The sequence below is a fragment of the Hippocampus zosterae genome, chromosome 16 (genome assembly GCF_025434085.1).
Source record: "Hippocampus zosterae strain Florida chromosome 16, ASM2543408v3, whole genome shotgun sequence".
In the NCBI taxonomy this organism is placed as follows: Eukaryota; Metazoa; Chordata; class Actinopteri; order Syngnathiformes; family Syngnathidae; genus Hippocampus; species Hippocampus zosterae.
In genome coordinates this window covers 16,371,322-16,495,950 of record NC_067466.1, presented here as the reverse complement: position 1 = coordinate 16,495,950, position 124,629 = coordinate 16,371,322, and the positions used below count along the sequence as shown (strand labels likewise).

General features: G+C 46.0%; 13 protein-coding genes and 2 long non-coding RNA genes across 24 annotated transcripts; 8 read left to right on the top strand and 7 right to left on the bottom strand.

Annotated features, from left to right (window-relative positions):
• Window positions 1-8,652: 8,652 nt before the first annotated feature.
• Window positions 8,653-30,065, top strand: LOC127587945 (uncharacterized). Its single transcript, XR_007958923.1, has 4 exons — window positions 8,653-8,935; window positions 10,017-10,142; window positions 15,521-15,584; window positions 29,975-30,065. It is a non-coding gene; the product is annotated as an uncharacterized LOC127587945 (long non-coding RNA).
• LOC127587944 (protein sprouty homolog 3-like) lies at window positions 20,060-28,156 on the bottom strand. Its single transcript, XM_052046420.1, has 2 exons — window positions 27,590-28,156; window positions 20,060-23,346 (listed from the first exon to the last, which is right to left on the bottom strand). Exon 2 carries the CDS (start codon window positions 23,258-23,260, stop codon window positions 22,349-22,351), a length of 912 nt encoding a protein of 303 aa, XP_051902380.1. The 5' UTR covers window positions 23,261-23,346; window positions 27,590-28,156; the 3' UTR covers window positions 20,060-22,348.
• LOC127587943 (homeodomain-interacting protein kinase 2-like) lies at window positions 29,390-33,486 on the bottom strand. 3 transcript variants are annotated; one of them, XM_052046417.1, is made up of 9 exons: window positions 33,165-33,486; window positions 32,875-33,066; window positions 31,658-31,839; window positions 31,463-31,586; window positions 31,130-31,243; window positions 30,734-30,820; window positions 30,472-30,668; window positions 30,180-30,386; window positions 29,390-30,096 (listed from the first exon to the last, which is right to left on the bottom strand). In XM_052046417.1, the coding sequence occupies exons 1-9, from the start codon at window positions 33,372-33,374 to the stop codon at window positions 29,757-29,759; spliced, it is 1,653 nt and encodes a 550-aa protein (XP_051902377.1). In that variant the 5' UTR covers window positions 33,375-33,486; the 3' UTR covers window positions 29,390-29,756. The 3 variants fall into 3 exon arrangements, with proteins under 3 accessions (XP_051902377.1, XP_051902378.1, XP_051902379.1); XM_052046418.1 differs by having other exon boundaries at window positions 31,682-31,839; XM_052046419.1 differs by lacking the exon at window positions 31,130-31,243.
• A 1,360-nt stretch (window positions 33,487-34,846) lies between these two features.
• Window positions 34,847-46,767, bottom strand: LOC127588771 (protein POF1B-like). The gene is made up of 12 exons (XM_052047631.1): window positions 46,258-46,767; window positions 37,754-37,989; window positions 37,617-37,641; window positions 37,446-37,520; window positions 37,275-37,367; window positions 37,054-37,167; window positions 36,768-36,920; window positions 36,563-36,682; window positions 36,244-36,381; window positions 35,858-35,931; window positions 35,643-35,763; window positions 34,847-35,367 (listed from the first exon to the last, which is right to left on the bottom strand). The coding sequence occupies exons 1-12, from the start codon at window positions 46,579-46,581 to the stop codon at window positions 35,362-35,364; spliced, it is 1,479 nt and encodes a 492-aa protein (XP_051903591.1). The 5' UTR covers window positions 46,582-46,767; the 3' UTR covers window positions 34,847-35,361.
• Window positions 46,768-47,696: 929 nt separating this feature from the next.
• LOC127588772 (putative monooxygenase p33MONOX) lies at window positions 47,697-51,343 on the top strand. 2 transcript variants are annotated; one of them, XM_052047633.1, is made up of 9 exons: window positions 47,697-47,865; window positions 48,289-48,454; window positions 48,554-48,615; window positions 48,692-48,867; window positions 49,127-49,241; window positions 49,333-49,460; window positions 49,675-49,778; window positions 49,877-50,052; window positions 50,779-51,343. In XM_052047633.1, exons 2-9 carry the CDS (start codon window positions 48,399-48,401, stop codon window positions 50,994-50,996), a joined length of 1,035 nt encoding a protein of 344 aa, XP_051903593.1. In that variant the 5' UTR covers window positions 47,697-47,865; window positions 48,289-48,398; the 3' UTR covers window positions 50,997-51,343. The 2 variants fall into 2 exon arrangements, with proteins under 2 accessions (XP_051903593.1, XP_051903592.1); XM_052047632.1 differs by having other exon boundaries at window positions 50,776-51,343.
• A 1,388-nt stretch (window positions 51,344-52,731) lies between these two features.
• LOC127588770 (rho GTPase-activating protein 24-like) lies at window positions 52,732-56,996 on the bottom strand. Of its 2 annotated transcripts, none has more exons than XM_052047629.1 (10): window positions 56,565-56,996; window positions 55,990-56,106; window positions 55,698-55,905; window positions 55,488-55,620; window positions 55,311-55,384; window positions 55,118-55,239; window positions 54,834-55,041; window positions 54,492-54,739; window positions 53,356-53,926; window positions 52,732-53,279 (listed from the first exon to the last, which is right to left on the bottom strand). In XM_052047629.1, exons 1-10 carry the CDS (start codon window positions 56,614-56,616, stop codon window positions 53,015-53,017), a joined length of 1,998 nt encoding a protein of 665 aa, XP_051903589.1. In that variant the 5' UTR covers window positions 56,617-56,996; the 3' UTR covers window positions 52,732-53,014. The 2 variants fall into 2 exon arrangements, with proteins under 2 accessions (XP_051903589.1, XP_051903590.1); XM_052047630.1 differs by having other exon boundaries at window positions 54,501-54,739.
• Window positions 56,997-59,880: 2,884 nt separating this feature from the next.
• On the top strand, window positions 59,881-63,897 carry LOC127588778 (dual specificity protein kinase CLK2-like). The gene is made up of 13 exons (XM_052047643.1): window positions 59,881-60,286; window positions 60,366-60,410; window positions 60,518-60,597; window positions 60,683-60,803; window positions 60,876-60,942; window positions 61,106-61,219; window positions 61,949-62,115; window positions 62,211-62,305; window positions 62,378-62,507; window positions 62,575-62,657; window positions 62,784-62,863; window positions 63,304-63,394; window positions 63,465-63,897. The coding sequence occupies exons 2-13, from the start codon at window positions 60,386-60,388 to the stop codon at window positions 63,615-63,617; spliced, it is 1,206 nt and encodes a 401-aa protein (XP_051903603.1). The 5' UTR covers window positions 59,881-60,286; window positions 60,366-60,385; the 3' UTR covers window positions 63,618-63,897.
• Window positions 63,898-64,580: 683 nt separating this feature from the next.
• On the bottom strand, window positions 64,581-66,280 carry LOC127588812 (glucose-dependent insulinotropic receptor-like). Its single transcript, XM_052047678.1, has 2 exons — window positions 65,383-66,280; window positions 64,581-65,170 (listed from the first exon to the last, which is right to left on the bottom strand). Exons 1-2 carry the CDS (start codon window positions 65,891-65,893, stop codon window positions 64,581-64,583), a joined length of 1,101 nt encoding a protein of 366 aa, XP_051903638.1. The 5' UTR covers window positions 65,894-66,280.
• A 3,117-nt stretch (window positions 66,281-69,397) lies between these two features.
• Window positions 69,398-75,521, top strand: LOC127588773 (kidney mitochondrial carrier protein 1-like). The gene is made up of 8 exons (XM_052047634.1): window positions 69,398-69,969; window positions 70,902-71,040; window positions 71,416-71,510; window positions 71,593-71,678; window positions 72,064-72,159; window positions 72,237-72,361; window positions 72,639-72,852; window positions 73,052-75,521. The coding sequence occupies exons 1-8, from the start codon at window positions 69,759-69,761 to the stop codon at window positions 73,091-73,093; spliced, it is 1,008 nt and encodes a 335-aa protein (XP_051903594.1). The 5' UTR covers window positions 69,398-69,758; the 3' UTR covers window positions 73,094-75,521.
• A 75-nt stretch (window positions 75,522-75,596) lies between these two features.
• Window positions 75,597-77,178, top strand: LOC127588776 (maternal B9.10 protein-like). The gene is made up of 4 exons (XM_052047640.1): window positions 75,597-75,772; window positions 75,874-76,011; window positions 76,189-76,450; window positions 76,730-77,178. Exons 1-4 carry the CDS (start codon window positions 75,600-75,602, stop codon window positions 76,943-76,945), a joined length of 789 nt encoding a protein of 262 aa, XP_051903600.1. The 5' UTR covers window positions 75,597-75,599; the 3' UTR covers window positions 76,946-77,178.
• Window positions 77,179-77,752: 574 nt separating this feature from the next.
• Window positions 77,753-81,580, top strand: LOC127588774 (heterogeneous nuclear ribonucleoprotein A/B-like). Of its 5 annotated transcripts, none has more exons than XM_052047636.1 (9): window positions 77,753-77,872; window positions 79,113-79,298; window positions 79,512-79,680; window positions 79,776-79,934; window positions 80,217-80,348; window positions 80,429-80,555; window positions 80,647-80,796; window positions 81,080-81,188; window positions 81,247-81,580. In XM_052047636.1, exons 2-8 carry the CDS (start codon window positions 79,138-79,140, stop codon window positions 81,169-81,171), a joined length of 990 nt encoding a protein of 329 aa, XP_051903596.1. In that variant the 5' UTR covers window positions 77,753-77,872; window positions 79,113-79,137; the 3' UTR covers window positions 81,172-81,188; window positions 81,247-81,580. The 5 variants fall into 5 exon arrangements, with proteins under 5 accessions (XP_051903596.1, XP_051903599.1, XP_051903598.1 ...); XM_052047639.1 differs by having other exon boundaries at window positions 77,798-78,017; window positions 80,429-80,537; window positions 81,104-81,188; XM_052047638.1 differs by having other exon boundaries at window positions 77,798-78,017; window positions 81,104-81,188.
• A 5,541-nt stretch (window positions 81,581-87,121) lies between these two features.
• On the top strand, window positions 87,122-88,637 carry LOC127588777 (cornifelin homolog B-like). 2 transcript variants are annotated; one of them, XM_052047641.1, is made up of 4 exons: window positions 87,122-87,140; window positions 87,771-87,885; window positions 88,018-88,178; window positions 88,322-88,637. In XM_052047641.1, the coding sequence occupies exons 2-4, from the start codon at window positions 87,780-87,782 to the stop codon at window positions 88,451-88,453; spliced, it is 399 nt and encodes a 132-aa protein (XP_051903601.1). In that variant the 5' UTR covers window positions 87,122-87,140; window positions 87,771-87,779; the 3' UTR covers window positions 88,454-88,637. The 2 variants fall into 2 exon arrangements, with proteins under 2 accessions (XP_051903601.1, XP_051903602.1); XM_052047642.1 differs by lacking the exon at window positions 87,122-87,140 and adding an exon at window positions 87,243-87,259.
• Window positions 88,638-95,293: 6,656 nt separating this feature from the next.
• On the bottom strand, window positions 95,294-111,734 carry LOC127588061 (uncharacterized). Its single transcript, XR_007958961.1, has 5 exons — window positions 111,540-111,734; window positions 109,882-110,003; window positions 105,838-106,024; window positions 101,622-101,738; window positions 95,294-95,631 (listed from the first exon to the last, which is right to left on the bottom strand). It is a non-coding gene; the product is annotated as an uncharacterized LOC127588061 (long non-coding RNA).
• A 2,605-nt stretch (window positions 111,735-114,339) lies between these two features.
• Window positions 114,340-117,812, top strand: LOC127588058 (heart- and neural crest derivatives-expressed protein 1-like). The gene is made up of 2 exons (XM_052046604.1): window positions 114,340-115,300; window positions 116,931-117,812. The coding sequence occupies exons 1-2, from the start codon at window positions 114,785-114,787 to the stop codon at window positions 117,027-117,029; spliced, it is 615 nt and encodes a 204-aa protein (XP_051902564.1). The 5' UTR covers window positions 114,340-114,784; the 3' UTR covers window positions 117,030-117,812.
• A 664-nt stretch (window positions 117,813-118,476) lies between these two features.
• On the bottom strand, window positions 118,477-123,949 carry LOC127587946 (histone deacetylase complex subunit SAP30L). The gene is made up of 4 exons (XM_052046421.1): window positions 123,284-123,949; window positions 121,736-121,858; window positions 121,488-121,586; window positions 118,477-120,311 (listed from the first exon to the last, which is right to left on the bottom strand). The coding sequence occupies exons 1-4, from the start codon at window positions 123,467-123,469 to the stop codon at window positions 120,180-120,182; spliced, it is 540 nt and encodes a 179-aa protein (XP_051902381.1). The 5' UTR covers window positions 123,470-123,949; the 3' UTR covers window positions 118,477-120,179.
• Between the last annotated feature and the right edge of the window lie 680 nt (window positions 123,950-124,629).

Sequence of the window (124,629 nt, the reverse complement as noted above, 5' to 3'; positions counted from 1 at the left end):
GTGGGTGAGACTATGGGGGGGGGGGGGGGGGGGGGGTGTCGAGATCTTCAACCTCCGGCCGGCGGCCGATGCAGCAGTCGGTGTACATCCAACGGCCGGCCGGATAGATGGCTGTACAAAGGGAGTATTGAGTAAAGACCCGAGTCCGAGGCGCGAAAAGATGTGTTGACTCACCGCTCGCCTTGCGTGTCCACATCGAGTCAGTGAACAAAATCAATAACCATGCGTGTGTGTGAGAGACATATCTGCGTGTGTGTGAAAGGGAGAGAGTTGTTCCCTCTTCCTCACATCAATTATTGAGGTGTCAGGACAGGCCATGAGCGCTGGGGGAGGTCAAAGTTCAAGGGACCGGGACTCTGAAGGGCTTTTGGGGAGGGGAGGGGGGGGGCTTAGTTTGCCCTTATCTTAGGCACACTCAAATTCACACACAATCCAGTGGAGATTCACTCCATAATGCGTTATCATCATCTACCCAATCTCACACACACGCACACACACACACACACACACACACAAGAGACTTTTTTGGATGTATTTCACATCTTGACAAAAACCTCGGCTGAACGTATCAATTCATGTCTGTTGGGAAACTTGTTGAGTTGGAAATGATGTATCAATATTTGATATCTGCATGTGAGCATTTCTAAACTTTGAATGCTTTTCACGTTCCCGTTAAAAGCCAGTCTCGTCTTGAGATCTTTCTGCTTTCGGGGCCCTTCTTGATGTTGGTCTTTGAGATTGGACATCTCACCGACCTCTGATGCCCTTTGGGGTTAATTTGGAGCAAGATAAAGTGTGCAGGATAGGAGTGAGTTTTTTTTTTGTTTGTTTGTTTGGGATTTTTTTGTGCAGCAGCAGCAGCAGCAGCATCGACCACATTTACACGCTCGCGTCAAGCGCACGTCCAACTTGAAGAGCGGCTAAACTCGCTCAGAGCGGCCCCTCAGCTCTCCGGACGCCCGGCCGACTCGGATCGCTTGTTCCGCAGTAGCGCCAAGAGGTTCTGAAGACTCAGAACCGGCCGACGATGCCGCCCACTCCCCCCCGACCCCACCCCGCTCGCCCCCCGCAACCGCATTAAAAAAAAGGCTACCAGTTCTCGACGCAACTTTTAGCGCACCTCCTCTTCAGTTTTCGCCAACCCCGCGAGGACCTCGCTCACCCGCACTTCAACCGCCGACCCCGCGGCCCCTCCCCCGCACCACCCAACTTCCCTTTCTCCTCCACCACCGCTGGCTGCATTAAAGGCAAAGGGGGGCGGGGGGGTGGCTGATGCGTGTACCGTCATGGGGTGGATGAGGGTGCGAGCGGTGGGCGGCCCACCAGCGCCTGTCCGTGTCTGGGCCCGCCTCATGAAATATTGACCGGCAAGTGTCCCTTCCAGGAGCGAGGAGGAGGGTGGGTGGCGGCGGTGGGGAAGGGGTGTGTATGTGTGTGTGTGGGGGGGGGGGCACATAAGCGGGTTCAACATAAATATTTCAGACTGCAATCTCCTGCTTGACAAACTCCCCCACGTGATTGGCTAAAAAGCTCGCGGTGCCTAGCAAGCAGACGCCCCCCCCACCCCCGCTTCTCTAACCATCCATTCTGTTTTTCTGCTTACACCTCTCAATCTCACCACTCCGAAATTTGCAGAGGTGAGGAAGGCGGGGGCGGGGGGGGGCGGTGAAGATGCCAAGCGACGGTGGTACCGGCAGGGGGGCGACGGCCGTGCGGGTAGAAAATTAATTCCGGCCTAGTGATTTTTGGCAGCGGAGATCCCCGCGCTCGGCCGGCCCCCAAGCCTCCGGGGGGGCGCAGCCGGTGGGTCCCGTCGAATGAAGTGGCATCCATTTTTTATGAAGAGCAGGTTATCCTATTTAGTCAGATTAAAACAGGCATGGGTGGGGGGGGGGGGTACTTGGAAAGAAAGAAATAGGAAGGCCTTCTCCTCCTTTGCCTTTTTACTTTACGCTCAAGCTTCACTCCAAAACACCCCTCCCCTTCCTTCTTTTTCCCATCAGGCCCATCTAGGCGCCCGCCCGCTTCCCCATTAACCTGGTTATGTGCGCAGAGTGCTTCATTGACCCCTTGCCAGGTGCAGCCTCCAATCTTCCATTTTGTTCCTCGCTTTCTTCTGACTCCTCGTCCACACCTATTTTCAAACTTTTCCGGCTGCACTTCCATCTCGTTGTTCCGTTTGATGAAAACGAGCAATGACCTCAGTGGACGGAGTTGGTCTCAGGCACGTTGCAAAGTTGTGCACTTTGGTTCATAAATTCCGTTGTAGGATGTCTGAAGCATCCTCTCCTGGTCTCCCCCCCCCCCCCCCCCCTCTGTCCGGACTGGATAAAAAGTGTCGACTCAACATCGCACAAGGATAAATGCTTAAAGACCGGCATTTGGGCTGACTTACTCTCCTCAGGGCAACGTCTGCAGAGGTGTGACGCATGAAATATACAACGTCTCAAAACCCTGAGCAAAAAATAAATCCAAAAATGTGCCGCCCCCCCCCCCACCCCCAGCCTAAAAGCAGGAGGATATTCATCACAGTTCAGTGGCCATTGCGCCTAGCGGGAGGTTGATGAAACTTAGAGCGGCTTTTCTGAAAATGACATCAACTTTGGATGAGTCATGAGAGGAGGATGAGGTCATACACACGGCAGAGGAGAAAAGAGGATTCAGACGTAAGGTGAAATGACTCGCTCGGTCGCAAAGTGAGGGAACACCCCCCCCCCGCCCCCCGAACTTTGCATCGAAGTTGGACTTGAACTTTTTTCAACTCGTTTTTATTTTGTCTTGTGCATGTCCGCAACTTCCCTCAGCCCCCCCCCCCCTCCCCGTGTCTTCATCTCCCTCTACCTGTCTGCCGTCATCACGCCGTGGGAGGCGTCTGTTAAATGATGCAAGAGGCGGCGGACAGAACTGTAACACGGCAAAGCCAATGGCACGTAAAAAGAAAAAGTGCAGAAAAAAAGCGGCGCGGAGCAGCAGCGTGAAACATCCTCCCGGGGGTTCGAGGTGGACGAGAGTGGCGCTCGCCGAAGAGGAAGACAAATGGAGATACTTGAGGGAGGGTTTCGGCGCTCGAGGCAGAAGGTCGTGTCGGCGACGGCGGGCCGCAGAGCGAACGTTTGGAGCGCCGCCGCTCGACTGAGCTTCACGGACGGCGTCTTCAGCTACATTATTTAACACTTATTGAACGGGACCTTTATTGTCTTTACGCCTGTACAGTATTTAACGGGGCTGTCGAGTATTTGCGGGTGGCAGCAACTTACCCCCCTCCACTTTGCGCACGTGCCAAACGAGTGCCGCATCCAAGACAATAAAAATTACAAAATGAACCCTTTGATGAAATGAACAAGATACCAACATGTAATGGACATGTTCAGAAAAAAAATCAGCCTGTTTTACTTGATATCATGAAATTTGGTGGGTATATCTAATATGAGTAGACCCACAAAATTTGTCAAGAAGCCATGCTAGAAAAATCTTTGGGAGTCGGACAATTTGGTTTGAGGCCATCATCCACCGAAGCCAGTTTCACTTGGAAAAATGACATTTGGGAGTCCATCATAACTAGACCCACAAAAAAAGTCTCAACAATCCATGCCTGAAAAGATTTTAGGGTCATTTAGTCCATTTCCAGGTCAGTCGCGGCCCAGTTTTTCTCTGCTGCTGTTTGAAAATGTAGCTCTTGATAGCTTTATCGTTTCAAAACTTGACTTTTATTTCTATCTTGAGTAGACCCACAAAAAAAAAACCCTACTCACCAAGACGCAAGAAGTCAAACATTTTGGGTTTTTAAGTGGCTCATTTTGGCCTAACTTTTCTTTGACATTTTATCCGATTGCTCCCAAATTTGAACCAGCAGATGGGTGAAAACCTCATTTTGGGCAGCAAGGCAGTCTTCTTCCTCCACTTGGGTCATGTGACGGTTGTGGTCCTCCTGAGGAATCGCGTGAAAAGAGAGAGAGAGAGGACAAATAGCCGGGCAAGAATATGAGAGAAAACAAACAAAACACTTCGCCGTGGCCCGAAAACTGCAAGCAAAGCTGCTCTTACTCACACACACACACACACAAACAAACACTTGGTCTCCCAGGGTAACAGAAATCATGGCTATGTTAGCGCTCAGAGCTCAGCCATGCAGATGATGTAAAGAAGTAGCTCAGCCACACACACACACACACACACACAGCCGTGTTTTTAAAGGACAAGGCCGGTGGGACAGTCAGTGAGCGAGAATCAATGAGGAGGCCGCCACTCCCTGAGCATCCACAACCAAGCGCTACACGCAATCCTTTGTGTGTCTTATTATATAAATTGTGTGTGTGTGTGTGAGGGTCATCACACACAGCTTTTTTGGGTGGGGTGGGGGGGTGTCATCTGTGCACAGTAGAAACAATTCTTAATGACAAGAGTCAAATGTAATTTCCCTTTTTGGCTTCTAAAATAAGTGAGCGAGCTCTTGCAGGTTGTTGTGCGGGCCTGGCAAAAGAGCAGCGCGGGTCCCCCAAGTACTTGAGTGGTCATTGCACATAATGGGCCCCTCCATTTTGTATGTCCCGTTGGGAAGACTCACTTGTAGTGCACTTTTGTGTGTGTGTGTGTGTGTGGGGGCCAGGGGGTGGTGGTGTATAATATTCAAGTTTTGTGATTTATTTTTTTTATTGGAATTTTTTTTTTCTCTTTCTCTTTTTATTTTATTATTTGGAGCTATAAGGGTTTCTAATAGTTTCTATTATTTATTTTATTTGTTGTATTATTTTAATAATAACTGACTTTTATATTTAAAAATGTTTCATTTGCATCATTATTTTTGTCTGATAATTTTTTCAAAAATACTACCATTATTTTAAAATCACTCAAACAATGACTAATATACATCATTCTTTTATCACACAACTTCTTTCTTCCTTTTATGAAACAATTTTTTGTAGCACAGTGTATTAAAAAATATAATGGTTCTGGATTATTCATTCATTTTCCGAGCCGCTTGATCCTCACTAGGGTCGCGGGGGGTGCTGGAGCCTATCCCAGCTGTCTTCGGGCAGTAGGCGGGGGACACCCTGAATCGGTTGCCAGCCAATCGCAGGGCACACAGAAACGAACAACCATTCGCACTCACACTCACACCTAGGGACAATTTAGAGTGTTCAATCAGCCCGCAAGCATATTTTTGGAATGTGGGAGGAAACCGGAGCACCCGGAGAAAACCCACGCAGGCCCGGGGAAAACATGCAAACTCCACACAGGGAGGCCGGAGCTGGAATCGAACCCGGTACCTCTGCACTGTGAAGCCGACGTGCTAACCACTGGACTACCGGGCCTTGTATTAATCTAAACTCACAGACATTGAGGTTTCTACCAAGCAACAATAACCAGCGCAATTATAGGAACCAATATTTCCCATTTTTGCATCATTATAATTCTAGCGTTTTCTAAAAATATGACAGACAGAATGTTTCTCTTGTCTGGAAGCATAATTATGACGCCACACTAATCTATCATGAAAAAATATCTTTTTAATTGATCATTTTCCCTGAATTTGTCATTGTGATTTTTTTTTCTTCCTACAAGAATGTATTTAGTTGTCACTAGGTAGAGTATCATGAAAATGAAGTGTAGCTAAGATGCTTTTTTTTTCTTTTTCTTTTTCTAGTGTGGAGCAGATAAGTCCACTAATGCTGTGCCTCTCCCCCAGCAAGCAAGCAAGTAACACACACACACACACACACACACACACACACAGTAGACTCTCTGCCTTCCTCTGAATTATGGATGGAGGGGCCCCTTGTTTTTCTGCCTGCGCTCGGCCCCGCGTCCACTCAGTGCACTCTACTGTACATGCACGCTTTTTATTCCGACGTGGAGTGGGCAGGACTGGGGGGGGGGGGGGGGGGTCTGGTGAGGCCTTCCGCGGTCAGATCGATGTTAAGAAAGTTTGTCGGGCAGCCGGAAGTACTTTCATGCCCGGAACCAGACAGCAACATTTTTGGCACTGAGACAGATTTCCCCCCCCCCCCCCCGCCCCCCTCTGTGATGGAATTTAACCAGAGCAGGATGCTGGTATATGGGAACCACATCATCCTGGTGAAGCAGCATGTGGCTCGAGGCTCGAGGACTGAAATGACAACTGGCAGAGCCTGTAAGTAAGGGCTGTCAAGTTTCCTCGACAGCTTCCTCGACAGCTTCCTCGTAATGAGCGGCGTGAATAACGAGCCGCCCGCCGCCTCCGTAATTAGTCTCATTAGGCAAGCTCTCAAAGTACTTCTATTAGCTTAATTAGCGCACACGCGCGCTCATATTAGCCCCCCCGAGTCCCCGTAGACGCGGCCATAAACTAACTCGGACAAAATAATGCGGCTAGTTTTAAAGCACTAAATGTACGAATATTTCCAAAGGGAATAATCAATTATGTCAAACGCATTTCTAAAATATGTGTCGAGACTTAACGTCGCGAGGCATTCGTATGGACACCTCGCACTCTCACGCGTTACTCAACTCAAGTGTATTTGTGGAGCACTTGAAAACGACCAGCGTTGAATACAAAATAGAACAAAAATGATTCATACAACCACAAACAATAAAACAAGAAATTAATATCGAAGGCAGTCGAAAGCAAACGGCCAAAACTCCAAATCAAGTCTCACGCTCAGCCAAAGAATCGAAACGAGTTTCACAATTCCACTCGGCGACTTTTTCTTTTTTTTTTTTTTCACCATTGAATTCTGGCAGTTCAAGTCGGATTGAAATATCTTCACTCCTCGGCAGCGTTTTTCAGCCGAGCCGGGGGCTTCGTTAGAGACATCTGGAGGCCGACCCCGCCGGCCTGGGGGCACTCGGGTGGAGGTGGGAGGTGGGGTGGGGGGTGCTAGATGTATACGGTGGAGGGGAACCCGCCGCCCATCTTTCGGCTGGATATGGGCCAGGCTCCCCTAGGGAGACCCACCTCCTGCTTCTCCGACGGGCCAGCTCGGAAAAAAAAAAAAAAAAAAAAAAAAAAAAAGAACCCTCAACAGCGTTTCTCCTTTGAACATCCTCCTCCTCTGTCTCTTCTCTTCTTCCTCTGCGGACCCTAATGAATGATTCATTTAACCCCTCCACCACCTCCGCTTCCACCACCGCCGCCACCACCCAACTCAGGAGCCTGGTCGGCAACAAAAGGGGAGCAACAAACACCCCCCCACCCCCACCCCACCCCTCGATTCGCACCGCCCGGCCAATTAAAGGCAGTGTTTGACAAATGATTTTACACAGGCGCGGTATGTTGACTCGCCTAATGAGGGGAAGACGGAGAAAAGACGAGCAGAGGAAGAAAAAAAAAGGCCTTGGGATTAAAAAAAAAAAATTAATCTATTACGGTCTGGGAAGAGGCGCTTCATTGAATGGGATAATTGGGGGTGACGCCAAAGAGCTAATTGCCTTGACACAACCAAATGTCTCTCGTAAGAAAATGGAAGGCAAATCTCGGGACGCCTCTTTTTCAAAGTCTCCTTGTGAGGAAAAGCGCCTTTTGGATTGGTCGCGCGTCAACTCGTGGTAAATAGAACGTGGCCGACGAGGAGACGGAGGAAGAGGGTAAAACAAACAAAAACAGCCCGCTCCCTGTCTTCCCCACTCAGCATGAGATCAGCTTTATGAATATTTCACGCAATTATGAAACACACACACACACACGCAAAGTAAAAGACGGCGAGGTGGGCTGAAGAAGAAGGGACGATGAAAGTAAAAACGTATGGCGCTGCGTTAGCCTTGAACATACAGCGTGTGCGCTAAAAGTGTCATAAAATATTCACACGTAAAAAGTACGGCGTCCCCGGAAAGGGGAAAGCGCTCGTCCCCTAAAGGTCGGAGGTCACGCTGAACTCCTTCCGCCGGACCTTTGCTCGTTTTTGGCTTGATGTTGCATCCCTTTCTGCCATCAATTTGAACTGATTTTCTATGGCTCCTATAAACAGTGCAAATCCATTGAAGAACTTTTTTCCAACGTATAACCAAGAAAAAAAAAAAAAAAAAAAAAGCGAGACATTTGCCTATCCAAAGCGGGTTTTCAATTAGCCGATGTGGTTTTCCCGAGTTCAGATAATTCCAGTCGAGTCTCAGTGGCGTCTCCAGTTCAGGATGCGCCGCACCCCGAAGCCGTTTCCGATTGTTAGGCTTTGCGAGAGATGAGCGCAAACCCAAACGAGGGATTGATTGGCCGGAAGTGGGACAGGTGCAGGTGGCAGGAACACAACGGCTGTTCTTGGTGCGGTGACAGAGGACCAGAGCCCAGCCGGAGATGCGGACGGGCCTCGATCCTCTGCGGCGGCTTGAACCGGAACGCAGCGTTGACCTTTTGGCCTGTTTCAATTCCGGCTGGCATCTTCGAACTGAGGAACTGGCCACGCCTTCTCCAGCTGACTGCGGGCTCAGATTGCTCTTCTTCCTCCAGGTAACCAACCCGCTTGCATGGACTCTTATGTATTTGATGATATTTTGGTGTCTCGTGTGCCCTTTTTGTCAAATACACAACACCGATCATCTCGGCCATGATTTTCTTGCCGTTACAGACGCTTGTCGAAACCGTCTCGGCTGAGCTTCGTCTGGTTAGCTTCCCTTTTCAAAGCGAGAGACAATTTCAGCCTTCACAGACAGCGAGATTCGCTTCCATTGACCAGACGTGTTTGTTGCTGTCATTCTCACCAAAAATAAAAAAAAAAAAAAAGATGCCGCTTCTTGTTCCATCTTTGCAGACGCTTGGCAGGAACTTCTGAGCGACTCAAGAGACACAAAATGTCTGCCCGAAGACGCTTTGGCCAAGCCAAGTGGCAGCACTTCAAGTCAAGTCCTTCACAAGTGCTATCCTACTTAATCACAATGCCAGGACGCCGCAAGTTTTGACAGCCCATTGGCGGTAGCGCCGCCGTCAGGACCAGCCGGGTACTTCGACGACGTATTAAAAATGAAAGTAAGAATCTTCGAAGACCCTAATTTGTTTAGATTTCTTTGACGTCCTCCCTGATTGACGTGTTGTTTTTTTGGCCTACCTTTTTGATCAGCGATTATTCAGGATAAATAATTGACTGTGCTAAAAAGTTAATCGCGAGACCTGCCCGTTAAGGATTTGACGGCCCTCGCCGCTTTTCGGGAAAAGGGGGCGGGGGCTGGGAAAAAACATTGAGAGGTGTTCCCCCACTCCTCTAATTGGTACTTAAATGCCCGCGTGGAGGCAAACTGTTGCTATCATAAGAAATTGATGAATTAACCGAGCGAGAGTCTGTCGGACGGCAGAGAGAGTGCGAGAGGGGTTGTGAATCTTTTAAGAGGATAACTTACTTGGGCAAAACAGCTGTTTATGCATTATTTGTGCGGCGGGCCATTTACCGCCGTTTAGGATGAAAACCTCGGGTTTCCGCCGCGTGCAGGAGTTGCCCGCGGGGGACGCGCGCCGGGGAGGAATTTTCGGGAGGGACCGTCCGTCGTTGATGAGCGAGGATGAAAAATTTATCGGGCCGGTCGTTTTGGTTTTCGAGACTGGGAGATGTCGGCCTGTCAGTCTGGGAGCGTTCGTTTAAGTGACAAACAGGCCAGAAGGGGATTCGGGCGAGACGAGGGTGGGGCCGGGAGGGCGTCCGAAGTATTTGTGAGCGCTCCAACGGCTGATTTTGTTGTTTTTCATTGACCTTCAATGAAGGTCATTGAAGGTTGGATTTATTTGGATGATTATCAAACACATATTTGGTCAAATTGGCCTACGAACATAATTTTTCGGCAACAGTAATTTTTAGAATAACAAATGGTTGGCCTTGCCTGATGTCTCTGGTTTGATTATTCCGTAAATCCAAGCAATTTTTTTTTTTTTTGCCTCAGCTCTTGTATTGAGTCTCTGTTAGGTTCCACACAGTTATGAATGGAATTAACATTAGCATTAGCATAATCCGTCCCCTTCAGCTCACTTAATCAAACGTGATGTATGTGTGGAGGTGTGTGTTTGGACGTGTGTTTCTTCCCTGCTGTCACCTGTCCTCTCCCGTGCTGTCATCCCGTAGACTTGTTGCCGCGGCAACTGCCTCGGGCGCAAGACACATCGGCAAATGTCAAGCTAGCGGCTGATGCTGATGGTTCCCGACGGCCACTTTTTGTCACCGGTTTGTTCACCTAAAGCGACCATGGCGGTATGTCATACGGATACATTTGAGAAACACACACACACACACACACACACACACACACACACACACACACATTTGAAATATGCTGCTAGGTCGGTAGCAAGCCGGCTGTTTTTTGAGAGTTACTTTAAGCTAGGTAGGAAGCAACGGCACTTCCCCTCAAAGATGTAAAGATGGATGGAGAGAGAGAGGTGCAGATATGAGATATGATGATTATAGAAGATATATTCTGGTGCGTTTAAGGGGGAGAAGGTGGAGTGGTGTTGGAAGGGGCGGGGGAGGGGGGGGGTGCGCTGGAATGGTAATGTGCTTTAAATGTCAGAGGAAAGGTACGCTTCTCATCAACCTTTGGTCACCCGTCCGCTTTGAATATTCTTATTGGCGTCATGTATTAGTAATGAGAGTTGAAAAGTAAGTCAAATTTAACCTTCACCGTACCCGCGGAAACTATGAATATTAACGAGGGCCATTATGTGTACCTGATCTGAAAGATTCTTAACCCCCCAGCCTGCCAACCGTTTGCCAGGATAGCACGCTTCCTATTCCGTATTGGAGGAGATGGCTGTTGCGCAGCCCGTACTGTAGGGGGCGCTGATTGTTTATTTATGTGTTGATTCTCATTTTCAAGTTAGAGACTCCAATTGAATTTTCGGCGACATTTTTGTGAATGTTTTGATCCAGTCCAGAATGGACCCCGGTTCTCACGCTAAATGTAATCTGCGGTAGGCTCCGTTTATTCGCCACCCGATGAGGATGAGCCGTGTAGAAAATGAACGCTTGACGCTCCATGGCAGTATCCCGCTTCTCTCACCAGAAGTCGGTGGTGTTCGGATGGATGGGTGACCGTCCAAAGTGCATCCCACTTTTCCCGCCAGCCAATCTCGGGCAAACTGGATGACACTTCAGGGTGTTCCCCACTTCAAATGTGGCTGATGAAAGATGGGTTAATTTGGGAGGAAGGCAAGCGTGATGATCAGCGGTTGCCAACTCTCTCTCCCCAGAAGAAATGATCGCGTGGCACTTTTGCACCATCACGAGCTAGCACGAGCGTAAGATGATTTGCGAGACGCACCCCCAACCAACCCCCCCTATCCCAACCCAACCCCCCCCCCCCCCCCCCCCCCCCGCAACGGTGATCTCGAACCTCATTCTGCCTACGTCTGTCACCCCCGCTGTGTCTCTCTCATCTGTGACGTCACGGCTGTTTAGCATGCACAGACGCCGTTAGCACAGATCAGGCCAAAGTGGGACGAGATGGAGGAGGAGGGGGGGGGGGCTTATTTGAGGAGGGCTGCGCTTCCTCGCTGGATTAAGGCTTGATCAAGGCGCCATCAACCCTCTCTCTCTCTCTCTCTCTACCAACCTCCCCAAGAGAACGCCATTAAGGGGGTGGGCTGTTTTTTTTTTTTCGGGAGGCGTCTACTCACGATGGTGGACAACAAAGACGAGAGGAGATGTTTGCTTCCCGCTTACTGTCACTTCATATTTCGCAAGCGGGGAAAACAGACTCTGACGTGCCTCCTGACTGTTGCTGCATGTTTACTTGGTGGGTTTTATAACTCCATTTTTTTTGCACCCGGGGGGGTGGGGGGGGCAGTTCATGTAAAGATCCTTCAATTTTCAGATGTTCTGGCATTTGCGGACAGAATCCCGTTCAAGTGGACTTTGCGTCCCATTTCAGCGCTTTTCGTACCTTTTCCGTTACGTGTCCGTCAGTTGGAGTCGGATCGCGCTGAACCTTTTCCTCCGCGCTTTGTGCCACTCGCGACAACTGTCAATCATTCTCCCGGAGTCCTCCTCGGAGCCTCCTTCCGACTCCTTTCTCGGCCCCTCCGCTAGCCCGGCGCGATCGATCGATAGCGGGCTGAAGGTGGGAGGTTGGGCTCACATTGATGGCGGGGGCCGATCGATAGAGGCCTCCTTCAAAGCTTCTCTCTTTCTCTTCTCCCAGACAAGCTGGAAAAGCCAGAGCAGAACGTGAGCAGCAGGCGCAGATGAGTTGGAAGTTTTTTCTTTTCTCCACACCCCACTCCCTCCTCGCGCCCCCGAGCCCCCCCACGTCTCTCTCTCGGTCAGGGTCACGAAAGCGGGGGACATGAGGGTTGAACGAGGGATGTGACGAGGGTGTAACAGTAGCAAGGGGGGAGTCGCCGAAACTGGAAGGAAGGAGGCGGGGGACTCCAATTGTTGGTGAAACAGTGGATACGCGTTTCTGCCTCGCTGTCAGGGAGGTCCGGGTTTGAGTCTTGTCCCTCGCCACCTGTCATCATAATTTCGCATCAGCTCGATAGAAAATAGATGGCAGGATGATTGGTGCTCTGTTAACATTAAAGCAAGACAAAAGTTGAGAAGACAAACTGAAACGTCGCCGCGATTAACATTGAAATAGAATCTACAATGTATGAAAAAAAATGAGGACTACAAAAGAGTACTTTGAAATAATTTTAGGTTTTCCGCCTTGTTAATTTAACAATTCATTTGTCATTTACATTTGCATCTTAGGGTCGTTGTCCAGTTTTCTAACAAAGTACGCTCTGAGTATTTGGGAGGAAATGATGTCGGGAGGATTTGTAAGGCTAAACAATTTCCATGAACAAGCGTGAGCTCCCTCGCGGGATTTTCAAGCTCGGCATCAAACGCCATCGATGCCTCTTTGAATGAATCAAAGAAAAGACGGTGTGAAACCATCTCACATTATTGAATGTTACAGCTTTTCATTCGGCATTTGGAAGTGTGTGTGTGTGAGGGGGTGGGGCGGGGGGGTGTCTCCTGCTTTCTTGCCGCTAATTTGATGCGCGGGCTCGAGAATGCACGCCGGCCGCCCGGCTGGCCGGGGCTTTAATACAAATCATGTTTCAATCGTTACTTGAAGACCTGAAAGCTCTCGGGAGGGCCTCGGCGTAATGAGGCCTGCTGGGATTTCAGTCACTTTTTTTTTTTTTACATCTGCTAGAAAAATGCAGGAAAACAGAGAAAGGGAACGGCCGCAACAGACAAACAGCCCCCCCCCCCATCCCCCCATGATTTGTCTGGAGACAAATTTGACATTAAGAGCACTATTTTCTTATTTTCTTACCAGAATTCATGTTAAAGAGTTATTTATGAATGAATGAAAAGCAAACTCAAAACAATGAGAATACAAATTATGTACAAAAAAAATCTGTACCTGCACCCTACCCGTAATCTCCTCTTGGATGAAACAAATCTCCTAACTAGCAGTTTTAAGACAGATGCAAATACAAAAGCAGGTGGCAGGGAAATGGAAGTTTTTGCCGCTTTACTAGTAAATACCATTGTCCCCGTATTGTTGCACTATGCCCTCAGTCTCCTCTCAGATAAAACTTGTCTCCTGACCAACAGCCACGTGCCTCCAAGCAAATATGAAATAAAAACGGAAAAGCAGGTACCAATATAAGGGCCATTATCTCCACTTAACTGCACTTTGCCTTCATTCTCCTCTATCGAGAAAATTGTGCAAATTGAACAGATTGGAGTGGCCTGGAGTCGGTCTTTTGATTATTCTTCTTTAACTTAAGTTTTATTATCAAGTGTCGTCTTTGTCCTGCTCGCTCGCTAGCAAGCTCTTGGCCCAGATAAAAGATATTTCTCATTCAAGGTGTCAACCGTGTTTCAGCACAGTGTCAACATTTGATCTGTGGATGCTTTTACTTGGATAACAAAGCAATACAAAAAAAAGTCAAGCGCAAATCTGAATATCAAGCCGGCGCGTTTGCCTGGGCAGCCTTTGAAGGCTCCTGGCGGCATTGCGCAAGGGAGCCCGGGAATCCGACTGAGGAGGATTAAAGTTGAAATCTACCTTGGCGTGTCTCCCGCCGAGCCCAAACATCTCAAGCGGCATCGGGCTTCTCCCTTGGATGCCGTTTTGTTTGTTTGTCAAAAACAGAAGACCGTATCAATATACTCCACGCTCTCCACTTTCCTGCACTTTGCCCTCAGTGTCCTCTTGGATAATATTCATTTCTTTACCATTCATCAAATGCCAATGCTACCATTAACTCGTATGACTGATAGTTGTTGAAACGTTTGAGGCGTAAAAAATAAAAAAAATACTGCTAATGAGCTAATTAAAATAGTTAAAATAGCCTGTTGCTGTATTATGATACTCCAGTCTCCGCTTTGCTGCACTTAGCCCTCAGTCTCGACATATCTACAATGTAAAAAGATTTGAAATAAAAACAAACACTCCACATTCCCCACTTAGCTGCTCTTTGCCCAGAGTATTTTACTCTACATTCTCACATTAGCTTACCTGAGTGCTGCAGGATGATGCTCCACAGTCTCCACTTTGCTGCACTAACATGCAGCATAAAAATACAAAAGCCTTCAATCTGAAAGCTGCAGCATTTCACGTCATACTTTCCTGCTTAAAAAAAAAGGCCACCGGAGCTTCCTTGGCAGAGGTAACAGCCGCCAAGTGAGCAAGTCAGAGAAGGGATCACAGGCTTTGGAGACTCTCCACTGACACCGATGAGTGACAGCTAACCTCCCTCAGAGCTCTTTATTGATCATGCCGGTGTGTGCGTGTGTCACATGGGGGTTCAGAGGTTATTAAAACAATTTCCAGTGACCCTTGCGTGAACTCATCGGGTCTGAGTGCCGCCGTGTGAATTTTATATCAGTGCGCTTCCTCAAATAAGAGCCCTCCAACCCCTCCGCTCTCATCTCTGCCGCATCCGCTTCACGCCTCCCTCAAATAGACGCCTCCCTTTTACCATCGGGAATTGTGAGTATTATCCAAAAATTGCTAATTGGGCCTAATTTGGATATTTTCACTTTGGGGTGTAGTTCCTTTTGTTGGCAGCCTTATGTGGGACAATCCCATGATGAAATATTGACAAAAATATGTGGGGTGTCTAAAGTACTGTATATCTCTGTGGACGGTGATGGAAAAGTGGCGTAGTACAAATCCTTTGTTACTTATTTGTACTTGAGTATTTTGCTAGCGACTTTGACTTTGGCCACCTCTGTGTGTATTTAGTGAGCAAGTGCAGGTGTGTCAGCAGTCTGCCGGTCACAAACAGTGCGCAGATGCTGACGCTGTTTGGCCAACTGAAGTACTGCATGCCAAGGCCCGCTAGAATAATAAACACAAAACGAGCAAAACACGTCCATACGGTACGCTTAATACCGTGATTCTTTTACTTCTTCTAATTATTATTAATAGCGATAGAAGTGGTCGCAGTAGTAGTACTTTTACTGCTGTTTGGAAATACAATTTTAAATAAATATTCCAATAGTTTCGAGGAAAAAAAATGGAAAAACATTAAGAATATAATTACAAATCAAAGTGTGGTTTTAAACGACAAGGATATTCTTGCACATCTCAATTAATTTCAGTTCTTTTCTTTGCCTCCTGCCAGGACGTGCGACCTGTATTTCTCCTTTGGACCAGCAGAGGGAACTATAACACAAACAGGAACTCTGGTAAGTGCCGAACAGTCCACCTCTAACCATATATACAGTATATTAAAAAAAAAAAAAAAGACTGCCAATCTTTGTAACCAGCCCCGCGTGACAGGCTCCCGCGACGAATGCGGTTGATGAAATATTGAGTTTTGGGCTCACACGTGCGCCGTGGCTCCTTGTCCCGTTGTATCCTCGGAGATCCTGACCCCGACTTGTTGAGGTCCCCCCATCCACCCGCTGGCTCATTTCCACTCTGGCCCAGTGCGGGATAAAAAAAAAAAAAAGAATCAAAATAGTTGGCCACGTTTATTATTATTTGTATGCATTTTCAAAAAATACATCAAATCTCTTTTTTGATGAACATAATCTTCCAAAAAAGGGAAAAAAATGTGGATGTGACAACAAAAAAACAAAAACACATAATCGAACAAATATTACCAATAATAATAATCACATTTGTGTAATATAAGCTATGAATAATATTCTTGCAGATCATTTTGATTGACACATTAGGAGAACATTTTTAAAAAATGTTCATTGTTTATTGAAGAGACATTTTACATTTAATAGTGCTGGCTATTATTTCCACATTTCCACTTTTGCAGAATTTTATTTTATTTCTACCTGCAAAAATATGTAGAATAGTAATAATTCTGGTAAGTGTTTTGAATTGTTTCTTTTTATCTTTCATACCCAAACGTGTTTAGAATAATACATTAAATTTATAGCATATATATTTTGGGGGTGAGCATGGATGAGCTATCGCCCTGTTCTTCTGACTGACTAATAATAATAATAATAATGTGATTGGAATGAATTTTGCTCAGTTGAGGCATGGCAAAAAAAGGTTCCTCAGCCTGAAAGGTGAATAGCTTGGGTATTTTCTCGTGCCCGGCCAGTAATGTAGGTCAAGCTTGTGAGTTGGGAAGCCGGCGAGAGAGCGACTCAGTGATTTCCATTGTGCATCCTGTGTGAGAGGATGCAGTGAGAGGAAGCGATTGAATAATTCAGCATATTTCCTGAGCCATAATGGCTCGCTGCCGCGAGGTTAAGTGCTGCATCTTGGTGCATACGTCCGGCCGGCCGGCTGGCTTTCGGGGTTTGCCTGCAAATGACGCGAAAGTGGCTCAAATTATCAACGTGATCTCATGCTTGGTCGCCAATGATGAAGGACAACTAATCGAAGCCTTGTGATAAATGACAATCACCAAAAAATTGAGATTGTTCTAACTCACGTGGTAAACCCATATTGTGTCAACTGTTGCCCACTTGGTCGTCCTGGAAAGGGGATTCCCCTATCTGCGGCCCCTTCTCAAGGTCTCTCATTTTTCCCCAGACGGGGTTTTGGGAGTTTTCGTGAATACTTGTCAACTGTGGGCATGTGAAGCCCTTTGAGACGGTTTGTTATGAACGGTTATAGAAATGACTGTGACCTTTTTTGGTGGTGGTGCAGGATGCAAGGATGTGCTCCACCAGGGCTAGGGGGTGGTGCTACAGCTTTGTCAGAAATCTGTGTAGCCTCAGTTAAGCCCCTAAAGCATTTTATTTGATGCTGGAGCCTTCCCTGGTGGGGAGTGAAATTTTCTTTATTGTTGGCATCCGTAGATTGGTCCCGATTGTTGTTTGATACCATCCCCCACTGATTCATATTTGGTCCGAATTTGCCTAGAAAAATGGTGTACAAATTGTGTATATATATATATATGTATATGTATATGTATTTACAATTCTGTTGGTTTTTGCACCATCTTCGCATCTGGTTCAAGAAACGCAAAGCACAAGCGTCCCGACTGAGCTCTTAAAGAGGGTGGGAACGTCCTGCGAGCAGATGCTTTATCGCCGTCCTTGAACGTAGCAGCTGCATGCTTGAACACAAGCCAGCAACTCTGACGGGCATTCCACGCTTGACTTTTTCGTTTCATTCTGAAAGGATCGTCTTCTCCAAAAAAAAAAAAAAGGAAAAAAAAAGCAGTAATAGTCGGGAATTCCAGAGGGGAGTTGTTGTTGTTGTCATACCAGCAGCAGGAACAGGAAGCGAGTTGAAACTTCTCGCCTGACCGCGTGACCCCTGCAGATAACATTCCCATCCCACCCCCCAGGACACTCCCCACCCACCCCGACCCCTCCCGTCACCCACCCTCCATCCCTGCATCCTCCTCCCCTGTGAAACTTCTTTCTGCTGCTGACTTGTACATTTTTGTGTGTTATGGCAATTCATCACACTTCATTTTCTCGCTGTGGCTACAAGCAATGACCAAAAGTCGACATTTTCATCCATTTGCCACCTACCATACGTCTCGTCACGGTTCTAATTTGGTAGCTTTCATATCAAATCCGTCGGGTGAATTCGTCTTTGTCCAAAATGGCCCTGAAATTGCCACTTGCAAACAAAAGTAGCCGACTTCCTGTGTCTGTTTTGGCGCGGCTTCTTCTGATTTTTTTTGGTGAGGCTACTCATGATAAACATGGCTACCAAATTTCACATTTGCTAAGTGAAACTGAATTTTCCAAAAGTCCAGCAGTATGCGACTGACCTGGAAATGGCCACTTCCAACCAAAATAACTGACTTCCTGTGTCTGTTTTGGCGTGGCTTCTTCATTTTTTTGGGGGGGGGGGGGCGGGGAGGGGAGAGGCTACCCGTGCGTGGTAGACAAGCCTACTAAATGTCAAAACGCTAAATGAAACGGGCTTCAGGGGCTGAATACTCTCTAAATTGCATGAGTTGGCGACTGACCTGGACATGCCCAAAAACTCAGCTTCAAACTAGGCCCCGCCACCCCTCACGCCCGTGAGCCTGTACAGGATAACTTCATCTTGTTCAGTGGGGTAGGGGGGGGGAGTCCCATTTTCCTGCCTCCCGGGATGCTGATGTGTCGGCCAGTTTGAACTTTGACCCCTGGTTCATTTGGACTACTCTGTGGTGACAGGTCTAAACAACAAAAAAAATCGGAGTAAACATTCCGGGGTGGCTCTGTGATTGATTGACAGTTGTATGGCCATTTGACGGACAGCCGGTTTTGCCTCGGGGAGGGCGACTCCCAAGGGGGACAAGAGGATGGGTGAGGAGGGGGGGTTCATCCTTGTTTTGAGAGAGGGGTCAAAGTCTGGTTGTCTGTTCACTTTGGAGAGCAGCAGGAGTCCTTTTTGGTAGTGGTGGTGGTGGTGGTGGGGGGGGGGGCCTCCGCACACATTCTTCACTGATCACTCCGTAAACGAGACGACTTCAAGCGTTGACTCGCCGGAACACTGTTGCTAACCAAAGCAGCAGCGATCACCCACCTCTGCAGTTGGGCTAAAGTGTAGAGTCGAAATGAGCTCCCTGATTGGACGTTCAAGTTAGCGATGATTGGCATTGGGAAAACGTAAAAGTAGGACTTTTTCACAGAACATTTCAACTTTTTTGATGACTCCATCCTTGTGACTTCACTTTTTTTTTTTTTTTTAAACCCTGATGAAAAAAAACCCCAATAACACACAGATGCCCGTTGGTGTTCAGAAAGCTCCTTTTTATTGGGTCGTCGTCAGCAGCCACAACAAATAGCCAGAAAAAAAAAAACAACAAACGACAAGCACACGCGTAATCTCGCACTGTACTCCATGGCGGCGAGTAACCTGTAAATAAATAACCGAATACACCACGTCGGCAAAGAAACACGTTCTCTTCATATATCATTAGAATAAACCGAATAATAATATCTCATTTTGTGATAGACTTCTCGATATACTGTATTGTTCCATATACTCTCCTTAAATTTCTTTACAACAAACAAACAAGATGCCAATTGTGTACCGAAAGCACGAGTAGGGGTTATACTGTGTGGAGTGTCGAGAAGTGCGGGGAGGGGGGTCAACCTAAGGTGAATTGGCAATATGCAGCCCGAAAGCGTTCCATCCAGCCCACCATACAAAATAAAACAAAAATGGTTAATTCCACAACACAAAATTTAATAGCTCCTAATAAAAAGACTACTGTACTTCATTAATTTTCTATTCCCAAATGTAGCCCTTAGAAATGGCCCCTGATTGGAAGAAGGTTGCACCCCCCACACCCCTCCAGCTGTAGCTAATGAGCTAACATTAGCCTCAAACCAGAAATTAAAATAAAAAAGGTACCTTTACGCGCACATCCAAGAATAAATTCAAGTTTCGTTTTTGTTCAAATAAAAGAATCTTGACCATGAGCAGCCACATGACAGTTTAAAATGCTCTCTGTGGCGACTTTGCATATTTTTACCCCCCCAGATTGTCTATTCTCGCAAGAATTTAGTAGGATTTGTCGGAAAAAAAAGCAAAGTGAGTAGTTAAAAAAAATGATTTGGGCCACATTCTTTTACGCGAATGAAGTGAAAATATCACCCCAAAAAATGCTACGTTTGCGATGCATTTGTACTATCACAAGGACGAATTTAAACAATATTTATTTTCAGAAAATTACAATTATAATTAAAATCTGCCATGTCAATTTAGGACGTCAGTCACGGAATTTTCAGAAATTTTATGTAATTTTTCTCTTTCTTTTAACTTTTTCATCGCAATAATACACCTTTTATTCTTCACGACGTTTGTAATGTTACGACTGAATCATGCAAACATTTTCATTTTTACTGTAAATATGACAAACCTTTTTTCTTTTTTCCCCAAATTACATTTTAAAATTATTTCCCAACTGTAGCGAAATATTTTTAGGGGTGTGGGGCACCAAATGTGACATTTTCAACCATCTATACGTAAAGACATTTTCTCCACTATCCTACTAAATCCTTTTGGCGCTGTTCCCGGCCTCAAAAATTCCTGAATTGACAACCGTTGTCATGGTAATGCAACCCCCCCCCCAAAAAAAAATCAATTCCGACGTCACTTGCTCATATCTGCATATAAAAATAAAGGAAGATTTTAACGCGTCGGGTGTTGTGTTCATGCATCCCGCAAACACACACGCACGTTCACTTAAAAACATGCACACACACATGCACACACACGTCAGGAAACCCGAGCCTCACCCCAGCAACACCCCCCCCCCACACCCCCGCCCTCTTCTCCATGCGCCAAAACACCGCAACTCCTTCCTGCGTTCTCGTCTGGCCCATTAGGAGCAATCACGGAGATAATTGCCCGTCTGATCAACTCTCGACGGGAGGCTTTTAGTCGTCCGGCCGGCGAGTGAGGAGAGGCAAGCGTGGCTGGGCCGGAGGGATGGGAGGATCGAGTGGGGGGGGGGGGGGGGCAAAGGGGAGTCAGGCGATGCGAGGTTGTCCGGCGTTAGGGCGGCGGCCTGATCAGGGAGCTTGGCGACAGACGGAGAAACCCGACCGGACCGGCGCAAAGATCTAGCAGCAAGTCTAAAAATAAGACGACAACAAAGACAAGTCCTTCTTCGTCTTCACGCAGACACAGAGAGACACGCACGCACACCCTCGGCCCACCCTGTTGTTGGTTAACACGGCTGTTGAGAAAAAAAAACCCAAAAAACGTAGAGTACTGCGCAAAAGTCTCAGACCGCCAGCGATGATTGTAGTTTTGTGAAAGAACAACTTCCGAGCATTTCTATGACATTTTGGAGTGTGACGGCGCCATCGGTTTTGGGTTGGAGGATCTTATTAAAAGTGTGTACAATTCCAGGCTCCACCGTATGGTCCTCCAGGGACCAGCAACTTGACGGCGACTTTTGCGCGGGATCGTGCGTCCGCCTCATACAAATGAAACGATGAACTGAGATTTCATTCCGAATTTCAAGCGAGGCCACAGATCCAAAATTCAATGTCGTTGAGAGTTTCCTGCGAGCCAAGCCAAATACAATTCGACCTCAGTGGCCCACAACTTTTGCGTAGTACCGTCCTTTTTTTCAGGCGTCAAAGTGTTCCAGAGGTGCTGCAGATGTACTGTGCAAAAGTCAAAGGCTACCACCAGTGATCAGGGATCAGGACTGATTTGGTTCGAAGGCATTTTATGAGAACTTCTCGTAAGGTGCCACGTGGAAACCATTGGAAATTGGTTGAAGGACCTCATTAAAAATGCGAGTCTCGTGCCAGCATCCAGCGTCCAGCTCTGCGATTTAGCTTGGGGATGCGTCAGCGTCATTGAAACGAGCTTAATAGCATTGAGATTCCAATTAGGCAGGTCGTGGTCCCTTTTTTCAGGTGAGGTACTACGCAAAAGTCTCAAGCCACCGCCGGTGACTTCTCGGTTGGTTAAAAGCCATTTCTGATGATCTTTTCTCGAGGTGTGGCACGTAGACCCCATTGATTTTGGCGGAGGATCGAGTTTCAAGTCCCAGAATCCATCCTCTGATTTTCCAGGAACGAGAAAGGGTGCCTCTGATCTTACACACTATTTTCCTCGGCGGCCTGCCACTTTTGCGCAGTACCGTGTGTCCACCTAATACAACTGAGCTTAAGAATGGCATCGAGATTCCGCTCAAACCGCATTCCGGATGTGCTGCGATTGTCCGCACGTTTAAATCGTTGGTTCCTTGGCCCTCAGATCTTCACTGGAAGCATCTCCTTTCAGTAATCCGTCGTGCTCGAGCCGTGAGTTGCCGATCCGGTCCGTGGTCCAGGCGTCGATCGTAAAGCGCCGGGAGGTGGTCCGTTAATAAATAAATGCATGTCAGACATCTCCGTTAGGCAGAAGAAGGACGGCAAATTCAGTTCTTCTTCAGGTTGGGCTTTTAGTTTCCAAGGCAAACAGGCACAGTAAAGCTTTTGTCCCCCTCGAGCTGGAGAACGGATGGCCGGTGAGCACAAGTAATGGTTGGCGCCTTGTTGCCACCAATCCAGGCCTGTCATAGTGACTTCTCCACAGCCTTGCTCACGGAGGGATGACCCGGGTTGGGGTTTGAAGCGGAGATCTTGCGGCACACGGTGTTGGTGTTGCTGCACCGGCAGCCGGGTCGCGTGGCCCGGTCGTGGGCACAGTGGCACAAGGCGAGGCACAGCCGGGCAGGGGGGTAGCAGCAGAGGCAGGGCAGGCAGAGAGTCAGGAGGCCCATGGTGCCCCAGCGGGCCAGGGCGTGGGCTGGGCCGCAGGAGCACGGCCGGTCGGCGCAGTTGTCCTCGTCGTCCTGCGCCGAACAGTGGTAGAAGAGGCCCTTGACACAGCACAGGCAGGTGCCGTACTCCACCGCGTTCTCGGCGGAACACAGGCAACGCTGCCCGCAGGCCCAGCAGGAGGGAAGCCGGCGCGGGGCACAGCACTCGTGGCACTTGCAGCGGGCGCAGCGCTCGCAGATGAACTGGTGCCGGCCCGGCTCGTCCTCTGCCAGGATTTTGCTCAACGAGTATTCGGACTTGAGCGGCTCCCCTTTCGGTTGAGTGCGCACCACCGCGGCCGGGCCGGAGTGCGAGGGCGTCAAGCCCGCCAGCAGCCTCTGGTCCGAGCCGGCGCTGGTACGGGACATGGAGGAGCTCACGGTGCTGGAGCGGCTGATGCGGGACATGCGGGCTTGCTGCTGACTTTGACTGCGGGGCAGGGCGTTGTGACCCGGCAGCTGAGGGTGCTGCGAGTATATTCCGTGCGGGTGTCGCTCGTCGTGGGCATAGAAAAATCCAGACTGGGATGCCAGTTCCAGCGCTACTGGTCGGTCCACGTAGTCGTTGTAGGCCCGGATGGCACGGATCTGGTCGAGCGACAGCACCGGGGCCTGCTGGAGGTCCAGCCCGTCCAGCTCCATCCTAAAAGAATGAGCGGGGTCCATATCGGAGACCCACAGAAGGCGGTACCAGGGTGGGCGGCACCGGGGTGGGCGGCTCCAGGCCGACGCTCACGGCACATCGGATAAACCTGCGAGAGCGGGAGTCAGTCACACAACAAGAGTGTTAGTTGATTACCCGGTACTAATGCTACATAGCCGTAGTCAAAAATGCAGTCCGGTTTTTTTGCATCATCTGGCTAGCTCACACGCACAAGCTAATATGTGAGGAACCTCAACAACGCTGCAGTCAGGTGTCTTTTGAGATTCTGTTACCTATCGAGCAAACAAAATAACGAACCGGCAAACAGGCTAAAAAAAACAAAACAATATAGTCAGAGGTTTTTACAGTATTACATTATTACCGATACTTATTACCGATTTGTCTTACTGTTTATTGTGCATGTTAAATTGCTTCATGAAAGTGCTCTATAAATACTGTTGACTTGACTTGACTTATTCTGCTAACTAAGCAACCAACTACGGTGTGGTTCTACTTCTTCGTTTCATTACTTTGCTGCTGTGAATTGGGAATTTGTCCATTGCGAGACGAATAAAGGTTTTCTTATCTTTCTTATCTTATTTATGGAGTCAAATATCTTCGGTTCAGATGCTTCTACTAACTATCTAGTTAACAAGCTTTTACAAAGCTAACTAGCAGCCAGGCTAAATGAGCGTACTGCTGCATGTTATTATATCCTGCTATGCAAATGCCGAGCCAGCCAACAAATTTACGAACGAGCCAGCAAGCTCAGCGTTTTTAACATATTTCTGCTAATTGTATCGCTAGAAATTCAACCAACTAACAAACGAATGCTAACAAAATGAGGAAGACAGACTGCTGTGAATAAATGAATGCAATTTCATTGCACAAATATTAGAATATGATTTGTACAAGAAATTTAGGTCAGTCCTTCTTATAATCCTCAAGCCAGCATAAAGGGCCTTGTGTCCCCGTATAAATTAGCTGTAAAGATGTCAGATAGATGCTCGGGAAAAGGAAAATAAAGACGAGAAGTGCAGGAAATGCACAGGCAGCAAAGTAGAGTCAATTGAATAAAAGCTGCAGACGAATGGATAAGCAGATAAGGGAAAAGGCAGAAGTCTCGGATTAAAGACCTTTTGAGGGCACGCCAAAAAACACATCGAACATCGCTAAAAACATGGCTGGAGATTTGTCGTGGCTCTTTGAAGACTTTTGGCTAGAACTTGAGGCCTCCTTAAAGCCGAGCGCCATTTAAATCTCCGAGCTAAGTCGAAGGGTTGGGGTAGGGTAAAATTCAGGGGTAGGGTTTCAAATGTTTAGGGTTTCAGTTTGCAGTTACTGCTTGACGTTCAGACTACAACTTCATGTAAGGGGGTTCATGTCAAGTCTCGGGCTTTAGGTGATGCTGTGTTGTGTTCCAGTTTAGGCGTCAATTGCCTACCAGTAGGGCAACCGTATATTACTAGTTGGCCCAAAGTTGACACCTGCATGTTACTCGCACTACGAGCAATATTGTAAAATCCTACTTGTTAACATCTACTACCTAGTACAGTACTTCACGAGTAGTACTGATATCAACCTAACCCATGAACAAACAAACTTACTTTCCTATAACACTGCCATCGAGCTAACAAATTAGCTCAATAGCGAGCGACCTAATTAACTGTTCACTCAGACAGTCTAATTGTACTGTTTAGCCGACAAACCAATTTGTGAGCAAGCTAAATCACAAACTAGATTGGTGTGAAAAATCTTGCTCTGCTTCCGGGGGGGGGAACGCTTGCTCAAGGTCGAAATGTGTTTCTTCCTTTGACTTCCGCTGAGTGTGGCCGGTCGATGGGGCTTTTTAATGGACCAAGCAAGCTCTCTCGGCGATGACCTCATGCAAGCAACCAAGCTATTTTAAAAAGCCACCGCAAGGGAGGGGAGGCGCGCGGCGCACTTCCTCGCAGATACCGTATGATCTCCAAGAAGACAATATGACTTGAATTGTGATCCATTTGTCAGACGAGACACTTCCGCATCTTTAAAAGTGAATGCTCTCATGGCGCAATCAACCACCAAATATCGAAGACATTGAATGTCTGAACTTAAAACAAATTCGGTTCGGGTTTCGAGCTGAAGTGAGGCTGATTCAATTTAAGTTGAATGTTTCAAATCAGAGTTAAACTGATATGTTAGAGTTACAATTTGGGGCTGGGGTTCCAAATCAGGGTTAGGGTTGACGTTTTCATACAAAGGTAAACTTAGGGTTTGACGTTAGGATTGGGGTTGAGGCACTAAGACCTGGAGGCTTTCCTCCCTCGATGCCCTTCCAAGAGCAGCAGCAGCAGAAGGATTAGATGACAATAAACTTGATGAGATACCGGATGTGCTGAATCTGACCGTGACGGAAAGACTGAAATAGACACTGAAGACCAGGAAGGAGGAGGAGGAGGAGGGGGGTGGTCACAGGAAGGGAAGGGTCAGCCAATGACCGAGGGATCACGACACTGTTAAAGATTTTTTAAAATAAATATGATGAAAGGCCATCTGAGGGAAAGTTGGGGAGGAAGTTCCCATAGCACATGGGCGGGGAAACTTGTTCATCATGGTCCTCTGAGGGTCCATGATGAACTGGTAAAAAGCATGAAGTAACGACAATTTTCATGATCCGTTATGAGTGGACCCTCAAGTGGAGTCTCAAGATTCCATGTACTGAAAGACACGGGAGAGCAGTCATTTTTCTTTGGAGCCCCCAATTTATGGCTAATTGGGGCTATTTCCAGTTTGGGTTGTTCGTCTCTGTATGCCCAATGGCTGGCAACCGGTTCAGCGCGTCCCCCGCCGACTGCCCGAAGAAGGCTGGGATGGATAAAGCGGATCAGAAAATGGATGGATGGATGACATTATCTACGGCTGTCGTAGGACTTGGAGGAAAAGCCCACTGTGTGATTGATTAAGTCGTTGCTTATCGATACTTTTGTTCGGCAATGTGAGGCAAATCTAACTTAGTCAAGTTGCCTTTAAGTGCAAATCGTACATTTCCGCAACGCTGTGGTTGTACAGTGCATTAGTCGGGGCATTAGTGCTTCTACAGTGGCGTTTAAAAACAAAAACAAAAAAAAAACCCTCCCATTCATCTCCTTCCTCCCCTTCTCCGTGATCCATTCATCCTTTTCATCATCCGGCCATCCCCCCCTCCCTCCCTTATCCTCTCTTCCGCCCCATGGCTGGTTATTCCTCCCACCACGCATCTTCTCCGCTCCATCATCTGCCCTCGACCCAGCCCCTCCACCACCACCTCACCCCCCCCCCTCCACAAAACGTCACTCCATCTCATCATCTATCGGCCCACCCCGGCGGAGATGGCTATCGACATTCTGCATCCGACCTTGAGCACAATCAATGGCAACCCCTGCAAGCGTGTCCCAGTCACGTTTACGCAAACAGCCATTATGGGGAGGGCAGGGTTTTTGGTCCCCATGACGAGACAAAAACAGAAATACATACACAAAGTTGCGTTATCGGGATTGTGATTTTTAGTCTCCACTCTACAAACCGACACTTCCTTTCTTTCCTTATCGAGCCGTGTTTTTGGTCCTTATGCTTCAACAGGTTGCCTTGATATGACTGAAATATGCCCAGGTTTTTGCACTCCACCCGGCAAGCCTATGACGTGAATGTCTTACCAAACATTTTTCCGTATCCAGACTTTTGTCCCCATTAAATGACAAATACCAGAACTTACACACACATAACCTTCCATTATAAGGGAGCAGATTTTTTTTTTTTGGTCCCCATGATGGGAGTGTGTAAGCAGATTTTCTGTTTGCGTATTCATCACCTCACGGAGACCAAAGTGTGTACAACTGACTACAAGACATACATACGCACAACCTTTAATTATGGAGTTGGGAGTTTTGGCCCCCCAGGACACAAGAGGCGATTTTCGGTCATGTGACTTCCAAAGCACTCTTTAACAAGTTATGAATTCCAGAACGGACAGAGTATATACTGATGAAACTATTTTTGGTGTTTTATTTGACGTGCTAGAACGTGTTTTTGAAACTTTGTGAACAGCACAAAATGTGCAACATACCTTTGTATTTTTTTTTATCCGATACAAACTCAAAAGTGCGACTGTATTTCCAGCTTTAAAGCATGAATTTGTCTCAATGTCCTTGCGCCATATAAAACCTGCACATCCACACTTCCATGATGTGATTTGTAGTCCTCGACGCCTGCATGGATCTCCACATGGAGACTGTAAACTTTTGTCCCTTCCAAGTAAATTTTTTAAAATTCTTTTTTTGGGGGCCCCACTACAAATGCATGAACTTCTGTTGTTTTTGAAGCGATGCACTTACCTCTGATTCGATTGAGATCCATGTTGCACGTGTGCGGCTCGTCCTTATTGTCCTTTTATATGCAAATGATCCCTCACATCAACTAATGTAGGTTTACAAAATGCATCTTTGCTAACTCGAGTAACTCACTTCACAGGGCACCATGCACTAAGTTTTTGTCATAGTGAATGTGAAAAAAGGGAAAGAAGGGCTTCATGGATGCTCTCGATTAGCAGGATGTGTGCCCTCTTCTTCCTCCTCCTCCTCTTCCTCCTCCTCTTCCCGGAGCTGGGATCCCTGCGCGTCCTCCTGAGGTCACCTCCTCCCCCACCGCCACCACCACCACCACCACCGCCGCCGCCGCCGCCTTCCTCCTCTTCTTCTTATTCTGAAAATCAGCCGGCACGCGAGCCGTCCGAGGATGCTGGCGAGTCAGCAAAAGTCGCAAATGTGTCGCAGGTTTCACGCTTGGCAGAGGTTTCCAAAAGTAACAACGTGCATCCAAGTCAACAGGATGGGAGGCACAAATTGTTTCCCGCCCTGTTGTAGCGCCCGCGTCTCTTCTCCAGAGATGAATGGCTGTGTGCGCTGTATTGCTCTCTTGCACTCTCTCGCTCTCTCTCTCTTTCGTGCAAACTCACTCACACTCCTCCCTCTCAACCCCCACCCTCTCCCATCACTGAATTCAAGCCACTTCATGCACATGCACTCAAGTGGTCATCACGCACATCAAACTACTTTGCCACAATGACTAGTCGAGTCCGAATCAGAATGTACAGTGTGTACCGAGCCTTTGCCGGGTGTTGCTGCTGCTCAGTGTATGAAGCAGGGGGCGCTTGTTTGAAGGTTGATAATTCATCCTTTCATTCATCTTCTGTACCGCTTGATCCTCACTAGGGTCGCGGGGGGTGCTGGAGCCCATTCCAGCCGTCTCCGGGCAGTAGGTAGGGGACACCCTGAATTGGTTGCCAGCCAATCGCAGGGCACACATAGACGAACAACCATCCACGCTCACACTCACACCTAGGGACAATTTAGAGTGTTCAATCAGCCTGCCATGCATATTTTTGGAATGTGGGAGGAAACCGGAGCACCCGGAGAAAACCCACGCAGGCCCGGGGAAAACATGCAAACTCCACACAGGGAGCCCGGAGCTGGAATCGAACCCGGTACCTCTGCACTGTGAAGCCGACGTGCTAACCACTGGGCTACCGGGCCGCCCAAGGTTGATAATGATAATTCATTTCCTTCCATTAGCCCGTCTATTGGGTTTGACGCGACATGTTAGCACAACGCTAACTCGCATTAGAAGTGCCCGAGGATTTGCAAATAATTGTTTGTTTTTATTTCTTTTATACAATGTCGCAACTTCATTGGCTATTTCCCAGCTAAATTCTCGACAAAATTGTCATCAAATTGTCTTTTTGTCCAGTCCTGAAGTGAATTCCATCACGTGTGAGCATCACTTCCACTGTCGCCCCCCCCCCCCCCCCCGCCCCTTTCGCTTTGCCAGCTGCTTCTCCGGTCACACCCACACGCTCTCTAATTGCCGCTGATATGTGGGTGCGCAGATGCGTCGAGACACTGATCCATTAAGTGGCCAGGCCCGGCTTGATTGGCTCCGGATGAGGCACACCCTCCCTCCCCCTTGAAATAGCCCGCTTGGCCGTTAGCCAAGCGGCCATTTCCTGTGTCTGAGAGGAGCTCCAGCCACCGGGGCTCGAATGCATTTCCTGACGAAGAATACAAGTTTTATTAATGAGGGCCTCACTCTTGCTTCGCTCGTCAGGAAAGATGACGACTGTGAGAATGCAAACGCGGTCACAGTAGGAGGAAGATTGGCCATTTGTTGGCCTTTATTTTGAAATTCTTTTCCTGTTATCAGACTTTACGCAAAGAGGAATGCAAAACAACGCACAGACTCCCATCACAATCACCTGCAATCCATGATAGGGGTTTATTTTGGGGGGGAAAGGAGGGCGGCTTGGTTGGGGGGGGGGGGCGGGGGTTAGTGTTAGTGAATGCAAGGGTTAGCTAGGTAAGGGTAAAGGATGGTTGGAATGTTCTTGATCCTGTTCCTGAATCCTCCAGGTGTCCTTCCTGAGCCACACTCTGGATTTCATCTCGGATTAGATTTCAGGGAGGTCATGGTCAGAGTTCGGGAAAGCCGTGCTTGAGATGCTATTCCCTATTCCAGTTGCCGAAGCATCTTCACGTCCATCGGACCATACATTTGATTCCATTTCAGAGGCGAAGGGGTCAGGGGTCGATATTGGGGTATGCTAGCGAGGAGGTTGGAGTCGGGGGCTGGGGAAGTCGGACGTGGTTGCGATAGCCTTGCGTTCTTTTTCCAGTGCTTGAACCTACTGGTGTCCTTTCTTAGCCACACCCTTGATTTTGTTTCAGATGCCGCGTGAACGTCCAGATGCTGCCTTGCATTCTTGGAGACCTTGGACCAAGTTTGGATTGGTTGCACCGAGTCCGCCGGACGTCTCACGTGTAGTTGGTCAGCGATGCAAGTGTTTTTTCTGGAAAACGATGATTCTAAAGTGAGGGCCAAGGGTTCCGTGTTGATGATGATGATAATGACGAGCTTGGTCGTTGAGCCTACCTGCGCTGACAGCCGGCATCGTTCTTTCGCTTTTTGGGATGGGTAATTCCTTGTCCCGCCTCACCACCATCCTTGCTTTTCTTATTCTGCCCCGACTGCTTCTTGTTGCAGACGCAGCTGCCCAGATTCTGCGGAAACACTTCCTTCTTTTTACCACGAGGTTCCTTACAGTCGCAGGCAGCCATTATTCCACAGCAAAACCGAACACTGCGCGACAAAGAAACCCGCAATTAGCCAGGAATCCAATAAGGTGATTATTTTTTTTTTTGGCGAGAGGCTGGGGGGGACTTACTGGGGGCTGATGGCAAAGTGAGGCCACAGGTGGCTCATGCTGATGAACTGATGCTCCAACACCTGGCGGGGCGTCATCCGAAGAGACGCGTCCAGACGCAACATCCCCTTCAACATGTCCACAAACATCAGCTTATCGGCCGAGTACACAACCTGGTCCGAGGGGTGTCTGGTGTAACACCACTGGAACTGCTGGAGCTGGAGAACAGAACTCATGATGAGAACCTGGTGAAGATTCTCCCGAGACATTTTTTCGAGCCTACTTGGAGGAGGTGGTCAAGAGAGCTCAACTGGAACTTCTCGGCCATCCTGACTGCTATTCCGGTCTCTTGCTGGTACGTTTCCGACGTCTGACGAGAGGCGACATCGAGGTTAGACCTTTGAGGTTAGAACCTGACTTTGACTTGGTATTCATGAGACCGGACTGGTCTTAGACCTGAAATGCATGACTTAACGGTTTACATTAGAAAATCTGCACATTGGCAACTCAAACAGGAGAGACACTCGACGTGACCGCACTCCCGACTTTGGGGAGAACGGGAGGGATAAGGATGGTGATGGTGATGGCTCAGTAGTCAAAAGAAAGCAGCACCCCTTAACTAAACTCAAGGTCAATTTCTCCCCACCCACCATTATTAGCACATGGGAGGGTTCCGTACCTTCAGGCTCCACAGACTGGTTTCACTTTCCTGATGGAAAAAGTGTTCCGTCTTCTTTCCAGAGACCAAAAGGCTGTCTGGAAAGGCTCCTTGAGTCCCTGTGATGTACGTTATCTAAGCATACAACACATCACAGTCGCCATAGAAACCTCTGACCTTAAAGGCAAACATGTTGTTACTTGATAACGACAACGAATCCCAGTGCGTAGTTGCCCTCAGAATGGAACTACACCATCACCCTGACAATTTACTCTACCCCCATCCAAAGCACTTCAAAATTTGTTTGAAGCAGACCGCAGTGATCAACATTTGAGCCCCAAGATCAATAATTACCATTTCGTAGTCATTCTTGCCCGGGAAAATCAGTGTACCCGTGTACAGAAAAGCAGTCACGCAGCCCATGGACCAAATGTCGATAGCCTCGTCGTACGGCGCCCCAACCAAGACCTCCGGAGACCTGAGCAGAGGATCAACAAGGTCAAGTTGGCTCCCGTGGAGAAAAATCTCGGAAACGATCAGTCAAACCACCGGTAAGGGCGGCTTTGAATGTACGAGCCCGGTCTGGCGTCTGCGATGTCATGCGTCAGGCCGAAGTCGATGACTTTCACGCGGTAGGGCTGCTGCTGATGGTTGATGAACATGATGTTCTCCAACTTGAGGTCGGCGTGAATCATCCGTGCACCCTTTAGGTGATCCAGAGCCTTTGCGAGCTGACAGAAAGTATCTGTTAATGGGACATACTGTAGAAAATTGCCTTTGGCTTTTTCTTTTGCGCGTCTTTTTTTATTTTTTTTTTTTCAGTTGGTATACAAACGGCTACTTTCCAGAGTTTTCCATCACTCGCTAGCATTAGACAGGGCCACACCCGGAAAACAAGATATTTCAGAATGACAAGAAAGAGTCGGCTCTGCTTCCAGGAAGAAAGCCGCTCGCCTAGTCGACTCGTGCTAGCTCCACCCCCAAGTCGCTAACAGGGTAGAGGCGCTCGCTTGCCTCATAACGAGCTAATTTCAGCAAGAAAAAAAAGTAGTGCGCTTTATTTGATTCTTGGGTTACTTTGACCAAAACTTGTCAGAGATAAGTGGGTTTTCTCCGGGTAAGACACCTGGGAACAGTTTTGAATTGTGGACAAAAAATAAATAAAAATGCATACTCTACAAATAGTTGGAACAAAAATAAACTGATTGTGGTTCAAAAAGGGACCGACCAATACTAGTTAAGCCCCTAAGTAATGATTCGGTCCCATTTTCGCCCAAATTGTTTAAAAATATATATTACTAGCTGGTTCGCCGCCCTCCGGGCGGCTCATCAGCTAGTTCCTGCGGAAGGCTGGTAAGGTGGTGGTTTGCCGCCAGCTAGTTCCTGCGGAAGGCTGGTAAGGTGGGCCTTCGGCCCACAAAAGTGTTGTTGCTTGGTTCAACTTTTTGTTCATCTTCATTGCTTATCGCGAAAATAAAGAGATGTTTAGCTCTACTAAATAACTAACAATTTTATTGCAATGCTTGTGGGTAGACAACATTTTTTCGCTAAGATGCCCGTGCGATCGTAGTGAGCCACTGCCTGAGCGGCGCGCAGCAGCGCGGTGAAGTAGGTACGTTTTGAAAAGGGACGGACGGAAGGACAGACCGCGTGCGGGACAACGCGCAATATATATATAGATTTTTGTAACCCAACCATATTTGGAGTATATATATGACGTGTTTAAATCCATGGGATTATGACATCACGGGCAGGACTCGAAATACCTGGTGGACGATGGGTCGGATCTCCTTGACTTGGAGAGGCTTGAAATGTCGCTCCTTCATGAAATCGAAAAGACTCTTGTCCAGGTATTCAAATTCCAGGCAAATGTAGCCCATGTAGCTGAAAGTGCTCATCCACTGGACCAGGTGACTCGTGTAGTTTTCCAGCATTTGGATTTTCTGGAGTGCCTCAATCTGCAAGATATTGCAAGTCCCCGTTCCCAAAGTTCACTCACCACCGACGTACAGTATTTTCAGGATGGTGTTTTAATTTTGGAATGTGTTGTTCTAACCTCAAACCTGGCCTGCACAGCAAAGTTTCCCTGGTCCCTGATCATCTTCACCGCCACCGTCTTGTTCGTATCCGCTTTGCGACATTTGGCCACTTTGCCAAAGGTACCCTCGCCCTTAACGGAGAGCACCTTGTAGCCGGCGAATGGCGAATGAAGCCTGGCTCCCGGGCGCAGGCGGTATGCGGCTTCACTTGGGGGGGGGATGTCCATCTTTGTCCATAGCACTTTGCCTCTTCATCTGGAAAGCATTTTTGGTGTGATCGAGTGTACAAAGATCCCAAGAAACAAAAAGATGATTGCGGTTATGCAAACACAAATGATCAAAGGTCATTTTGTATTAAAGTGTGACATCACTAATGTCCGCGGTATGCCTTTTGACATCACAGTGCCATGCCTTTATTTACTCTGAATGTACCCAAATCACAGCATCCCTTTGAGGGATTCTAATGAATCAAATCAAGTTGGCTGGGTCATCAAAATGGTGGCAAAACACAAACACAGAGAGAGAGAGGATTTACAGTAGAGTCAATCAGAAAGTCAATATTAGATTTGTTTATATCAATGCCATCTTGATAAGGGTGCCCAGTTGTTATCAAACACTTTTTGGGGTGTCAAATTATTTGCATTTGTGTATTGGAAATGAAGTGGAGTTACCAGGCTACTACCCGATTTCTGCAGGATAACGAAGACAACGTTGACTGAGGGGGAAAAATGACGCGGCGTTGAGCAGTCCAGTCGGAACAAGATGCACCAACAAATGGAAAAAAAAAAAACGGTAAGAGAACAAAGGTTTCCTCTCTTGATTCTTTTCGGAACAAAGACAAATGTTAGTCAAGACTTTAGGGCAAAGTAGAGACTGGGGGACATCAACATAGTAAGATAATGTTTGCATTGTGCATTTATTTGGGGCATTTTGCTCAAATTTTACATAACTTAATCAACGCGTTAATATTTGAGTACGTTTGAGTCCTTAGTGCTGGGGTGTCCAAAGCCGGTCCTCAAGGGCCGCTATCCTGCCTGTTTTGCAGCTCTCTGAGGAGCAAAACAAAAGGTGGCGGGACTCAAATCATCAGGAGCGTTCGAATGCTGTTCAGAGCTGGCTAAGGAGCTGCTCATCGGAATCAGGTGTGTTGCAGCCGCCAGAAATGGAAAACTGCCTTAGTGAGATACAAAATCACATTGCAATTTGACCTTTTTTCGCCCATCTCACAGCTGAAATTTGTAAGCATTTTCATTCTTTCTTTTTTTTTTAACCCCTCTTCCTGTCACGCCTCATATTTAATTCACGAGGCCTACATACCGTCGGTACGGCCTGCATAATCGATTGAGTCTCGTAACGTGTGAGGCGAGGGCGAGGAAGGGTCACAATGAAGCTGTTTAAGCTTTTTGTGCCAGTTTCGCACATGTCACTTTATACTGTGCACAGTAGAATTCACTCGGGATTCGGGTTTCATTTGTAGGAGAACTTTTGAGTGTAGTGACAAGCAAGTCGATAGGGCATCCAACAAGCCCTCCAGAGCTGCCATGACCTCATTCCGCGCTCCGCCGCCTGACCTGAAGATAGAATGGCGCCATCTGCAGTCCAAACCGCAACAGTGCAACGCTGTATTTGTGATGACAAAACTGTCGGTAGAAACGTGCGCAAACATCAGACACACTGGGAATGAGTAGTCAAGTTCAGATCTTTTGTAAAGCAGTTTTATTGCTAAAGAGTTAGCATCCCATACTAACCAGGCTGTTGCACAGCTTCCAGTGGACAAAAAAACAAAACAAAACACTTTCACTACACTCCAAACACAAAAGGAAATAACAGTTAACATCATGTTGTGCTTTAAGATCATCCAACAACTATAAGCACCCATATCCATGCACCTCCTCCCTTCATGCTACAGTAGCGAGCGTCTGACAGCAAAGCAAAGCTCCCCGTTTCGCTAAACCGTCTCAGAAATATATATATTTACGTATGTACAGTGACAAATTCACCTTGCTTTATGGGGAAACATCAATAAACTACTGCAAAAGCTAGTCAATGTTTGCCCATACTTGGCCAATGCAAAAAAAAAGGGGGGGGGGAGGCGGGGCGCATAGAATTGTTGTATTAGTATCAAAATAAAAGATGGGGTGCATTCCCACGTTCGAGCCATCCTACAGAATCAATGGAGTGGACAGGACGGGTGATTTCCACGTTGTCGTTTCCTCATTCCTGTTGGGACAGAAAGCCGCGTGTGGGTCAAATTGCCTGCTATAGCACTTTTTGGCCACCAAGTGGCGCCATTTCATTTGAAACTTGCTATCTCGCTGGTTCACGTTTGGCAGGTTGATCTGGAAAGTATCCCCAAGGGAGATACGTTCCAGACCCACGCGCGAAAAGTGAAACATGGCACCATCGAGAGAGCATAAATCAACTTTTTAGACATTTTAAACAAATAACTGTAATACGATGAGGTCCCAAACGCCTCGCCGCATTCCGTTACAAACCTGTTGATAAACATCTCCGGTTCGTTCAATGACGACGGTCTTGTCTTCACCGATGGGCGAACTTGTGGTCCCCTGGTAGTCGTCGCCCAGCAGGCCGAGGATCGGGTACTGGGTCCTGTATCTACAGTGACATAAAAGGAATCACGAGGTCGGATTTTTGGGACGAGTGGTTGTTTTTTTTTTTTTTTTTCTTTCCCAAATATCGTGGAGCGTACCTTTTGGTGATGATAGTCTTAGTTGTCCTGGAGTTGTCGTTTTTGCTTCTGTCCATCATCAGCTTCCGGATCTCCTGCGGGCAATTCCAAAAGCCGGCGTTTGGGAGCCAGTATACTGATAACTTGGCATCTCGAATCAGGATTTTATTTTTTTTTCCTCTGCTGACCACATTCACTTTTCATGTATAAAATTTCATTGAACACGATGACGAATAATTGTGAACAAAGACTTTTTTCTTGCTAATGGAGAGGATAAGTTTGCCAATGTGACAAACTGCCGCAGTATAGCGCCAGTTACAGTTTGGGTCCAGTTTGGGACCGATACCGATACCGATACCTAATCTTCGATCCCGTAATGCTACATGAGTGCGTGTGTTGTCACAGACCTCCTCCTGTCTGGTGATGGTGGTCTGCCGCTGCTCCAGCATGGCGAGGAGCTCCGAGATCTTCAGCTGGAGGCTCTTCTCCGATGCGGACGACGTCCTATCGGTGGTGATCTCCGTCTGGAGCCTCGTAATCTGAGTCTGGAATGTGGGGAGAAGCGCAAAAAAACGGGTGAGCTTTCCCTCTAGCAGTATCGCAAAACCGGTATCGATCCTGTGGAATAGCCCGCCTATGGCATTTTGGTGACTGAGTTAGCATCAGTCCGATTCAATGCAGCGGTTCTGTCGAATGTTTTGGTTCTGAAATGTACAACTTATTCACCCGCAGCCGCAGGATCTCTTGCTCCTTCTCCTGTTTCATGATGCTGAGCTGCTCGTTGAATTGCCGAGACAGCTCCTCGGTCTTGATGTGCAGCGTGCTGCTGTTCGATTGGCCTAATTGCTGCCAGGTGGAGACGGAAGGATGGAACGACGTCAGAGAATTTCAGGCTCAAGTGAGAAGGCCGGAGCGAGGGTGGGCCGGCCACCTTCTGTCGGAGAATCTCGTTCTCCTTCTCCAGAGCCCTGATGCGTCCTTCCAACTCCCGCATGCGGAAGTCGCGGCTCGAGTCGACGTTGCGGGCGCTCATCAGCTGGCTCTCCAAGGCACGCTGGGTGGAGGTGGTCTCCTTCAGAGACACCTGAGCGCACAAGATGGGGAGTTTACATACTCTTCGATTTCACGTCCTTTCATCGAGTAATCGATAGCAAAAAAAAAAAAAAAATGCCCGAGCGGAAATGCGCCTTTCGGCTTTCCAGTGGGCTTGTTCTTACCTGAAGCTGCCTGTTGTTTTCGCGAACCTCTTCCAAGAGGCTGTCGTACTGGCGAGCCTGATCCACTTTGAAGGCCAGATCTCGTTCCAGCGCCTCCTTCTCGCTCTCCAGACGCTGGAAAAAGGCGCACATTCCCGGGGGGGGGGGGGGGGGCAATTTGCCGGCGGCGTGCCTAATGGGAAAAAAACGAGCGAGGACTGAAGTGTGTTTGCCGGTCTTACCCGCAGGTCCTCGGACATGTGGAGGAGTTCCTCTCTCAGGCTGCTGAAGGTGGACAGCAGCAGACGCATGCTCTTATCCGCAGTCAGGCGAGTCTACACACGCGCACATTTACAAAGTTGTTGAGAAGTTGCTCGGCGCTGAAACTCAGCGCGTGATTCTTGCTAACCCACCTGCAACAGGTAACGAATTTGCTGTTTGGTCAGTTCGGTGGCTCCTTTAGGGAGCATGGCCTCAACATCTTGCACCTAAGCGCACACATTATTATTGGTACCGTGAATGTGTTCGATCGAGGGGAAAAGTTTTTTTTTTTTTTTAAATGAATGGGGCTAACGCTAACGCACCTGGTCAACACCGAGATCCACTGTCCTGTCACACAAAATGGAGCAAGCAAACAAAAAGTACTTGTGTTATAATGTCCAATAGGATGAGCATTTCAGCACGTTTCCATTCGTGTCGTTCCAAAGTGCACGCCACTTACTGTCCTCGAATCTTGGACACGTGCTCGGAGATGCAGGAGTGGATGTCGCAGTTCTTCCTGTAGACGTCAGCCAGCAAGGCAGCAAAATAGCGCGTGTCCATCTTGGTGGCTTCGCTCAGGTCGGTCTTCACCTCCGTCCGGGAGATCTTCTCGATGGCCGGCGGCGGCGGCGGCTTTTGCTGTATTACGTTGACGATCTCCACCTCCTCCACTTCCACCGCTTCCTCATCCTCCTCCTGGAAGCGGCACAGCGCTCATGTCTTAAGACAGGGGTGTCCAAACTTTTTGCCAAGGGGGCCAGATTTTATGTGGTAAAATGTCAGGGGGCCGACCTTGGCTGACATTCTTTACATTGAACAACAATATTGTTCAACAAATTTTAGTAAGCCAGTCTGTTTCACATTTCCATTTTTATTTTAATTTCAACAATCTTAAGAATTTCTTTTGGTTCATTTGAAACAGGAATTTGAAATATGACATATCAGTCAATATAAACACGGAGTGATGTCTTGTTAACTCGTGAGTGATGCCCTCTAGTGTCTAAATGCTATTACTCATTTAGTGAATGCTATTACTCATTTAGCCACTAGAGGGAAGCAGTACTCTATGAAACATCACTCACCAGTCTACGAGACCTCAGTCAATGCAACACGTGTTCCATTGCGCCCAACCTGCGGGCCAGACGGCACTGATTTTATGACAGGGGCCGAGGGCCGGATGAAATTCCACCGCGGGCCGGATTTGGCCCGCGGGCCGGACTTTGGACATGCCTGTCTTAAGATGTTAACGCTAATGGAGTCACTTGCTTAGGAGGCGCCTCCAGATCACGGTTCAGCATATGTGACCCTGCATATATCAGGTGTCCTTTACCCCCCCCCCCCCCTTTTTTTTTAGCATGGCATTCTATATCTCATCATTTGGAAAGCGTCAGGTAGGGAGGAAGAGCCCAGGTTAATTTCCAGTCACATTCAGCATAACAATCAGCGATGGAACTCCATAATAGGGCCTAACCGATTAATCGGCAGGCAGATTGAATCAATCAATTATTTTCTCTTTTATAATCTGCAAAAATCCATTTTTATACACCTTAACACAATGCAAGCCGAGACAAAAAATGTAATTCGAGCACCCTCAATAATGTAGTCGCGACAAATTCATTTTCTACACATTTCATGCGTGTTTATGTACAGTGTGTTATGTGTGTATGTGGTAGTTTATGTACGTGTATACAAGTACTGTATTGAAAGTGTGTAAGAAGGCATTTTTTTTTTTTTAAACAGTTTTACGGTCTCTATGACGAAAGCCCAAACACACCCACCACCGCGTTTTTCTTATCCATAGCCGCTCGGTCCTATTCAATGCCGCCAAACCTGTTATCCGCAGTCATGCCATGCAAACGCTCTGTCAACATCCCCGCCGCTCGCTCTCTTTTGTGAGCCGATGCCTGACGTCATTTGCTTGGCACACTCAAATGTGATTGATATGGGAAGAAGTCGCAAGTTTTTGCATTTCTCTGCTGTTGGGACAGAAGTGAAAGAGCAGTTTTGTCAGATTCACTCCGTCTATCATATCCCAAATCGGTATGTCTTTTATTTAGCAAACAAAAACAAAGTGTTATTTCCTTATCTGTGTTTTAAAATCAAATACAAACAAAAACAAAAACTGAGGGAACAGAAGAAAGTGGCAACGTAGTGACCCCCCCCCCCCCCCCCAAAAAAAAAAAAAACCTTCAGTGTTTACAGTTGGCTTAACAAAATCATCAATTTGTGTCTGGTGCCATTTTTCAAGCCAGCTCTAGAAATAATTTAGTTAAAGAAAGACCTTTTTAGCAATCAAATGTGACTACGAGTACGTTTCACGCTTCGATGAAAGCCTTAACGCTTCCATTACCGTAATTAAAGTGAAAACCTGTGTGTGGGATCACATGGGTGTGTCACCACATGCCGGTCATTCCTACGCAGAAAGTGAGCAAAGGCGGCCCAAACTGGGAACTGTCTGCTGAAGCTGACAGGTCATTACCCCCCCGCCCCCCCCAAAAAAAACAAAAAAGCAAAACAAGTTTGAATCGAGCAAAATAGCACAATATAAAAACACAATAAAACAGAACGTAAAGAAATTAATTACCGCTAGGTGAGGTCCTACTATAGCTAGATTAAAACTGCAACAAAACAACCTTTCAGGACAACTCCAAATTTGTGATACGGAAAACACTCCGCATTGTTTTGATAAGTGTCATTGCTGTACATTTCAGGCCCCGTTAGGTCACACTGGTACCGAGTTGACGGTGTTGATTGTCCCAGAATACAAGAAAGTGCTTTGCTGGCTTATCAATATGCAGATAAGCAGCGGACGCTAAATTCCAAAGAGGCGGCTGAGCTCATGCTTGTCACTTAGACGAGAAAAACTCGCAAGTGCGTTTCTGCAAATAGCTGCCAAGGTCGTTTATTAACCCGACTGCGCATGGGAGGAATGTCCTGAATTGTACAAACATTATAACAAGTTATGCTTAAGAGTTTAAAATGACTATCAAGGAGGAATGTAAACAAACTACTCGTTTATTTCTTACAACAGATGTGGTCACAATGTTTGTTTTTTTTCACAGGCAAAAATGTTTTACGTTGAAAGCACACTCTTGTTTTTCTTTTTTTTAAATGGCTGCACAAATAGTGCAAAAATAATAATAGAAAAACAGTCATACACTTATGAGAAATGTAAAAACGAAATATTTGAGTAAATAGTCTTCTTCCGAGCCGCTTGATCCTCACTAGGGTCGCGGGGGGTGCTGGAGCCTATCCCAGCCGTCTTCGGGCAGTAGGCGGGGGACACCCTGAATCAGTTGCCAGCCAATCGCAGGGCACACAGAGACGAACAACCATTCGCACTCACACTCACACCGAGGGACAATTTCGAGTGTTCAATCAGCCTGCCACGCATGTTTTTGGAATGTGGGAGGAAACCGGAGCACCCGGAAAAAACCCACGCAGGCCCGGGGAGAACATGCAAACTCCACACAGGGAGGCCGGAGCTGGAATCGAACCCGGTACCTCTGCACTGTGAAGCCCACGCGCTAACCACTGGACTACCGGGCCGCCCTAGTAAATAGTCATTGATGGAAAAAGAAAAAAAAAAAGTCTGAACTAGAAGTGAATAGTCGCATTTGGACACCATTTTTGGAAGCTCTTTCTATTGCGTCCAAAAGAAAATCTTGATTTCATCCGAACACACGCAGGCTCACAAAAAGAGGCGGCGTGATAAACGCACCCTTTGTCAGTCACAGCCTCTTGGGTTACACGAGGCGCGCTAACCTACATCGCCATTGATGCATGCGCACACTCGATACGCACTCATTTAGTGTGCTGCTCTCTAATGATGACCAGAGGGCGGGGTTTCATCATCCATATCAACATTCACAGCCACATCAGTCATCAAAATGAAAAAAAAATAAATAAAAATGCATCCAAGATGTTGTACTCAAACTTCTTTCCGTACAGTACAAAAGGGACGAACTCGGCGAAAAGCGATGACGACTTGCTTATGGACGTCAACGTGAGGCTGACGGTTCACTCGCATAAGACGGCAGCACGCCCAGGATATCAATCTCGGGATGCTTTTGTCATCTTCACGCAAAAGTGCTCCCTAAGTTGGTAAGCGAGCGCCGACGCAGTAAATCACTTGAGTTGTGGCCACGCCCGTCTTATACGTGACACTGCAGGTTGACATTCCAAGGGAATGTACCCACCCACAGCAAAAACGTGTGGGAAGTGGCCCCGGACACGCCTTTGTAGCCACACACACACACACACACACACCCATGCTTTGTCTGACAGACACTTCGAGCGACTCACCCCTGGCTCATGTGCTTTTTGAGCTGCATGTGTCTGCGCGCACACACAAACAGACTCGCACCCATCAGCTCCCGGCACCTTTTTTTTTTTTTTTTTCCTGTCAGTGCCAAACCTAAGACAGTTTCCATCAAATGGAACATCATGGAACTCCTTCATTACATGTGACCATAAAGTTCAGAGAGCAAAATATTTTTGAGGCGCTCCACACAAAACAATATATACTGCATATGTGGAGCGCCTCAAAAATATATGTATATATAAATATAAATATTCATTCATTCATTCATTCATCTTCCTAACCGCTTGATCCTCACTAGGGTCACGGGGGGTGCTGGAGCCTATCCCAGCTGTCTCCGGGCAGTAGGCGGGGGACACCCTGAATCGGTTGCCAGCCAATCGCAGGGCACACAGAAACGAACAACCATTCGCACTCACACTCACACCTAGGGAGAATTTAGAGTGTTCAATCAGCCTACCACGCATGTTTTTGGAATGTGGGAGGAAACCGGAGCACCCGGAGAAAACCCACGCAGGCCCGGGGAGAACATGCAAACTCCACACAGGGAGGCCGGAGCTGGAATCGAACCCGGTACCTCTGCACTGTGAAGCCGACGTGCTAACCACTGGACTACCGGGCCGCTGTTAAATATAAATATTTATATATAAATATATATATATTGTTTATAATATATATATGTATGTATATATATATATATTATAAACAATATTTATATATTTTTATATATATAATATTAAAAATATATATATTTTTGGGGGGGGGGAAATCGCGATTTTAGACCAAAAATAACTACTTGCATCTTGTTTAAATATCAGGCAAGAACCTATTAGCATTTTTTTTCAAACAAGCATCCTCATCTAAATCAGTACACTTTAGTGTAAAGTCTGACCTAATGATTTTTGCCACCATGTAATGAAACTCGTCAGTTTTTGCAGAAGTACTTCCCCTTGAAATTCAACTCCTACTGCAACCTGTCATGACAGGTTTAAGCTCCTACGCTGATGGAGGAAGTCGCGTTACCTTCAAACAAATGTTTGAATTTAATGCTCGAGCTACTCGAGGCAAAGTCAAGCAGACAAAGGCCAAAACCTTTCACCGGCAAAGGACACATAGTTGTGCCCTTGCCAGATGGACGGCTGCTTCCCAGAGATTTTCCACAGTTACGAGCCCGTGGGGAAGCTACCGCTGGTGTACTTGTGTGTGCCTTGCCTCCTCCTCCTCCTCCTCCTCCTCTTCCTCCTCCAAACTGGGCTCGGGGGTCTTGGAGGGACTGGAAAACAGGCTGAGCCCTGAGGACGAGTTCCTGCTCAGGCTCTGAGACGAGAGGAAGAAAGAGCCGCGTTCTTAGAAAGCCGTGGCGGGCGGAGTCCTTTATCTCGCCCCGCCACCCACCCCCGGATAATGCCTCTTTGTACTCCTGTTTGAGGAACGTGCCAAATGTCGGTCTGGTCTATTGGGCTGCATCGGCCTCCCTACTAAAAGCTGTAAATGTTGACACTTTTTGTTCAATTCAACAACCACAGCCATGTTCAGTGGTGGACCGTCGGGTACGTAATTTAGGATTGAACGGATTGAATAAAATCATTAATCCAATATCTGTCCAAACGCTTTGAAAATATTGTAATATGTTCTTTGGGTGGCTCTCGTTAAACACGAGTGCTTGAGGCAAACAGCTCAAAGCAAACTGCCGTGCAACACACAGTGTTGCGTAACGCGTCATTGAGCACTGAGTGGCAGCGCAACAAAAACCTGAAGAATGTTACTGGCCTCAAACACGCCGTTTTTTTTTGTTGTTGTTGTTCAATTTGACTCTGCTCCAAGCACGGTGGCGTTGCAACCTCACCTGGCTGGTTGGAGTCAATAATGCCACACGGTATCCGTACTATGCTACATTCGTGTTATTGGAGCAGTGACATTGCATTCTGTTTGTGAAGTCCAACGCCTTAATTGAAAAAAAAAAAAAAAAAAAAAAAACAATAGAAACTTGTCTTTCCGGAAAATTATTGTAACGACATTGCTAACAGCCGTTTTGAACAAAAACCTCTCATCATCCGTATACTTGGAGTCGCTAACGTGAGCGTAGCTCAAATGTTATGCTAATTCAAGTGAATGTCTCAATTTGTCCTTTTAATTTTTGGAGAGGGGGTACATTTTTGTCCCCGAAATGTTGCTTTGCTTTGAAATCCCGTCAAGTTAATTAGTCCAAGGTCCACTTTGCAACATTTATTGCCTTTTCCTTGGTCACATGCTATTTAGGTTCACATTTAGCAGCTGCGCAGGTGATGCTCTGGTTACATTTTAACATTCCAAACAGCGTCACGAGAATATAAATTGGCAAGTCAAATGACACTAAAAATGTATGAATTAAAAATCACTCCTTGCATGTTTTAATGGAAATTGGTTTTCAGGGTCAAAGTATCGCCATCATAAAAGCTCGAACTTGACAGTCGGCGGTGTTTTAAGTCACACTTTAACATACAACGCAAAGACAAACGCCTCACGCTAACCTATGACCACGATAATCAGACCTCGGGGGGGGGGGGGTTGGGAGAATGACTTTTTATCTTCTTGGTCTTCAAGGGTGTGCCACCTTGGCACCTGAGTGGGCGGGGTGTGGCTCTTGCTTGCTTTTCTGACATTCCCGACTGCGGTTACTCAAACAGGAGAACAAATGAGTGGGATTGAAAATGAATGAGGAGCCTTGTGGGTGGTTATATAACAAATAAAAATAGAAAATAAAGAATGGTAGAGTCCAAATGAAAACCAAAGAACAGGAAGTGGATGTATTATTTTTGAAAGAGGTTAGTGAAGTCACTCTGGGAGTATTTGCAGAACCTTCAATGTATCCTGAGAGGACTGTTGAAGATGTTTCCCCAAAATTCACCAAGTAGCACCCCTGGAAAGTTTGCCCCAACACCATTTTCACTAATTAACACAAAATCAGGACAACATGTAGCTGGATAGATGGAAAACTCTCAGGGATGCATGCAGGAAACTGTACAGGAAAAGACGGCCATTTTGTTGTAGCAGCCATTTTGGGATGAGTTCCAGTGCTTGAAAGTTGGGGAGGTGGGGGGGGGGGGGGGGGGGGGGGGGGGATAAAAGTAAAAATCAATACCCAACGACAGTTTCACTGATCGTTGTGAAACGGGGTGGACACCTATTACAACAGGACACACACAAAAAAAAAGTCGCAAGCATCCAAACAGAACAGGAAGTCGGCCATTTTGGTTTGCCCAAATGCGCCCCAATCGGAAGCAGGTATCCTACAAAGATGTTTTTTTTTTTTCTTTCTTTCATTCCCATTCCATTTACGGGATGGGGTGAAAAAGACACACCGGTGCGAGTGACAAGCACTCATCCACCATGATGACAAACGTGTTAAGATGCGGTCAGATGACGCCACACGCACATGCGTACGCTGATGCATCATGCATCATGCATCCCCGCCCACAAACAGACGCAGACGACAGCTCCAGAAGCTGTCGTTTTTTCCAAGCATGCAAAGAAGGAGCCGGAATGTGATGATGCGGCCAAATTCCTCAATGCAAAATGACACACAGTGCATCCTGACAATTATGAAACGCGCTGCTCACAATGCACACACCCACACTCACATCATTGCTAAGTTAAGACACATCATCGCTTGCGGTTGATTTATGCAACAGCGCAACCTCCAAAGTTGGAATTTCAAAAGCCAGTTTTGAGTTCTGATTAACTTTGGAGGTTTCGTTGTCTTCAAGTTTTTAAGACAAGGGCGCACCACTAGAACAACTGTTTATCACAGTTTCCCCCCCCCCCCCCCCCTCCATTGTGCTATGACGTTTCTGCACCCTAGCTGGACAATTTTTGGCATTCTCGCATCGTAACAACACGTTAGTGAGGCGAAAACATGCACTCGTTGACAAACTGTGTGCCTCTCAAACCACGCCTGACTACATTCTCCCAGGTTATATCTCAAGCTTTACTCCTCGTATTAGTAACGTGCAGATGTCAACTTTCCTCACTAGTAACTTGAAGTTACCCAACTTGTATGCCAAAGTTGGTCTAAGTGTGCTAGTGTGCAGAGCTGCCATTGAATAGTGCAAGGTAGGAGTGTCTCCTGAAATCTACGAGTAATTGATGCCCTCACTAAAATTTTTTTTTTTAAAGTTGCCAATCGATCGCAAAGCACGACTTTTCAACTTACTTCAACATAGTTCATTGGTAGCTACTCACAAGGTATGTAGAATAATGAAGAGGTAAGTTTATCAGCAAAAAAAAACAGACTGAGCCACAACTGCGCAGTAGTTGACAGCTGGGCGTTACTAGTCGTACTAGTTAAGTGCTAGCTATGTATTAGTAGGATTTTGTCACTAGTTACTAGTAGCAGGCAGGTGTCAACCAGTGCACGGTTTAGCTTCACAATTGGTAACATTTAGTCCGACCATGATGGCAAAATTTTTCTTCTTCTGGTATGGACAAGTACTGGTACTAGCACCAGTACCAGTACCAGTACCAGTACCAGTACTAGTACTTTGTACGTGGACATTAAGCTGGCTATCAAAGACTCGAAACGCTTTTACTTGTTAAGAGTTCAACAACTTTTTTTTTTTCCTTTGTGTTTGCGGACCCGGCGAGAGTCAGGCGGTGGACCTCACCGAATTCTGTTGGAACAGGAGCTCTGAATCCATGCTGCTGACGCTCACGCGGGGGACGCCCTGCAGGTAGACGGGCGACATCATCTGCTGCATGACCGCCGGCTGCTGCACCAGCACGTAGGACTGCTGCTGCACGGTCGGCTGCACCGGCACCAGGTAACGCAGCGTGCTGTAGTTGCCGCCGTTGACGGCGTACTGGAGCGGAGAGGCCGGGCGGACTGTCCCGGTAGTGGTCAGCACTGCGTTGCCGGTCACCGGCTCGGGGGAGACCGCGTTCATCGTCCGATAGGTGGTCGTGGTGGTCTTCTGGCTATGGACGGACATTATTGCGGAGATACGGGCAGGAAAAAGAAGTTGTGAACGCGTTTAAAACGAACTAGTTCCTGGGGTGTTGTTTTTTCTCCCTTTCCCGGAGAGAAGTGAGTCGTTCGATGTTACTTCCTCCTCTGCGGGCAGCACTCGGGAGGAAAGTCCGGTTAGTGGAGTCACTCCCGGGGGTGGGGTGGAGAAGCCAGCTCCACCGGGGGGAGGTCCTCTTGCTCAGCATGTAAATACAGTAGTTACTCTGCCTCTGGAGGTGGGCGGAACCGAGAAAAAAGTTCAAACATATCGACATGGCAAAGCCCTTCGAGCATTTACTGTATTCGATATCTGTGCGTGTTCAGCTACTTTGGTATGTTTAATGTGCTTCACTTTACTAATAACGTAATACAATCTTAACTACTAATAATAAAGCGCAGATGTGAACTCGTGTCCAGTTTTGCCTCACCAGTAGCATGTTTTTCAACGGACATGCCAAACTTGCCTCACTAGTTTGGAAAAATGTACACTATTGTAAAAACATAGTTACAGTAGTAAGACAGTCGTTCTACTATTACACTGAGCTCTCTCGCTAAGTGAGGATTAAGAGTGCAGTAGTGCATGGAGATACAGCTGGGTATCATATGGAATAAATGCTCAAACAGCTCTTCCCATCGTTTCCGAGACATGAAGTCATAAATCGTGTTCGCTGGTCACCATGGAAACGTCCACCCCTCTGCACACTAATGTAACAGTGAGCCGTTTGTATTGCGTCGTTGTGTAACTGCTGTATTGGATTCGAAGAAATGGGAAGTTGGAGTTTTCCGAATTCCGACGAAGAAAAATGCATCACAACGCCCCTTTGAACTGGGAGGTCAGCGTTGCAAAGTCGGGTTTGGGGGGGGTTGGGGGGGAGAGTTCACCGACAGACTTCGGTATGACAAAAAGGACCCCTTGGAGACACAAGAGCCATTCATGTTTCAGACGTAACCGTACAATTCACATAAAAATATATTCGGGCGTGGTTTTGATATAATAGCGGGTTCTGTAACGAATGAATACAATAGGAACTAACGTCGAAGATAGTTTAGCAGCAAGGCGTAAGCTGGATGGTTCCAATAAAACGCACCCACAAACCCTCGCGAGACTGAGGTGACGTCATCGTTCCGTCCCGGAAATCTTTTCATACTAAATCAGCATAATGGCCGTCGACAAAATCATCCATTTATCCACATACCGCTCGCTTATCTCCGGAGCTTTTCACCGGTCACTATAGCCACACGCCCCGAAGTCTCCGTTTTCGCAGCGGTAAGAAAAAAAATCCGCCGTGGGAGATGTTTGGCCGCGGGTTGTGTCGCATCGGTTTGTCCTTATTAGGTGTCAAATGGTTCCGCAATCGGCGGCGCCAAACTGTTAAGAAATTTCACGGATGAACGAAGCCATCGTATTTTCATGCCGAGAGTGCATAAAAGCTTAATATGCGCGTGTATGTGATGGAGCCACCACTCTCCTATTAAACCGCAGTTTAGCTGGGGTAAAAAATCCGTTAAAGTTAGAAACACACTTCAACGGTGACACGTCGAAAATTTTAATTCCTATATATACACACACACACACACCTTTGGCCTTTTGTACTCCTAACCTTGTTTACGTTGTGGCGAACATTGTGCTTTTTGTTGTTGGTCACGGTCTTCCAAAAATGCCGTGTTGACATTTGATACGCCTGTGCAGTTCCTCCTATGGCCTGGCTGGTTGCCCCACCCACAATGCACTGCCAGACGACTTGTGTCCCAGCTGACCTGCTGTAACCCCAGCCTTCCCATCCATCCGGTCCACAGTACATGAACACAGCTCGATGCGATGAGCCCATCCTCCTCCATTGCAACTCTAATCACAAGTTAGTTTTGATACTCCACACTAACTTTGTATTTGTGTGCATTCCTGCACTAAAGTGGAGTTCATTGTTATTCTCATTTTACCTCTCCTTTTCCCATAGGAACTCACTGAACTTTGCTCCTCATAGTACCGAAGCCATGTCTGGTTCAGGTGACTTACCTGGTGAGTTGGAAATAATATTCCTGGCATTGAAATTTCTGAACGATTTTGCGAAATAGCAATGGTATTCCCACCGCAGCTCTCGAAGGGCCTGGGATGGCCGGGATGAAGCTCCCCATCGGTATGACCCGCCGGGCGCTCAGCTACGATGACAACCTGGAGGCGCCCATGTCGACACCCCCACACGACATTAACATCACCAACTTGTGGAGGCGCCCCGTCGTGCCCGAGAGGAAGTTCAACCTCTTGGCTGAGGTGGTACACAAAGCCTAAACCTTCCAATGCAATTGTGTTTTTTTTTTAAATCACATAAAATTCTGCCCTTTTTTTTCAAATTAAAAGAGGTCTCCCTTCTCATCGCACTACAACTGTATTTTCATCAATTTAACAAATCCGAACGTTCTTGGGAAAACTCCATAACGAAACTTTGATTTCCCTTGAAAGGTGTGCTGTATTAAAATCTGTTCTTATGAGAGATGCGTTTTAAGAATTGGTCCATTTGTTGGGCCACCAGGAGGACGAAGGTGTTCCGGTGTGTCAGTCAAACATGTTGGAGGGCGCCCCCTCCAGGTCCACAAGTGTGGTGAAGACCAAGGCTTCCTCTCTCATCCTCAACTCTCTCATCACCAGTAAGGCAGACTGATCGGCACACTTGAAAATATGTTTGTGCTTACATTTGAATGCTTTGATATGACTCAATTATTGATCCTTCCCTCACAGAGCAGACTCACGACAGCATGTACAAGTTTGAGCAGAAAGCGGGCCTCAGCGACACTGGTTACACTCCCCATAAAGGCCTCACGGCAGAGGAGACGAAATATCACCACCGCATGCCCGAATCCTTCCAGGTAACACACAAACACATCCATTTTCTTTCCTTGTAGTGTTAAGAGCAAATAGGAATTCTCAAAGTTCAGACTGTTATAACTTTTAAGATCATAATGGTGTCATAGGAGCCGGTACACTTCTGTGGAGGACAAAATATGTCACAGCTCTATTCTATCAGTAGTAGTTTTGTGTTTCAAGTCGCCTGATTTTTATGCTAATTTCATTGCGCTGTAGAAAATGCAGCTTCAGAGCCTGGAGGCCCGGGAGGAGCGCCAGAACTCATCAGCCCAGTCCACGCCATCCACCACTCCGCACACCTCCCCAAAACAGCAACGCAGGTACCTCGCCACTCCCACCCCTACCATCCGGGCTAATATGTAACCGGCCCTGCTCTCACGTTTGATTTTTTTGTTTTGTTTTGTTTTGTTTTTTTTAGGAGCTGGTTCAATAGCACCAGTTCGGACGTCAGTGTGAGCTCCTCCAACAGCAGCGTGGATCTGGTGGGAGGCGACGGAGGAGGAGGAGGGATGCTGGAGCGCTGGGGCACGTTTGGGCCACGACCGCTCGCGCACAAGTCCACCTCCGATCTGGGCAGCGATCCTTCAACACAAGGTAAACATGGCTGTGTAAACATCAGCTTTCGAGACGCTGCGTCCATTCTAGTGGGAGGGAGAGTGGCAAGCGACGAGCAAGTTGGTCAATTTTCCTGGCTCCGCCCACCACCTCATCATCCCTCGTCCCCCCCTTGTCGACGAGTATGATTTTCCCCACTTTTTTTCCTCAACTCTCTCTCGTCCCCGTGTCAGGGCATCGACTGCTTTGTGGGTCATCCTGCAGCTGCCGTTAGACTTTGTGAAGCAGCACGTGCCTCGTCCGACAAAGTTCCAGGCCACAGTGTAAACAACCGTCTAGTTTACGAATAAATCGAGCAACGCGGCTCGTGAGTTAGGAAAGCAAAACACAATGCCGACAAAAGGCTGGCTTTGAGTTAATGATTGAAATTACGACCTTCAGACTGCTGCCTATTTTGGATGGCTGCATATAAAACACAAACAGAGGGAGGATCAGTTTCACGCAGAGAGCTGTGGGGGAGCCACATTTGACATGCTGGCAAGACATTGAAGCCTTTTACTGCCGCATGACTTGGGTAGGTGCGCTTTCGAGGACGTCTATGTTCATCCAACGTTTCCAGAGGAGGCTAGAGGCTTGTCTAGAAACTTGGTGACGCAGCATGGGGCTCAACGTTCCAAGTGGCAATTGTATGTTTATAAAAGTGAGGCGCTGCTGACCTGCCTTCTCCCTGCTTTATTTTTCTTTGTTTCTTTTTAAACCCAGCAGGCTTTGCACTGCAGGCGTACCGCGGCGTCCACAAGCCCAGTGCCGCGGAGGTCATGAAGTCACAGGCGACCGGCCGGTTGGCCGACGTGCCCGACGCCCAGAGGGCAGCCGCCCCGCCCAAGATGGAGATCCCAACGGTGGACGGGCGGCGGCAGGGCGCTCGCCCGCACAAGCTCAAACCCCGCGACATGAACGTCTTGACGCCCTCCGGCTTTTAGACGACGCCGGCCGTCACGTTGCCCGATCGCCTGCCGCTCCGATGAGGTCACGGTTTGCCTTTTCGCGGCTTTCAATCCGCTACGTTCCATCTCAAAATGGCAGCGCCGAGGTAGAGTGGAAATCCCAATTCGCAGCATCATCAGTGATTGACTCAAACCATTTTTTTGTAGCTTTTTAAATATTCCTCACAGCACAGAGGAGTGAACCACCGTGTCATGAAACCAAAATGCAGTCCAGCTATTCTTCAAAATGGCGAACAAGGAGGCGTTGGTCCAGTGATGCTGTCACCTCATGGTGATTTTGAGTTGCAAGTATCTGTCAAACAGTTGGATAGTCTTTTTTTTTTCCAAGTGCTTGGATCATTATAATTCAATGAATTATAAATAATACGGTAAAATGAATATGACGAAAATATAAATCATTTTCAATCCTACTTTTGTGCACAGGAAGTTCGCTTAGCTCCGCCATACCGAAATATATGCAGCGAGATCTATTTAAACCTGTGCAAATTGTCACTCGTGAAAAAGTGATTTCAAAATAATCTTGCCATGATCCTTTCAAAATGATTGAAGAAGCTCATCCTGTATTTGCACTTTATACCAAGCATCATGATCTGCTTAATTAATCCGGAAGATGTTCATGAAGTATACTGAAGTAACAAAATTGTGGTCTCAGGACAATGCCTGACCCACTCGTGAATGAAATGGTCCACATTTCTTCTTTTTATTTTTTTTTTCCTTCCTTGCCTTTTTGTTTAGATGGTTTCATGACTAGTGTAGTCAGTACATAATAGAAGTACGTTAGTTTGTTTTTCAAGTTGTCAAAAAGAAGCAACGCGGCTTAATTGCAGGTGTTATTGCAAGAGTTCTCATATGTGAAGCTTGTATTCTCTTTTTTCCGTTGTAGTTGCACTTTTTTATTGTTTTAGTTATTGCACTTTTATTTTTAGTAAGTGCACCAAGTGGTTTCACTGTTACTTTCCCTTCCCTTGAAAAGAAAAAAAATAACAATCCGTGAATGACTTTTTGTTCACGCCTAAAGGTTGGCAGAGTTCGCCACGGTCCCTACTGGGGCAAAAAAAAAAAATTAACACTCCTTGGGAATTTTTAGAGAGAAAAAACGGTTTCACCAACCGATACTGCTTGTAAAATGTACATAAAATTGCACCAAAATAAATGTTTGAAAGCAAGCAGTTCTAAAAGATAGAAATGAAATGTGTTGTACTTAATTACAGCTGAACTGGACTTATCAAATGGACTGTCCTTGATTAAAAAAAAAAAAAAAAAAGATAGGACGCGGTTAAGCCACTCTAACATTATGCATTATTGCAGACAATTTGTGGCAGACTTTTCCGGCCCAGAAAAAAATGCCCTTGCAGCCTGTATATATGCTTTATGACCCATGTGCCGTATGTTGCCCACCCCCCCTCGAAACGGACGGAAGGATGTCTCAAAATGTGTCCTTTATGTTTGTTGTGGTTTCTAGTGTCTGCACATGATTCTTTTTGGCTGAATTTGAGAATAAATGTCAACATTTTCATCACCACAAAAAAAAACATACTTTGTCTTTACTGTGAAAATAAACTAGCGAGGTCGGTTTTGGTCATCGTGTAGGAGGTGCCCCGTGTGACTTATAAAAGCACAACTCACAAAAAGTCGGCTGTCTTGTGCTTTTGATCTTGGTGCCCTGATAAATTCCCAGTCGATATTGTGTCGATTAATTCAACGAAAAAACACCGATCGAGGGGCTTTAATTGTAAAAGTTGAGTCATGCAAATGAACACAGACTTGCAGTGTAATTTTTTGCATATAAAAGTAGGAATGGGTTCATCACAGGTGTCAAATCCAGATCCAGAAAGTCAAAACCCTGCCACGGTTTGGCTTTCACACAACCGACAGGTAAACGGGCCCTTAACTGCCGCTGAGCACCCGTGGCCAAAGCGTTTTACTTTCTGCAACCGGAATTGACATCCTTGTCCCGCATCCACGTGACTAATTCTTCATCTCTCCCTCCATCCTCAAAGACTCTTCAAGATGCGGTCCCGCCTTCCGCCTCGATCGACGTTCTTATGCCTCCGTTCCCGCGTTTGGATCTTCCCGTATGTCCGGAAAATCAGCTCCATGTCGGCCTGCAGTGTGGAGTTGCGTCGGTCGGCGGCGGCCCTGGCCCGCTCCACGTCTCGGATCCTGACCTCTGCCGCGCTCTGGCTGCGCCTCTGCCACTCCAGGCGCTCGCGCAGTGCTGCCACCTGTCGCTCGAGGGCGTCATTGCAGCGCTCCAACCTGCGGCGAGAGTGCGGCATCCACTTCGACTTGATCAATTGTCATTTGACCTCTGACCTTTTTGTATTTTTTGTACCTGCGTATCCGAGCCTGGTACTCACTCCTCTGCTGGGCCATCTTGTGTCGAAGTTCCAACAGGAGCGACTCGGCGTCATCGGGCTCGGATGCTGAAGGTTCCGGAAGACCGGACGGGAGGAACACCTCTGAGCTGCCGGTGCTGAGGGGGCTGAGGATCGAGCCGGATGTCGGCGTGTTCAGACGGCGTCCTCCGTCGAGGTCACTTTCCGTGTCGCCGTCGAGGTGTTTGTCATCTTCTGCAGCTTGACTCGAGGGGGATCTCATCATCGGTTTCAAGTCAGGACCGACGGGATCGCTGCCTTGGTCCGGCTGTAAAACCTCGCAGGAGGACCACGAGGAGGAGTCGTCGTCGTCTACGGTCTTCCACGCCTCCTCTGATTCCTCGCCGGAGTTGTTGGGGTCGAAATGTTCGCCGGCGACGTCCTCCATGGTCTGACTAGAAGGCGCTCTGTTCAGGTTGTCATAATCCGATGGGGTGCCGTCTTCCTGCGCCTCGCCGCCGCCGCCCTCGCCTTCTGCCCCTGCCATCCGGGTGGCGCTGGAACTCCACAGGTGCTCGCCTGCCACTTCTGCGAGGTAAGAAAGTCCAAATGTTTTGCTACCGGATTGATGTCGATAGTACTGTATTCATGTCTCTAATGTCTTTGAACTTTTGAGCATTTGAAAAAGAGATTTCTTCTTTTGAGTCATATGTAAAGCAGTTGAATCGCTTATACCAAAGTATTCATTCATTCATTCATCTTCCGAGCCGCTTGATCCTCACTAGGGTCGCGGGGGGTGCTGGAGCCTATCCCAGCTGTCTCCGGGCAGTAGGCGGGGGACACCCTGAATCGGTTGCCAGCCAATCGCAGGACACACAGAAACGAACGACCATCCGCACTCACACTCACACCTAGGGACAATTTAGAGTGTTCAATCAGCCTGCCATGCATATTTTTGGAATGTGGGAGGAAACCGGAGCACCCGGAGAAAACCCACGCAGGCCCGGGGAGAACATGCAAACTCCACACAGGGAGGCCGGAGCTGGAATCGAACCCGGTACCTCTGCACTGTGAAGCCGACGTGCTAACCACTGCACTACCGGGCTGCCCTCTTATACCAAAGTATTTCTACTCAATTACAGACCGTGAGTACTTTTGCCACCTCCGTCGCCTGCCTCACCCAGACTGGTCCGGACCTCCATCCAGCTACAAACATTTACGGGGGAGGATCCATCGTCGCTTCGGTCTCTCGTCTTCTCCCGGCCGTGATTCTGCAGAGGCTGACTTGAGGTGGGTAGCGGGTAGAAGCAGTTTTCCGGATGTGACGAGGTGTAGCGATGGCCGAGGAAAGTCTTGTTGTCTGCGGTTACCTCTGACGTGACTGCAGCTGAGGGGATAAACCTGCAGGAAGACATCAAATTGGTGTCTACACTGATGTCTCAAGATATAGAGATGGTTGGCAGCGTGATTTCACAGTCAGAAATCCAAAAGGTACCCGGTAGCGTGTCCCGGCTCTTTGCGCCGCTCTGCGATAAGCGGTAGCGACATCTGGCGAAGGCAAGGCGGCTGCTGCAGATGCGGTCGTCCGAGAGCACCGGGCGAAGCGTGAAACCCTCCGGCAGTATGCGCGGGAGGAACTCTCGGAAACAGGGACTGCTGCTCTCTGATCAGCTCCAACATCAGCCCCTGAACTTGCGCTGCACCTGCAACGCAATCCTTCCAAGGTCTTTCCTGACGCTAAGACCGAACCGCCGAAGCCTCTCGCCGGTTGGCGTTTACCTCCCATGATGCTTTCCGGGTCCTCTGCTTTGGCCCGAAGAATGTTTGGTCCAAAGACTGTGGCTAAATTCTGGCAGCTCATCCTGTTCCCTTTGGAGTGACTCTGTACCTCGTTGAGAAATCTGTCCACAAAGCGAAGACTTACAACAGCGCCACCTTGACCGAGCACTGGTAGTTATTCTGTAGGTCTTACTGGCATAGAAACTTAAGAAGGTTGAAATTGGCCACCGGTAGCTCCTGAAGAAGATTCCTCAACTCCCCCAAGCCCTGTCATTGCAAAAAGGGGCGTTAAAGTGGACTTTTCCAAAGTCCAATTTCTCACTCTTTTCCATTTTTTATTAAATTTATTTTTTGGGGACTGGCATCTCACCTGCGTGCGGTCGCTAGATAGCTTCTGGCCACTGAGCAGGAAGTCCTCGTAGTGACTGAAAGGAATCAAAGGCTCCGGCAGCTGTCGCAAGTAGAGCTTCAGCAGCGACGCCACCGTGTGGACGTCTGTATTACTGCAAAAACACATCAAGCTCAGTTGATTGAAACGACCCGACTGCACCGCAAACCCCACAAAACGTCGGAGGCGGACCTGCCGAAGGAGGGCCTTTCGCCTGCGTCAAAGGCCTCCCGCAACTCCCTCACCAAGCTCGCCCGTCCCGGCTGACGAAACAAGCCCACCTCCTGGAGGCCCCGCTCTCGTATGAAGGCCACGCACTGCTCCACCACCAGGGGGACCGAGCGTACGCCGTAACGACGTTCGTACAGCACCGTCTCCTCCAGACGCTGACCGAACACGCCTAAGCCGGAGTCGCAAATCAGTCGCGTCGCAGTACGTGACGCCAAACTGGAAGAAAAGCAAAAAAAGGGCTCATTTTGTTCACCTGTAAAGGGAATCCAGACTCCGGACTTGTTGAGGCTTTTCAGCCACTCGTCTCCCTGGCCGGCGCTGTTGGACAGGAAGAAATACGAGCCCGGGCTGGCCAACACGTCTCTGTTCCCTGCGCACAGCAACCCAAACGTGCTTTTTTATGGTTCTGACGTTGAAGGGACACGTCCCATCCCAAAGCGTCACGAGGATTTTTTTTTTCTTCTTCTTCTTCTTCTCCTCAAGACGAGCCAAGTTCAGCTGTAGAGCAGAGGCCACTTAATGAGCCAAAGAGGAAATTCGATTACGTTGAGGAAAGATAAGATCACAGGAGGACCAATCTCCAACCATCTCAATTACTGTCACGACAGCGTTCGCCGACTTCCACTCGACCTTTTACTGTGCACGGAACCAAAATGACAACATGGTTATTCTATTTGTTAAGAGTCACAAGAGGTCAAACATTCCGCACACGTCAAAGTCAAATCGAGAACTTTCCAAAATCCCCGAGTCATTATTTCATCTCAAGGACGCACGTCGCCGTTGGCGCGATCTGCTGTGGATTCATGTGATGTGTTGTGTGGACGTCACCTTTGAGGCCTGTTCTGTCATGTTTCCAGGACTTGAAGCAGCTGAGTCCCATGCTGTAACACTCCCGCGCTCTCCCTGGTGCTCGCCGCTTGCCGCAGTAACGGGTAATTCTAGACGCTCAAGTGCAGACAATAGAAAGTTTTTAGCCCTTTTTAAAGTGAAGTTGCTCGAAGGTGCGCCTCCTCCGGCTGGATGTGTTCCTCTTCCTGCTGGAACATGAAGAGATTCCAATCTGGGCTGTTACGGTGGTTCATGTCGCTGACTTCTTCAGCTAGCCGCGGGATCAGTTCCCTCTCGACGCGTCCGGGGAGGGATTGACGGGCAACCGGTCTTGCGGTCCAGGGCAAGGGACGGTGGCCCTGGAAAAAGATGAAGTATTTCACAAGGACCTTCCTTCACCACTTTGGTGCCCGCCGTGCTTGGCTCATTTGGAACCAGGAGAAGCCAAGCAGACATTGGGAGAAAAAGCCCACGGAGATGACGGGAAATTCTAGAATATACTCAAACCTACGATCTTGGCTCCTTTTGCGGAGGATGCGGGAGAATAGTCCGCTGTGGAACTCATCGGGCTTAGCGTGGAAAGTAGAGAGCCCAAAAAGGCGTCATTAGGTGGCATAGAAAACACACGGACACATTGAATACTCCGTTTTAGAAGATATCAAACCTCTAGTTTTGCTCCCCCTGTGGATCTTTCAACTTTTCCATGTTCTTCTTCGGATGATCCTGGTACTTGGACGCTTCTCCTCTCTAGCTCCTCCAGGTTAAAGGGTAAATCCCACGGCAGACAAAACCCGGTTTGAAGTGAACGTGTAAGCCCGTTTCTTGGACTTCAAGCGGAATAAACCACCAAAGTCGCATTATTCTGTCCGCCGTGGAAGCTGTCGCCCATTTTTCTTTCTTGTGCCCTCGCGAAAACCAGATTCTCAAGGAACCCCCTCTTAATGTTCCCTCCCTCTGACTGGATGTCCTGTTCCATCCTTGAACACCTGCCGCTCCGTTTCCCTTGCCTTCATCCCGCCCACCCCCACTTTTTCTTCCTCCCTTGCTTCTCCCTCTCTTTGTCCAGCTTGTCCTTCCGCTCTCCCCCCCCCTCTCTCTTTCTCTCGCTCTCTCTCTCCCCATTTCCCAGCACTACGTGTGGCCCTGTGTTGTCCCCCTCCCCATTTACCTCATCAATAACCGTGGCGCTGCGTGTATGTGTGCCAGTGCATTAGGAAAATTGGTTCTCTGCGACGCAGCGCTCTCCTTTACTCCAGTAATCACAGCAGAGAGAGAAAGATCGAGAGAGGGAGATGATATGGCTCCGACTCTGCTGCTGAGATATCATCTGCAGCACTACACACACACACACACACACTGTGTCACCATGATTCACGTTAAAGCGAGACAGACTGGTTGTCCCTGTCAACTTTTGAACTCGCTGTAAAAAGCCCTCTCTTTCTCTCTCTCTCTCAACTTCAGATCAATATATTTTATTCCATATTTTATTCCTATATTCCATATTTTATTCCAACTAGCTCCAGTACCAAAATGTGTGGCTACTCTAATAATTGGCAACCTGATAAAAACTCCCCGGAGACCCATTTTGACTCTACGCATTGGAAAGGCCGCCATTGAGGCACCCTTTCGACCATTTCTTTTTTCTATAGGCCTAACCCAGCTCACTTTTTGTGAGAGAAGTGGGGTACACCCTCAACTGGTTGCCAGTCAATTGTAATCCATACATTGACATAGAAGAGGTAAAGTGGGAGTGATTTCCTGTACTGCAAGTCTGAGAGGCAACTACTAGACGCTCAAACAAAAGCCCAGTGGTTCTTGATAAGAGCTCTGAGGGACGCAATCATTCCAAGTTCAAAAAGAAGCAAATTTTTTTCACCCCCATAACTAAACTCAAAAGTCAAGTGCCAAGGGGCCAAAAGCACAAAGTACATGTGAAAATTGTACACTGGACGAGGACTTACAGAGCAGGCCGATTGATATTAACGACTGACTGTATATCGACCTGATCGATGGTTTCCCCCCCAACCCCCATTTTCTAATCCCAGCCGAGAGCTTTAAACAGCTGTCCGTCGATCCGATCGGCCCTGACGAGTGCCATGACGACCACATAACTCTGCGTGAGCCTGAGTAACAAGCTTTTCAATGAATGAAATACTGAAGCACCTCGTCTCACTAATTTAATGAATGAATCGTGCGCGGGAAAACGTGCAAACGTTTCAAATCATAATTTGTATTTTTTTTTCGGTGACTTAGTTTTGTCACTGCCAAAAGACAAATGCATTTGTAAGTACTAACTGTTACTATCATTTTGATAACATCTCATTTAAAATGGAAAACACGCCTATGAACTACCTATTTAAAAGAAGAGTAGAGACCATTTTAGTGTGTATTGCGACATTATCACTTTATTGCAATGTTGCTGATAAAAGCCCGGTTATTTTTGTGTTTTTCTGTTGAAAAACGACACACAAACACAGGCCCCTAATGACCACAGCAAACATTTGATCGAAAAAAAAATATAGATTGTATGTCAGTGTTACCAAATTCCTCATTTCATCCATTCATTGTCACTTCGATGAACATGTTACAGGACTCACTTAATGTCCTAAAGGTGGGATTTCACATGAACTTGTTACGCAACCATCATTTCCACGTCTAATAACAAACGGTTACCTTCCCACTAACGGTGGGTCATGGCAGGAACGTGAGGCAGCTGCAGGAAATTGTTTCACTGTCTGGCCGGCGGTGAGATTGCATGGAACCAATGGTGTCATGTTAATTTTAGCGTGCCTTTTTAAATTAGGTGCTGTTGCTCTGCTCGCTTGCCACTAAGGCTAAAGATAGGTGTTGACTTGCGTCAATTAAGACACAGGAACTTTGCCCAGTTTGTTTTTGTGCAACATACTGATTAGTAGCTAGTCACATAGTTGTTATTGAACAAACTGTTGCTACTGTAGCAATCATTTTTGTTTAATAATAGTGGACATGGAATTGAACCCAGAGGAACACCACCTCACCTTATTTAGTGTCTTTTCAACTTTGTTTTTAGGTACATTATGTTTGCTTCAGTTTAAAGTTGTGAACCTACCAGAAGGTTAACGATTACGACATTTTCAACCTTGCGTGTACACTAAATAGCATGACTCGTCAATTTTGTACAAATGTGAATCTGCATTCTTTTCGGTGATTGCCGTTAAATGGGCGATACCTCTTGACATTTTGGGGGTCAAACAACACCACGCAAGCCGGAACGCCTCGTCAAATGCCGTGTACCTTCACATCACAAAACCATTATCTGCTATTAAAATTAGAAAGGACACGGGTTTTATTTTTTTTGTTTGAAACAAGAGCCTTGTGCTGGGTCGGGCGCCGCGGCGGTGTTTCCGCTCCGTCACCCACAGCCAGCCACCTAACGACACGTGTCTCGTTTTACTGCAGCTGGCTGTGACTTTTACCACTGCTGAGGCGCTTCGAGGGAATGCCCCTACGTCTTGGGTTTTTGAGGAACATCATGTTTTATTGCACCGGTCACGTTAATTCCGTAGCCCCTTTTTTGGCGGGCCACATAGCAGTCAACACTCACGTTGCACCTTGTGGGAAGAAGAGGAGGGAGAAGACAGAGGAGTCAGAATAAAGCAGCAGGAAAAGTCCCAAGAACCACCAGCCAGAGGAGAACAGCACACACAACGTAGCAGCCTTCATTCATCGTTTGTCTTATTAAGGTGAGAGCAAAAAAATATTTTGGCGCAATGACAGCTGAAAACTGACTTTCTGATTCAACTGTTTTTCATATCCATCCAGCTGTCAAGTCTTGCTGCACCATGGGCAGGAAAGACCAGGACTGTGGTTCGTGGTTAAGTATTTTCACATAAATCTTGTCCAACTCGTGACTTTTGCGTACCTATTTTACCAATTGATTATTTTGCCGGTTGATCCATGGCTTGTTTTCTTAGGCCGCAATGAAGTCAAAAGAGATTCCCTCCAAGATCAGATAAAGAACAGCAGCCGTGGCAACCAAACAGGTGGCAACTCCGTAAGTAATATTATTGTGAAAGATGCATTCTGTGGTACTGAGAGAAACGTGACAGGCTGCGATTGCCATGCCTTCTTTGCCCCAGCTCGAGCCCACCCGCCTTAGCGATGACAAGGTTCAGAGGAGTCAGGCCGGCGGCTGCAGCAACTACGGCGAAGAGGAAGGTCACCTGATCTACTACGCCGGCCTCGTGCTGAAGAAACGGTGTATGTGGCTTTCTGTCCTTTCTGTCCCTCAAAGTCAATCCATTCATAAATGTCTACCTGTCCCCTTCCCAGATGAGGTGGTGTCCACGCTGGGTGTAGGGGCTTTTGCAAAGGTGGTCGAGTGTATTGACCAAGACAAGTAAGCTACATTTTGATCTGGAAATTGAGTTTCATCTGCTGTAAAAATGAGCTTGACTCCAACATCACTACAAATGGATTGTCCCTCACGCTAAAAGTGGTTCATCCAGCAGCTAATGGGTTTTTTGTGGCATCAGCAATGTGTTTACATGTTCATATTTCAGACACAGGCGTGTGGCAGTGAAGATTATTCGCAACATCAAAAGCTTCCGTCAAGCGGCCAAGTGTGAGATCGCCGTCTTGGAAGAGATCAACACCTTGGACGATGACAACAGTTTGTGAGTGATACGCGGCTTTCCTCAAGTGATACGTCGCAGGATGTATTTGATGGATCAGCGCAATGCGTTTGTATTTAATCGTAAAGAATGGCTTGATTTTTTTTTAACGGCAGATTAGGTAATACAATACCTGACTTAGTCCAGTTTATTTTCATTTTCTTAAATGGAGTGGTTATGTAATATTACATTGACTTACATGAATATCACCAACCCCTTAAAATAATGGCTAAAGTTATAGTTTGACCAACCAAAAATAAAATCATTTCACCAGGATGCTGGCTACCTTTGCTAAAATCAGTGAATGTTAACCCTGAAATTAAAGTATTCATAAATCTTATCATTATCTGGTAAGGGTTCTTTGTGTTTTCTGGAGGAAAAAAAACATGGAGGTGATGATATGAAATATCTTTTTAGGAATCAAATCTCTAACAAAGACAGACAAAACAAAACAAGGGCTCTAGAAAGGAGCTCTGAGGAACACCACAACTTCAGGAACAAAGTAAAATCCTACATTTACTGAATCCATGGATCACCGTGTCAATAATAATCACCTAAAACTACTCCCAACAGACAACCTTTTGACTTCTTTTTTAACAATGTGGCCATCACCGTTTAGCTAGCTGACCTCTATTTGTTTCAATGGGTGGGTCTTGGGTATAATGATGTTACTTGGAGAGCAAAGTATTGTGTTTTTTAGGTGGTGCCATTTGAGCTCTGTCTTCTTCGCAGTGCCTGTGTGCGGATGCTGGACTGGTTTGAGCACCAAGGCCACATGTGTCTGGTCTTTGAGCGCCTGGGACTCAGTACCTACGAGGTCCTCAAGCAAAACCAATTTCTGCCGTTCAGCGTGGAGCAGATCCGACATATGGCCTTCCAGATTTTTCGAGCCGTCAGCTGTGAGTCAAGTGTGTTGAAACAAGCTCGAGTATCAAAACCTTCAATTCTGTGTTCATCCCGAAAGTTCAGTTGACTTTCTTTTGTCTTTTTCCAGTCCTACATCGCAATAAGCTGACCCACACCGACCTGAAACCGGAAAACATCCTGTTTGTCTGTTCTGACTATGACATGGTGTACAACCACCAGACGGTAAAAGCTTCCCCATAGTTACCCTCAAACGCTGAAATCAAACCTGTGAGTGAAAATGTTTGTGTGCGTCAGAAACTCGACGAGAGGAAAATGAGGAGCCTGGATGTAAAGGTGGTGGACTTTGGCACTGCCATTTTTGACCATGAACGTCACGAATCCTTGGTCTCAACGCGCCACTATCGAGCTCCGGAAATCATACTTGGTATTAACATGGGGGGGAAGCTGCTCCTTCTTCCAATATTGGTCATATTTTAAACTTGTGTGGTCAGATCTAGGCTGGAATCAATCTTGTGATGTTTGGAGTTTGGCCTGCGTTCTCATGGAGTACTACCGTGGCCAGACGCTATTCCCGGTATATGCACACACCCGTCTGCTGGGCGAAGTGACAATATTTGGTCATAAGGCACAGTACGGCATGCTCACACCACCGCTACCAAAAAAAATCCAAAGTCCTTTTTCTTCCTGTGTGTCGCTCCAGACTCATGACAGCAAGGAACATCTGGCCATGATGGAGAAGATCCTGGGACCCCTCCCGCCGCACATGCTGAAACAAACCAGGTCCCACAGAACACTGGCGCATGATCTTGTCTAAATGACGCTCGTCAACATAGTTCCAAAATGCCACAAGATGGTGTAATAATAGCACCATTTTTTTTTTCAAATTGAGGTTTCTTAACTCAGGTCAAAATATAGTTCTTTGGCACCAAGATGCCTCAAGGTGTCAGCAAAGCGTGACTTTTTCTTTTTTTTCCTCAATGAAGCTCCTACACGTAGTTCAACATAGTTCCTTGGTTTAAAGATGTCACAATGTGGTAAAGGTTCCAAATAAGTGAATCTGCGACTATGCGGACGAAAACCGTATAACATATTTGACGTGTTTGTAAGTAACTTGCCTGACGCCTCCAATGTGTCCCCACAAGGACGGGACCCCAAGCGTCAGTGTCATTTAGTTTTTTTAGGTCCTGTATTGAACCCCCGTTATTAATCATTGCGTTTAGAAAGCAGGACTACGTCCTCAATGGCCGACTGGACTGGGACGAGCTCAGCTCCTCGGGCAGATATGTCCGGAAACATTGCAAGCCTCTCAAGGTACGCCGGACACGGGGAGTCAAGCAGGAAGTCCGGCAGGTAGTGACGTAGTTCTGCTCGGTTTTGGCAGAGCTTGCCGAGGAGCAGCGAGGACGAACGGCAGCTGTTGGACCTTCTGGCCTGCATGCTGGAGTTTGACGTGACTCGACGCATCACCCTGGAGGAGGCGCTGTGGCACCCGTTTTTCGCACCGGCCAGAATGGAAAAACAACGGCTAAGCTAACACACACACACACACACACACTTACATTACAGCCAACCCTCAATATTTGGTTAAGGGACCAAGAGCAGTCGCAAATAATAATGCCCCTCCCCCCGTATGTCATCGTATTTATTTAAGAAATTTGTACCGGCCCGGACGAGCAGGCGTTAGTGAACTTAAGGGGGCCCGGCGCAGTCACGTAATGGCCTCGGGTCACCGGGCTTCTTTATACGTCATAGGTGGGCAAAGTTTTCATTAGGTCCTTAAAAAAAAAGTGAGTAGGTGAGTTTACAGTCATCCAACAAATACGTTCTCCCTCAACCTGCTGCTTTATGGATTTGAGTTTCTTGATTGTCGAAAGTGAATGTCGTCACGATGGAGAGCAATTGTGGCGTTATCATGCTTTTCTGTTGATTACAATTTGTGAATAAATATGTGCCGTTTTGGTTGGTTTTATCTCAACGTCCTAGATGCCCCCCCCCCCTGCACCCTCCTGTGCTTACATGACCGCTCTGAAATGGCGAGTAACACGGAATTAGGTCTTATTACCTGCCTTGCCTGATTAGGTTACATCGACACTGCAGCCTGCAGTCACACTTAAGTCAAGATGGATCCAAGCTGAGCCCCCATCCCACGTGGCCCGGTGGCAGATTTATTGAGAGTGCAGCAAACCAGGACGTTTCCATGACTGAATAATCAACTCGACAGGAGGAAAACCTTGAGATAAAGCATTAGACGCTTGCTTGGGTTTGTTATCTCCCGCAACGACGGTCTCACAGTACGTCAGTTAGAAATAATGTACGACGAGAATGCATGTTGAAAGGCACAAGCAATTGTTGGCGGTGAACCAATGAGGTAAGTGGTGAGTAAATTGGGCCTCAGAGTCAAAGGGTTCTGGGTTGGAATCCCATCACAGTCTTTCTTCTTCACTCTGCTTTGGTCATATGACATGGAAGTGCCTTTTCTTGCCAAAAGTAAGACGGTTTAGGCTCCAGTTCGAGGCCGCCAGTTCGAGTCCGTCCTCGCCACTGAAGGTCTCCAACCGTAGACCGGTCCGGGAGCCGACCCCCTCCCCGCCAGGCACGCAAACATGTCCGCTATCTGCGTCCTCACCTCCCTCTGCCAACAGGCGTAGACGAGTGGATTGATGAGCGAGTTGGACATGCCCAGCAGCCACAGGTGGTTCTCCAACACCGTGATGAGCCGGCAGCTTTTACACAGCAGCTGCACGATGCTCACCACGAAGAAGGGACACCACAGGGTCAGGAAGCAGCCCACTAGCAAGGCCACGGTCCTCAGGGCCTTGACGTGGCTCCAGTAGCGGCTCCTCGCTTGGGGCCACTGGGAAGAGTGCCGGTGGACGGCGGTAGTCCGAGAGCCCGCCTGGCTGATCTGGAAGATCTGGCGTTGGTGGCCACAGGCAATCTTCAGGATGTCCATGTAGATGTACACAAACGCAGAGAGGACGGGGAAGAAACAGGCGCTGAACAGGACGATGATGCCCGTCGGGTAGATGACGGAGAAGAAGGCGCACAGGCCACCGTAGCCGTCCGTCTGCAGCTGGCGGACCATCACTGCGGACAGGAGGGGGAGGAGGATGAGTCGGGAAAGCCGTCGCAACGTTTGCCACCTAAAATCTAAAAATAGAAATAAAAAGCTTCCAGCAGTGCAGCTCAAATAAAACGCTGTGAAATGAAGATCCTTGAAAATACCAAATAAAAGATTCAGGTACTTCACATTAAAAAAGTCTCCAGATCTCAATCTACTGATTGAGTGATTTTTTTACCTGGTAAGAATCCCACGATGACCGAACAAGCCCAAAGAGCCACCAGGGATCCGGCCGCCGTCCCCTTTCCAGAAAACCTGGTGTACCTCAGGGGCACCTTGATGGCGGCGTAGCGGTCCAACGAGATCAGAAACATGGACAAAATGGACGCCGTGCACGGCGACATCACAAAGGCCATCCGCATCAAACAGCGGCTCTTTCCCGGAGCCGGGGATGTGAAGTTCCCGGCGCCGTGGCGGTAGTAGCGATGGTGGTGGTGGTAGTCCGTGGAGGTGACGTTGGTACCGAAGTCCTCTGTGGCCAGACCGGTAATGGCCAAGCCCACCAGGATGTCAGCCAGGGCGAGGTTGAGGACGAAGCACCAGCTCTGGCTGCACCTTTTAGCCAGAAGGCGCAGGAGGGCTGCAGCCACCAGAAGGTTGGTGCCCACGATGAGGCAGGAGGCCACGCTCAGGATGAAACCCGTCACCCGTGGCTTCAACCCGTCGCCCGCCGCCGCCGCCGCCGTCATGCTCGCTCTAGTCCTCTCGCGATCCCCGACACAGGCTGCGTGTGCAACTCGTGCACTCCCGCCGCCATCGACCAGCCAGTGACTTGATTAAATGAAGCTTTTTTTTTCAGACATCCCCCCGCGCCGGGTCCTGTACGGTTGAGTCATTTTCAAAAAAAAAAAAAAACAGCAGCTCGAGTTAACGTACAACCTGGCAGACCTACTTTACTCCCACCCGCCCTCGGGAGAGACATTTGCCATTACGGGACATTTTCCACTCAGCTTCACGCACAAACAGATATGGCTAATGATGTTTTTTCACAGCCATGCATGAAAGGACCTCACGTTAAAGGATTTCCATGATAGGGTCGTGATTCTGAAGGGAAAAAAATAAATGGTGGAAATAAAGTCAGGATTCAAAATGTTTTTGCTATACTAATTCTACCGGTGGTATTTTGATTACCGGTAACTTTTTTTTTTCCATTATATATGATCATTTGGACTTAATTCTTATAAAATGATGCAGTTCTCCAGCTCCGAGTACAATTCTCTGGATTATAAACGCAAAACCTTCCATTTGCGGGAGTTTCTGATTGGCCCGTCTTACTGAGTTAGTAACTGTCTTCTTTGTGTCTTTATTATGTACAGTATGCGTTATACTGCTCCCTGTTGGCCAAAGTGCACACACCTGAAGGATCAGCCCAATATCCATTGAACTGAGGCAAATCAAGATACAAAAACTATTCTTTTTTTTATTAAAAAAAATAAAATACCGTTACTGATTTTATACAAAAGCACGAGACTGTAGAGTGCTATTTTTCAAAATTAAAACATCATTAAAAACGGTTGTGTTTTGTGGGTTCCACTAAATTTTTTTGACTTGTTCTTGACTATTTCACCAGAGTTCAATTTTATAATAGACGGAAACTATGCAAATGCTAATGAATAGGAAACAAAAAACTACAACAGACGCTAATATATCGGACAACAACGGGAAAAAAAAACAAAACAGGAAATGACTTTGGACTGTCTCATTGGTGGTGTCGTTTCGTTGATGAGCTTCACGTGACTTGGACTAATGGCATCACAGCAACCCGAGAGCTTTTTATCAACCTGCAACCCCCACCACCGCACCACCATTCCCCATTAAAAACAAACAAAAATAGGTGCCTCCGCGTTTGACACAATGCATCGATGTCATCCAAGCGCCGCTGGATCTTTCAGGACCTTTTGAAAAGCGCCCGCCTCAGCAGTTAGCGTGGCTGGCGGGCTGTGGATTCCAGGTGAGGACTCCGCTTTGGGTTGTGTTTACGCCTCGAGACAACGCCAATTTCCTGACATCTCTTTTGTTTTCCTTTCGTTCCTTTTTCTTAACCAAGCAGGAGCTTTTTTTTTCCGAGGACAATCGGTAAGCAGAGGATGTTACAATGTTGTGCGAGATGGCCGTTTGTCTCGGGTACGCCGTTCACTCTGTTCTCGGTGATGTCGAAAATTCACGTGACTAAAGTCAAATACATTGAAATTAATCAACAAATGGATTAAATACCGAAAAAAATATTTTTTAAGAAGGAAAAAAAATCTGAAACTAAAATAAGGCATAACTACTCACCCTAAGATATTTGCATCCGCTTAGCATGATGCACAAAAAAAAAACGATCTTAAATTAGTCCTGCTGAGATTGGTTGGCAACCAGTTCAGGGTGTACTCCGCCTGCTGCCCGAACATAGCTGGGATAGCTTCCAGCACGCTCGCGACCCTCGTGAGGATAAGCAGATCAGATAATGGATGAATGGATCATTTTTACTGATGCGCAAGACATTGTGCGTTTGCCGTTGTCGCTTTCCGTTTGAGTTACAGGTTTAAGATGCCCGTGAAGAGCCTCCTGCTGGCCAGGCTGGTGTACTGCGCTCAGCGTGCGGCCAAGCTCTTTTGCGGTCAGCGCAAACGGCAGAGTGGGACCTCGCCCGGACCCCGGTGAGACTTGGTTGCTCTTTTAGGTACACCCTCACTTGACCCCTGCGTTCTTGTGGTTCGGCACCTACAAATTCACCTATTCGGTGATTTTTTTTAGGGGGGGTACAGAGGAGGGTACTTATTTTTTTTCGCGAGTTCACATGGACATTTAGAAACGATAGATTCACACTTGTTGGCTCCGTATTTTCATTCCCACCGCGAATATTTCCATTGTTGACTCTCTGTTGCCATAGCAACCTGATGTCGCTGTTCCAGCAGCTTTCCAAGAGGTTCACCGATTTGCTGCGCAACGTTCTGTGAATCCCGGCTGGGAATGATAGAATAAAATGTGGAAAGATGATAGTAATAGTCCACTCTAGGAAAATTACAATTTCCTGCTGCTGTGGGATCTTTTTGCCATGTTGTTTTTAACTCAATAAAACACCCTCACTGGCAATATTGTGATTGATTGTCATTATGTTAAAGACGAAGACGTCTATATTGATCGCATTTACCGTGAACAATATTATTCATTTAAAGTTACAAAGTCATATCAAAACGCAAGAATTATCACGTTATACGTATAAGGTGAAATCAAGAACTTTAAAATATGAATTTCATCACGTTATAACGTGGTGTGAATTTTTATTTATTCATTGCCTGGTAGAAGCCACAGCCTTCCGTACTTCCGGCAACTCCCCAGTTGGGCAAACTTATTTTGAAACTACTAGTGTATTTCACCTCGCACTGCGCTCGCACTTAATTCTGTCACCTCGTACAATAGCCCCAATTGTTATAATTCTTCGAATTACAACGAACAACACAATTTCACTTTGATACTCTCATGACCTTGCTTCGAACGATTGAGGCGTTTTACTTTGAAAGTTTGACCCGGAAATCTAGGCTGTGTCGCTTTTCTGTTTCACTTGACATTAGCTGAGTCCAGCCGAGCGAGACGGCTAACAAGTTTTTTTCTTTTCTTCCCCCCGTCGGTGTAAACCATGCGTGAGTCTTGACTCGCGGAAAAGCGATCTTAGTGGCAGTTTGTGGATTTTCTCGACTACGTCCAGGTATGTAAATACAATTTATTTGGATCGGGAATTATTTGGAAGTGATCCAACAGGCTAGAAATCCCCAGAAAATGCTAGCCGACAAGAGCTAATTCACTACGACGGCGTTCAAAATGAATCCTCAAATTATGTAGTAAAATTCCAAACGTATGAAAGAAATGTTAAAGTTACATTTTAATATTTATTCGGCGGTTTTGTTGTCGGACAACGTGACTTCATAAAGAACTTCAATTCGTGTTCCCGTGGACGGGTCGTTCAGATAATTTCGTCCTCCTCCAATTGAATCTCGGAGCGTTTGACTGACAGCGCAAGTCGGCCAATTACAACGTAATAGACAACGTGACGACGTTTGTGTCTCTTTCCGGCTTTACTGTCTGTGTTTGGAATATGTATAAGAACATATTTCAATATTACATGTTTAGTGGCATTCATATTTCCTGCCGTTGTCAATTTTGTGACTTTACAAAGGATATTTTAGTATGTGTTACATTCGAGGGCCGTTCCTCCAATGAGATCGCATAAATATTTGATTGACATGGTTGACAGCCCATAGCAGTTATCCAGCCGATTTGGCGATGTCTCGTGTCTTTTCTCAGCGCGTACTTGATATGTAGACATTTATATTCACTTGTATTAATCAAACCGTTTTTGGCCTCGTTGGGCCTTAATGAAAAAAATATCAATTAACTACGAGTTATTTTTACCGTTGTTGGAATCGCGTTGCGTACACGATTGATTGACGTGGCCCACAGCAAATAGCAATGATGCGGCTGTCGTGACGACGCTTGGCCTCAGTTTCCGGCCGCAATGTGCTTTCGGGTGCTGATGCTGATGAGGCAGCCCCTGCCGTTCTCGGAAGCATCATGTTTTTCACCGTGCTTGTTCGCCTGCTGTCACAGCGCTGTTGCGTGGACTTGTGCCTGGGCGGCTTACTCTTGTTCCTGGCCGGGCTGCAGCAGGCGGAGGCTGCCGCAGCCGCAGCCGCAGCCGCTGGAGCCCCCACGGCAGAGATGGTCAACCTGAACTGGAAGCCGTTCATCTACGGCGGGATGGCCTCGATCGTCGCAGAATTCGGTAGGTGATGCACCGCACCAACGATTGTGACTCGGCAATTAGCTTTTACATTTTTTTGGGTAAAGGTATTGACCCTGCAGGGCTCAAAATTATTCTTTTTTTTGATCATGTATTTAAATCAATTTTTATGAACAGCGTAAATGTTTCTATATTTGAGTGGGACTTGCCTATTAACCCGTCCCGTTATGTTGCAGTTAAAATAGACCTGCTTCTTCATTTAAATTTATGGCAGGAATATATTTTTAATTTTATATACTGTATACTCGGCTATGTTAAATTTTCTTTTATGTATTTTACTTAAATTCCATTTGAAGTTTCTTGTAGACTGATGCCTTTACTCTTTGAACTAAATTCAAATGCCATCAGTTCATTCCAGCCTTTTTGAGATGCGTTTTTAATAAGAAAAATAGCATTTCATAATAGTGTACTTTATTAAAACATACCGTATTGACATCATTAACTGCACTGTAACAAATTCAACAGCTTTTGGCACATTTCTTTCCTTCAATCCATTGGACATTGTGCTGCTCCTTCACTGTAATACAGACAAAAAATGTAACGTCAAAAAAATATAAAATCAATGTTATTGGTGGCCCGGCAGTCGAGTGGTTAGCGCGTCCACCTCACAATGCAGAGGTCGTGGGTTGGATCCCGGCTCCGGCCCTTCCCGTGTGGAGTTTGCATGTTCTCTCTGTGTCTGCATGGGTTTTCTCCGGGTACTTTGGTTTCCTCCCACATTTTTCCTTAAAAAAAGTCTCTCTACTGTATATAACTTTGTTTTTGTGTAACCACAGTGGCAAACATAACAGGAGGGTTAAAAACACACCCACAATGCGGTGGTACACAGTGTATTTGGCCTTTTTTGTATGCCGACACGTAATTGCTTCATTGTCACCACATTCCAATTGTTCATGATGTGTTTGTATTCTTAGGCACGTTCCCCATCGATTTGACAAAGACGCGGCTCCAGGTGCAGGGTCAGTCCCAGTACATGGAGGTGCGCTACAAAGGCATGTTCCACGCCCTGTTCAGGATTGGCAAGGAAGAGGGCATCCGAGCGCTCTACTCAGGGTAAAGGACTTTGCGTGTTCTATTCTGTCGACACCCAGAGCGAGGCAGAGCTGCGGTGCTGTTGGATGTGCGATGCACGGATAGGAGCATCAAACTTCTGATGTTTGAAATTGTTTCCACGAGAGCAGCGCTGTGTAATGCGGTGGTTTGGTGATCAAGTGCTGCATCCACAAGTGAAAATACAATTGATACTTTTTAATATCTTAATAGGCCGCTCGCTTTTTGTGAATTTGCAATTTGGACTAGAAGAAGCAGTGCATTGGCGCCTTCAAAACGAGCACATTTTATCGGGCAAGGCCCATGGACCACCTTGGAAAAGCAGCTGTAATTCTTTCTCCTTTGGGTATTTTGTTTTTTAACGTCTCCTCCTTGCAGGATCTCTCCTGCGCTCTTGAGACAAGCGTCTTATGGGACCATCAAGATCGGAACCTATAACTCCCTGAAGAGGCTTTTTGTCAGTCGCCCAGAAGGTCAGTACCACTCCACGTACGTACTTGTTTTTTTTTTTCATTCTATTTATTGTCAAACGTGTTGTTGTTTGTTTGATGACAGACGAGACCATGGTCATCAACGTCTTCTGTGGAGTGGTCTCCGGCGTCCTGTCGTCCTCGCTGGCCAATCCCACGGATGTCCTCAAGGTGACCAGTCTTGGCCTGATGGACAAAAGTATTGCAGGCTTCCTCCTGAGTTCAAAAGAAGCTGAGGCGGTAGAAATCTGACCTTTCACCTTCGTGCGTTTGTCAGCGCCCCCCCAGCGGCTCGGACAAAGACTTTTTCGAATAATTCTTGACCTGCATTTTATTGTTCCTGAAAGTTTACCTTGGCTAAACGGGCTCTGTTAAATGCTTGTTGAACATTTTCGTGAGCCATTTCATGGTCACTATGAAACCATTCTAGATTTCATTTGGTGCTACAGTGTAGAAACAGGCGAGGATGATGATCCTGCACCTCATATGCCTATTTTGTGTTGGTATATAGTGCCATTTTTCTTTCCCCCCCATTCTAAACCTCTTGAAATTGCAGATCCGAATGCAGGCGCAGGGCAGTCTGCTGCAAGGCAGCATGATGTCCAACTTCATCAACATCTACCAGACGGAGGGCACCAAAGGCCTGTGGCGAGTGAGTCAGGGGGGGGCCACTTGCAAAGCCGTCGCCGCCGTTTTCCCTGCTCACGTTTGTCTATCGGTGTCCCTCAGGGCGTCATTCCCACGGCGCAGCGGGCCGCCATCGTCGTCGGCGTTGAGCTTCCCGTCTACGACATCACAAAGAAACACCTCCTGCGATCAGGCGTCATGGGCGACACCATTTTGACACACTTCATGTAAGACTGTTTGATCATCACAATTCGGGTGTGGGAAGGGGAAGTTTGAAATCGGAGTGTTTGTCTTTTTTTCACATTTCTGCACTTGAGTTGAATATGTATTTTCTTGGACTGATTTTTTTTTTTTTAACTTTCTACTTGAATACAGGAGTTGAATCCGTACCGACCAAAGTCTTTGTTTTTACACAAGTGTCTCAACTTTTTGCCACTTAATCTTCCCATTGATCTCCTTTTGTTGTATATATATATTTTTTTTGCCCCTCCTGCGTCCGTGCAGTTCAAGTTTCACATGCGGCCTGGCGGGGGCGCTGGCCTCCAACCCCGTAGACGTGGTGCGCACGCGCATGATGAACCAGCGGGTGCTGTCGGGGGCACCCATGTACAAAGGCACGCTGGACGGCGTGATGCAGACGTGGAGGAACGAGGGCTTCTTCGCGCTCTACAAAGGATTTTGGCCCAACTGGCTGCGGCTGGGGCCTTGGAACATTATCGTATCCTTTGCATTGCCGTTGCTGTGGCAAGTCACTCGCGTGAAGTCCACGGTTTTATTTATTATTTTTTTAAATCGGGTAGTCACTTGTCCGACCGCATCACCATTGAAAAGCGACAAAAAAAAACTTAATTGAGTGAATTTTGGTGCAAGGGAAGTTTAGGGAAAAAATAGCTTGTTTTCCTTCACCTGCAGCTCAGTTCTTCATCACCTTCGAGCAGTTGAAGAAGCTCCCGTTGTAAGGTGGGGAGCGATCGTCGGGGCAGCGCCGATCTGTCGGACTGGTGTCGGCCATGCGGCATCTTGGGGGGGGGGGGAGACGCGGAAGAAAAAGTAATACCGGGAGGGTTGTGGCACCGGCGTCTATTCACACTCCTTTACCAGCAACTCCACCACAGCATCAGCCAGCCTCTCCACACACTCGTGCAACACCTCATGTGTATTTTATTTTGTCTTTTTTGTGGGGGGGGGGTCAGGGGGTGCTCTTTATTCATGGGTGACGGATTCTGTTTTCACCACAGTCGTGAGCACTGACACCAGGCAGCTACCGGTACTTTTATCAGGGCTCTAGCAGGAAACAAGACAGACAGATGGAGTTAGAACCTGGTTACTGCGGCACACCAGGTGAGTTTAAACCTCAGCTTTTCTTCAAAGATAATTCATCTAAAGTCACGCGCATCCGAGAGGCTTGAAATGTTTTGTCAGTCGCATTACAAGAACTTGATAGTAAGGTGCCATGTACGTTTATTATGTTTCGTTAGGCCGGCGATTCTCGAGGCTGAAAAAAGCCCGACGACGCAAGCATCAATCTGAACCAAAAGCCTTTGCTGCGACACTGGTAGAAACATAGCAGCGACGTGTATTTTGCGCTTTAAGGCTTGTGCGGGTCACGACTAACAACGAAAGTCAAACGTGCCAAAAGTAGGTTCACTCTTAAGTATTGCCTATATACTGTACTACTCTCACAATGTCTGTGACAGTCTTTTCGCATCGCTCTTGCAATCTGCCGATGACAAAATAAGCCCCTGACAACTGGAAGTTGGCCTGTTTTACTGCCACTTCTCTTCCCTCCCCCCACTTTCCCTGTGTGATAATATGAGCCGTTCCTTTCATGTCATCAGCAGGTTGCAATCGAGCCTGGAACCATCTTTTCAAGCAGGAAAGGGGGGGGGGGGAAGAGAAGGGACAATAAAACAGGCCAAAATCCAGACATCAGGGACTCTCATCAGCAAGTCGCAACAGACACATTGAGAGACTTAAAGAGTCACAGAAAGCTTCACAAGTGGATTAAGGCATGGATTAATATAGTCACAAAACTGTAATAAGGCACACAAGCGTCAAAAGAAGTCAGTCGCATCATTTTGAAAAAAAAAAAATCTCTTCTGAGTTCTGAGGCATATTTCTGGTTTTGGAAGGCAGATTTGGCTTTCACATGCTTTTCATTGGCCGCTTACTGAGAAACAAATCGGTGGTCGTCGTGCGGTTGGTAGTCTGCATCCATGGTCCCAAAACATTGAAAATTGCTCACTTTTGAAAGAATCGTTGCAGTTTTTGGTACTCAACCAAGCCTCGCATAACTTGTGTGCGTGTGTGTCTGCCGCAGAGTGAACCTTCGTATTTAATGATTATTGTTTGATACCTATTTATTTTCACGAGTGGGTCCAGTCTGGCGTTTTTGTTTCATTTAATTTATTTTTTGGAGTCGAACACGCTTAAATTGACGCTGCTTTCATTCCCGCTCACGCGTCTGTTTTACAATCAGACACGTCACTTTAGCGCCTAGTCGTTCATTCAATGTTACAAAAAAAAATGCTCAATTATACTTTTATGGGGGGTTATTTCCGCGTTTTCTGATTTTTGATTGTAGCTGTATAAAGCACTTTTTGCCTTTTGTTGTATTGAATAGAAGAACTGAAATATACTCCATAGGTCATCCAAATGTTTTTATAAAGGCACACTCAATTTTTGAAAACAATGCAACAATTTGCACTTTGGGCTCAGTTCTTTCTTTTCCTGTTGTTGTTGGCGGTGGTGCTTTTACTTGTTGAAATTGTTGACGTTTTATGCTGGTGGTTTTGGATGCAGATTTGTTGATTGTCATCTGTTGTGTGTCAAAAAAAATGGCTTCAATCCATGTAGACTTCAAATAATTAAAAAAAACAAAAATCAATAGTATCCAGTGATTTACTTTTCTTTTTTTTCACCCATATTGAAGAATAAAAAAATACAAAACAAAAATAAATGAATAAACATCATTAAAAATACAAAACCGTAAATCGATGTCACTTCCCGCAACCCTTGTGAGGATAAGGCAGATCGGAAAATGGATGAATGGATTTTTTTTTTTATCATTACCAAAAAAATATATATCGTTGATTTGAAAATCGATGAATTGCAAATGAGAAAACGGAAGAGCCGTTCGAGCAGTCCTCCCATTGGACCAATCAGATGGTTTGCTCCGCCCACATGCCAATTAATTCAAGTGTCGACAGGTGTCGGCTCATCCCACGCCAGACTTGTGACACCAGTCAAGTTAAGAGTTTGGAACAAGAAGGCTGACTTTTCGGTGGGGCGCCAACAGCAAATATGTTTGCTTGAGCTGTTCTAGTTCCCTTTATCTTCTTTACTTTTTTTTTTTTTTACTTGTCAGAGCACCCTACGTGCTTTTTTTTTAATAAAAAAAAATCCCACCTCGTTGTAGCAGAGAAGCAGTCTTGTTCTTTCAGGTGCTCCATTTGAAACGACGCTATGAAGGAGGAAATTGCCGCCGCCGTCTTTTTCATGGGCCGCGTGGTCAAGCGCTACGGGTGTCTGGACAACGACGGCCGTGAGCGCTTCGGCACCGCGCTCACGTCCGCCTTGTTTGAGAGCTACAAGAACCACTGGCACCCCAACGTGCCCACCAAGGGGCAGGCCTACAGGTATGCTTCAGTGTCACTCTTTGGGTAGCGTTTTCAAAGCATGGGACTTCTACATAATGGCCAACAATTCTAGATTTTTTTTTTTTTCTTCTCCGCTTTAGGTGTCTGCGAATGAACCGGGTACAACAACAGGATCCGGTGCTTCAGAAGGCGTGCGATAGAAGCAGCGTGCGCTACGAGGACCTGGGCCTGCCTCAGGAGCTCACCGTGTGGGTTGACCCCGGAGAAGTGTCGTGCAGGTTGGCGGACATTTTGTATCCAACAAGCCCAGAGGCTTGTTTATTTGAAAATCTAAATGACAAATGGTTTGCTTAATGACTGACCGTCCTCTACTGGAAATTTAATAGCATGGTCTTTGTCGTTATTTTTTTTAATGGAAGTTGCTTGAAAATTGAACGTTGAGACATGTGTGGCAGGTACGGCGAACACGGCACCCCCTTCTCCATCTCAAAGGTGGACGGCAGCCGGCGTGCCGACGGCCACTTCTCCCGGCGAGTCAACGATGCCGTGGAGCGAGCCAGCCTGGACGTACCCTCGGAGAGTTCTTCGGATGAGGATGATGATGATGATGGGGTGGAGGAGGAAGAGGGCGGTGATAGCAGCAGCGGGCCATCTGCTGCTCTCGGTGCCGAACCCAAAACCATCCCGACTGTTAGCAATCCCAAAAGCGTCTACCGGGTAAGTCGGCACAGGGAAAGACTGGTCGTACTTTAGCCACCTTATTGCTTGAAAGTACAGTATAGACTGAGGCTAGTTTTAGCCTTCTCCTTCCCACATACTTTAAACCCTTCAACTTAACTTTGAGGTTTTTTTAAAGCTAATTCAAATGTAACGTTACCATTGGATTTACATTTCCTCCTTTTACAGTTAACTCAAAATCTACCCAAGTAAAATAAGTACTACTTTGTTACGTTCCATCACATCATTATCGACGTGTATTTTACAAACACCCTTTAGTTCAGCGAGTTTGCTCCTGGCGCACCCCAGACATGGCTCACCCACCCCAAAAGGAAGCCATTCGGCGGGGACACCTTCCTGCCTCTCGTCCCTCTACCTCATCTCTCACCACAGCACCTGGCGGGCTCCAAAGGTTTCCATTCCTACCGGGCTATGTTTACCTTCACTGGGCCTCGTGTGGATAAGTACCACTGGGTCAGCAAGTCCCGCTCCTAGAATTTTCTGGATCATCGGTGAAGGGAAAAAAAAGTCTCAGGGCTGTTTGTGTCTTTGAAGGAAATGGTTTTGAATATTTGTGCATGATTTAACTTTTTTCACCCCTTTTTTAACGTCTTGACACAAGTGTTTTTAAGTAATTCTAACTGTAAATGTGTTTTTAATCACCGGTACCTGTGAATAAAGTAAATTGTGAACTGTAGCTCAAAAGAAATAAACAGATCCGTTTCAGATGGTTTGTGTTAATCCCTCGGTTACTTGATTGTGTAGCCACTGTGCTCAATGTAATGTCTGCTACATGGACTACTAAGGGACTCATCCTAGAATAATGTTACCCAGGGGGAATAAAAACCGTAATCAACATCAAGATGCATCTAATTGGCCTTTTTCTTTTTTTTACACTGGGGGGATTACGTGTTGATTAAGTGGGGGATTACTGCTTATATTTGAGAGGACAGTCTCTTCGCATCTGGATTTCAATTCTTTTATTAGGAACTTTCCACCTTAGCAATGATTAGCGCCCCCAATGAAAGTATTAGGTCTAATGTATTGTTTTTGTGCAATTGTCCATTTGATATCGACATCCATCTAAAGGTCCATGTTTTACTACGCTTTTTATCCTCACGAGTACAAGTACTAGCTAGCACTAGCTTAAAACGGCCTTCCGGCAGGACGAGGCAAGTGTACAGGAAGGACACTCGGTCACTCTGGGGCGTCACGGCCATCGTCGGGCCAATGGTGCGGCGGCATTATTCGCGCGGGTAACTTCTCCGGCCAATCGGGAAGGGTGATGTTAGAACGTGGCTAAGCGCTAGGTCACATCCGGTCGTATATAAACCACCACGAGTTAGCGGTGAATTCGGAGTGTCCATTTTGAGCTGAGATCCGGCGGCTCCCTCTCTTTTTTTCCCCCCTCCCCTTGTTAAAGTAAGACAGATTTGCTCTTCTTCGGCTAGTGAAGCGCTTGTTTATAACTCTAGGAGCGATAAGGTTCCCGTACGCGGCTATTGACGTGTTGTTGACTACCTTCCGATTTGAGCGTAATTGTACTGTACCATCATTTCCCGGATCGGTAAGACGATGCTATCGTATCGACGAGCTAGCTGGCTAACACTAGCGCCTTATGTTCAGGCTGGTGTTGCGTATGGCTAATGAATGATTACCACGCATTCGAGTCATAATTTCCACCTGGTTGTACACTTTTTGTATCGCAGTCGTTACCATGAACTCCACTGCCGTGCGCGGTGTGTAATGTTTCGCTTGGTTTCGTTTGCAAGTGTCGGAATGCCAACCGGGGCCTTGCTCGTTCCCCGCGAGCGCGGTTCGTTAGCATCCGGCTAGCCATCTTATTGTTACCAAACATTTGCCGAGGTCGCCAAAGTGGAAAACGCGGCCGTCCATGTATCCATTTAAAAACTCCCACTGTTATATAACTCGGCCAATCGACTGTGACTTTAAGAGCAACTGCTGAAAGTGGCCGATTGCGCATGTTTTGGTCTGTGTGACTAGCGTGCATTTGTTTGAATGGGAATACTCCCTCCCCCGGTTCAGGGCAGTCAGTTGGGCTCGAGCAACTTTGAAGTCGCTCTTTAATTCCTGTGAAGTACTAAAAACGCCAGAAAAGGCCACGTTAAGTATTTTGGATAATCACGATTTTTAAAATTGTGATTCAAACAGAGTGAGTCATGAAGAACATGAACCACGATCTCAAAACCAGAGCCCAACTGATTTGGACGTTTTTGTTGTTGTTTTGATGCCGATTCTGATATTTGGCGGAAACGATTTCAAAAACAAATTAACTCTTTATTCATTGAGAACATCTATAATTACAATACGTGTACGTTGATGCTCAATGTATAGAACAAACGTATAAATCACTGGCAGATTGTTGTCACAATGCAGTAGTGGTGTAACTTGGCAGCAGACACATTTTCAAATACAAAATAGTGCAAAAAAAACCCCTTATAATTTGCAGAAAGGCTGAAAAAACATGTCCTGAGCTCCATCTCGGCAAATCTCCGTCCAATTTATGATTATTCTGAGATGGCCTGCAATCAAATTGGGTTTCCAATGTATTCTTCTATGCTACACTCAAGAATACATGATTTGAATGGTCGGAGGCTTCCGCACTGATGAAATGTACTGTCCACCCCCAATCTAATTTCAGGCTACGTTAACAATCCACCCTCACGATGGCCGACGCTGACATTCTGCTCATGGAGACTTCGGAGCAAAATGGAAACGAGGGCGACGAGGACCAGAATGACGACGCCGCCGCCGAAGCCGAGCTGATGGCCGACGACGATGCAGACGGCGGCAAGATTGACGCCAGCAAAAGTGAAGAGGATGCAGGGTGGGTGCCTTTTTTTATTTTTATTTTGAAGAATTTTCTATTTGTCAACCTCAGTTTCTTGCCAAATAGCTGACCCGTTTATGGCCTTCGCCGTGAAGTGATGTATTTATTGAACACTTCCGGGCATTTTCTTGTAACCCGGTTGTATTTGTGTGCACGTCACCAGGGAGAGTAACAAGCGTCCGTCCCTACTCCCCCTTTTCTCTTCTCCAGCAAAATGTTTGTTGGCGGCCTGAGCTGGGAAACCAACAAGAAGGACCTCAAGGACTACTTCAGCAAGTTCGGCGAGGTTTCGGACTGCACCATCAAAATTGACACGGCCAGCGGACGCTCCCGCGGCTTCGGCTTCGTGCTCTTCAAAGACTCCGCCAGTGTGGACAAGGCGGGTGCTCGTCCAAACGAAACGCCGTGCGGTGTCCTCGTCCGCCTGCGTGCCGACTGACTGGCTGAATGTGCGTGCGCGCGTGCGCTTTGCAGGTGCTGCAGCAGAGCCAGCACAAACTGGACGGGCGCCAGATCGACCCCAAGCGGGCCCTGGCCATGAAGAAGGAGCCCGTCAAGAAGATCTTTGTCGGCGGTTTGAACCCGGAAGCCACCGAGGAAAGCATCAGGGAGCACTTCGGAGCCTTTGGAGAGGTGAGGAGACCCCCCCCCCCCCCCCCCCCCCACTGGCTACAGAGCAAAGTCTGTTGATGGAGCGCAATGAGGTCGAGGGCTTGGGGGGGGGGGGGGTTTGAATTATGTTGAACGCAACAAAGCATAGCTTGACATCATTTATTGCTGCTGGGGAAAAACCAGGTGATTTTTACCACCACGGTGTTTTTACATTTGGCATTTTCAAATCTGCCAACGTCTCTTTTGTTCAAGTCGGAACCATGACGTTTCAAGTTGCCGACGCGCGTCGTCGTCGTCTTTCAGATCGAAACCATCGAGCTTCCCCTGGATCCCAAGTCGAAGAAGAGGAGGGGCTTCATCTTCATCACGTACAAAGAGGAAGCCAGCGTCAAGAAGTGCTTGGAGAAGAAGTTCCACAACATTGAGGGCGGAAGGGTCAGTGGATCTTGTGGAGACGGGCGGCGAGAACGTCGGCGCGGGCGTTTGAAGGGTGGCCGTTGTGTTTCTGGGTGCAGTGCGAGCTGAAGATCGCCCAGCCCAAGGAGGTGTACCAGCAGCAGCAGCAACAACAGCAGCAGCAGCAGTACGGCGGAGGACGCGGCGGAGGCTACGGCAGCCGAGGAGGTCGCGGCCGCAGCGGGGGTCGGGCGTCGTACTTGTTAAGAAGTTGATCCTGGAAAGGAGTCGGATTGAAGGGCTTAATGGGTGCCTTGCCTTGGCTTTGCGTCGACAGGCCAGAGCCAAGGCTGGAACCAGGGCGGCTACGGAAGCTACTACCAGGGATACGGCGGCCAAGGCTACGGCGGCTACAGCAGCTACAGCGGCTACGGCGGCTACGACTACCCCTCCGGTGGCTACTATGGATACCCTGGATACGACTACAGTACGTATGACGCGGCATGTTAAAAGGAGCGGGGGGGGGGGGCTTTCTATTTCTAGTTCATTTGGAATAACCTTTTTGTTCTAGCCATCTTGTTAAGCACTCGCAGTGAATACTCTTCTTGGAGCGGCGTTAAACAATGCCCGAGTTTGATTTGTGAACGCGCCCTTCAAAACAAATGTTGACGATGCAAAGATTGCGCCCGTGAAGCTGCGATTGAGACTGTGTCGCGCTCCGCCACCATGTGGAAATGTGTTGTGTTTGTTTCGACCTGCGATGTGTGCAGTTGACGATGATGCTGTGTTGCCAGGCCAGGGCAGCGCCAGTTACGGCAAAGCTCCCAGACGGGGCCACCAGAGCACCTACAAGCCATACTGATGCGCGCGCCTCGGAAGGTACGTCATCCGCCGTCGGCTCCGCCACAGGCACGCTTATAGGGTTCTTGTCTCTTAGGATCCAGCCAAACAAAATGGCCGACTGGACAAACGCGACTCCTTTTATGACAGAAGACCATTTGTACAGAAAACATCAGAAATGTAACTTTTTTCCCCCCCTTTTTTTTGTATTGTATGCTTTCATTTTTTTAGGTTTTATTTTCCTTCTGTTTTGTTTTCCCTTCCCAACATTTCCATTGAAAGGAAGTGTAATTTTACTGTACTTTTTGGTACCTGTTTTGATTCTAATGTATTGTAAGGGTATTTTACATGTCAGCTGGCTTTGCAGGTTTGGACGACTGACTTGGCGCTGTAAAGGAGCTTTTTTTTTGGACAAATTAAAAAAAAAGAAAAATTCACAGATGTGGTGTCCTTTTTGTTTGTTTGAGAATGAAAAGTTTAAAACCATTATTCCTCGTACCAAATCCCAATTCAAACCATTCAGCCTTTTTTAGCCGAAAAAAACGTCCTTGTATAGTAAGGCGTTTTTTGACGAAAAAAAACGACCATGTATAGTAAGGCGTTTTTTGACGAAAAAAAACGACCATGTATAGTAAGGCGTTTTTGACCCAAAAAAACGACATAGTATAGTAAGGTGTTTTAAGCCGAAAAAAACGACCATGTATAGTAAGGCGTTTTCGACCCGAAAAAAACCACCATGTATAGTAAGGCGTTTTTTGACGAAAAAAAACGACCATGTATAGTAAGGCGTTTTCGACCCGAAAAAAACCACCATGTATAGTAAGGCGTTTTTTGACGAAAAAAAACGACCATGTATAGTAAGGCGTTTTTGACAAAAAAAAACGACATAGTATAGTAAGGCGTTTTTTGACGAAAAAAAACGACCATGTATAGTAAGGCGTTTTTGACCAAAAAAAACGACATAATATAGTAAGGCGTTTTAAGCCGAAAAAAACGACCATGTATAGTAAGGCGTTTTTAGCCGAAGAAACGACCATGTATAGTAAGGCTTTTTTAGCCGAAAAAAACGACCATGTATAGTAAGGCGTTTTTTGACGAAAAAAAACGACCATGTATAGTAAGGCGTTTTTGACCAAAAAAAACGATAGTATAGTAAGGCGTTTTAAGCCGAAAAAAACGACCATGTATAGTAAGGCGTTTTTGACCCAAAAAAAACCACCATGTATAGTAAGGCGTTTTTTGACGAAAAAAAACGACCATGTATAGTAAGGCGTTTTTGACAAAAAAAAACGACATAGTATAGTAAGGCGTTTTTTGACGAAAAAAAAGACCATGTATAGTAAGGCGTTTTTGACCAAAAAAACGACATAATATAGTAAGGCGTTTTAAGCCGAAAAAAACGACCATGTATAGTAAGGCGTTTTTAGCCGAAAAAAACGACCATGTATAGTAAGGCGTTTTTTGACGAAAAAAAACGACCATGTATAGTAAGGCGTTTTTGACCCAAAAAAACGACATAGTATAGTAAGGTGTTTTAAGCCGAAAAAAACGACCATGTATAGTAAGGCGTTTTTAGCCGAAAAAACGACCATGTATAGTAAGGCGTTTTAAGCCGAAAAAAACGACCATGTATAGTAAGGCGTTTTCGACCCGAAAAAAACCACCATGTATAGTAAGGCGTTTTTTGACGAAAAAAAACGACATAGTATAGTAAGGCGTTTTTTGACGAAAAAAAACGACCATGTATAGTAAGGCGTTTTTGACCAAAAAAAACGACATAATATAGTAAGGCGTTTTAAGCCGAAAAAAACGACCATGTATAGTAAGGCGTTTTTAGCCGAAGAAACGACCATGTATAGTAAGGCTTTTTTAGCCGAAAAAAACGACCATGTATAGTAAGGCGTTTTTTGACGAAAAAAAACGACCATGTATAGTAAGGCGTTTTTGACCAAAAAAAACGATAGTATAGTAAGGCGTTTTAAGCCGAAAAAAACGACCATGTATAGTAAGGCGTTTTTGACCCGAAAAAAACCACCATGTATAGTAAGGCGTTTTTTGACGAAAAAAAACGACCATGTATAGTAAGGCGTTTTTGACAAAAAAAAAACGACATAGTATAGTAAGGCGTTTTTTGACGAAAAAAAAGACCATGTATAGTAAGGCGTTTTTGACCAAAAAAAACGACATAATATAGTAAGGCGTTTTAAGCCGAAAAAAACGACCATGTATAGTAAGGCGTTTTTAGCCGAAAAAAACGACCATGTATAGTAAGGCGTTTTTTGACGAAAAAAAACGACCATGTATAGTAAGGCGTTTTTGACAAAAAAAAACGACATAATATAGTAAGGCGTTTTAAGCCGAAAAAAACGACCATGTATAGTAAGGCTTTTTTAGCCGAAAAAAACGACCATGTATAGTAAGGCGTTTTTTGACGAAAAAAAACGACCATGTATAGTAAGGCGTTTTTGACAAAAAAAAACGACATAATATAGTAAGGCGTTTTAAGCCGAAAAAAACGACCATGTATAGTAAGGCGTTTTTGACCAAAAAAAACGACATAGTATAGTAAGGCGTTTTTAGCCGAAAAAACGACCATGTATAGTAAGGCTTTTTTAGCCGAAAAAAACGACCATGTATAGTAAGGCGTTTTTTGACGAAAAAAAACGACCATGTATAATAAGGCGTTTTTGACCAAAAAAAACGACATAGTATAGTAAGGCGTTTTAAGCCGAAAAAAAACGACCATGTATAGTAAGGCGTTTTTGACCCGAAAAAAACCACCATGTATAGTAAGGCGTTTTTTGACGAAAAAAAACGACCATGTATAGTAAGGCGTTTTTGACAAAAAAAAAACGACATAGTATAGTAAGGCGTTTTTCGACGAAAAAAAAGACCATGTATAGTAAGGCGTTTTTGACCAAAAAAAAACGACATAATATAGTAAGGCGTTTTAAGCCGAAAAAAACGACCATGTATAGTAAGGCGTTTTTAGCCGAAGAAACGACCATGTATAGTAAGGCTTTTTTAGCCGAAAAAAACGACCATGTATAGTAAGGCGTTTTTTGACGAAAAAAAACGACCATGTATAGTAAGGCGTTTTTGACAAAAAAAAAACGACATAGTATAGTAAGGCGTTTTAAGCCGAAAAAAACGACCATGTATAGTAAGGCGTTTTTGACCAAAAAAAAACGACATAGTATAGTAAGGCGTTTTAAGCCGAAAAAAACGACCATGTATAGTAAGGCGTTTTTAGCCGAAGAAACGACCATGTATAGTAAGGCTTTTTTAGCCGAAAAAAACGACCATGTATAGTAAGGCGTTTTTTGACGAAAAAAAACGACCATGTATAGTAAGGCGTTTTTGACAAAAAAAAAACGACATAGTATAGTAAGGCGTTTTAAGCCGAAAAAAACGACCATGTATAGTAAGGCGTTTTTGACCAAAAAAAAACGACATAGTATAGTAAGGCGTTTTAAGCCGAAAAAAACGACCATGTATAGTAAGGCGTTTTTAGCCGAAAAAACGACCATGTATAGTAAGGCTTTTTTAGCCGACAAAAACGACCATGTAAGGCCTTTTTGACAAAAAAACCACCATGTATAGTAAGGCGTTTTTGACAAAAAAAACCGACCATGTATAGTAAGGCTTTTTGACCCGAAAAAAACGACCATCTATAGTAAGGCTTTTTTTTTCGGGTCAAAAACGCCTTACTATACATGGTCGTTTTTTTGGGGCGGCTAAAAACAACTTATTATACATGGTTGTTTGGTGTCAAACATTTTTTTTGGCCTTACTATTCATGGTCATTTTATTAGTTGTTTTTTTCGACTCAAACGCCTTGCTAGCACGTGACCTGCTCTAAAATGCTTAACTCGCCATGGACATCAAGAGAAAAAGTGAAGTTAAAGGCGGGAGTTGAAGACTCCACAGTGCCACATTCAAGAATGAATGTGGCAGTCGAGGAACACGTCAACACTTTCGTTCCACCCTTTGATAATGGACGTTATCGACAAAAAAACACGCCAGGGATTTATCATTTCACAGATTTCGTGTAATTCTTGTACAGTATTTTTTTTTAACTGTCCTTATTACACAAGCACAAAAAAACTTTCCGGGCAAATTAGTATCTGAAAAAGACGGATCCCAAATGAGCATCCAGATTGTAAATGACAGACAAGATTTTAGTCGACATGGAATCGTAGAAAACGTGCAGAAAATCCTTGAGAGCTGTTTGGAATGAGCAAAGCACCGCGCGGTGCAGCGCGTCGTGTGCATGGAACACATTCGCGAGTCGAACGAAGCTGGCGTTGCGGCTACGTCTCGGCGATGGGCGCCAGTCCGGGCGTCTTCAACGTTCTCCGCTGCTTGCGTGGCGTCCTCGCGGCTACGCCGGCGCCTCTGTGCTGATGCCGTTTGTCCTCTTTGACTTTCCGGTCTCCGGCGCGCAGGAGCCGGGCGGCCGTCAGGAAAGGGTCGCTCGCCACCCCCAAGTGCTCCTCCGGGGTACCGCGGCGAAATCCAGCCCAGACGGAGGTCTGCTCGCTTTCGATGTCAGCACCGCCGTTCATTTTGCGCGGTCGCCTGCAAGCAAAAGGCAAGCGGTGAGGCATATCGGGGAAAATGACATTTTTGAGAGGAACAACATTTTGCGAACCTGATGTGCAGTCGCTGATGCGTGCACGTCTCTTCTCCTGCTGGAATTGCAACTGCTACTTCACTCATCCGTTGACTCCTCCCTCCCCTGCGTGCCTCGCGCGCACACACGAGTCTGTACCGAGAGTTCCAGTGACCTTCAACCCACATGAGGATCCGCGCGGTCTGGCGTGAACCGGCCGAAAGCCGCGTTCTGGACGAACCTGCTGACCCGCAGTGAGAAGAAAGCAAACAAATGAGCGATGTGGATCGAGAGGTTACAGTCCACGCGGCCACGGGACGGGCGGACATATTTTTTTTTTTGATGATTTGTGGCGACTCATCGTCATACCGATCGAGCAAACTGCAATCGTGCAATGACATGATTTTTTTTTTTCAACCATCCCCAAAAATGTCTGAAAAAGCGTGACAGTAATATTTGTGTCAAATCCTTCATGATATATGATCCACAAATGATCATCATCATTTTTTCCAAGCAAAATCTGTAAGTCATTTTTGTACACATTTTTTTCAATTCAATGATGTGGCGGGCCGGATGTGGCCCCCGGGTCACCTGGTTGACACCAGTGGTGTTAAGGAGTCAACACAAGTCGAGCATTTGGAGAATTTCTATTGCTGCCGCGCCCGCGCCTGGTTTTGGGCGGAGGTGATCTGGTGCGGTTGGCATTGGCTGGCGCTGCTCCAACAAAATGATGTCATCACCTTGTCTCATTCGTCGGTACTGTTCAAAAGTACGTCGCTTCGCTTCGGGGATCTTCAAATGGAGGCCTTTCGGTCAATAAATGATTCTGAAACAAAAGACACAAAATTATACGAGTCATCATCCACAAAATTGTTTTCACACGAAAGCCACATGCTACATTTTGAACCTACCTACCAAATCTCTCTCCATTTTTTTATTTATTTAGATTTTTTTTTTCAGGGGGGGGGATGGCGAGGCGAAAAAAATGTAATTTGAGGAGGGGGGAAGGGGGGTGTACAAAAGCTACTAAATGATTCTGAAACCAACAAAATATTGCGCAATATCCGCAAGCACGTGTTCGGGCAAAGTCCACTTTTTGTCATCTTTGTGCAAAATCCGGAAAATATTTCTTCTAACTTTATGGAAAAGCCCACAAAGTACAGTACCAATCCGAATGGATCTACCAATCAGCTTTTGGCATTCAAATCCCGTTGGCGATGATGTCCCTCGTGTTGGAGGAGCTTTGCCGTCAGCTGGTCGGCGACCGGCCCAGCAGGTCGGTCCGGTCGCTCTTCTCAGCTTTTTATTTCTGGAGTCACTCACTCAGGCTATTCGGAGACGTTCGCTTTCCTTTCCTCAAGGTGCCACACACTCAGGTAAGACGCGCTCACGCGTATTTTATTGTTCTTGTCCTTGCGATATTTCACAATGTCACTATTTCGTATTTCATCTTTTGGTTGGGAGAAGCACATCTGACTGGATTTCAAGTCATCGGGTGAGTCGGGCTGGCGATTCGCTTTCAAACAGGCAATTTGGCAAATTAGTTTTTCGTGTGGCTCTTGTTTTTTTTTTTGAAGAAAAAGGAACATTTTCGGGAGAAAAACCAATCGGACTATGTTCTTGAACATGTTTTGGGATAAGTGGATTTTCCTTTGGGGGGGGTTTAAAGTTGGCCATGTCACGAAAGATTCAAACAACTATTTGTCCTGAAAGAAGATTTTGTCACGATACTGATTGAGACTTTTTGAGGGAAAAAGATGAATTGTCCTTGCAAATGTTCAAATACAACCATTTGATCATCCAAGATTTGGACCGTTTTTCGTCCCGTTTCTATCTGACCAATCACCCGCATGCGTCTATCGCGCTTATTATCTCCTTCTGAGAGGAAATACGAAATCTGATAAAAAAAAAAAAACAACAAACAAAATTGTCCCCACCTTTCTTTGTGTATAATTCTCCACCGACAGGGCTGCAAACCCGAGTGAGACTTTGTCCTCCTCCGCCAGGGAGCCGACATGACGTCCAAGATGGTCGTCAAGCAGCCTCAGCCCGTCATGGTCCACCAAGACTCCAACGAGTGGGGCAGCGGCATCTGCGACTGCTGCGACGACGTGCCCATGTGTAAGAGACGAGGCTTCCCCCCCCCATGGGAGTTTTGACATTGCGCGGTGACATCACCATCATGTTGACGAGCGTTGGGAGTTTGCGAGGGCAACCCGCTGTGTGTGTTTTCCGTGTGTGTGTCTTTAAAAGGCTGCTGCGCCTTCTGGTGCTTTCCTTGCTTCGCCTGCATGACGGCCAAGAAATACGGCGAGTGCCTCTGCCTCCCCTTGGTGGACGTCCTGCTCAGCCCCTTCGTCCCTCCCGTCACCATGTCCACCAGGGTGTCCATGCGCCAGCTCTACGGCATCCGGGTAAGCAGGCCTTGCGCCCCCCCCCACCCCCTGCAAGCAAAAGCACAAATAGACAACGTGAGCTTCCGGGCGGGAGACTTTTTACCACTCGCAAAACGTTCGGGATATCGTTTTTCGAGTGCCGCTGCATCTGTTGTCCACAGGGCTCCATGTTCAACGACTGCGTGTGCGCCACCTTCTGCGCGGCGTGCGTTTGGTGCCAAATGGCGCGCGAGATGAAAGCGCGGGCCATCGAAATCGTGCTGGTGAACAAACACACTAAGACCTTGGCCTAACAGCATAAACGCTCCTTTTCACACTTTGGAGGGGGGTCGTTGGAGGGGTGGTGGGGGGGTCACACGTTTGTAAAACGCACGCTGGCAATCCATCGATGCCTTGACTTAAGAGAGCTCCCATTTACAACAGCTTTAAGTTTCACTGCTGGGTTGTTGTTGTTGTTGTTGTTTTTTTTTGCTTTCAGTCGCAAGTAACAAATTTGAGTCTGAAATTCCAATACATTGGCATATTGACACATATCCAGTGCCATTTTTCTTATCAATTCATTGTCGATGGGGAAGATTGATTTTTCGGGATGGGTGCCATGTGTCGCGGGACATTTTTCTTTTCTTGAGGCAAACTCACTAATGAACTCCCAAACACTGTGTGTACAACAAGCCGCGATCAGTCAATCATTTGGATTGGAATTGTGATTTCTGGAGATAACAAAGCTAATCTGCTCACTGGCACCCTCTTGAGGATTGTAAAGGGACCGCGGGACAAAAATGCATCCCGCGCCTCTTGAGTCTTGCAAATTGTTTCTGGAATATTTGAATGAAGGACATCGCACAGTCTTAGGTCATTTTGAGAAATTGATTTTCATGATTGATTTGGTCATTTTTCATTCAGTTACTACGCTCATGGTTTTGATGTTTATGTTGCATCTCAATATTTATCTTATAACGATACGATATAAATATATAAAACGTAAAGTTGGTGATTTCTGTTTTTTGATTCAAACATTTTTTTTCAAAATAAAACAAAGTAAATCATTTGATCGAATGACGAACTAATTGTTTTTTTGTTTTTTTTTAGTAACTATGATGACACCAAAAGTTTGTTGAGATAAGAAGTTAAGAGAGAAACCATTAAACTATTGACATGTATTTTTTTTTGGGGGGGGGGGGGGTCGCGGGGGTACTAAATGATAAAATCACACAGAAGGCATATTTGTAAACATTTGTGAATCAAAGTATGGATTAGCCAATTATAACAATTCCCAAAGCAATAAAAATGAAGCAGTCAATTACATTTTTAGTAAAAATGAAAAAAAAACCCACAAAGCATAGCCTGCGCTTTGAATAACCCAAAAGTCAGAAGACTGACTTGCTATTTTTATTTTCCTTTGACACTTTCTACTAGATACGATTCCTAAAAGTCTGCAAGTGGCAGTACACTAATTTGCCAAACGTTAGCAAGATCGACATCGTTTTTAATGAATCATACGAAGCCGCAAAGAGCCAAAACAAAACCAGAATTGGATGAGATTGGAGCGTCTGGGTTGGCCAGGACGAATGCGGCCGACGTTAATGGGGTGCGAGTGAAGGGGCGTGGCCAGGGCAGCTCGTAAAGGCGGCAGGAATGTTCATTGCTGGCTGGCTGCCCGCTTTGTTGTGTTGGCGGGGGCACAGGGCTTCTGTTGTGCCTCCTTAAAAGGCCCACAAGAGCTGATTTAATATCTGTGACTTCCACACACACACACACACACACACACACACACACACAAGGCGCGCAGGCAACTTGTCCCACCTCCAGCACTCACTTCATCCGCTCCCATCCTCGGACAAAATAGCTTGTCTCATTTCCTCCATGTTGCTTAATCAGGCAGTCGAGCACCCCCCCCCCCCCCCCACAGGTTATAATCTAATTTGGAAAAGTTACAAAACTACAGGTGCAACTAAGGCTGCGCTATGACTCGAATTTGAATTGTGATCACAAACGTCAAACGTCAGTGGCTGCGGTCGTGTGACAACCACAAGGGGGCGACACATGGTTAAGTCTTCATTCGGCTCGACGGAGTCAAAAAGAATCTCATATTTGATTCAGTAAACCCCCTCGTAAATTTTAAATTATTAAGTACGTTGGGCTTTTTCAAAAATAATTTATCATTTATTCTAAATTGAATATCGATTTGTTTTAAAGTTTCATGTTAAATTTTGTCCATCCAGTAATTTTGCACTACTTCGAAAAGTAAGACTAATGTTATAAGTGCCAGTGACAACGGGACTCAAAACTTTTTGGAGGAGATTTATGGAAAAAAATAAAATCATAATGTTGCAAGAAAAAAAGTTCTTGATCCATGAATAAATTGCTGATTTTACAATAATAAAGATGTAATCGTGTGAGAATAATAATAATGACGATTATGAGGGTAAAGTTGCATTTTGGAAAAACAATTATTTTTAAGGTGGGAATAAAAAGCAAATGTGAAATTATGATTATTTTTGAATCTTGAGGAGAGTAAAGTTGTACTTTGACGGGAGCAAGTTGAGAATGACTTCTGTCCTGAAAGTGATTCATCACGGAATAAAAAGATTTGTCAATTTAGCTCAAGTGTCCCTCATCTCTGATCGGCTACTCGTCACTGGGCAGAAATCAGCTAACATCAAAACTCTTCCATCGGGCGGGGTGCCAAATGCCCCATTGAGCTACCTCCAAGTGAAATACAACCGAACCGCACTTAGGCCGCGATTCTTTCCCGCACCACAAGAGGGAGCTTGTGTATCGCACACTTTTGAGAATCCGGCTCACTGGATGCATTTGAACCTGAGGCCTATGAAGCCCACCTGAATGACATGAACCGTGATAACCTGACCCCCCCCCCCCCCCCCCCGTCTTCCGCCATGACAGATAGAGACACGGTCTATCTGCCTCCAAGTCTTTTGTCATTTCCTGGGGGAAGTGTTCCTTTTTCAAAAGACAAGCTGCGAGTTTGCGGGGGATGGAGGAGTGGGCTGATAACGCTCAGATTAAGATGAGGTGATGGTACGTTTCTTAGGTGGGGCGAGGGGGGAGGGGGCGACGACATATGCGTGGGGCGCTCAGGCGTAGTCCGACTATCACAGCGCGAGCCTGCAGGCAAACAAACAACTCTGACCTCTGAAAACAACGGCAGCGGGGAGCGTCTGATAACTGCGGCCGTGCGAAGGGGAGGGCGAGGGTCGAGGGCAAAGGGGCGCACGGGCCCAGACTTTTCGGACTCCTGCTGATTTGGCCATCTATTTCAATCAGGACGAGATTGTCAATCAAAACATTCAGGCCTCTCGGCAGACGACAGGACTCCTGGGCAAATTCAGCGACAACGTTCGGAATGGTTTGAGCAGGTCCAATTCGATGGGGGGTGGGGGGGTGGGATTTTACAGAAGTGAATTTGTGGAACTGAAAGTTGCCATTTTACAAGAAATGTTGACTCCAGGAAATAAAAGGGCACTAAGGCCAAAGTACACCGTAGAAAGTTGTTTTACAAAATAAAAGCAAATAGTTGTAACATTGCGAGTGACAAAAAAAAAGGTGCAATGTGCACTGGGAGGCCTTCAGTTGGGATTTCACAAGAAGTGATATTTTTCTGAGACTAAAGTCAAAATGTCAGAAGAGAAATGATTTTGAAAAACGTTTTCTTTTTATAAGACCTGTTCAAAAAAAAGTAATAATTATGAACTTGAAATTGGAGTTGAGTCCGTTTAATACGTTTGTAGATGCAGGTCGAAAAATGTCTTTTGCAAGACAGAAGTTTTTTTTTTTTTTTAAATGTGCGATGGGAAAAAATGCAGTTGATTTTTTAAAAATATGGTTTTATTTCTCAAAAACCCAATGTTAGTTCATGGAGAAGGAAGCTTTAAAAAAATACTTCAAACAAAAAAAATATTTAAAAAAATATTCCTTAAAACTGAGCTTTAACAACAATTTAAACCTTGAAATTTTTTTCTCCAAAAATAAGATTGGCTTTGAAAAGAAAATCCGTTTCCCACAATCCTCAAAATATGACATTTTTACAGATTTTTAAAAAAAAAATTAAATTAACTTGATTCTGGAAAATTGACTTTCTTGTCTTTTTTAATATGACCTTTTTCTAGTACTATCCACCCTCATTTTATTTGGACTATTATTTAAAATGACGCTTTAGCCTTTGTTTCCTCGCGATTGTAAATAGTGATGTTGAAATTGCCAAACTCACGATCACAATGTCACTTTGGTGGTGCAGTTTTTCCAATTGGTGTCGTCCTCTGAAGTCCGTTTCAGGGAATCCTTATGACGATTTGGTCGTCGTCCACCGGGGGTCAGTATCGGACGATGGGGGAGAGCTTTTCCCTCCATCGCGCAGTCATTAGCGGCGTTAGCGCGGTGATATACTGCCGCCGCAAAGTGCATCTCGAGCTTTGTTGAAAGGCTGAAGATGATCTATAACTCTTGCTCACGCGTATTTGACTTGCTGCTATCCCTGGCCAAAAAACACACGAGCATTAATCGGCGTTAGTTTGGATCTTTTCTCGGGGGAACATTTGGGCCTTCGACCAAAAACACGTGAGCTCTCATGGCGACGTAGACAAGAGGACGAGTGTTAAATAAACGTGAGCGCGGATGCAGACGGCTCCCAATCAAAAGTGTGCTTGGCCGAGAACCAAGTCTCAGGAATTGCCTTTCACTGTCAGCACCGACTTAAACTGTCCAGACCAGCCGAGCGCGTGCGTGTGCGTGTGTGTCTTTCTATGGCTGTGCGACACAAGCCTTGACACCCCACTTTTATTTGGGCCGCTCTACGAACCCCTCAACCCCCCCCAAAAAATGTTAACAGATAAAATTTTTAGAGAAAAAAAACTATTCATTGTCATCATTTTAATCTTTAGTCGTGTTGCTGTAACATCTGTCCAACTTATTCCTTGGAATCTTATATTTAGAAAACGTGTTCTTTCAAAAGAATGCGCTCACAAAAAAACAAAAACAAAAGCAAAACAAAAATAGTTTCACAGGAGAAAGATCTCAATCAGGATGAAAATTCTAACCCAAGATAATTTCTTTGATATTTTTTAACTCCGCTTTTCATTTTTGGGGGAGACAAGTCTTTAGTTTTTGTTTGAACATTTTTTTTTTCTCTTTTGGACATTTTTTCTGGAAACTTTCTGAGTGCAATTACATACGTTTGGTTTGAAGGACGCCGTTTAATCCTGCCTGACCCGTAGTGCCTCTAACTACCCTGACCCACGCCCCCCATTCGTCCTCACTCGCTGTAACCCCCCCCCATCCCTCCGCCCCACCTTCCAAAAAAAATCCTTAAAGCTAGACTCCTTGTCACCATGGCGATTGCTAGACTAAACAGCCAGCAAAATTCACCAGATCTGCACCCCATTGGATGTCCAAATTGCCCCCTCAGCCCTCCCTCGCCTTCTTTTTTTCAGCCGGCCACTTTTGGGGCACACATTCGCACACGTGAAGTAGCCGAGGCTAACGTGTCGCCTTAACATTCTTGACGCCATAAACAAAAGCGAGCCCGACAGATGCATCAGTGGGACGGCCGGCAAAGGTAAAGCCGTCCTGACAACCAGAGTGCTTAAAAAAACCAAAACAAAACACAGAGGGGAAAAAAAAAGAGAACTGAAGCTTGAGTTCATAAAAGTACCTAAAATTAATTGGAACAGTCACGAAAATGTCTGTTTGGCTAAACAAAAGAAGGAAAGTTATTTGGGAACTTTCATTTGCGTTACTTTTTGAGGAATCATGATTTCACATTTTGTTTTAAGCGTTTGTCGAAATGCTTAAAACAGATCTTGATGCTTCAAAATGAGAATGATTTTTACTGACTTTGATGATTTTTGTCCATTTTAATTCGTTTTTTTTTTTTATTGGCAATTCTCAAAATGTGCATTTTGAGGGACTGTCATTTCAGATTTTTGTCTACAACTCATCTTTAGACATTGACCAAAGTTTCTTGGCAATTTTCGAAACTTGCATCTTGAGCAATTGTCATTGTTTTTCATTTTCATGAAGCATTAGTGCTAACAGCGAAAATTCAACTTTTTGTCTCCTACTTGAACAATCTTACTCGGGTTCCTAAAAATGCCGATTTTATATTTTACGTGAACAGAGTGACCGGTCGCTTGACATGAGAGAAAAAAAATTAAAATGAGAACGGACGCAAAGCGGCCGGCAGACATGTTGGAGTCCCTCAGGTCCGCCGACGCGAACGATTGCTTGACCGCATTGTGACTCCATATCAGTCAAGGAGACACACACACACACACGCGCAGGGCTTGTGTGTGTGCATGTGTGTCAACAGTCAGAAGAAGAAGAAGAAGAAGAAGTTGCCTGGCCTCCGAGCTTGATAACGAGCCTCTTAAAGCTCGCAGGCTAATCAAGCTCAAAGAGACGAGGGGGGAAGAAAAGAAGATAGATAGCGAAGGAGAAGGCTCTTTCTCTTCTTTCCTCCACTTTTTCAATTCCCTCCTTATCTCCCCCTCGCTCGGCGGGGGGACCCTAATGGCCGTCAAAGGGGGGTTGCCCCTCCCCGCCTTGCACGACATACCAAGCACTGCCATACAAAATGCACATTGAGTCACCAAAGAGTTTTTCGGGATGAGCTCATCATGAACGCATTCAATGCCAAAGACGTTTTTTTTTTTTTTTAAAATAATCCAGGTATTTAATCCCAGGTAAATCTTCGTATATTTCTAATTGGTTTATTTTTTCACATGGCAGGGCAAAAAAGGGAATGAAAATATCTGGCACTGAACGAGTCGAGTCGTTTTGGGGATTTCTGACGGAAACGCTCAAAGTTGCTCTTTATCAACTCATCCCAAAAGAACGGCGTTCGAACTTGATGACGCCATGAGAAAAAATTCTTGTCAAGAACCAAAAGAATCCAGGTTGAGGAGCTTTTCGAGACAAATTCATGAAGTATCTGTATTGTTGCGACGACAGACGGGAGCGCCGGCGCACGAGAAGGAAGAATCGTTCATGTTGGACGTGAAGAGCAAATGAAATAAACAGCAAGAAGTGTCTCTCCGATCTGTGGCAGGCTTCCTCATTTTAACACTTCAGTGGCAAATATAAATAAAATAAAATCATCTCCAAGTTTGGCGCGTGTGTGAGATGTTCTGTTGTGAGCTAAGATCACTTACTCTCTAAAAAAAATTAGGGAAAAAAAAGGATGGGGGAGAACCAGCATCTCTTGTGAGATCCCAACGTGAATGTGAAAACGATGGCATAGTGGTTGTGACGTTACGAACGCTGTTGAAGTTTCGCTCGGGCTCAACCTCACCTCATCACTCTCGTCGCCTCTCATTGTTTTTTTTTTCTCCCCGTGACTTTTCTTTTTTGGACTTTTCTTGTCTCGTCTGCTCCTCCTGTCATGTGCTCATCGCCGGTCACCTCCTCAAAGTCTCCATCCACTTTTCCCACATCCACTTGGACTTGCCTTGTCATCCTAAAGTGGGGAAAAAAAAAGATTGCTTTAACCTCTTTGGGGAAATTAATTCATATACTGTATGTGGGCGTCACGGTGATAGACTTGGTTAGCACGTCCGCCTCAGGATGTAGAGTTGCAGGCTTTGATCCCGGCTTCGGTTTTCCTGTGTGGAGTTTATATGTTCTCCCGGTGCCTGCGTGGGTTTTCTCCGGGTACTCTGCTTTCCTCCGACATTCCAAAAAACATGCATAGCAAGTTAATGGAAGTCTCGAAATTGTCCCTCAGTGCGATTGTGAGCGCGGATGGTTATTCGTCTGTGTGTGCCCTGCGATTGGCTGGCAACCGGTTCAGAGTGTACCCCGCCTATTGCCCGATGTCAGCTGGATTAAGGAGTGTTCCATTAACCTGCCATGCATGGTTTTTGGAATGTGGGAGGAGTACCCGGAGAAAACCCACACAGGCATCAGGAGAACATGCAAACTGCACACAGAAAGGTCAGAGCAAGAATTGAGCTTTGCACTTGATGAATATACGCAGCCAAAGTATGTATATGAGTATTTATAAAAGTTAACTGTAAAGGGTCAAATACAGGATCTACACACACACCCACACACACAACCTTCTTGATTGTTAATGTCAGCCCTGCAATGAGATAAGCCTAAGCCAGGCTGTCATGTCTGTCACTCTTCAAGCACGCACACGCACACACACAAGCAGACACACACACATACACACCCACACACACACACGTGCACACACATTATTGGAGGGGAATGGCCTCACTTGCACCAATAAGGCTGGAAATGACTCATCTGGCACTTGTACAAACACTTAATTCTAATTGTCTCTCTGCAATGTCACATGGCGTTTGCTAAGTTTTGCAGGAAGTAACGTGATGACGTGATCGCCACAAATTCTTTCGCTCGGTTCACGAAAAAAAGTGTCAAGACAAGTGAAAAACAAAACCGGTCATGGTGGATGGCGGCTGTACAAAACAGGATGGACCCGTGCATCGTTGGGGATGGTGTCCTACAAGGTGCCACTCTAGGTCCACGACTCTTTACCTCTGAGATGCCCCAGGGCAGACAATGACAAAATTCGAAATGAAGTTAAGATTTGTTGTTATGCAGGGTGAAAAAATGGTACACCCTTGGACAAACAAGATCCTAACAAGTGGAAGTCGATGCAGGGAAGGACACGTGCGTTGATTGATTTTTCCTGGCATAAAACTGATCCCATGTCAGTGTGCATGCATTTTCCCGAGCCGACGCATTTTTTGTGTCCGGGCGTCATGGTCACGTGCCGCCCGTTCCTCATAAATGTCGGCCCCCGTGCACTGGCCGGCGTTAAGTCGTCCAGAGTTGTCACGTTTTTCACCTTCGGCATGCAAAAGTAAATGTTTAAGCCGCCTGCCGTAAACACGCCTCAATCATCGCACCGACGCGCACCTTCGTGAAAGTAAAATCCAACAGATACACACACATGCAAAAGTGTGCACACCACCTCACATCTATTTGGGGATGTGTTCCACGTCATGTTGAATGAGAGTCGGCACACAACTGCCGCCATCTGCAATGCCTCCGATTAACCCCAAATAAAGTTCAGCTGTTCAAGTAGCTTTTATAAGTCGGTCAGTTGTGTGGATCTTTGATTATGAGTTGTGCTAACAACAACTACGTCCGACGTGGGGGAGGATTTTTTTTTTGTTAACCAACCACAAAGCAATGAAAACAAATCGCATGAAAATAAAATGCCACATGGTTATCTTATCAAAATTCTCATTAGTCGGTCCACCATGTTCAAAATAGCGGAAGTGCATGCGCGCGTGGGAAATGCTATCTTCTCCCTTTCATAACCAAAACAAAATGTCCAAACTGAACAAAATTAGCCATCAAAAAATTCCTCCACTTGTCTATCTAGAAGGCAAACAAATCATTAAGGAATTTTGTGTCCACGTTCCGTCCGCTGAAAGTTGACACAAACCAGATGAGACAAAATAAAAATCAAGACGGGAAGTGTCCTTTGCAAAAATGAAATAATCCCAATTTGGAGAGAGCAGATAAACCACCCTGAAATTGTGTGATGCAGTCGCCCTCTTGTGGCTTGCAAAATAATCACGGAATGAGCGATATTGAACTTTTTCAAATTCACATTTGTTCAGCACAGTTCAGTTGTATTTAACTTTTCAGTACGCTACATTTGCATTTCATTTTTTCAAAGTCTTTGTTTTCAAACATACAGCAGGTCCCCTGTTTTTTTTATTCACCTCATGCACAGTGCATTTTAATAAAATGATTATTTGAGTGTAGGGTTTTTTTTTTCCTTTCAAGACAGTATTTAAGCAAGTTCAAACTGGGCATCATCTAACATAATTGGACGCAATGACATCTTTTCAAAGCGAAATCTGAAGAGATTTTTTGTTGGGGGTCCGGAAAAAGTGTAATCTTTGTAGTTCTTCACCCACTTTTATTTAATTTATTTAATTTCGCGGTGGTAACCCTCCCCCATCCACCACACCCAAATAAATTGGCATTTCCACAGCCCAATACGCCCCATCCCTCTTTCAGTATCTCTCAGTTTCGAGGAAGCTGCCGGGCTTCTTGGCTGGAGCCACAGTTCTGCTCCATCCATCATCCTTATCACAGGGTTGGGGGGGGGGGGGGTCATCGTTGTGGTTGGGGTGGGGGGGTTAAGGCAAGGGGGCACTCTGGATGAATGGACAGACAGACAGACGGATGGATGGATGGACGGAGGAGAGGATGTGGGGGAAAGTGGGGAGAAAATTGGTACGGCCAAACTGAGGAATGGTGTAATGACGCACGGATGCGATTGGGGTGTGCGTTTAAGGGGGTTCTGGGTTGGGGAAGGGGGTGGTGATAAGCACTGATACAAACAATAACAACAGACACATCAAAGACCCCCATTTAGATTTGGGCTTGCAAGGGGGTTAGCGCTCCAGACCAGGTTAGAACTTTTTTTTTTTTTTTTTTTTTTTTTTTACAACACTTTCAAATAAACAAGCCAGAGAGTCGGAATGTATGAGATAAAAACAAGGGAAAAAAAGTTTATGGTCTGATGTTTGGGAGTTGCCTCACACGCTCCGACGAGCGTTAAAGACACGACACACTTTCACTCCTCACAGCGGGGTTATTTATGAAGCTTTAAATGACAATGCAGCGTCTAATGAGGCCATTTAAAAAAAAAAACAACAACCAAAATGGTCAATGAATATCATTCAAACAAAATATTCCAAGTGTAAGTAAGATTTCCACCACAGAAATAATTGATATCAAAATAATTTAAATACAAAAACAATCATTAAAACCAAACTCATGCTCCATTAAAAAAATGAATGGAAATTCTTCAAGACAATCCAGCAAAAATAGTACAATGAAAGCAAAAAATATATATACCACACTATTGAAATAATTAACATCCCTAAAATTAAATAACAGAGAAATAGACAAATAAATTGAGAATTAAAACTATTGCAACTTCTCAAAAACCACAAAAAAATGCAGACATTAAAATTCTGAAAAAAATAACATCCTATGAAAGTATCAATCTAATAATAATCATAAAAATAATAAAATAATTAAACAGAAATTGCAAATTTAATTCCACAAAAATCCTAATAAAAGGTAACCACACAAAAACATGCAAAATCAATCCAAGCACTGAAAATAAACTAAATAAACTGTCTGAAGTCATGCTACAGCTACTGCGAAAACTTTGTGCCATCTGCCTGGCAGTAAAACTCATTTTTGTTATAACTTCACGTCCTCAAATAAACATTGAGGATTTTAGCGCGGGGCCGACAGTTTTACAAGCATCTGAAGTGATACTAATGCTAACGCAACGCTAGCACTAGTAAAACGTGTTTGTTTTAAAACATGATGTAGCGGAATAAACATTTATCATCTTCGTGTGCGACAATGTTTTTACAAGCACAGCGCACTGCGAACGGCACTGCTCAGAATTGTGTGCAGGCGTTTTACGCAACAAATAAATAAATGAATTTAATTAACATTTTTTTTAAAAAATCAAATGTATTTTTTGCAACCACGGCAACACCAAATCAACCATTCAAGAAGTCGATCGATGGAGAGTGGGGAGTGCTCGCTTTTCACACTAACACCGCTAGCATTGGTGCTAATGCTTACACTCCAGCAACCAAAAGGACTCAAATTTGGTGATTCTGTGTTACCATAGTAACAACAGAGTGACTAGTCTCATGTTGATGCCTCCCAGAGCCGTATGATAAGGGCGTACTTAGCCGAGGCTAACGTTGCTAACGAGCGCCGGCCTGCCCGCCCTGGGCAAAACAGATGCGACCGCATCATTGTCGCCAGACTCCACCTCGCCCCCTTCCCCGACCCCAAAAATAAATAAATAAAAAATCCCGAGTGATCAGTCAAGATGAGGATGGACGGCCCCTGAAACGTAATAAAAGCGTCCCTGTGATGCGGCGTAGTCGCATTATCTTCATTAGCCGGCAGCGCCGTGATAACATTAAAGGAAAAGCTTCCTTTTGTGCCACGCGCGTCTGCTCTAAACCACGCTAACTGCTCCTGGCAAGAGACACAGCTGGACGTTAAAAAATCGAATTTCAGACAGATAACAAATGAGAGACCTTTGCCAAGGCCTGAAACATTTAAAGCTAGTCCGCTTGATAGCCACAAGTGGCTAAAAGAGCCCAAGTGTCATTCCAGATAACAGATTCTACGCGAATCAAAAGTTCATAACCTAATGATCTAAATTCAAATGAGTTTGAATTTGCGTTATATCCAACACATAACCGACCGGATGTGAGGTTGTTTTATTTTGTTGTTCATTTAAAAAAAATTTTAAACTTGGATCAATATATTCACTGACCAGTAAAACATGTTTTCAGTTTTTGTATATTCATATTTTTATTCCGTATAATTATTTTCCTTTGTGCTGTCCAACAAAGAGTACTATGGTACGAATAAGATTTTTTTTTTGGTTAATGTCCAGCAAGCAGGATTTTTTTTTTCATTACACCCCCCAAAAAACAAGTGTTCACAGCCACCAAGGTGTGGCCACGTGATACGGTTGCGCTTTGCTAATTGGAAGCGTCTGGCGTTGCGTGTTCGGTCGCGGCCTCGCTCGCTCCTGTCTACACGTACACGGGAGATTCCGACCCGGGGGCTCGCTACATCATGACGGTCACGCCGCCGCTCTTCCGCTGATCTATCGGCCACCTCGGACCATGGGAAAAGGGAGGGCCGAGAGCGCGCTTAAAAACACGGACGCCAGACAAACTTCAGTTTGTCAAGGAGGATTTCTGAAAGGGTTTTTAGCGCTGCTGATGTCGTGTCCGACCGGGAGATAAAATGAAGACGTTGACATCTGGTGTGCATTTGCTTGGATGTACAGAAAGCAAAACAATCCTACTGGAAATAATGGGAATCAATTAGCATGTGCAAGGCTACATTTGTTCAACACATTTTTTTTTTTTTAAATCTCCAAGTGTCCCTCTCAAGCAAATAATGAGTGAGGCGTTTGTCGCCATCACGACCAAGGGGTGGAGCTCAAGCATTTCGACCACTTGGTAAAAATATTGCAGAATATAGCTTACTTTTTGATCATCCTACGGACAATTTTTCCTCAAATACTTTTTGCGGTGTTTCACATACTCCATGTTCACTCCCGTGCAGACTACAAATCCACCACTCGCTAATGTAACCGTATTGTGACATCACAATGCGGTAACCAGACCAAGCACATGTTCACACGAGTATCCGGATTAAGGGAGGGAGGGCGGGTATTAAGGCCTTGGCGGAGGTCCCGAGCGCGAGAGGCGGCGGTACCAGCGGCAAATAGTGACGTGGCCCATAAATCCCTCGCCGAAAGAAGAAGAGAAGCTAGCGTCCAGATGTGAAGGGGCGCAAGTGAAGGCGGCGGGACAGATTTATGGTTCCCCCTTTCCTTAATGAGCTAACATCCTTTTTGCTCGTAAGACGTTTCAAGAAGAACAAACTCACCTCGCTGCTTCTTCCGCATGCTTAAAATAAGCTTATTTTTGCCAGGCCGGGACTCCCCCTAGGGAGGATGTCGGATTTTGACGATTTTTCTTCTTCTTGACGTCAGCCGAGCAGCAGCTGCTGGGGGAAAAGAAAAAAAAAAAGGAGTGGAATACTTGAATGGCAACATAAACACGGCAAAGTGATATACAATAGCTAGCTCTTGATAAATGATGAGGAAAGCACTCTTGGCGAGAAAGCGGTGGCCAAAATGCTTGAAAATGCAAACAGACTAGCTTAAACCCGAAAAAGAGCTACTTCCTGGTTTGGGGAAATGATTCTGTCAAACATTAAAAAAATTCAACAATACATCCCTGATTTATATCGAGATTGATTTTAAAAAAAGTTTCACTTTCTCACTATTCTGAGAGATCCTCGAATGCATCACTTAGAATTGTTTTGATACGTCACCTTTGGCCTCTCTGGCATTCTTGACATGCTTATTTAATTTCATGGACTTTGTATTTAATGAGCCCGCGCGTTATCCAGCAGTTAAGGTTATCGCTTTTAAAGCCATCGTTATTCCGCCAAAACCTCCTGAGGGGCGATCAGTATAAAAGCCCACGGCCTGCGCTCATTTTGGAGGGTCTGAAGATGTGGGCGGCCATTTATGAGCTGTTAACATGACTGAAAGAAGCGTTTTAAAGGCACAGGAGGTAACAGAGGATTTGTGTGGCAGGCCCTCACCTGGAACACAGGCCGCTTTTAAATGGCCGCCGGACCCACCCCGAAGAGCACCGGCCGACCAGCCGGTGGGGTCACCGACAACTCCACCCCCCCCCCCAGCTCATTAGAACCCGCCTCGGCACTTTTGGGATGGCAGCATTTTATGAATGGGCACCAGAAGAGGGTGGTGGGGCTTGGGGGGTGGGGCAGCAGCTAATTGACAAATCCATAAAGGATTACATTTACAGGTGTTGCCCCGAGGCGAACTGGTACCAAGGGGGCGGGGTGAGGGGGACTACAACACTTCCTATTGGTCCTTCTTTGTTCACGTTGAGCATCAAAATTTAGGCTGGACACTTTAAAAGCCCAACGATTTTCAGGAGAACCGGAATGTTAGCCCCAGTTCTACTCGTTTCTCGATGCCCCACCCTAAAGGCAGCATATTTGCATGGTTGGTGCGCTGGCTGCTTTAAAATGTTTCAAATTTCACCCCCCCCCCTCCTCCTTTTGAAGGTCGGCGGGTCATTGGCAGCATTCTCCCATTGACATGAACCCCCAAGAATGGGATCGTTTCATGAATGGGCACCTGTAGGAGTCGTCGTGGATTGTGGGGGGTAGCCAGCAGCCCCCCAACCTCGGCCGCCCTTGCGGTGCCCGATAGCGACAGGAGTCAAAATTTAATTTCCGCGGTTGTAATTTAATCGCTGGGGTCAAACCTGAACGTTGCGATCTACAAGCGCGGGGCCGTCATTAATCGCAGGTAAGGCGGAGAGGAGGGGGCGCGGAGGTCTGCCCGATGACAAGTTTCCCCACCTTATCCCAGCTGCTCCGAGCTGCCAGCTGATTTAGGACGCCCCCCCCATCCCGGCCCGGTATGTAAACCATGTGCTGCAGGAATGTATAAGCAAGCCGTAAAAATCGGATTCGCCAGCAAAGACGGACAAGACGGATTATGCCGTAAAACAAAAACAAGGCGCTCGACGGGCCTAGGTTGTTTTGGGGGAGGGGGGGGGGGGTAGCTCACATGATGTGGGTGGGGTGCTTGTCTGTTGAGAAAAAAAAAAGTGGATTACTAGTTGGATAACGTACGACCCTCGCGAGGGAGCTGAGGAACGTCCGCCGGCTCGCGTTTACGTTGCCTTACGCCATCGAGGGACGTTTCGCAATCCAGAATATTTTTATTTATTGTTTAAAACAAAAAAAAAAAGATACATTCGTATCGATGCTGAAATAAGTCTGCATGCTTTTGACGTCTTGGCAAATGTGACTTGAAAGGCAACTTTTGTGTGGAGCAAAGGATGTGGTTTGTGCGCCGAAGGTCCATTTATCTTGTTTGTCTCCTCAAGCGAGACTTTGCGGCTCGCATGAAAGCAGGCCATCGCTCAAACGTCCACAAAAGCGCGCACACACACACACACACACACAAAAACGCAAATGGCCGATTGTGGATGAAAGCAGACAGTTGGCTGCGATACCCGCGGGATGAAGCGGACGCAGGGAGCCAGCCCACACGCTCTTGCCGCTCAAATTTGGCCGATGGGTTTTTGATTTGAACAAAGCAAGAGCGCCAAACGATGTATCAAACGAAGCCCCCGCCATGATGTCATACGGATGCTGCGTGTCATAATCGCACTGATAATCAGATCAAGACGGACAATGTTCCGCGCGAGCCCATAATCTCCTTTTAATCGTTTAAAGGCTCCCAAAATGTTCGTGTCACTGTTCGACGCCGCTCGCCGCAATGGGAGAACAATTTAAATTTAGGCAGAAGACATTTTGGAAAAAGGGGACCGCTCGTTTTGGACGTTTTTCTTATGTCGGCAAGAAAACGAAGATACGCCATCAGAGAATTTGTTTGGTCCAGCTCAACTGACAATTGACATGGTCGACTTGTCAACAAAATCATACAAAACACAGTTTTACATACAGGTATATACATACATACATATATATATATATATATTTATACTGTAGATACATATACGTATATACTGCATATACTGTATACAGTATATATATGTAAACTGGATATATAAAAATGGAAAGATATTTGGATTGCATGCTTTCATAGAGCGACAAATTTAAACGCTTGTCCATATCTTCCATATTAACGTCATTTTGTGTGAAGTTTGCGGATGATGAACGACACCCCCCCCCCTACGCCCCACCCCCCGTCGCTCCTCCCCGCTGACGTCGTTCACCTGCGCATCACGGCCGCAAGGAATGCGTCCGAGTCCTTCCGTGGAATGCCAACCTCCGCTTATTGGGAGCTGGCTTTTAATTCATGAGAGTGAAGGCGACAGGAAGCGCGACTCCCTCGTGTGCCAAAACGGCCAAATCACCACTTGCCCCGCTGCATCGAGCCGACGCTAGGCAGCATTATGTGTTCGGATGACGGGCTCAACGGCGGGGAATAAATCCGAATCGTGTGAAAATCGGATGGCGAAAAGTCGCTTGGATTCTTGACCATGCATCTAATGCACCACTGAGGTCATCATGTGTTACAGAAGGCCTGCCATTAAAAAAAAAAAAAAGCCCAAGGGGCAAAAAGGGGAAGGGGTGGGGGTAAGAGGAGGAGGAGGAGGAAGAAAGGCAGCAACACAGGAGGCGTCTGTTTTTCCTCAGTGGACAAACGGCCCAGCGGAGTCGACACGCAAAAGCCGGCGGAATGAAAAAATGGTGCGCGGGGTAGCGGCATCGCGCCTCCGATCGGCTCCCGGAAGCCTTCGCGCACATGCTTTTTTTTTTTTTTTTTTTTTTGGTCAACTCCATCCCAAGAGGACATGGCGCACGGATTGATGCGCTCTAAAAAAATAGTTGGGTCAAAAACAACCGAATTTGCGTCAAAAATGGCCGGATCCAAGGTTTTGAATGTTCTGGGTTGTTTTGCACTAAGCAATGCCAAATTAATAAATCAATAAATAAAATATCGCCCTAAAAGAAATCACATCATTTTGTACAGAAACTGAAAATTGGCTCAATCTGACTCAAGTAGTCGGTCAACCTCTGTTGGACCCAACATTGGGTTATTCTGGACCCAAGTTTTTTTTTTTACAGTGCGGTACTGCTGCCTGTTGATCACATTCAAATCTGATAGTATTGATCACGCTTGTAAGGTCGCCTTTTACACCTGCCATAGAGTGCATAGCACACTCGAACAGCAGTTGGGTTTAAAAGAGGGGGGAAAAGTTGGCTTGAATGAAGAATCCACAAAACAACGCAATTTTGTGGGACAGAATAACCCTGGAGGTGTTATATGTTACATATAACACACATAGTGTAATATGTGTGTTATATGTGTGTTATATGTGTTATATGTGTGTTATATGTTATATGTGTGTTATATGTACACCTGAGGCAATTCGGCTTTTTCCGAGGGTACGGTCGCCACGTCCAGTTGCTGGTGATGTGCGCTTGGGCGGCGTTCTCCCACCCGCTTTCTTTTAGCGGCGCCGCTTCGCAAGCACTCCAGAGCAGTCGATCCGTTTCCCGGCCAGATGGGAAAACGTACCCGAACGCGGAGTCATCCTCGTGGATGCCGTTTGATGATGTCATCGCTGTCAGGCGGAGACTGGGGGGAGGCTTTTCGGGAGACGGCGGGGGCGCTTGGGGTCCCGGGGAGTCCGCTGGCACCAGCGGGGCTTAGCCCAGATTGACCCCCGGTCTCTCATCTCTCCTTTCCCACATGAATGGGTGACCTGGGCAGCCACAAAGCACTCACGCTCAGATTTATGTGGACGGCGGCGGACCGGCCAAACGCCGGCGGGCCCCATCTCAGGTGTAATTTCAAGAAGTCACTCTTATCTTTACAAGTATTTTAACCTAAAAATCCACGCTAATTTATACACAACCTTATCAGCGCTACGTTGCTTCCCACGCTACGATTACATCTGCTCGGGAAAAGTGCATCGACTTTCACTCGCCAAGGCCTCCCACCCCACCCCCCACCTTTTTTTGGAGGGTGGGGGGGAATAAACAAAGTAGTTCAGGAAGATAAAATGCTGTGATTTACTATGGCCGATGTTAATATGGAAAAACATGAGATGAAAAAGTTTTAGAAGGGAAAATTGGTTTGTTGTAGTTTGGAGAAAAACAAGACTGACAAAAATTTGGAGACGCGTCTGTGAATTCAACAGCATGTAGGCCACCTATTTATAATGTCTACCTTTCACTCAAATAACGACTTACTTGATTTTTTTGGCGATTAGTAGACAAGCAAAAAAATGTGGTGGATTTCAGAGAAAACCACCAAAACACAGCGACACTGGAAAATTTGTCAGCTTTTTAAAATGTCTAAAACAACGTTTTCTTTAAACGTCAACACACCCCCACCCAAAAAAAATAGGTACGTTTTTAAGAATAATTAAAATAATGAAAACTAAAATAATTGTTGTCTACAGGTGGGGGTAGGGGGTGCAGAGATGACATTTTCACTTGACACCACCAAGTTTGACTTGCATATCATCACTTTTTGCATTGCTTAGTTTGATCCCAAAAAAATCCTTCTTGGCCCAACCCCCAAAACTCAATCTATTTGGCGATAAGGGCTTTTCAAAGGACAGTGACTCCTCTCGCTATGCGAAATCACAAGGACACTTTTGGATGGACGTCCTTTTTCACATCTTTCCGCAAGTTAAAAACAGCAAAGGTGCGAAAATCAACACGCTGGCACACCGGCGACGGCGTCTTTCAGCTGACACCGCAAAGGTCATCGTGCCAACCGTGCCCCCCCCCCCCCCCCGGTAAGCATCCAATCAGAGGCGGCCTTGGTCCTGATAAGCATCCAATCGGAGTCGCAGAGCCTGTCGCGGCATTCCGGTGGGGGGGCCGAACCGACGCTATCACCGCAGCTGCGAGGCTATTTTTAGACGGCGAGAGATAGGGCCGAGTTTTTGCCGAGGCTGGGACCGCGCAAAGCGGGGAAGCAGTCAGGACACGTTAACAAAATGGCAATTTGAAAACGACTTTGGGTTCTTTTGATTCCAGGTTCCTTTTTCTGATGAAATATTCTGCAAAGACATTTTTTTTGAAAGTGAAAGTGAGGGGGGGGGGGTCTACTATAATGTAAGTTTGAGAACATTGATTGTGCAGACCTGACAAATTCAAATGAGTAGCCAAATGAAAACCAAATAGAGAAATAAATAAAGAAATGCAAATGACCTTCCAGGTAACACTAATGGCCCAGTGGCACATCTGTGACCCATTCGTGGGCTTTAATGAGTCTGGCCGGCGACGTGTGCAGTGCATGAATGAACAAGCGGGACCCCACTTTAACTAGCCGCCGCCGCCATTAGGGGGCCATTATCTTTGTCCGAAGCACAAATGACCTCCAGAGTGTTGCTGCATTTCTTCCTGATTGGATAAATGGCCTTTAGGAAAAGCGACATCCGACTTTTACGCGGTCAACGACCTATTTGGGTTATCTCGCCGTAGCGCTGAACGCAAGAAGAATGAGAAGTAAAGCCCCCGGAAGATTTCAACAACTTCTCGCTTGCCAAAAAGTAACATCGTATTTGTAGCCGAGAAGAACAAATCTTTACGGCTACGCTGACAGTAGATTAAAAGACGTCAGATGATGACGTCATGGTAAATTCCAAGAATACTTTGACTTTTTCTTTTTTTGCTTACAACTGAGTGGAGACAAAAGTAAAGTAAATATAACCCGAGCCAACTATAAAAGTAAATCCCTGCACCTGAAATAATTTGAAGTGAAATGAATCTTGGAAGTAAACTGAACCTCAAAACCCCAATGGAGCATTGCGAGGAGTTCTTCTCTGGAGGAAGAACAAGGAGGAATTCTTTGCAATTTTTTCACCCTCATTTATTGGCTTTTTGAGTCTTTTTTTGTGGGTCGGCTCAGGATGGACATGTCTAACAAATGTCATATTGGTCTACAAAAAACAGCTTTGGGGACTGAATTTTAAAAAACTAGATCCCAGGGCGCGAGTGACCTAGAAATGGCCAAAATGGCTCACAAATGGGAGCCGTCCTGCAGATTTGCGACAATAATGGATTCTTGAGACTTTTTTGTGGGTCTGTTCACAGTAGACGTGTCTACCAAATTCCATGGTGCAAAGCGAAACCAACTTTAGAGGCGGAATTCTCCCCAAAAGATTCCGTGGCAGACATGCCCGCCAAAGTTCGCAGATTTTGAGAATGGGAAAGCCCTCAGACAGGCGACGAAGCAATTTCAAGTGGGCCTTTCGCCCTGGCCTGCCTTAAAAGCAATATTTGTGAGTGTTTGCGAGTGGCGCTCCTGCGGTGTGTGGCAAAAATGCTTTTAGAGACAGCGGGTCCCTGATGCGTCTCCAGCGGGAGGTTTGCTCGGGGTCAAGCCTTTACGCCGGTGTTTTGACTGTCAGCCCGGCTGCAATCCTCACGGGCTCGTCTGACACAGAGCAGCCACCCCCTGTTAAAGCCCGACGGCTGTGAAATCATTAGAGCCTCGGCCGGCCCGCCTGCCCGGTGGTCCGCCGGACCGCGGGCACGCATGACGCTCAAGAGCAGGACGTGCTCAAAAAAGCAGAAACGACACATATCTATATGGCCACGTTTGCTGCATTTCAAACATTCCACGCGTTTGCCTGACTTTTTTTTTTTAATTTCGTTCTTGATGCCGCCTTCCTATTTATATTTAATTATACTTTTGTCTTCTATTTTCTCCCTTTCATAATGTTGCTGTTGTAAATTGGGAATTTGTCCATTGGGAGACAAATAAAGGTTTTCTTATCCTCTTAGCTTAAAAAGCATTCAATTGTGTCGTAGCGATAATCATTTTGCTTAGGAGCAGAAAATAGCGGACTGCAGAGTATTGAGGTGTACATGAGCAAAAGGTTGGTAAATATGAAATACATGGAGGTGCTGAACTGATTTTTGTCTGATTTTTTTTTTATAGCTAAATGATTCCATATTTTTACTATGGGGATTTAAGTATAACTTTAAAAAAAACAACTGATGGATGTTAAAACTTGAGTTATTTAATTTCAAGTGAAAAAAAGAAAAGTTGTTATGGAGTGAAAAACATTTGCTGAATCATTTTCAGGTTCTTTTTCTTTTTTTTTTCCTGTTGATTGTGTGTACTTTGGTATTTTTGTATGGTGGACTTGAGAAGATTCTGTAGCTTAAAAGTTTTTACTAAACTGACATACACGCAATGTATAAGTAATCCACTTTGACATTTTAATTGGTGGAATGTCAGAAAACATTTTCCCCATTCCTATCCAACCCAACAAATTAATTTTCTAGATTTATCATGTATTTTTTTTTTTTTTAATGGAAGTGAACTCCCCAAAAAATGTAACTGATTTTTGAGGCAAAATGCTGCACACTACTTCACTGCTCAACCTGCACTAATTGGCCACATAAATAAGAAAATTAAAGCACACTCCCCACCACCACCACAAATAACACATGAATTGAATTCAAGTAAAATTTATGAGATGCTGACCCCAGGTGTATATTTGAAAATAAGTAGGGCAGAAAGAGACACGGCCATAAAATTCCTGCTAATAACCATAAATAAAGGAAAAAAACAAAAAGCCGAGAAGTTGCTTACAGAGTGTCACGATGTGTCTTTTCCTTTTCTCCATCTCCTCAGTGTCACCTTCCCGCGGCATTCCAGACGTCGGCCTCTTATCTTTATTGGCTGCGGACGGGCAGAATTACAGAGGGCGAGTCCTGCAGGATCAGAGAAATGTCCGTATCAAGGGCCTGCCGTATGAAATATGTACATAGCCATACAAATATACGCCTAAGAAGAGATGATCGGGGATAGCCAGAGTCACTCGGGCCGGGAGGGGGGGTGAGGTGAGAGCTAACGCGGAGTGGAATGGCCACCGTAAAAGTAAACGGTGCGCTAAAGCTGGCAGATCAGCAGCAGTTCAAAAAGCGCCAAGTTTCTCTTGAGAGCAGTCAATCACGTCGCTGTCCAAGAGAAGACATATATGCATGCCCAGATTCGGGGCTTAGTTGTTGTTGATGTTTTTTATTTTAATTTTTTTTTAAAATCAAATGTTCTGGATTACATCTGACAAACTTTGGAGATGCTTTTTATTGGACAGCAATGATGTAACCATGGAAGATAATTTATGTACAATCAATGCTAAATTCTTAGCCTTAAAGCGTGATTGCAGATGACATTTTCAAATTATTGTCACAATCTCAAGACAAAAATCGCTTTAAAAAACGGTCTATGTGATCCAAAAATGGTTAAATCAAGGCAACTGGACTTTCCTTGTTTGCCCCCCCACCCTGAATATGGGATACGCTCAAAAATGACTTGGCCAATAAGCTGGTTAGCTAACAACTTAACGAAGTTAGCTTGCAACATTTACGACATGATAATGTCAGCAAAAAGACCATTAGAGACACTGCCCAACCCCCCAAAAAAAGACCGTCAATGTTTTCCAACTGAAATTTATGCATTTTGAAGTTGTTCAAGGTTATATTTCTCAGGTTTTTGCCAATGGCGCAAAATGGAACATTCATTCATTCATCTTCCAAACCGCTTGATCCTCACTAGGGTCGCGGGGGGTGCTGGAGCCCATCCCAGCTGTCTTCGGGCAGTAGGCGGGGGACACCCTGAATCGGTTGCCAGCCAATCGCAGGGCACACAGAAACAAACAACCATTCGCACTCACACTCACACCTAGGGACAATTTAGAGTGTTCAATCAGCCTGCCACGCAAGTTTTTGGAATGTGGGAGAAAACAGGAGCACCCGGAGAAAACCCACGCAGGCCCGGGGAGAACATGCAAACTCCACACAGGGAGGCCGGAGCTGGAATCAACCGGTACCTCTGCACTGCGAAGCCGACGTGCTAACCACTGGACTACCGGCCGCCCAAAATGGAACAGTACACCCAAAAAACGAAATGCACCATCCACAGATTGTCTTCAGACCAGGAAGTAGTCTGCTAACTTTGATCCTTTTGCCATTTTTGCCCCCTCGATGAAGCTACACAAGTACGATTACCGATTTCTACATATCGTTGCAGTGGATCGTGTTAAGTTTTGGAACAAAAACTAAAGATTTTTTTTCATCTTTGCCGAAATACTGTCGTGAACCAACTAGCGCAGATTGTATCATTCGTCCATTCATTACTTTTAAATCAAAACGTTAACGCACATGAAGTAGGAAAAGACCCGCTAACTCCCGAAAAAACATTTTGAGTCTGCAAACATTTTCAGTTTGCGCGGAACACCATGGCTTTACGTTTCTGGATGAGCCCCTTCTTTCGTGGGTGGTTGACTCGCCCGCGACTGTCAAAACGGCGCCAACGCTAGACTCCTCCAACCCGACTCGCCCGTCTTAAGTAATACGGCGGCAGCGTTTAGACGGAAACTTGACATAGTTTTATTTTAACTTCTAAAAGGGACACCGCCGCCATGACGTGACCGCCGCCATGACGTGCCGCCGCTTGTTCCCAGAATGCCGAGCTAGCCGCCGCCGTGTCTAATTAAAGGCGTTGAATTGAATTAGCCTAGCGTGCCGTACTGTAGCGCTGGCGAAACACACTTTGACTCACGGGCCCGATGTTTTGTTTGTTTGGAGATGTTAAAGTTGAAGGCAAGCACTCCGAAGAGGGGGGGAAGCGCCGTCTATAGAAACGTCGACGCGACGACACAAACAATTATGCCGGGAATTCATAACACGGCCAAGATGGCTGCTCTCGGCCTATGTAGGTCGTTTCCCTTGGCGATGTCGGGGAAACTGGTCGGGTTGTGGGGGCGGGGTCTCCTTTGGTGTGGCGGCGGGGGGCCTGCACTCGCCCTTTCGGCACCTCCGCGGTCTGATACCAAATCCAACAAGATCAAGAGAAGGCGTTTGTGTTTTTCGGCAAAAAAAAAAATAAAGTGACGCAACGGGATGGAGAATAAAAGAATGAGAGAAACGATTCGGGGAAAGACGCCGAGATGGTTTTGGGGGTGGAGGTTTATATTTCATGCCTGCGTAGTGGACGTCTTAATCAACACTGTCAGGTTTGCTTTCTGGAGGCCGCATGGACTTCTTCAGGCTGACAGCCACGGGGATGCAGCTCGCCGGACGAATCCCCCAAAATCTGAAAAAGTGAAACATTCACGCGGACAATTCAAGAAGCATGCATGTGGAAATGTTTGTAGGAAAAACTGTATCAGAAACATATTTAAATGATCCGTTTCTGATAAAAATTTACAATTTTAATTTATTCACCTTTTTCATACATGCAGCGTCAAAATAATGGCACAGAGTGACAGATGTGTTGTTTATTGTTCGTTTTTTAAGAAAAAACCCAAAATATTTTTTGAGTAATCATTTTTTAAATATTCAAATTTTGATTTCAAAAACATTTATTCAAAAATTAGATTTAATTCAGCTATTGTTTATCATGCATTTTTTTTAATTTCAGTTTTTAAAATATATATTTTAATGCGATTAATTTGTATGCGAATTTTAAAATATTTTTTGTATTTTTCTTGAGTCCTAATATTTTGTATATCCTATGTGACTTGTATTTTTACAATATACTATTGATTTATAATGCATCTCGTGTTTTATTTTCTGCGTACGTTGATTTTTTTGGTTAAGATTTGTATTTTAATATTATTGTTGAATTGATACTTTTTAAAATATAAGTATTTTTATTGTTAGAAAAAACAGGATACTACAAATAAAAAGTAGAAACTATGAGACAAATGAATACGGCATATTGTAATTAATAAATAAAATAAACTCGAGAGGCATAGTTTGTATTACTTTCGATGGCTCAATATTAGTTCTATGAATACAAATATAAGTTACTAATATACATATTAATATTACATAAAAAGCATAACCTTTAAAATAGGCTCTTGGCCATGGTGCAGGTTTACCTAATCAATTGGCCAGCAAAAAGATGAATAAACAAACAATAAATAAATTAAACCACATCAACACAAAGCTCAGAGGCTCGACAGGACGTAGTGACAGATGATTATTTAAAAGAAAAGGCAGCAAAGTGGCGCTGTGTAAACACAGTAAGAAGAGCGAGCAGCTTCGATGGAATATATGCAGGGAAAGAAAAAAAAAAAGAAACACACCCCGCGTGATTTATGGTTGTATTTAGATAAGACGCGGCCGTAAATGGTTTGAAAATAGCGTCAAGGTCATGCGATGTAATGAGATCGTGTTGCTTTTGGGTTTTTACGCCTGCATGGACAGAAGGCGAGCAAGAGCGGGGTGGTGGGGCCAGTGGGAGGCAGGAGTGCGAAAGTGCTCACCATTCTCAAAAATCATCGCATATGAACTCACACTGTTAAGATCATGGGAGAGAAAATACACAAAATATATCCATTAAATAAATTTAAACTCACCATTAAACATTGAAAATGTTTCGAACTATAACTTTGTTTTTAAATGTCTAATAAATTTAAGAGGAAGAGTCTCGCCACAAATTATCCTGACAGTAGGTTCTGTGCGCCCTCATTCGTTTAACTGCGGTGTTCAGTTGAAGTTCAGGTTTCTTTAATACAAATTAAGCAGCAAATTTCACAATGTTTAATCCACCAGGGGGTGGCCATTTTGTCACTTGTTGTCCCCTGAAAATGACGTCACTATTACCAACCACGGCAGGTGAGATGCACATAAAGGTCCAAATGTTTCTGTTTGCTGAGAATTGTATTCTGACTTATTCAATAAAGATTAAAAAAAGGTCCATATGACCTGGACATTGCGATTTTCTAAGACTATTGCAGACGTGATGATTAGAAAACGTAAATACTGGCAGTGATTAATAGAATATGTAATATGTATCTGTTCCTAATAATTTTCGAGAAATACATCCATCCATTTTCAACACTGCTTATCCTGAACAGGTTCGCGAGGTGGGAAGTGGGGGGTGGGAGGGGGGCGAGTCTGCTGAAGCCCATCCCAGCTGATTTCGTGCAGAAGACAGACTTCTGATGAATAGCATATACTATTCATAATGACATCATATTATTATAGGGCACATTGGTGATTTCAGTAGTGTGTGTCCAGTTCCCAATAAGTAGTTTCTCCCTTGAAAAGGGTTGCTACAAAAAGTCAGATCGTGTGTACATGTTGTGGGGAAACCAATCATTTTATGTTCATCATCAAAACCAGACGGCGATTGCGTCACTGAAGCTTTGCGTTCTGTGGAGCTGCCCTGCCAAACTCCTCCCACACTCCATCGCATTGGACGCCCCCCGGGACGCGCACTCCTTTATAAACCTGTCCGCCTCGCACCTTCTGCCGGGTCAAATTTCTCCGAACAACCAGTGGAGCCTCACCGTGGAAATTACATCGCAAGAGTGGCGCTTCTGTGGAATTATAAATTTCGTTACAAGTGATTTTTGTTCTCTCCCTCCCTTCTTTAGAATGAGACATGTTGGATAAATAACTGAGCGGTGAATGACTCGTGCAAGTGGTCGAGAAGCGAGACCCCAAGCGAGAGCAGCAGCAGCAGCAGAAGTCGGGCCAGGATGAACTTGATCGGGGGCTACCACCACCACCACCACCACCACCTCATGCCCGAAGCCTTTCCATTCGTGCAGCGCTGCCACCAGGACGCCCCGCCTTACTTCCAGAGCTGGGTGCTCAACCACGGCGAGGTGCCTCCGGACTTCCACATCCAGGCGCCCTACCAGACCGGCGCGGAGCTGACGCCGGGCGCCGCCGCCTCCTCCGTCGCCACCTCGCAGCACGACCACGCCCGCCTGGAGGGCCTGCAGGCCGGCATGGCCAAGCGGCGGGCGTCGGGGCCCAAGAAGGAGCGCCGGCGGACGGAGAGCATCAACACGGCGTTCGCCGAGCTGCGGGAGTGCATCCCCAACGTGCCGGCAGACACCAAACTGTCCAAAATCAAGACGCTGCGCCTGGCCACCAGCTACATCGCCTACCTGATGGACGTGCTGGCCAAGGATGCCGGAGAGACTGAAGGCTTCAAGGCCGAAATTAAGAAATTTGAGAATCGGGATCTGAAAAGGAAAAGGGAGATGGTGAGTGTGGACGTTTTGCGAGGTCCACGCCAAAAGGACGCAATCGCACGCTCATTCCATTCTGTCAAGTCGCTGCTTTCGACGCGGACATTCCTTTTGCGTTACACTGGCTGATTTTTTAAAGAGAATCTGGTCATTAAAATTGCATTACACAATCGCGTATGTTCAGTTCAGTACACTTAAAAATAGGGGATCTGAAAAGGGTCAATGATTGGAACTTTACACGCGCCACAGAAAGTTAATTTTGTTTGATTTACTGTAAATTAGGATTTTTTTTTTCGACACAGGCTTGCTTTAAATCGGCTAATTTGGAATCTGAGTCTTTGATGCCTTTTATATTTAAAACACTGCTTTATTATGATTTAATTTGGGATCAATAATGAAAATGGTAACTGCCCGCGATGCATGCTTACGGTGAGTAAATTTAACAGCTGCGTTATTCCCCAAATAAATGGTCCACTGCAACCGAAATGAGACCAATTAAATTCGTTTTGATCTTATGTCAAAAGGGACCTTGAAACGAAAGTTTGCATTAAATCGATGTTTCTGAGGGGAGTCTGATGTTTAAAACTTACTTTCAAAATCTGTAGTCTAACAAAAGAAAAGGGAAGAGGCTACATTTGGAAGTTTACGTTCTTCTCCGTGAGTGAAATAGTGACTGAAATCAACTTGATGCTATGCCAATGTTTAGTTTTTTTTAAATGGGTGGTTGCTTCAAACTGGCTAGGGTGTCTGTTATATATATTTTTTAAATGCAGTTCAAAATTGGATACTCAAAACAAAATATTTTAAATTCGGGATCTGGAGATGAAAAAGGGGATGCCTTGCACGTTTATAATCGAAAATGATAGTAACTTCAATTTGTTTTGGTTTTATGAGTTAAAAAACATTTTTCTTTCAAACTCTTGGATTTGAAAGGCACATTGGTATTGAAAAGTCATATCTGTAAAAAAAACTGCAGCTGGTTCACATGCGCACATTAAATGTGACTTTTTTGTCAAACATCTTTGTGAGGTTTTCTTTAACTGGGTTCAACTTAATGTGAGGCTACTATATAAAATGCCATCTGAAAACTGAATATTTAAGTAAACCGTTTGAAACTTTGGATCCTAAAAGGAGAGATGATAAGTTTGGAGTTTGCGTTCATAATATCCATGTTAGTCTTAGAGGGCAGATCACCAGTTTACGTTCTGCAAGTACAACACTGCCGCATTTTCCATCAGTGAATCTTAGGACGAATTTTGTATATCACCAGAGAAATATTCAGTAAATTCAACACATTCATATACGCTTAAGGAGCCAAACGCACAGGCAACACTACTGAAAAAGATCAATAAATACACGTAAATTTAGTTCACGTCACGTGGGATTAAAAATACGTGGAGGTGCACAAAAACAGCACGTCAGGCTAATTCCAAGTATGTGAATATTTGTTCAAAAACATTTACATTTGTATTGCTTATATCACAACATTTTGAGGGTAATACTTGAACATAATTTTAAATTGCAGTAGAATACACTTCTGAAACACGGTATGTACTGTGTATGGGATATTTGTGTCTTATTTTGTCACGTCATCACAAACTTTGTTGTTTCTTCTTCTTACGATTATTTTTTGTCGCTCGTGCAGAACGAAGGTCCAGCACAAGACTCGTTTGGTCCCGAGAAGAAAGTGAAAGGTCGGACCGGGTGGCCGCAGCAGGTTTGGGCTCTGGAGCTCAACCAATGACCCACGCCCCCCCAAAAAATAACCCCTCGAGAGACCCCCAAACCACTTGTACGGCCGCACGTGAACGCATCATCGTCATCCGTTTGAAGAAAAAGGGACTTTTCATATTCTCTCCTGCTGTTTAATAAGAAATGTGGAATATTGTGTTTATCCTTCCTTCTTGCCGTGTCCTCAACATCCCACGGAAAAAAAGTTTAAATTATGTGTTGAAACCCCCCCCCCGAGACATTTAAATTATTCTTTCATTTTTATCCCACGTTTTAAAATTGCAACACCTGTACTGTCTTTTTTTGGTGGCAATTTTATTCGGGGATCTAGTTGATTATTTTAACTGCCTTTTTTTTGGCGGGGGGCTACGCTTTTGTTTTGTGTTTGTATTGGCACATTTTATTTCTTGGTCTACTGTTGCTCGGTTTTGTGTGTACGAATGTCGTGTTTGGTAGCCTTAGGTGAAGTCATTTCATTGGATATAACGGAAGAAGAAAATCGAAAGGAAAATACAAAATGACATCATGTACATTTTCCGCGAGTGTGAAGCCATACTCAAGACAGAAGACGTAAACATTGTGACTTTTTTTGTATGCCTTGTATAATAAGAATCTACCTCAACGTGCTCACTGTCCGCTTGAATAGACGCACTCGAATGTTGTTCACCTTCAACGCAGCTTGACTAACTCGCAAACGACAAGAAACCGTACGATTTCAATTATTTGTGCAAAATGTGGATGGGAATGTACATTATACGTGAAGCTATATAATAAATTGATATTTTATGACTCCCAACATTTTGTGACGTTTCTCATTTTTGCGCAAGATCACGTCGCGTAAGAACGACGTCACTTCAGAAAAAATGAACATTGCCGATTCGTGTTATGCTTTCTGAATTTGAGAAGTGATATGAGATTTTAGTAGTTTTCTTCACTGGCATGATTACATGTAGCAAATTTGGAGTTTGGTTAGAATGTCATTTTTTTTAATCTATTAAATGCTCTTAAAAGTATGGGGAAAATACAATACAAAAAAAACGTTAATTGGTGATCAACTCATTGAATCATCTCGAAACATAACACTTGAAAATCAGAGACAAACTCCATTTGGAATTACGAAAACAAATTACAGTCAAACTTGTTATCCCATTTTAAGTTTCCACTTAATAAAAATAGCTGTGTTTGCAAACAATTGTGTCACCTAGTGGTGTCTTACTGTCACTGCTGGAGTTAATTAAATGAGTCGAGTCACATAAACATAATTTGCTATTCAACCGAAATAAAGTAAAACTACTCACCGCTTTCCAGGAAGCCTGCAAATAAAGGTACAGAAAGTGTTTGGTGAGCAATACTGTTACCTAGTGGTGAGTTTTAGAAACTGCTGGAGTTCATTTGCAAGCGTCATTTGAGTACATCCTGTTCAACAAAAGTTAAAAGCAAAAGCACTCAGTCCCACATAGAGATAGGCCTGTACATTTATTCATTAGCAGGAGCATTAAGCAGCCATATTTAAATACAAGTGTGATTTCTAATACGAAGGTTACAGGTTAATACGGCTGTTGTCGCTTACGTGTGAATAAAGACGGATGGTTATCCCCTACGTGATGCTAACGAAAACTACCAGCAAAAATGAAAACGTGGGGAGTAAAAACAATCTCAAATAAAAACCTGTCAACTGTGTAGAAGCATCAACGCAGTGGAAAAACAAGTTTTTTTTTTTAACTGAACGGGACACTCAAGTTTCGTCACTGAGTAACTACCGCCAAAGGAAAGCTAGCCTCAGCTCGCTACGATTTCAAGTAAGCATGAAGCATCGTAGCGCGCAGTGCTGACAGACGCTCTTCAACGGTGGCATAATTTAACCCTCCTGTTAACAGTGGCTTCAGTGACCCATTACCCAAAATTGTGCTTGGAATCACTACACAAAAATTAAATGAAATCTATATTTTTAAAAACAGGACTGACACATAGACTGGTGGCGCCCTCTGCTGACGCTAATGGTCATAGGCAAAGAGCATTTTGTTTCAGTGCTAACAATTAACACTAAAATGTGTTTTTTTTTACCATCCCGTAAAATTAATAGTGATCCTCGGTCAATTTCACCCATTATCTAAAAATTGTCAGAATTGGGAAAACCCATTCCCCAAACACATACTGAAGCCAATACACTTAGAAGTTAAAAAAAAAACTTTTGAATTTTTACATTGGGTCAATTTGACCTGCAGGATAACAGGAAGGTTAAAGAAAGGGCCTCGTGATCTTCGCATGTCAGCGGTTACAAATATTTTTGGAGAGGGCTTTTAAAACTCCCGTTACATTCATTTCTCATTAACAGAATGGTCAATCTGACCTATTCTCCATAAAGTGTCACCAATAAAGGGGGGGGGGGAATCCTGTACTGTAGCCACTAATTAAGGAAAAAAAATTATAATAGGTCAATTTGACCCCAACATAACATGAGGGGTTTTAGCCTGTCATTGATAACAACCCCCCCCCCCCCTAACACCAAATCCAATAAGGATGGCTTTTCGCTCATAATTCGATATATTATTGATCATCCAATCCTGTTGTACTTGGCCACACACCTAAATCCACTGTATTTAAAATGTAGATAAAAATGGGCCCATTGGACCCCCGTAAAAAATAACAGGAGGGTTAAACACGGGCCAAGTGCCTTCAACATGTCAGTGCTAACAATTGCCGTCCGCAGTGCGCATGTTGGTGGAAAAAAAAGACCACATGCAAATGTCAGCAGTCCTGTCTGGGCGCTTGAGGTCCAAATCAAGTTTGTTTTTTTTCTTTCTTTCTTTTAAGTACATGACGTTGTCTTTCCCGACAAGGTTAAAGGGGACATTCTGTCGACGGGAGAGGTGAGCCTTTTTACCGTCACGGTGGGACACGGTAACAGTTGACACATGTTCGGTCAAAATTGCGTCCTGGTCCGAGAGTCGCAACCATTTGGGTGAACGGAACAATGGCCCATAGTTGGCTGTGACTCTTTAAAAAAAAAAAGAAAAAGAAAAAAAAGTCCTTCAGGGATGCCACTTGTATTGAGGATCCAGTTTTTGGTTGTTTCACCATGTCTGGTCGTGTTCGTCGCTTTTTTTTTACCCCCCCCCCCCCCCCCCCGGTCCGTGTCTGCGTGCGTCTTTGTTGTTTTGTTTTAGTCGAGTGGTTTGCTGCCGCCGTCGCCCTTCTGGTCCAAGCGGCTCTTGCTGCTTTTCACCATGTAAATAAAGTAGGTCAGCGTTTCCTTCTCGTTCACCGGAATGTTCCTGAAGTGACGGCTCACCGTCTGCAGAGGCACAGGACACAAAGATTCGAGTTAGAAACATGCGCGCCTTCGCTGGTTAGTTGACATTAATCAGCGGCCGGCTCATCCCGGACGGGGTTGGGTCCATCTCATAGCTTCTTCCAGTTTCCGCCGGCAATTATTGTTTTTCAACTTGACGCACCTGCGCCGCGGTTGCAGAAAATTCCCCGGTACGCTTTGTCGATACCATGGGTGCAAAAGTGGCTCCTTTTAGCTTTCTAAAGCTTTGGCTTCGTAGGGCCGTGGACGAAAATCTTTCCTTGTGTTCTGAAAACATTCCCTCAATGGATGTTTATTTAGCTAATTGGCCATTTGTAGGTCAGGATTTTAAGGTGCTGCCCGAGAGGTGTTTCTGACAGCAATTGAGCAACCGCCTCGAGTTTAGCGGACAAAGCTTAGCTTGAAAAAAAAAAAAAAAAAAAAAAGGACACATTTAAAATGTACAAAAAATAAACAAACACTCAGCGCTATGAGGGACACTGGCACAGCTGTGGGCGCTTGTCGGCTGCGGAGGGCCGCGTTATTAATGACGTGCGCGGCTCGTTAAAACGACGTCCAGAGTCTGGGGAAACGTTCAACTTGCCGGCGGGTGCCATTCATCCGCCGTTGGCGCCCGACGCCAACTCCCCTGCCGCTCGGCTCGAAATACAGGAGGTTTTCATAAGGCGGCTGCCGCAAAGTCCACCTGTCGATGCGGCAAATTAGTCCAACAATCTCCCAGTGAGCAATTACGGCCGCGGGGGAGCCGCGACGCCGCGCGCGTCAAAGTCAACCAGGACTGCAGTTGACCGCGAGGAACGCTTATAACGAGGACAACGTGGCATCGGGTCCGAGTCTGCCCTGGAAAGCCAATTTCACATCGGAGTAGGGACGAGGAAAGTCCACGTAAAGTCCAGGTTGTACGATTTCAATTTTGGCATACACGGACAACAACCACGTTGCATGAGTGAAGCAAAGCCGTTTTTGTTCTATTACACGACAACTGAAATCCCGGGTATCCTTGGGCCATTAAAAGTAGTCTAGTTTGGAGAATAAAGCTCACGAGGTCGAGCAAATTTATCGCCGTCCGCTCGTAGTTTCAAATACACATCATTCAGACGTATTTGCGGTCGCCTAATGGCATTCCGGCGGATTTGCGGTTGCGATATGTGCGATCACCTCGGCCAGCTGGGCCTTGTTGAGGCCTGGCCTGGTCTGCAGCTTGTAGTGTCGCTTGTAGCGTCGCAACGTGTTCACCTGCAGCTGGAACAGGTCCACCTGCGAAGACGCGACACAGGGGTCAGTCGGAGCACCAGAGTGTCGCGTCCCGGATTGGGAATCATCTCATCGCAGCAACATCAGCGTACGGCGGCGAACTGAACTCTCACAACTTTTGTGCGGAAAGTTAGCTCAAGGGAACGCTTTACCTCCGGCACCTCCACGTCGTGATCCGGGGACTCGCCGCCGTCGTCGCTCGTCTTCCTCTTCCTCTTGTTGCGCACGCTCTGGATGAAATTCTTGTGGAAGTCACAGATGTACAAGTGGCGCACCTACACACACACACACAAAAGTGGAAGGGAAAACTCTGTTCAAGCGTAGTTTCACAGTGGCATAACATCCCCCAGCAGCTGTGTAACAGGAACTTTCCCTGCTGACAAATCTGCACACTAAGCCCAGTGGATATCTGGAGTGTATCAAGGCTATAAAAAAAAAAAAAAAGCACAGCCACATGTGCATGCGTTTTGTTGTGGATTTAGCTATCAAGCTCACCGAGCTTGCCATTAGCCACAAGTGCCGTCTGCCCACTGGAATGCACTTTTCAATCTGTCCTCCCGCGACCTTGGTGAATGGACTGTAGGTCATACCTTTGACGTGGCTCGCCGCATGTGATGGAGGACATGTGAACATTTGGTGGGTCTGGAAAACATCGATCGTGCGGTTCTAAAGTCTTGCATAGGACACTGAATGTTTTGTTACATCTTGCCGAGGAAGCACAGTTGATGCTCGAGTGCATTTTGGTCTACGGGGGCCAGGGGGGTGCATGAAAAAAGCAAAGCGCCCGATTTCCAGATCAATTTTTGCAGCCTCCAAAAATATGTTCCTATCCTCTTTTCTAAAATAACCGACTTGTGCACACAGTCAATGACCCGGTGCAAATAAACAGCCTTTGTGGCAACATCGAAACAAAGGCGCTTAAAAGCCTCTAAAATGTTCACACAATTATTCATATTCAAGGTGCAAAACACTTTCACCAAGTCATCAACCAACCACAAATGACCGTGTACAATAATTTGGAACTAAAAAAGAAGAAGAAGAAGCATTTTCGGGTTTCAAGCAGCTTTTGTCTATAATCTTATACGTTTTAAAAACTGATTTTGTGTAAAAGCTTCCGATATGTTCACGCTTATCTATATTTGAGTGGCAAAACATTGTCACCGTGTAACCACAAACCAGACATGACTCGGGTTGTATCCAGTTCGAGTGAAAAACAAACGTGGAACCGTCAACCGAGTCTACGCTTGCCAATTTGGGCTGCCAAAACATGACACGACAGAGGTTTAGTGGCGGTCAAGCTCAACATCTGGACAATGCAGGACGCTTTTTAAATAATAGGCCAGCGTTATTCGCACAAAATGTCTTCGCCGGAGAGTTGGACACCAAGTCTAATCGGAAGCGCTAAAGCAGCTAACTTTAGCACAGTTCTCTAAACTCGCTCGTGGATACGTCGCAGAATGCGACAAACCAAAAACCTTTTTGGACACAAACAAAGCCCAAGTGAGCTCACCTTGACCCAAAAAGTAAGCGAAGACTCTGAAAACAAAACACCTTTTTGCGCATCCGATTGGAGGTATCTTAGCGTTAGCTGTCAATCAGCCGGCTAACGTGTCGTCTCGCGGAGCCCACACGGGGAAAAGTCGTCGCGTTTTATTTTCCACCTCTCTCTCTCTCTCCCTCGCTTTTGCACCCTTACTCACGCTCTTGTCGATGTCCAGCTTGAGTTTCTTCTGCGAAATGCTTTTCTGGATCCGCTTGCTGAAGGAGGCGTTGCCGGCCGATCGGCCGCAGCGCTCGCCGTCCTCGATCAGGCAGCAGCTCTGGCCGTAGAGGGGCGGCGCGGGCGGCCCGTCGTGGCTGTCCTCCTCGGTACTGAAGCCATTCATCCTGGAGGGGGGGGGGCACTCCTTGCGGAATTCGCCAACAAAACAATGTAACACACACACCACAAAATCCCTTCCGAGAGCCCAAGTCCGTTGAGATAACGAGCGGGTTGGGCTTGCGCTTCCCCCACTCAAGTGTGGCGTATTTAAAGGCAAAATCCTCCAAAGCGAGTCGAAGACATGCTCCCGTCTGTCGCCATTCGACCAACCCAACCGCGGCCAGCTAACGTGTGCTAGCTACGGCGAGTTAGCACAAGCGCAAGGTGGACTGGATATTCCCAAGAGAGCCCACGTTTGCCGTATGACAGCGGTCTCGAACGACTGCGGCGCGGCTTAAGATGAAACTCGACGGGCGCAGCAACTTTTTTTCGCGGTTTAAAACAAATCTGGCGACGAATTCACAACAATCGCGTTCTACAATGGACGTGCTGAAGTGCATGTAACGGAAGTTTCCCTCCTTCGCCAAGATTGGTCAGTTTGTAGATGAAGGTGGGCTTTGCGAGGAAACGCGGCAATGTGATTGGCTGTGACCAACGCCGGTCTTGTCTTGACACCTCCCTGTGCATGAATCCGGTGTTTTCCAACACAAGTTTGTCGTGGTGGTTGACGCCAGGGACATTTAACGACGCATTTGGCCCATTTTCGACAGGTTATAATCACAAAACATTCGGTTAATCCTTTAATGAAATTACGATTGAGAAACAATCCCAAGATCCTATTAACGTGACTCTGCAAAACCAATCACTCCGATTAAACTCTATTTATGATTCTACTTCCTACGTGTTCTGAAATAATTGCGAGCATTTATTATCATTATGTATTCAAATATATTCATTGCAAGACGCATGCCGCTGACATCGCTATAGTGTGACTCCATCAATGACTTTACAGGGGGCAGCAGAGTCTAATAAATGAAACAAGGGGCGCTTCGGCTGTCCAAAATTGTTAAGCCACTTTTGAAACATTTCCGAGAGCTTGCTTTGATACACACTTTATTTAATGTTTACCAAAAAAAAAAATCCCACCACTACCCACTTGAAAATAAAGTAAAATACTGGGGTTAAACATCAAGGTTTTTTTTTGTAGTCTGTTTTAAAACCCTGCTTATTTGAAAAGCCGTCTTTATTATTATACTTAATGATGCTTATCATTTGTCTGTTTTT

What these genes read in the sequence shown, in the direction of transcription:
- LOC127587944 (XM_052046420.1), bottom strand. Translation starts at nt 23,260, where the DNA reads ATGGACCCCGCTCATTCTTTTAGGATGGAGCTGGACGGGCTGGACCTC.
- LOC127587943 (XM_052046417.1), bottom strand. Translation starts at nt 33,374, where the DNA reads ATGGACATCCCCCCCCCAAGTGAAGCCGCATACCGCCTGCGCCCGGGA. An exon ending in ATTCAAAGCCGCCCTTACCG is followed by an intron (nt 31,587 to 31,657) that starts GTGGTTTGACTG and finishes TCCTCTGCTCAG; the next exon opens with GTCTCCGGAGGTCTTGGTTG. An exon ending in CTCTTGACCACCTCCTCCAA is followed by an intron (nt 30,669 to 30,733) that starts GTAGGCTCGAAA and finishes TCTGTTCTCCAG; the next exon opens with CTCCAGCAGTTCCAGTGGTG.
- LOC127588771 (XM_052047631.1), bottom strand. Translation starts at nt 46,581, where the DNA reads ATGTCCGTCCATAGCCAGAAGACCACCACGACCACCTATCGGACGATG. An exon ending in TGGATCTCGGTGTTGACCAG is followed by an intron (nt 37,521 to 37,616) that starts GTGCGTTAGCGT and finishes GTGTGCGCTTAG; the next exon opens with GTGCAAGATGTTGAGGCCAT. An exon ending in AAGAGATCCTGCGGCTGCGG is followed by an intron (nt 36,382 to 36,562) that starts GTGAATAAGTTG and finishes CCCACATTCCAG; the next exon opens with ACTCAGATTACGAGGCTCCA.
- LOC127588772 (XM_052047632.1), top strand. Translation starts at nt 48,399, where the DNA reads ATGAACACAGCTCGATGCGATGAGCCCATCCTCCTCCATTGCAACTCT. An exon ending in TGGTTCAGGTGACTTACCTG is followed by an intron (nt 48,616 to 48,691) that starts GTGAGTTGGAAA and finishes TTCCCACCGCAG; the next exon opens with CTCTCGAAGGGCCTGGGATG. An exon ending in CCTCAACTCTCTCATCACCA is followed by an intron (nt 49,242 to 49,332) that starts GTAAGGCAGACT and finishes CTTCCCTCACAG; the next exon opens with AGCAGACTCACGACAGCATG.
- LOC127588770 (XM_052047629.1), bottom strand. Translation starts at nt 56,616, where the DNA reads ATGGGACTCAGCTGCTTCAAGTCCTGGAAACATGACAGAACAGGCCTC. An exon ending in GAAAGGCCCTCCTTCGGCAG is followed by an intron (nt 55,621 to 55,697) that starts GTCCGCCTCCGA and finishes GTGTTTTTGCAG; the next exon opens with TAATACAGACGTCCACACGG. An exon ending in AGGCGACGGAGGTGGCAAAA is followed by an intron (nt 53,927 to 54,491) that starts GTACTCACGGTC and finishes CTTACCTCGCAG; the next exon opens with AAGTGGCAGGCGAGCACCTG.
- LOC127588778 (XM_052047643.1), top strand. Translation starts at nt 60,386, where the DNA reads ATGGGCAGGAAAGACCAGGACTGTG. An exon ending in CAGGAAAGACCAGGACTGTG is followed by an intron (nt 60,411 to 60,517) that starts GTTCGTGGTTAA and finishes TTGTTTTCTTAG; the next exon opens with GCCGCAATGAAGTCAAAAGA. An exon ending in CCTCGTGCTGAAGAAACGGT is followed by an intron (nt 60,804 to 60,875) that starts GTATGTGGCTTT and finishes TCCCCTTCCCAG; the next exon opens with ATGAGGTGGTGTCCACGCTG.
- LOC127588812 (XM_052047678.1), bottom strand. Translation starts at nt 65,893, where the DNA reads ATGACGGCGGCGGCGGCGGCGGGCGACGGGTTGAAGCCACGGGTGACG. An exon ending in CATCGTGGGATTCTTACCAG is followed by an intron (nt 65,171 to 65,382) that starts GTAAAAAAATCA and finishes TCCTGTCCGCAG; the next exon opens with TGATGGTCCGCCAGCTGCAG.
- LOC127588773 (XM_052047634.1), top strand. Translation starts at nt 69,759, where the DNA reads ATGTTTTTCACCGTGCTTGTTCGCCTGCTGTCACAGCGCTGTTGCGTG. An exon ending in ATCCCACGGATGTCCTCAAG is followed by an intron (nt 71,679 to 72,063) that starts GTGACCAGTCTT and finishes TTGAAATTGCAG; the next exon opens with ATCCGAATGCAGGCGCAGGG. An exon ending in TGGGGCCTTGGAACATTATC is followed by an intron (nt 72,853 to 73,051) that starts GTATCCTTTGCA and finishes CCTGCAGCTCAG; the next exon opens with TTCTTCATCACCTTCGAGCA.
- LOC127588776 (XM_052047640.1), top strand. Translation starts at nt 75,600, where the DNA reads ATGAAGGAGGAAATTGCCGCCGCCGTCTTTTTCATGGGCCGCGTGGTC. An exon ending in ACCAAGGGGCAGGCCTACAG is followed by an intron (nt 75,773 to 75,873) that starts GTATGCTTCAGT and finishes TCTCCGCTTTAG; the next exon opens with GTGTCTGCGAATGAACCGGG. An exon ending in ATCCCAAAAGCGTCTACCGG is followed by an intron (nt 76,451 to 76,729) that starts GTAAGTCGGCAC and finishes AACACCCTTTAG; the next exon opens with TTCAGCGAGTTTGCTCCTGG.
- LOC127588774 (XM_052047636.1), top strand. Translation starts at nt 79,138, where the DNA reads ATGGCCGACGCTGACATTCTGCTCATGGAGACTTCGGAGCAAAATGGA. An exon ending in ACTCCGCCAGTGTGGACAAG is followed by an intron (nt 79,681 to 79,775) that starts GCGGGTGCTCGT and finishes TGCGCTTTGCAG; the next exon opens with GTGCTGCAGCAGAGCCAGCA. An exon ending in ACAACATTGAGGGCGGAAGG is followed by an intron (nt 80,349 to 80,428) that starts GTCAGTGGATCT and finishes TTCTGGGTGCAG; the next exon opens with TGCGAGCTGAAGATCGCCCA.
- LOC127588777 (XM_052047641.1), top strand. Translation starts at nt 87,780, where the DNA reads ATGACGTCCAAGATGGTCGTCAAGCAGCCTCAGCCCGTCATGGTCCAC. An exon ending in CTGCGACGACGTGCCCATGT is followed by an intron (nt 87,886 to 88,017) that starts GTAAGAGACGAG and finishes TGTCTTTAAAAG; the next exon opens with GCTGCTGCGCCTTCTGGTGC. An exon ending in GCCAGCTCTACGGCATCCGG is followed by an intron (nt 88,179 to 88,321) that starts GTAAGCAGGCCT and finishes TGTTGTCCACAG; the next exon opens with GGCTCCATGTTCAACGACTG.
- LOC127588058 (XM_052046604.1), top strand. Translation starts at nt 114,785, where the DNA reads ATGAACTTGATCGGGGGCTACCACCACCACCACCACCACCACCTCATG. An exon ending in TGAAAAGGAAAAGGGAGATG is followed by an intron (nt 115,301 to 116,930) that starts GTGAGTGTGGAC and finishes TCGCTCGTGCAG; the next exon opens with AACGAAGGTCCAGCACAAGA.
- LOC127587946 (XM_052046421.1), bottom strand. Translation starts at nt 123,469, where the DNA reads ATGAATGGCTTCAGTACCGAGGAGGACAGCCACGACGGGCCGCCCGCG. An exon ending in AGCTGGACATCGACAAGAGC is followed by an intron (nt 121,859 to 123,283) that starts GTGAGTAAGGGT and finishes GTGTGTGTGTAG; the next exon opens with GTGCGCCACTTGTACATCTG. An exon ending in ACGACGTGGAGGTGCCGGAG is followed by an intron (nt 121,587 to 121,735) that starts GTAAAGCGTTCC and finishes GCGTCTTCGCAG; the next exon opens with GTGGACCTGTTCCAGCTGCA.